Below are 130,633 nucleotides of genomic sequence, written 5' to 3'. Positions count from 1 at the left end.
CTCTTCTTCACAACCTGAAAGTCCTACAGAGGGAGCATTTCCATTGAATAAATCCAAAGCGAAAGGTTTCTATTAGACGCCTGCAGATATGAAAATAAACCACCTAACCCTCAAAAAATTCCTACAAAAGTTTTTTTTCGTTTTTTGGTAGGGTTAGGTGTGCTGATCAACATACCAAAAGTTTACCAAAGTTTGACAACTGGAAAGGCCTCAATTTCAAGATGGCGTCCAAGATGGTGTCAAATATCAAACTTCTATAAATTTCATCCCAAAGATGTAGTTAGAGGCTACTTATTCGTTTTAACGGTGCCTAAACTTAAATGAAACAAATACATTATACATAAATTTCAATTTAAAACAAAAGGTCACAATATTTTATCATGTTTGAGTAGTTATAGTATTATTTTTATCTCAAACAGCCTAATAAAAACTAGGCTCTCATTTATTTTTCAATTGTCTTATTTTAAATTGTTGTAAAAACGTTCACCTAATTTTAGACAAAATCATTAAGTAAACATCCCTAATGATACATTTTTATTAAAAAAAACCTCACAAAATAAAACGTATATCATTTAATTAAAGTAAAACGAAAATGGCTATGTTCAAAATATTTTGATTGTAAACAGTGAGGTTGACATTTTTATAGTTTTTTTTTCTTCAGTAGGCCTACTTGTTTAGGGCACCAGACCTTAAATATTACATGTAAAATACATTAAAAGGGGATAAATGTAATAATAAATAGGCTTACTACCTAGCAGAAGTCTACTGAAATAAAGAAATTTCATACTTTTACTGAATTCAGCATGAAAATAGTACAGTTTTTTTTCAGGTAAGTGTTTTGTAAATAAATTTCACATTTACAATTGCCTAACTTGTTTATTGTTTACGAGTTCTGATATCGTAAACAATACTAAATGTCCTACAGAAGATTTATATTGTTCTACAGACACTGTACAAGTTCGTAAAAAGGGAGTTGAAGGAATAAACAAAGCAGGTTTAGAAAGAGGAGAAGAATTAATTGTGTGTGTACCCAGAAGATAAAGTTTACGCGAAATGCAGACATCGGTATATTAATAAGGACATACAAATTTAAGCTGGGAATAAATTAGAAACGTTGAATAAAATAAAAAGGAATATGGAATAAAAAGGGAGTTGAAGGAATGAACAAAGCAGGTTTAGAAAGAGGAGGAGAATTAATTGTGTGTGTACCCAGAAGATAAAGTTCACGCGAAATGCAGACATCGGTATATTAATAAGGACATACAAATTTAAGCTGGGAATAAATTAGAAACGTTAAAGTGAAGCACTAGGGTATCTCGGTTCCTTTAACAACCAAACAGACTGTCTCTTCTGCGGTACTGCAGTCGCAGAAAGAAGTTATAGTGCTAGCTGTGTAAAGACAGAAGAATTTGTAAAAACAATAATTGCCTGCTTTATTAGTCGATTGGACGAATGGGCGGTTATTGTGAGAGGAAGAATATAATATTACGGACATGATCTGATCGCCGCTAACTGTGTTTACCACCACTCCTGTAGCAGTAACTTTCGTTCTGGCTTTAGGTACCAGTTCAGTTTCAAAATGGACAAACTGCGAAAAAGTAAGCCCAGACGACTCAGAAATGAAGATCCAGAACAAGCATTCCTGAAAATATGTAGATATTTAGAAACCAATGATGATGAACAGCTAACAATATCTCACGTATAAAAAAAATTGGAAATTTCTTGAAAGAGAAGGTTCACAACCGTTTGGAAGAAGTTATTTAAAAGAAAAGCTAAAACAGAAGTATAGAAATAACCTTTATTTTTCTGAAGGATATGGTCTTCTAGATATTGTCAAAATGAGGGAAATCAAATATTCTTAGATCCTATTTCAGCACACTTGAAAAGGACGAGGAATCCCAGAAAAAGGCTATCATTGAAACACCTTAGGATACTCACCGTCTTAGGATTGATATAAAGGCCTCCACTCTGTCCGTTACAGACCAGTATCCAAGTGAGAAATTCCTGAATCTGGATTCCGCCCTTTCTTTCATAACTGAATGCTTGCAGACTTTGTTAAAATGGTGTTTTAGTAGGCAAAAATACAGATCGTAAGAACGCAGGAATTGGTCAAGCCATCATCTAAGCAGCCCGACCACGCACTGTTGTTGCTCCTTTACAAATCGGTTTTGCAGTTCAGGTACACCATCTATATTGATCTCAATTTCTTGTCGATACTTTACATGCCATAGGATTTAGTTCTTCATACAAAGTCAGCATTCCAGAGGCTTATTAGCAGAAATGCAACGATTGAAGATTGGGAAAATTTGTTTCTAACTCCGAACCAAGCTAGGACTGACATAGAGATGCTCGGAAGCGGCAGTTTTATGTGGGGGCAGAAGTGCCGATTCCCTAACTCATTGCGCTGTAAACTCTTTAAGTAAAAAGATTGTTTCTGCTCCCTACATCATTTGTTACTCCAGAGCAACTTCCTCCAACCGAGTCATTAACAAAATACCATTGCCTAAGAGTGTATTTTTAAATCATGAATTGGACTGGAATGGATAAAAATATGAATGCTATTAATTTGGGATGGAAACTAGAGAGCAATAAGTATGTACCAATAATGACTAATAAACCTGTTGCACCAGAAAGTCTTCTACATATTCTACACTGCATGTCGAACATTCGATGCAGTTGCACAAGATATGGACTACCATGCACGTCTGCATGTGGACTGTGCCAAACCGAAAACTGTGAAAATAAATTCAATGAGTCTGGGTTGAAGAAGTTGACAATGAATACTTGTAAATGTGTTGTTTTTTAAAAAATTAAACTTTTGTTGTCATATTAAATGTGTTGTTTGCATTCAGTGGCCCTGAAAACATATAGGTAGACACTAGTATTACTTTTCTAGGACAAAAATTGCAGGCGTTAGGTAATTTACACCATATTGGACGCCATCTTGAAATTAAGGCATTTCCGGTGGTCAAACTTTGGTAAACTTTTAGTATGTTGATCAGTACATATAATAATACAGAAAACCGCAGAAATACCTCTTGAAGGAATTTTTTGAGGGTAAAACTATAATTTCCGCCGTCTATATATTGAATCGTCTCAAAAACAGGGAATTGAGGACGATGCGGTCAACCTCTCTCTGGCCTCTGGTTAAGGTTCTGTGTCCTCAACACACTCCTCAAGGACGTGATTGAGCCATGTAAACGAGATCATCTTGAAAATTAAGAAGTTAAACGGGGCAAAGCCCGCGGGTTACATCTAGTCTATATATATAAAAGGCAAAGCCCTCACTGACTCACTGACTGGACTAACTGACTCACTCACTCATCACTAATTCTCTTACTTCCCATTTACCTAGGAGGCTGAAATTTGGTACACTGATTCTTTAGGCATTAAATAGGAAAACTAAGCTGTTTTTATTCTGATCGGACTCTCGGGCTCCGCCCCAGTGGCTCTGGAGTTTCCCATGTTAACCTTATGAGTACTAGAGTACTCATATTTAAATGAAATTAATGAATCTTAACAGCTGTTTCAATTACAAGTTGGTTCTGTTCTATGATGTTCAATAGCATTAAAGCTACAAGGATTACCAACAGGGTGCAGCACTATTATTTCTTTTACCCTTATGGGTGATTTCCTGTTAAAGGGAACATTCATTATTATCGATGATTTTTTTCTCGATATATCGATATTAACAAATTGAAACATATCAGTTGACAACTACGAAAAATATTGTTCAGTATCAACAAACATTAATGAAATGAAACTGTTCTAAAAAAGAAAATAACCTAACATAACTAACCAAACTTGCTGTAACATTTAAAAATTCCGTGTTTATAACTTGCCTTTTGTATTCAAACCCAAACGGAATTTTTTAATGGTACTGCAAGTTTGGTTGGTTATGTTAGGTTAGCTTAGAAACAGTTTCATTTCTTCCATATAATAGACTATTTTAGCCTGAACAACATCAGTTAGTTGTTGTCAATTTGTAATGGATCGGAAAACCAAAACATCGATATATCGAGAAAAAAATCATCGATAATAATAAATGTTCCCTTTAACAGGAAAGTACCAAAAAGAACAATACGCCCCTCTAAAAATCAGACACTTATATGGGAGTATGTTTTATCTATGCTTATATTCAAACTGTTGATAGCTGAACAACGAAGAAATTATAAGGAGAATATTAAATCAATGACAAAGGCTATTGAAACATAATATTACCATTTTGTTGATAGTAACCAATTTATTTCGTCAGAGTGGCTATTCTGACAATTGTTTTCTTGTTCTTCTTTCTTCCTCCTGCCTCTGCCTTCTTTCTCTCTCGGCAATCTTCCTTTTCGGCGAGTCGGCTGGCAACGTGGACAAGAATTTAGCTCTATACGAAGTAAATTTTCTTGAAGATGTCAGAAACTTTGCAAATCAGAGGAACCTTGCGGGGTCACAGTGACTGGGTTACCCAAATTGCCACCAACCCCAAGTACCCTGACATGATTTTGTCTTGTTCGCGAGGTAAGTTCTAGTTATAGGGCTAGCCTAACCTCTCAAATGCACGCTATGTCTGTTGACTCATTAGGCCTATAAGTAATGTTTTAGGGAGTGTTGCTGGAAGTCAAATGTTGGGTAGATGAAATAATTTATATTTGTGCCGATTGGTAAAAAAATCGGATACACTTCCATATCTGTTGGCACAAACGACCGAATGACAATATCGATCGATATTTCGATTGTTCGATATGTTTTTTGGCTGGTTAGGTTAACCTAACCTAACTACATAAACGATATATCGAATTAAACAATCGAATAATCAATATTACTCAATTGGTTGTTTGTGCCAACAGATATGGAAGTGTAGGCCTACCCAAAAAAACTAAGTTAGTAGGCCTACAGCGTCTGCAGGTCAAAATCCCTTTGAGTCAAATAATAATGTAGGCTTGTGTGAACCTGGCAATAACTCCAGCAATAAGTAGTGAGGGCGCCCGATAAAATCTATTGCTGGCCGTTTTGCGGGAAAATACGGCCGCGTACCAAATTACCGATAATGTTATCAGATAGAGGACACTTAACGGACACAACAGTATCAATATCATGTACCTGGGGGAAAAGTTAGGGGTGTAAAATCGGTAATAAGTATTGCGTGCGCCCGATAGGCTAAAATATTGCTGGACGTTTTGCAAAAAAATATGGCCGCGTAGTCTTAAATATACAAGCCTACCATATTACCGATAATGTCACCAACTTAGAGGACAATTTAACGGACACGACAGTATCAATATCATGTACCTGGGGGAAAAGTTAGGGGGGGGGGGTAAAGTCGGCAATAAGTATTGCGCGCGCTTGATAAAATCTATATTGCTGTATGTTTTGCGGAAAAATACGGCCGCGTACTATATTACCGACTGGCGGAGCGAGCTGGCGTAGTGGTTAGAGCACGAGACTTTAGTTCCTGAGGTCCCGGGTTCGATCCCCGTCATACAGGTTATTGGCAGTGCTGGGGGTAGGGGTGCTGTGAGTAGCAAGACAGGGGTAGCGGATTTTATCGCCCTGGAATTTAACCCCTGGGCAAACGTGACGTCACAAATCAGGGGGTAAAATTCCGGCCGCGAACCTTTAGTTTTGCGACATCAGCTCGATAGATTAAACGCGGAATTAAACATATATTTTCACGGTTGTGAATTTAATCAGAACACACTAAATTATTAAACCTAGAGTGTACGGCCCAGATTAAGTTTTAATTTAATAGTAAACTATTTATTATTAAGTACGATATCTTAATTTATTTGTACAGTAACCTCAACTAATCGAACAGGTTTTTAATTTAAATTTTGAGATTCGAGAATTAGGATTTGGTCTTTAAAGCTAACTGTTGGTTAATATGACGTTTAAACAAACTTTAGAATGGTAATTGACTCAAAGATTTCTTTAATGATTTATCATACAACCGTGGTAAACAATGTTTTTCGTTACTATTGCAACAATAACAAAATCCTACCTCATTTTAATTTTGTTTTGTACATTTTTTTTGTAGTGTTTATTTGCGGACGATCCCTTTTTACCATAGGCATAGTGAATTTCATCAACCAACATATGCCTTATTGGGAATTAATTAATTGTTTACGAATATGCTTCTTCTTTCTAGGAATTTTAGCATTTCCGATCCCATTTTCGCAACGGGAACAATACGCTAAACTCTAATGATGTTACTTTTAGGCTTTAAATAAATAAATACCATGTCGTGTAACGAAAACTTTGCTTGTATCTTGTATTTCAAATTTTTGTCAATGAGTTCTGTACTGTAGCCTACTGTATTACTATAGATTTGGAAAGCATAGATTAATATTAGCCTACTATAGGTATTAAAATAAGTATTTTTATGACTCTTGCCTAAGACTATAATTCATTCCATTGAAGAGGCCTATTTGACTTTACCATGTTTTGGGTTTATTAGTGACTTTTCTATCATCATCATCAATAGTCAAGAAAAATTGTATCAGCAATCTGACACATACTTTAACTCCCATTAGCTTGTCAATCATGTATTAGTGGTAGGAGTAACTAACTGTGATATTCTTTATGAAAATCACAAAAGATGCAATTTTAGAGTTAACTGGCAAATAAGTACCTAACCCAAATGTTAATATTTAGTACTGGCTTGAACATAAGGCATGATCACCCGTACTGATATAAAAAATCAGCTGTTTATGACTTCCAATGCTATTCTTACGGAGAACATTTCACGTCATATTAAACCTTTTATTGACACTTTTGGTATTCCACTATTTTCCCCGCCGTCCCGGAGTAATTGCTTTTTATATAAGACCACTCCTATATGTCTTTAACTTTCCAGACTTTCAAGGAATCGCCTTACAAAATTAAAAACATGACTAATGTCTTGTAGGAACAGAAGCACCTAAAAACCCCAATAAAAAAAATCAATTAGGCCTATTTACTCAAGACTGAATACAAGATGTATTGACCAACATGTTGACCTATCTATGCATTTCATATGTAAAAAATGATGAATAAATGTCTTATGTCTTATTGTTGTAAATTAAACAAACTAAGGAACAATTAATTACTGTCATAATATACCTGTACACAATTTTTTCATTTTGATTTCAGTTAAGCCTTCGAATCACTGATCAATACGTGTACTGGTGAAATTACCTACTGTCAAGTGATCCTTTTGACCTTGAAAGGCGACCGGTTTCGATCCTCGATGAAATGAAATGAAATATTTTTTGTATTTCTTTACTTTCAGTTGCTTATTCTTTGGTCTCACATTCCATATAGTTCAGAAACATTAAGCATGATAGGCCTACTGTATATAATAGAATATCGATTGAGAAACAAAAAATTACATGTAATAAAAAAATTAATTAGCACTCATCACTAGTCTGCTGAATTGTGATAACTGAAAATCGTTGGAATTAAAACCGCAGCTACATGATACAGTAGTTGGTACGCCTGCAGCGGCCTCCACAGCTGGGTGTGCCGCTCCACACATCCCCACTTAAAAGACGACTAAATGAGCTGTCAGTCAGGTCAATTGTCTACTAAGGGGATTCTCGTATTTAATAATTTGGTTTTACAAGCCGGACAACAGGACTGATGTTGAAATAACTTAACTGATATTAACGATTTAATTAATAAGACAGTCTAGTGGCCTGACGACGAAGTAAATTGCCAATCTACTGGTGGCCCCGACCCCCTTTCATTTCATGGAAATTCTATGACATCTGGTAGTTATTTTGATAATTATGAACTATTCATATACAAAAACAGATCATGATTTGCTTATGGCCCCAACAGTGTATGCTGTGAACAATTGTACTCGCTTTTGGTGTTCAAGAGGTTAACCATTAGTCCTTACAAAATGGTTTGTTCCAGACAAGACCTTGATTGTATGGAAATTGATCCGTGACGAGGCTAACTACGGAACTCCTCAGAAGCGGCTGCACGGTCACTCTCATTTTGTCAGTGACGTTGTGTTGTCTTCTGACGGTAACTACGCCCTCTCTGGCTCCTGGGACAAGACCCTCCGTCTGTGGGATTTAGCGGCCGGAAAGACCACGAGGAGGTTTGAAGATCACACCAAGGTGGGAAAAGGCTCATGAAGCTTTTTTTTATACACCTTTTTTTATATTGTGAAGAAATTGGCGTATGGTAAAAATGAGCCTGAAGCTTTTTTTTATTAATTTTTTTTATGTAAATGAAGAGGATGAGATCATATCAGGTAAAATGGTTTTAAATTGTTGATGAATTTGGCCCAGCTAGACTCAAACTTCCATCGACAACCTCTCTTAGTTGGTTGTGATTGTGATTTTCAGATCTTAAAATGTAGATACAAATCTTACTGGTCTTGGTGTGATACAGTAGTTGGTACACCTGCAGCGGCCTCCACAGCTGGGCCGCTCCACACATCCCTACCTAAAAGACGACCAAATGAGCTGTCAGTCGGGTCAATTGTCTACTAAGGGGATTCTCGTATTTAATAATTTGGTTTTACAAGCCAGTCAACAAGACTGATGTTGAAATAACTTAATTAACTGATGTTAACAATATAATTTAAAATTGATTTGGAACTTCCAAATTGTGTTTTAGGTTGTGAAGGTTTAAAGTAGGCTACCAAAATAATTTTCATAGATTATTTTTATTGTAGATAATTATTTTGTATAACGTTTTGACAATATGCTCTGCAGGCATAAACGTTTTTTACCCTATATTTTTCAAGAAACTGAACTGAGGTGGGTAGGTCTAGCTTAATTGCTCTTGTTCCACAGGATGTATTGAGCGTGGCTTTCTCTGTAGACAACCGTCAGATCGTCTCAGGCAGCCGAGACAAGACCATCAAGTTGTGGAACACCCTGGCCGAGTGTAAATACACCATCCAGGTAAGTGTCAAACTTCATTCATTTTGTGACAAGAATTGTTCTATTACTTAGTCTCTACAATACATATACTATATTTACTCATTTCCTATACCTATTTACTCATTTTAGAGTGAGACAATGATAAAGCTTAAGTGCTGAAATCAGCTGTTTCACTCCGGAGCGGTCTAATCACTTCAAACACTATGTTACTATTTTTTTTTTAAAGCTACTGTATGATGCATAATTTTTCACAATGATTTTAAGTGATTGTACGGATATGGGACTGACAGTAGCTAAAATACATTTATTCCTACTTTTTTGTTTTCAAACTAACCTGGTATTGTTTCCTATAGTACTTAGGCCCCCTACTCTTATCTCATTTAAATGAATCAGATCACATTGTTGTTGCAGAAATATTTGATGAATCCCAGTCATAAGTCATAAGTAATTTATTCAGCCAAATCAACCAAATACAATTAGTGTTTGCTATGTCAATATAAACTAAAATAAACTGGGGTAAAACTAAAATACACAACTTCTTAGGTAGGCCTATTTAACATTTGTAAAACTATTTACAAGTTGTGACTTGTAGTCATGTTTTATTGTATTTTTTATAGTGTGATTTAATAGTATTATAGTCCATGTTTCTATTTATTATTTATAGCCAGGCCTATCTATCTTTTATCATGGTTCTAAGTTTAATTAATGGTGCAAAAAAATAAGTCAATCAATGATTGTGGTATTTTCTTATAATAAACAATTTGTAATCTCTTTTACCTTTTCAGTTGTAATGTACTTTATAGCTACTGGATGATGCATAACTAAGATATAGTTGATTACACATGATTTTACGGATATGGGACTGACAGTAGCTGCATTACATGTTTATATACTTTTTTAATTTTTTTATTGTATTGAACTAACTTAACATTGTTAGTATTGTCAGATTTAAAGGGACAAAAAAATAAGTGAAATAACAAAATGGCGGCTGTGTGATTAACTAAGGAGTTCCAGATAATTTAAGCTAACTAAACAAAAGGAAACTTTACTTATTTAAAATATTACAAATAAAGACTTATTATTAAAACATCTTCCAATTGTTTCTGTATCAACATTGTTATCAGGTGAAACATACTTGTATACATTTTGTTTCGCCTTCACCATTTAGTAGTAATCTAATTCAGTTAATTTATTTACGGTAGAGCATAAATCAGCTGACAACACACGCTTAATTGAGTACATAAACATTTTTTCAGTCGTATAATATGACAGACACAAAATACAACAAAACAAATAAAAGAAGAACAAAATTATCTGTGAGAAATCAGCCAATTTGTGATTTAAGTATAACAATAAAAAAATTACCTACCTAAGTTTATTAGGTTCAAAGCGCAGGATTAATGTAGGCCTACAGTTAAAGTAGGGGAGATATCATGATTAGGCCCTAAATAAAGAACCTAGCCTCTGAGATTTCCACTACACTACAAAGGGGAAACGCCTGAAAGTGGATTCCATATGAAAACATGGATTGGTTGCCAATAAAAAGACAATTTGATTCTGAATATTCTGATACCAACCAAAGAAGCAAGTATAAAGTCCAATGTTTGAATGATAAAATATTTTTATATGATTGGTTTGATACTGAATGATGCATTAACTTTTAATAACATGATGTTTTATGATTGTACGGATATGGGCCTGACAGTAGAAAACCAAAAACATGAGACTTGCTTAAACATTGAACAGTTTATTTTCTTGCAAATTCTTGTATAGGCCTAATAATTATTAAATTTATTATGGATTCAACAAGATTAACTCAAATGTAGGTAATATCACTTGACAATATTCCAGGATGACGGTCACAGTGATTGGGTGTCTTGTGTCCGCTTCTCTCCGAACCACTCCAACCCTATCATCGTCTCCGCAGGATGGGACAAAGTTGTTAAGGTAATTTTAGTTCCATGACCTTCCTCATGGCTGCTGAATTAAGCTTTTAAATGCTTTAATAAAAATCCATGTTGAATTATTTTATATTTTTACGTCTATTGCAAAGTATGAATATTGTAATGCCCAAGTAAATTTTGTTCTTGTTTATTTTAAGTTACCTATTTTACCTATTACCAATTTGTATTTATAAATATGGTTTGAAACCGGACACCATGCCTTTTATCATCATCAGGTATTAAATAAATTGTCCTGAAAAGAGAAGCAGCTGATCTCAGTCGGTAACAAAGCTGGAAAGTAATTTATTTTAACTCTCCACTCCAGAGAAAATAATTAGTTAAGTTAAAAAGAGATCTTTAATTTATGTGTATAAATATACTCTCAGACCATTCTACATTTAGTTATAACATTGGTCTAGGACAATTATTTTAGCTTTGCATTTTATAATGCACACTATAAATCTTAATTTTAATAGATCTTAATTTTGTCCATGGTAGGATACCAGTAGCCAACAGTATCAGCTGTTGATTTGATATGCAGATGAAAGAAGTGTAAATTGACAGAGGTATCAATTTTGTGAAAAATAAAGAAGTGGATTATGATAGTGTAACACAAGGCAAATTTGTAGTGTGCTTAGTTACATTTTAAATCTGTGGGTTAACAAAGCGGAGTAGAAGGGTCAATTCAGGTGTGGTTAAAGAAATAATTTCTGGAGTAGTTTTAGGGGTTAGTGTTAAGGGCCTAAGTTGATCGTCTAGAAAAATTATTATTTATGTTTTTGTTTTACCAATTTGTTAACATACAACTTATGACATTGAACAGGTTTGGAACCTGACTAACTGCCGTCTGAAGATCAACCACTACGGACACACCGGGTACTTGAACACCGTCACAGTCTCCCCTGATGGCTCTCTGTGCGCTTCTGGCGGAAAGGTACCAACCTGGTTACAATGTACTGAGACAAATGTTAGATTAAGGGATGTTAATATATGAGTTAGATTTGGAGCTACTGAATGATGCATAACTACTTATACATGACATCATGATTGTACGGATATGGGACTGACAGTAGCTGGGTTTCAGTATGATAATATTTTTGTTGGACATCACTCACCTTATTGAAGTCACGAGAACGTAGTCCTTGTCATGTCACAATCATACACAGTTCATTGCACATAAAAATATACAAAAATAAAAATAAAAATAAATCCAAATTTAAAATATCAGACAAAAGTTCTCAACACCGACGTTTCGCCGCACCAAAATCAACGTGCGGCGTTTTCAAGGTTATTCCTCTTCTCTCACAACGATTGCGTGAGAAGAGGAATAACCTTGAAAACGCCGCACGTTGATTTTGGTGCGGCGAAACGTCGGTGTTGAGAACTTTTGTCTGATATTTTAAATTTGGATTTATTTTTATTTTTATTTTTGTATATTTTTATGTGCAATGAACTGTGTATGATTGTGACATGACAAGGACTACGTTCTCGTGACTTCAATAAGGTGAGTGATGCCCAACAAAAATATTATCATGCTGAAGTATTGACCTCACCTAATATACCATGTCGTTTAGGAGTAGCTGGGTTGTTTACACATTGGATGAGAACTAGTGTATTATAGCATTAAAGTAAAACTTAACAAAATTCCAAGGAAAAGATGCGGTTGGTACAGTCAATTCTAAGTAGGAATGTGTGGATTCTCGATAACGATTCTCTATAACACCGGATTCTCTATGCTTGGCCAGTATCGGTATCGAGAACCTGTTGTGAAAAATCAATAATGATATCAGCCACTTCTGTGAAGATTGCGTAATGGTAAAGTTACCACTTTTGCCTTGAGTGGGCATGAAGGTCACGGTTGCTGTAACCGAGGAAGACTACGATGATGTCTACACAACCGTGGGAAACGGTAATTATGTCTACAAGGGTGACAGTCAGAACTTTACCGTGATCACCGAAGATGGTTGATAACGTAAGAAGATGATTATGTTTCAATTATTGCTGTGCGATATTCAGGACTTTGACGAAACCGCAGTGATGATGTTTCCGTGACTGAGGAAGATATTCAGGATTTTCAGTGAATCCGCTAGGCAATGATGACTGTCTTCTTGACCTTGGGAGATGATCACTATACTAAAACGAGTTTGGCTTGATAAAAAATCTCAAAATGGCTTAAATAGAGTTGAAATAAATTAATAAAAGGTTCTTCTTGACATTTTTGTAATACCTGTCAATCCATAAAGAAAAATTTGTTAAAATGTTAAAAAAAGTTAAATTAGTAAGGTCTCTAGATAAACTTACATTTTATCAATGAATATCTACCTATCAAATCTTAAACCTGAACTAAAAGAGGAATATCCTTTAATTGAAGATATAAAATATGTTCTTGTTTTAAAGGGGGTCTTACCTAATATAGTTAGTGTATAAAAGAACTTGCACAACATTTTACAACTTTTCTTAATCTGGGTCTATTCATGTCACTATAACTACACTAACTTGTGAGGTAGATGTACTGTTATGTTCAACAAGCGTTTTATTTTTGCAGGACTGCAAGGCCATGTTGTGGGACTTGAATGATGGCAAGCATCTCCACACTCTGGACCACAACGACATCATCACCGCACTGTGTTTCAGTCCCAACAGATACTGGCTGTGTGCTGCCTTCGGGCCCTACATCAAGATCTGGGTATGTGTCTTTTCAGTGTGATTTGATATTTCCCTAAAGTTCCCAAGTTTAAAAACTATTACTTCATTATTGTCATCAAAATGTTCGTTTTTTTTATCATTTACGTAGGCCACTTAATTTATCCTAGTGTTATCTGGATTGCATTCATAACATTATTCATGTCGACTAACAATTATTTTTATCAAAAACAAAAGCTACCTACTGGATGATGCATAAACTTGATAAAACATGATTTTAACAATGAGTGTTCGGATATGGGCCTGACAGTAGTTGTTAGCATAAATGATACACTTTTCTAGTGTTCTTCTTTCATAGTGTTTGTTACTTATATCACATAAAAGGCAGCAGCGTGTAATAAGTTGTCCTATCAGTTTGAATTTGTTAAGAAATTCAGTAATTAACACCAGCACACTTCTAACAGTGGCAACAACTTCAACACAAAAGATGGAATGATGATTTCTATGAATAATCTCAAGTTACTTTTACATGTGACACACATATTTGACCAATCTTCCAAACCTATGTTGTGCAGGACCTGGAGAGCAAGGACATGGTAGAGGAGTTGAAGCCAGAGGTTGTGTCCTCCAACACATCCAAGGCTGAACCACCTCAGTGTCTGTCCCTGGCCTGGTCCACTGATGGTCAGACTCTGTTTGCTGGATACTCTGACAACATCATCCGAGTGTGGCAGGTCTCTGTCTCCTCACGATAAATTCCAACAATAAATGTCTTTTAATATTTCATTTCGTATTTTTATTTTGTTCCTGACATGACCTGAGTGAATGTAGTATTCTGTGTAAGGTAAAGCCATGTCGTTGATTTGGAAAAGATCGCCTAGCGGGAGAAGAGTTCAGGGTTATAGCTCTGTTATATAGCTTATATAAAACAACAACCACTCCTCTCTCCTATGGCAGTCTCAGCTGTCAGCTTAGTTTGATGAGTGATTGTGAGTTATTTACTTTAAATGTTCAGGATATTATATCTAAATGTGATAACCTAGTTTTCTTTTATTCTGTATATTCTATTCATAGTTGGTTTGGTTTGAGGATTGATTTAATTTGCTCTATATTAATTAATAACATAAACAATACTTTTTATAGGTTACAATTTTGTCTTACATTAATTGTGTATGGATTTGCTTATCATCAATTAAAAAAGATTTTCATCAAAAATTTATTTCCTTATTCCTGACTAGTATTTTTGAAGGTAATTCAATCCGTTTGGGTGTCTGTTGTTGGGAATTAAAACGCAGATAGCGACGCAAATTTGTATAACGAGCATCACTCATTGTGTGTTTAGGGGGGCCTGACAAAATCCCACCCCAGGCACCAATAAACCACGCGACGGTCCTGCATAGGCAAGCATGTTTCTTGAAAACATTTTTTCTCAGCTCCTGTGCATTGCAGGAAAAAATCTACATAATACTGTTAGAAAGATATTTGTCTAAAGATGTGCAGAATCCCTCTTTATTGAAATAGGCTCAAAAATTAGTACAGAAACATGAATTGAAAATTGGAAATATTTAAAAAAAATTGACATGTGCCTTTGTGATGACATGCTGGTGACAAAATATAAACATAAAATAAATTTAAAACATGGAAGAAATTCCAATCACGTGTTTTATTTACAGCGTGGGGTGAAAATAGAGAGTTGGTGCAATACACATTTTTGGTTGAGATTTTCGACCACGGGACAACCTCTAGTTGTAATAATTACGATTAAAACAGGCAAACAAGATGTTTTATCAATTAAGTATTGATTTGACTTGGCTAATGCATGTAATTGTTGATTTGGCCTAATAAATGATTTATGGACTTATTATTATTATTGACTTAAACTATCTGTATGATTAAAAACAATATGTGCAATTTATTTTAAATTTTTAATGTTTCTTTTGAAACCTATAGGCCCTTAGCTTAGCCACGGCCCCTTAGCACACTTAAAACAATATTCAGTAGTAAGCAAGTTGGTCAAATGGAAAGAGCGGGGCTTGATCCAAGAGGTCCTGGGATCAAATCCATCAGTCATCAATGTATTCATGGGCGCCCGCAGGATTTGTAACAGGGGTGTTCAATAATAGGTCTAACAAACATCTGTGGGGTCCGAACAATTTCTGAAAATATTGTGTTTTAAATCATATTTTTATGCTATTTGGTAACACATAGAACCAACCAAAACAAAATACATTAGTATATTGTCAATCAGGGAAGGTAGGTCAGTAGATATAATAGGACAATATGACCCCACTTTCGGCGTTTTAGAGGCACTTTTAGGGCACTTTTTATAGGGGAAAAATGAGAAAAAAATGGAAGAGCTTTTTTTGGCCACTTTTTTTAAAGATCCAGCTCTCGACCTATACACCCCTATATAAATTTTCTACTTTTGTTAATACTAAAAATCACGTCTGGAATATGGCTCATTTTTTGGCCACTTTTTTAAAAGACCTGGATCTCGTCCAATACAAGCCTATATAAATGTTCAAACTCTATTAAAATTTCAAATCCACATCCATTCCCATGTATATTTTCAAAATCATGTGAGGTTTGTGCGTGAACTCGGGCATGCTCCCGGCTTATGACGTGCTCCCTTGGACATCCTTAGTGGAAATCCATGAGTTCTGGCTACCGGTACTTGGGAACCCAAGCCATTTGACATACAACGAATCACCTTTTTTCCTAATTATCTTCTCTACCAAATACATGTCCTTATACTTGGTCTTTAACAACTCCTCTGTATAGAAGCCTCCCCTGATTATATTGCCATTTTCATCTTTCAAGATATAAGTCACAGGCTTTGTATTCTTAACTTCTGCTATTGTAAATAGTTCCCCTGTCCAATTTGGAGTATAACCTTTACTAAAAACATGTTTATACTTGGAAATCCTTACGCTATCACCTACCTTATATCTTGGCTTTTTAACTTGCTCTACTTTAGAAGTCAACCTCTCATGTACATATTTACTATTCTTAACATTTACTTGGTTAGGCTTCATTCCTATAGATCTATGCACTTTATTATTATATTTTCGAATTAACTTTGGAAGTAAATCCAACCATTTATAACTCCCCTGAGCACTAAATTCCCTATATAACCAATTCTTTAAAGTTCTCTGAAACCTCTCCACAATTGCAGCCTTAGTTGTAGAAAATGTGTGATAGTGATTAATATTTAATTTTTTCATTAGTTTGCTAAAATATTGATTAAAAAATTCTTTTCCATTGTCAGATTGAATGTTTTTAACCCCCTTTGGTAGAATAGTTTTAATGGCTTCTGTAACCACTAACCCTGTCTTATTCTTTAGTGGAGCAGCATAAGCTTTTTTAGAAAATGTATCTATTAAAGTTAAAATATATTTATTGCCAGAATTTTCTCTAGCATAGTTTTGCATATCAATTAAATCTATTTGTACGGTTTCATTTATACCTAATACTTTGAAAGACCTTCTAATGAAATTCTTTCTTGCAGGTTTATGAAGTTCGTATGCAATTTCATTCATTTTTTATAACATCATCCTTTCCTGTAACTCTAAATACATCACCATTAGCCCCAATCAATAGATTATCTTCCATTCTTTTAAATACATAGTTTTCTGGTATATATGGTCTATTATCTATATACTTAAATCCACTCAAAGATGTGGGGTCAGCAACTAATAAATCAGGATTATATTCCATCAAATTAAATTTTTTTTCTCCATATACAAATTTTGATCCATCATAATGCATAGATTGTGACATTAGACAAATATCATCCAAATGTTCCCCCTCTGGTAGATTTCTTATGAATTGTTTTTTGGCATCCCAACATTTTTCTTTTTTATCAAAAGTTATAGTCTGTTCTTTTATAACACAGTCAGTGTCATCAATGGCAGGTTTAACACGTACTAACCTTTTACTATTAAAACTCCAATAGCCTGCTTCCATTTTTGGAACTTGTGAAACATTCACAGCATCTTTACTATCTGTACCTTCCATCAAATTACTAATTTTCTGTTTCTTCGCATTCCAAACACCATTCTCTGATTCTAAAAATTCATAATTATTATTGTCTTGTACAAATTTACCATCTTCTTTTCGTATTAAAGTCTGTTGTAAAGTGGGCACATCATCTAAACTTTCACCCTTTTCCACATTAGTAATTTTCCGTTTCTTAGCATTCCAAATACCATTCTCTGATTCTAAAAATTCATAATTATTATTGTCTTGTACAAATGTACCACCAGCTGTTCGTATTAAAGTCTGTTGTAAAGTGGGCACATCATCTAAACTTTCACCCTTTTCCACATTAGTAATTTTCCGTTTTTTAGCATTCCAATTTTTATTCTTGGATTCTAAAAACTCATATTTAGTTTTACCTTGTAAGAAGACATCACCTTTTCTAGTTAATGTCTGTCCCAAAGTTGATACATCATCTACAAACTCCCCATCTTTAACATTACCAAGTTTACGGTTTAAACCATTCCAACTATCGTCTTGTAAATTTAAAGTAGGTTCACTACTAGCCCTGGGTTCTGCAGGCTTATTATATGGATTATATAAACGATAAAATTTATCTATAAACATATTTTTATTTAATAAATAATTCCACTTTCTCTCAATTCCTCAATAATGGAATCTATTTCATTATCCACTCCTGAGTTACCGGCTTGGCGACTTAGCCAAAGAAGTCTTAACCTATCTACAAGCTCATTAGGATCATCCCAATAAATATAGTCTATTTTCTTACCAGTCACTTGTCTCAAACCTTCACCAACAGATTTAAAAAGAGGTTTAATTATATTAAGATATTTAGTATGTCTATTACTTGAAATTGGTGCACCATCTTTGTAACTCTTTAAATGTCCATTTGTAGCTTCCAAAATTTCTTTATAATTTTGCAAATCAGCCGGAGTATAATCCTCAGGTTCTTTTAAAGTTAACAATTGCCACAAACCTTTTGTCCCCTTGTAGGTTTTATTTGCAATTGTAACATCATCATTGGCAATATCAACTTCCTTATTTCCAATAAAAAATTTATTTGCTTCTCGTCTAATACCATATGTAGTGTCTGTCATACTACTTTTACTGAGGTAATTTCCTAAATAGTCTGATGCTAAAAGACCAAAATCTAATTTCTGTGGAGTAGATTGTTGTAATGGTTGTAATCTTGGTATTATTGGTATTCTAGATGGAGTCATTGGGAGAATCTCCATTCGAGGCCTCTCTGTTTTGGCGATTTTTTTTAATTCTTGTAATGGCTCTATTAAAGGTTGGAATGTTTGGAACCTCTCTTCAGCCTCTAGAAACTTGCCACGTTTTAAAGCTCTATATTTCTCTCGTATTTGATTTGCAGAGTCAACCAATTCTTGTTGAATGTTTTTCATCTTTTATTTACATTTTATTTATCTCATTTGACAAAGGATTGTACTCAAACACTTTATCATGTATTATCAAACAATATGCAGATGTATTTGCTGGCACATTTTCTGCAGTTTCAATCTCTAATTTAATATCAACAATTCCTTCCTTCACTGTTTCGTTCTGTCTAGAACAGTCTATTACAATTAGTGGATATTTCTTCATAAACTCAGCCCTACTAATCATAGGATCTGGGATAGTATTATAGTAAGTCTCTCTAAACCTCATAAACATCTCATAAGCTTTAGAGACATCTCCATTTTCAAAGTCGAGATTTAAATCACTATAAGGATAATATTCAGAGTTTAGAAATACTTTGAGATTTTTTAACTTACAGTGATCAAATTCATCAGTTCTTTTTCGTGCACTATTATCCCTAGCTGTTTGGAAACCAAATATAATATACCTAGGCTTCTCCAAACTTGAAGATGTCTTTACTGACCATGTATGTCTTGTAGTATTGGGATATGATGGAAGTTCATGCAACTCTAAGCTTCTAAATGCAATTTGCAAATTTTTATTTTGCAGTAACATCTTTTGTAATTGTAACTTCTCCCCATCTGATGGTATTACATGTGGCATCACCCATTGAATTGAGTTAAGTGTAATTTTAGGAATCATATCAGCAGTACCACTGGCTGGAGCACTAGTGGTTGTTAATATACAATTCAAATCATTTTTGGATCTTTTTAACACCAATTCTTGTTTGACATTTACTAATACCTTATTAAAATCCTCAAATACACCCATTAACAGTTCTAATGGCAAACAAGTACTAAACTTGCCACTTTTATGGAACTCTTTTAAATTCGTGTCAGAATCAAATGCCACATTTGACAATTTAGTAGTTTTATTGTAAGAGCTCAATATTTTCATAAGACTAGAAATTCCTGGGTTTCTTACAATGTCTATTTCTTTACCTGCGACTTCATATCTAATTTCATCAAATAAGAATGCAAATGCATTATTTATAAAATGACCTTTATCATGATTTTCAATTTCTCCCTTAATATACAGATAACTCCTACACGGGAGAGTTAGCAAATCTTGATTATTAATACATATTCGAATTTCATCGGAATTATTTATTGCTAAAGTGTTGTGGGGAACATAGGAGTGATTTGTAATTTTAACCACACTATCGTCGAATTGGGATTTCCCTGTAACGTCTAGAAAATCTTCCATTTTTATTAATAGAAAATTTTAACTTTAGTCCTATTGATCGTAGGAACCTAGCATTTTGTACACTTATAGATAAATTCTTATAAATTCTCATATCTTTTTTATATGACAAGTAATTGTAGTTTCTTCTCCATTAAAGTCAATTGCCTTGTCATGCTGATCGGCAAATGTAATACTGACAACATCTAAACTTCTCTTATTTACAGGAAAATATATAATATTTCTTGGAACTTCAATAATTTTGTAGCCAGGAGGAGCTTCTGGATAAAAGCTATGTATGGTGTGTGATTTGTTTCCGTTTAAATAGGACCCGTTTGCAATATTACATTTTACTCTAATCACATTTACATTATTAATGTTTATTTTATTTGTAGATTCAAACTGAACACCAGGAGTAGAAACACCTTTAAATCCCAATAAAACAGACCCTAAACATGGTTTTGTAAAATCAAACACGTGGCTAGAAAGTAATGTCGCTTTCATAGTTTTATTATTAGCTGTAAGGAAAAAGTCTGGGATTTGCTTTTGAATTTCCTTTGCAAGCTCAACCACCTCATATGTTCCTTCAGAAATTTCTATTGTAACTGGAGCTTTGTGGTCATAATAGAAAACATCATCACCTTCTTCAATGGTTAATTTGTTGCCTTTAAGTTGATTTAATTTTGGAATAAGCCCTTTGAATAAAAGTTTGACTTTAGTATTAATTAATGCTTCTCCATTCTTATGTATTATAACTTTAAGTTTACCATCTAATAACTGGTTTAAATCATCAACTAAGATCTCTCCCTTTGGTAATGTTTTTTTCTCTACTTTGTAATATGTTAAAGTATTAAGTGGTTTTTTTACATTAAATATAGAATTATAACTTTGAAAATCTACTAATCCAATTACATAATCATCATTTAATTCTATGGGAGGAAAGAACACTGACTTTAGCTCTGGCTCTGTACCCGAAAATGTTATAGTAAATGAATCCATTTTTATAAACAAAAATTTTTTATGAATGATAAACATAAAATTCCACAAATAGAACTATTTAAATCTTGTATTTGATCGGTTGTATAGAATATTTTATGTCCCTCAAAATATTTAATTACTTCTTTTGGAGGTTGGATTCCAAATGGGTCAAAATAAATTACAATATCTTTATTTTTACGATATGCTGTCCAATGTGTGCCAGATGAACTGTCTAAATTAACTATTCCGCACTCTTTTACTTTTGGTGTTAGATTTTTTAGCTCGTTTTTTAGGTACACCCCCCGGAAGTGAGGCACGTCTTTTGCGGCCTCTAACAGCTGGTAGTTGTCCATCTTTTTTATTAAATTTTAATCCCATTCCCATTTTTGCTTTTGCCTTCATCAAATTTGTCACCGCATAAGCTGCAGCTCTTTCAGCAAGATTTGCGTCATTTGCCGTTACTCTAGTCCAAGCTAAGTCTGCTAATCTCATGTCTGCTTTGTTCCGAGCAGCGGTATCGGGATTATTCATGTAGAATATGTCATGCTCTTTACAATAAGAGTCTAGCTTATTTTTTGGAGGTACATTTTTGGCTAAATTTTGACGTATATTCGTTCCAGGTCCACAGTACCGATATGATGGTATGTGAAGTGGAAATGGAAGATTATTTATAAGAGTATTCAATAACCCTCGACCCCTGTAAGGCTTTAAGAATAAACCTTTGCCCTTTTTACATGTTTTCTTATTATTTTTCACCATTTTTATTATATAAAAAATGTCTTTTATTCAACAAAAACATAAATTTAAAATAGTACATACTAAGGAAAATATACCAAAGAAGTTGGGTCTATTTCCTACCAATATTCGATGTGTTATTTGTGGTCCAAGTGGAAGTGGGAAGACGGTTGTAATTTACAATTTAATTGTGAAAAAGGAAGGATTAAAATTTACAAACTTATATTTAATATCTAAATCTTTAGAACAAGAAAAATATAAAAAAATAATTGAAATATTTAGTTTGTGTGACGAAGTGAAATTACACACGTTTACTGACTGTGAAATCACACCAAATGATGTAAAATCACAGTCAGTTGTTGTATTTGATGACATAAATAGTCAAAATATTACACAATTTTTTTCAATGGGTCGACATAAAAATATTAACTGTTTTTACTTGTGTCAATCTTACAGCAAAGTACATAAACATTTACGTGATAATGTAAATTTCCTAATATTATTTAAACAAGATGATTTAAATTTAAAACATGTATATAACAATCATGTTGGTAATGACTTTTCATTTAACCAATTTAGAAATCTCTGTCATCAATGTTGGGATAAAACTAAATATGGCTTTTTTGTAATAGACAAAGAAAGGTCAAAGAATAATGGCAAATATAGATTTATGTTTGATCAATTTTATAATGACCAAGCGCAAGAGTATTGATGCCATCTTCCAGAATAAACCTCTTGTCATCGTCAAACGATAGTACTTTCTTATTCATAGTTAAGGTTTGAAGATGATGATTTGTAGATTTAATTCTTGTCACATTCTCATAATAATCTTGCCCAGTTGCAAGACAGTTTAAATAATGTTGATGTCTGAGGAGATGTTTAACTGTAGCACCATCAGCTCCTTTAGCTTTTTTGACCTCTAAAGCTTGCTTGTCTTCTTCATATAACCATTTTAGAGGAATATAAGAATATAACTTTGGTCTTAAACCACAATATTCATACATAATATGACCATCTAATTCGTCTTTAAACTTGCCAGTGACTTTTTTATTTTTATCAGAGTATAAGAAATGGTCTTTACTATATCCAGAGGTATCAAAAAAGTGCAAGTCACATTCTATTTCCTTGTAAAAGTCCTCTGTAACTATAGAATACATTAAAGAATCTGTATCTGTCATAAGAAATCTTTTGTTCTTAAATTTTGACATATAATTATAGTGGAAATCATACATTATTACTTTACTGATATCTAAAATGGTCATTCCTAAATATATCGGCTTATTAAACTTTACAACTAATTTATTTAAATGTATAGCATGTAAATTGTTATCGAACTTTTTGCTACAGTCGAACCTTGGATTAGTGACATATTTAGTTAATAGTGACTCATCCTTGAGATATATATCACGAAACTTGCGTTGGTTCATAATTGTTCGACCAAAGAGACTATTATTTAACAATTTGTAAAAGTCTTTTTCAAAATCATTTTTAGCACATTTGCGTTTTTCAATATTAAAATTAATATAGGGCGCAAGCCATTTAGACTGTCTAAATTTTAAAATTCTATAGTATTTTGTAGCAACCAAACCTAATTCCTCATATTTTTGTAATGCTTTATAATGTAAAATATATTTAGTTTTGTCATTTAAATTAGGTATTAATTTGCCATTCATTTTCTCAGGTGCTAATGGATAGTCATTATGTAAATCATGTAAGCTTTTATCGTATTTTAAATCAACTTCTAAGATATATCCAAACTCATCATTTTGATTGTTTTTGTATATTTTGTAGTCTATCTCATTCGTCCAACGAAATCCATCCACGGGTAGTGTCTCACACATAGCTGTGGAGTATAGCGAGTTACAATCTAAATATACTAAATACACACTCTCTTGTTTGGGGTCATAATGTTTGCCCATATATCTATTATTGGCTTTAGCGTAACGTGTAGAAATCATACTGACTCCTCCTCTGATTGCACTTTCTATGAACAAATGCATGTCAATATCTTGAAATAATTGTAATTTTATACCAGTCATTCTAAGACAAGCTTCCCATGTTAGTCCTGGAAGTGAATACATGTGTACGGGGTCAAGTTTGTAATCCTTTAAACACAGGTCTCTAAATGTCTCAAACACATCAGCCAGTAGCAATACATCTGTTTTAAGATATAAATCATGATATTCTTGTAAATTATGTATATTAAAATGGGTCCAGATATGTTTTGCATGTTCATATTCGATGGGAGAGATATGTTCTTTAGTTAAAGTACTGTAAAATTTTTCAATTGGAGGTAGAGACTCTGCAAACTTATCTGGTCCTGTCATATATTCATAGGGAAATACGCCTTTGCGTTGTAGTAGTGGATTGTCTATAAATCTAAATGTATTTAAATTGGAAGCTAATTTGTATAATGGAAGGGACAGAAAGTTATAGGAATCTAAAAATACTAAATCATCAACAGAGAATGAAATGTACTTTTCCATATCTTTGGCTATGCAATTTAATTTACGATTATATTTTCCCAAGTGTTGCATTATTAAATGTCCATCGTAATTTTTCAAGTTATGGAAGAATACTGGTATTTTCTTTGTTACTTTATAGTTTAAATTACAATCATTGTGGGCAGCTCCACGGTATTGGCCATTTGAATGACAATGTTCTCGTACCCTATCAAAATATAGAGGCTTTTCACAAATATGACAATGTGTTGAGTTTTGGAAAGATGCCTCTTGCTCAGGAGTCATTACAAGGGGAATATATATCGCCATTTGACTTTTAATAAAATCATAAGTCTCAAATAATCTTTCAAAAAACACATCCATAACATTTGCACCACTATATAACTCTTCAGAAATAATCTTAGAATCTTTTACTACGACAAATGCAAATCCCGATGGAATATGTATATTGGAGTTTATAAAGCACTCAAAATCAGCATAAATCACAAATGGGGCTTTAAGTTGATATTTATAATTTTTAAATTGTAATGTATCTTGTTTAGACATTTCCACTCTTTGTGCATCAAAGTTCTTACAATATGTTATATGACATTCTAATTTATCTTTGGTGTAAAAATGTTGTAAACAAAACTTGCAAAAATACTTCTTGTGGTCTTGTTTCGTAGACCGTAGCATTAACCTATCAAAATCACGAATTAAACAGTAATGTGATTTACGACCTTGTAGTAATAATAATAGATCTATGTGAGCATTACTATTCAGTTTGGTTCTTCTTAATGGATATATAAATTTTTGGTCTTCAACTCCAAATACATTAACACTTATATTATTTTGTCTTTCAAATTTATCTATATCAGATATTTTAACAGGATACTTTATGTTTGTCATATTTAACTGATTTTCATAGGGTGCATATTTCGATACCCTTTCAGCATGTTTAGCATTCCTTGGATGTAAAGCTGCTAAAATTGACCAAAGGAAGCATTTATTATCAACATTCTTTATATTTAAAACTGCTTTTGTCAATTTAATACTTTTTGGTGTGGGGATATATGACTTTGGAGTTAGGGGCTTATACTTGTAAACGTGCAACTGCCAATATTTAGTATGGTCATAAATCCATCCACTGCCTTCGGCTTGATATTTGTGTATGGAAGCATCAATCTTTAAAAGAGCATTTTCAATTTGAGGCTTTAAATCTCTCTTCTCAATGGTTAAGGTAGTAAGGCTTCTAAAATCTGCAATACATTCTTTTTCATTAACTAATTTTCCATTTTGATCCATTGAATATTTTATAAATTTGATTCTCCTAACTAAAGTCCATTTTATCGGCAGAGGACAAGACTTCAGAGTACTTTCAAGGTCAGTTCTAATCGATTCACCGACAAATTTAATCATTGTATATGGACATTTTATGCAAGAATTGGCGTGTCTTTTAAAATGTCCAACAACATTCGTTTTACAGAAATTACAAGTCTTGTGACTTTGTAATATATGTGATTTTAAAGCCACATTATTATCACAGATTAAATTGCAAACTTTGCACAGTTTCACCTTCATTTTATGAATTACCTTGTAGTGGCGAATCAGGTTACTTTTGGTGGAGAGCGACACGGAGCAGTGTTGACAGGTCGGCATCATGCACGAGAATGAGGTCTTGGGCCAATGCCACCTCTATTTATAGATTTTTTTGAAATTTGCAAAATTTTTTACCAGAAATTGTGAAATTTTCTAAATTTTTTACTAGAAATTAAAAAATTTCAAACAATTTAACTAAAAATTACTTCAACAGGAGGTCTCCCAACTAGGACTAGACCACTAGAGACAAGAAGACCGACCATGGGTCAGGAGCAGGACCATGAGCCGGGAGCGCGCACGAGTTCGCGTACAAACCTCGCACTGTCAAGTTGATGATTTTGAGAATATACATGTGAATGCATGTGGATTTGAAATAGTAATGAAGTTATACAATGGTATTGATCATTTATATAGGCTTGTATTGGTCGAGAGCTGGATTTTTAAAAAAGTGGTCAAAAAAAGCTCACCATGTTATTCTTATGGGGAAAACGTGCCTAAAGTGGTGTCATATTGTCCTATTGTATCTACTTTAAATGTACACTTGTAAGGGTAAATAAATGTAAGAAATAGCTTTTTTAGCTTAATATCGAATATATTTATAGGGAATAAGTAAGAAATAAGGTTTGACAATTATATAGGGATATTTAGGCAAAGATCAGGATTTTTGGTTTTGGTGGCCAAAAAATGATCCCCATGTTATTCTTATGGGAAAAAACGCCCCAAGTGCTGTTAAACCGGTAGTTCTCCACTACTTAGGTCATAGTTTTTTATACCAAAATTAAACATTTATAAGCTATTTTGTAGTTGTTATGTAATTTATATGGTTAAATCCACAAGCCAAACTATTATACAAAATAATTTTACAGTCGAATAAAGTCTAAATAATAGCAAAGAAAGTTGATCTTTGTTTAGTTTTCTGAATAGTTTTGTTAAAGTATAAAATAATGGTAGGGCATACATCTGTGAGTCAACTACTTATTTGATTTAAACGTAAATTAAACACATTTTTTAGAAATAAACATTATGAAAATACTTTTATAAATTTATTAAAACCCACTTTTGATTAATAAAAGTGATACAGAACATTATAGGTATTACATTTGTTTCCTATTTTTTTAAGCCAGGGGGTGCAAGTGCACCCCCCTGTGGGCGCCCATGTACCTATTAGCATTGACGACTATTTGGTTGTATCTAAGGGAGTATGTTTTATCTATGGTTGTATTAATAGTCAAAGCTCGAGGAATTTTTAAGTTGTAACGTTATGGAATGTTGAAGCAGTTATTGTTTGAAGGGTGGTTGAAGTTAATGGATGTCTATATGCTCATATATTCTGTATCGGACCCCTGGTCCATTAACTCCAAGGCATGGCAATCAATGATGGCATGTCTTCTTCAGTATGAGAATAAGAATGAGAGAATGAGAATGAGAATGATTTATTTCCTGAAAGCATGATATGTAAAGGTATCTAAAGGACAGTATCTAAAGGAAAAGCATTCTAAAGCCGTGTTACATTCCGGTTACCTTATTATACAAACTAACTGTTTTATAAATTCCTGTTTATCGAACACGTTTGTTTAGTTTAACCCTTTCTGACTGGTATGGAGTCTCACAAATCTTCTTCGCCCTTACAGACATCTTAGGCCTAGTCCAAGGCCACTCCACTCAGTGACGGCTGTGCTACACTGGTAAGTGCTAATTGCTAAAGCTAACTCTCTCTGAATTATGCTGTGCTGTATCACGGCCACCCTTAACTCCAGGGCGCGGCCTGAGAATTGGCAACGTTGCCAAGAAAGTAGTGTTGTCTTGTCTAGCGTCAGACGTCGCATAAGATAACATGGCAGTCAGGTGACACCAGCTCATTAATTTGCGTATTATTCATTAAAACTTAAATTTATGAACCTAAATGTATTAAAAGATTGAAAATAAAACATATCTAATTGAAAACCAAAACAATATTTAAATTGAAAATCTATTTTTGTTTATTTAAAGAGGAGTCAATATTTTCATTGCTTAGTAAACAAGCTTTTATATGATAAAAAAATACACAAATACCATTCCCCATTAGCTGCCTCCAAAACGAAACAGCTGTTGCAACCTTACTTGCGATGTTATCACTTCGAGGCCGCGGCTTGGAGTTAAAGGTGGCCGTGTTTTAGTTCATGTTTTCATAATGTGAATTCGAGTTTTACTGGAAAACGTCTAACCACCTCAGGTTATTAAAAAGGAAAGAAAAAAGTAATTTACTTAACTAGTATTTCCTTCAAGAAAGCCCAGGAAAAATATAGAACAGTCATGATATAAAGTAAAATAAGTGGGGTTACATGGTTAGGTGAACCAAGCCAGTTAAAAAAAAAACTTGAATAGAAGAAGAAGAACTATAAATGTGTCAATCTAAAAATCTAAATCTAGTCATCTAGTGTGATGTGATGTGAATCTTCTTTATGTTTTTTAATTTAATTTTGAATCTGTAGATCCCTAACAACTGAAATCGAAAATCGAGTGCTATACATTTTAAGAAGCTGCTAACTGAAACAGATTGTTACTATCAGGGAAAATTATTCCTCCGTAAGCCATTGTTTGGAGTTTGATGTAGCATAACAGCTTACAAAGGATAGGCTATCACTATGTAAGTATTACCGGTACCTAACCTGTAAACGTTTTTTTGGATAAAGTTTCTTTCTTTCTTATTAAAGTTAATGACTTGTAGACCCTTTAATTTATCAATGTATATCCTACAACATATTCAACAACTCAACATATCCTACAACACTTTATGTGTCTTTAAATGATTGCTTATAATGTTTCATTTTCAATAACTTGTATGTCAGCCTACCCTGATAAGGTAGAAATAGCAATCAGAGAGCAATACATTTTTTTTTTCAAAATGTGAAACTATAATATTCTGAATCAGCTAAGGTACTAATCAGCTTAGATCTTACATCCTTCCCAAATGTTATAACAACTACCCTCTTTGTTACAAAAGCGACGTATCAGTGATCACTAATCAGTGTGTATCATTTGCATGGCAGGTGGGAGCAGATTAGATTCTTGTATTCGTTTAAATAGTATTATAAAAGGTTTAAATACCTGCTATTAAGCAATCCAATTTTGTTGTTGACACAACTAGTTTCGGTGTCTGTGTGACACCATCATCAGGCTGCACAAGGACAGTTTTCTTTCTTCATACGAAGAGCGTCATATTTACACGAAAATAATAAATAAACATTTAAACACGACACAAACACGAATACGAGACATTTATGGTAACTGATCAGTTAAGAAAACAGACAAAGACGACGCTAACCCGACGGAGTTTGAGTCCAGACTGCGGGTGGTCAGTGCAGTGGTGTACGTCCGTTATCTTATCATCCCAGGTTGCGTCCTGTCATTCACTCAATCACACCTCCCCTCTCCAGTAAACCGATGGCGGTGTCATACATAAAATTAGACGAGAAAAATTGTTGGTCATTTAGTACATTATGGTGGTCGGATTTTACTGCCTTATATATCTCGAACTCTTCCAATGTGTTAATTTTATATCTGTCTTTAGAAAAATGTAGAATATCCATATTGCTGCTAATGTTGGTATAATTGTGGCCTTGGGATATTAAATGCTCGGCAAAAGATGATGTTTGGTGGGCTGTTGACGCTTTTGGAATATGCTCTTTGAATCTTTTTGTAAAGGAACGTGCTGTTTGACCGATGATTGAGTGAATGACAGGACGCAACCTGGGATGATAAGATAACGGACGTACACCACTGCACTGACCACCCGCAGTCTGGACTCAAACTCCGTCGGGTTAGCGTCGTCTGTTTTCTTAACTGATCAGTTACCACAAATGTCTCGTATTCGTGTTTGTGTCGTGTTTAAATGTTTATTTATTATTTTCGTGTAAATATGACGCTCTTCGTATGAAGAAAGAAAACTGTCCTTGTGCAGCCTGATGATGGTGTCACACAGACACCGAAACTAGTTGTGTCAACAACAAAATTGGATTGCTTAATAGCAGGTATTTAAACCTTTTATAATATTATTTGGCAATCCGGAGGCTAACAACTACAATGAAGTTTAAATAGTGTTTCTTGCATCTGGTACCAGGTGAAACTGTGCCGTAATAAACCAGAAGTCAAGGAATCAGGGTTGGTTTTAGAGTTCTACTCTCAGAACTGTATTTTGTTTGACCCCTCTCAAAAATGAGTGATATTAGGCGACTCAGGAGCACCTAGACTAAGCTGCAAAAATTAGTGGCTGATTAGGCTATAGGCTATGCACAATTTGTGTGTTGGATCTCCGTCAAGATGCAGGCAAGATGATTTAAAAAATTCAAGCTGGTTCTTGCTTAACTCCAGATATTTTTGAGTTGCTTTTAATTAGTAAGTTATCAATCAAGAGTCGTCTTGAGACATTGTGAGATGGATTTAGCCTATTTATGCTAACTGAAAGGCTGAAAGGTTAGAGTAATTATTAGCCTACTGTTTATAACACTATAGTAATTAGCTAATTCAATTATTTTTCAGGGATTGGAAAAAACAATACTCTGCTGCTGTTGAAAAAAACCGAGACTGGCGAGACTTGTACGCTCTGGTATCTGGGAGGAAGGGCAGACCTCCCGTTGAATATGTGACGAAAGAGCTTAGCAAAAACAAAGACAGAATAATAAGTGGTCTCAAGTACTTCCAGTCCCAAGAAGTTAAATCCTCGGCTCAGAAGGACAATAGTTTGTTCAGTGAAAGTGGTAGCGGTTGGAGTAAAGATGCAAAAAACGATCTAACAGCGCCCTCTTTGATCAACAAGCTTAATTTAATGACTGTAAGTTATTGTGGATGAACTACTAAACTATTGTGCTTGATTTTACAGACATAGGCTAATAGTTAAAAACTTGCAAAGTGCCATAGCTTTTACCTATAAACTTTACAATTTAGTAAGTTTTAAAAAGTACACTTTCTTAAACATGTTTGTTTTTAAATTTTTCAAATTGATTTGTTTTCCAGACTATAGTTAGTACCGGTACTGTACTTGTCATAACATGAAAAATGTACAATAGTAGTTTGAATACACTAAGCCTAATTTAAAAGATATTTTTGCATTTTGGTTTTTGTAGTTAAAGTCCTTACATTTAAAACATGTTGCTTACTCGTTGCATTTAAAATTATGTAAAATAGTACAGATTGGAAGGAAACAGTTTTTTAATTAAGTAAGACATTAATTTTTGGATTTAACCAGTAAAAACATCAGTTTGCTGAAATCACCAGGTAAAGTGGGTTTCCTAGAAATGACTTTTAGAAACTACTCATTGAATCCTTTTACAGGCCTATTGATATTTATGTTATCTTTCAGGGAATGGAATCTGGTCTAGCATGGGAAGTCCTATCCAACTACTTGCAGTATGCTTTCCGAGGACCTCCAGACAGTCTTCAAAAACTGTTGGCTCAAAATGAGGAAAAAGCACAAGGAGTAATTGCGGATCTATTCTGCTTTTACTTCAGAGAAAGAATGTTTATTTTGAAAATTCTCTATTACATTCTCACAAATACTGATGGGGATCTGTACAGTGTAAGTGCAATTTATTATCCTAATAACGGTATTACCTATTCTAACTGTTATCTCAATTTCTACAAGTTTTGTGTGAACTCAAGAAAGTAATTTCTCAATTAGGCCTACTGCTAATGCCAAAACATCATGGTGCATCATTCAAGGGGAAGAAGTATGAGTTAAAGTTAATAGGCCTAATGAATAACATGAAGGAAAGTTAAATTAAAGTGTAGAGTACCGGTATGACTTTAGTACCAGTAATCTTTTGTGATATTTTCTACTTCTCTACCTTGTAGTGAACCACAAGCACAACTAGTTAATGTTCAATTTAGACCTTCCCTCCCATTAAATTGCTATATTCTGATGTGTTTAATAGATTTATTGCTATTACATAATATGTGTTATGAGCTTCACCTACTTATAACTATCAAAGTCTTAAACGGTTTTTAAAAGGGATAGAGTTCAGCTAGCAGAAATTTTGCCATGAACATACAAAAGCTTAGCTGGCTCTCTTCTGAGAGTAGACTGAAACCATATTAGTAGAAAATAACAATCATTATTATGTTTTGTGACCTCTTTTTGTCTGTCTATATCAGCAAATATATAATAGAAACCGTATATACCTTTGTCTGTCTTCAGTCATCTGTGTTTAGTCCTAGTCGTCATCATCGGCTGGATCTTTCAAAAATGAAGCCTTCGTATATATATATATATATATATATATATATCAGCAATTTATTCATAAGAAGTTTGCCTGTCTCACTAAAAAAATATCAAAACAAAACACATTTTTTGAAGAAACTAAAATCATTCTAAATTAATCTAGCTCCCTAGTATAGATGAGTTTCTAAATCAAAAATGAATTAGCTATCCATTCTAAAATAATTGTTAAATTGTATATTTAAGTCTTTTAGATTAAATTGTATAACTAATTTTGTATGCTTTGACACCATTCATGTATGTAAAATGTATAAAAATAATAAAGATAATTTGATTTCATTTTTAACTTTCTATATTAGCCCCTGAAATCTAATTTTAAAGTATCTTGCTTCACTCAATCCCTTTTCAAAAACTTTCTAATCAGCCTTGTCTGTATGGCCTACTTTTACATATCAAAAGCTTTTAAGTATTTTCATGCAACATGTAAATTGCATAATTGTAGTAGCTAATCGTTATGGCTTTGACATTTATGTTGCAGGCTGCATTCCGAGACTTTATCAAGGACAACATCAAGTTCCGGGAGTTGTACGAGTCACTGTTTGGTCAGTTGAAGACATTGTCCGATGTCCACCAGCCCAACTTGTCCTGTTTGAGTCACGTGTGTGCGCCACGCTACCTCACGTTCTGGTGTGACCACAACCTGCGGGAACGTGTACAGATCACCAAACTGATGATTTTGGTGCTCAAACACTGCCACGGAGATCTGCCTGCGATATCTCGTGTAAAGGAAATGCTAGAACTGGTTGAGGTAAGCCGTTTTCTAGAGTGTAAATTTATGCTCAGGTGTTATTTATAGTGTTATTAGTAATATTTTTCACTTGTCCCTGATACACCCATACTTTTAATTTTTGTTCAGGTTTTTGCATTTAGGCCTATTGTGACAAGTTACTGTCATAGATATACAATTGATATAATAATGACAACTAGTGGAACCCCGTCGAAATCGACGGTTAGTCTTGAGGTTTTATGTAAATTCAGCTAACTGCGTTGGATAGAGTGAAGTCATTAAAATCTTAGTTATATGAAGGGAGGATAAGCAATAATAAGTATGACGATTGTGTTCCCTAAAAAACGTGATTGGTGAATTCGTTTAACACAATATTTCCTACCTTTCTTTTTATCGGCTTTAGGTTGCCCAAAAGGTTTTTTAGGAGTCTTATAATTGTTTGTTCATGAGTTTGTTTCATACCAAAGCCACTTTCACTATATGGGAGAATGAGTTCATATAATTAGTCTATCATGTTACGGAAGGAGTCAATATTTATTACTAACCACTAATTCCATCTGCTTTAGGAAAATCATTCAGATTGTATCCGGATTTATAAGTAAATCTTCATCTTTTTTTCTTTTTTTTTATAAAAATATCTGATTCTCCAGAAAGCAGTAACATTCTTACTTCGGTCTCAGCAATTTTAAATCCTTCTCTTGCCACATCGACCCATGTATTTAATCATCCTGTTCTTACTTGATAATTCATTAACTTATGGGGTAGTTTTGCCTTGGCCATATAGATCACATAAAGCTGTGCATGTATTTCGTGGATTGGAATGAACCATAATTGTAGGAAATTTTATCACAAATCTTGAACATTTGCGGAACCAAATCCATAACCTAGTCCAGCATTGGTAACAAATTATGCAAATGCGATGAGATGTGATGACACTGTTGTATTTCCGAATGTTTTGTATGTAGTGAGGTTTTATATACGTTGTTCAACCTAGCTACATGTGTACATCAAAGTAAAAACTGTGTACACATTTTTTTAAATCCCTGAATTGACATTAGTTCACCTACTTTACCAAAACCATAGACTCCGTAGTTAGTCTATTCCAAAACTTGAACACAGCTCTCATCCTTATGTTAAACTTATGTTAGATTTTAAGAACTTTGTATCCATAGAATATAACATTGTAATATAAAAACATTTAAGAGAATGACACTATTCATGTACTTTGTGCTTCAATGAATAAAGAAATATTGAATTGAATTGAATTGAATTGAATTGAATCCTCAACGTACTCATCTATGACACAATTTTCAACCCGATTATAAAAAACTGTTATACCAATAAATGAATCTCAGGTGTTCTTTCTTGAATTTAAAAATAAATGGTGATTGAAAGTAGGAAAAAAAAGGCAAGTGCCAACCTTACAATATGTATAAGCTAACCCGATAAGGAATAGTTATATGTTCCTTTGAAATTGATAAGTCACACTTATTTCATAATTTAAAATTTTCTAAGAGCAATAAAACATAGATTTTTGAACAAAACATTTAAAATGTATCATAAATTCATCATTTAGTTGAAACTATAAAAAACTTGCCATGCAGTGGAGAATCCATTTAAAATCATAAATAATAATGTAAACATTTAATTTTGACAGTTTCAGTAGACCTTTGAATACAATTTTTATATTAACAGCTGGTTCATTAAAAGTAGTGTAAAATTATCCATATGGTCGAAATGTAAACAAAATTGCAGAGTGAACTTTAAAGGCCTCTGGGGCAGAGCCCCAAGGAAAGTTACATCGTTTCTCTTTTGAGGGCTCACCTACAGACCAATACCTTTCTTTAGACACCCCTACCAAGTTTCTACGCCCAGCCGTTCTCTCAAATTAGCTGTGACAAAAACCTCGTTTTCCTCCATAAGAATAACATGGGATGGGAATTTAAAGGCCACTGGGGCAGAGCCCCGAGGGAATTTTCCATGTTTCTCTTTTGATGGCTCATCTACAGACCAGGATCTTTCTTTAGACACCTCTACCGAGTTTCTACACCCAGCCGTTCTCTCAAAATAGCTGTCACAAAGAAAAACAGTTTCAAATTAATATAGATTGTCCAGGTTCAGGTGCTGACTTGATGAGTTAAGCCTATTACGCGCCACTGTTCTGTAGCTACGGTCGTTATCACGATTACGCCTCCTGTCTATGTTTCGTTGTCGTCACGTCGTAGACATTTAGAAGAAAAAAACAACAATTAAACACATTATATCTACACAAAACAACGATAAATGCACAAATTTGAGATACAACCATACTAACACGATCCGTCTTGGGGGTTATGTTTACACAAACTCAAATACTGTAGTAAATAAATGTACTCAATGCGTTTCATTGAATTGAAAAATAAATAACAGCAATTAAATTATACAGCTGATCTAAATGTAAACAATTGTGTTCTCTATAAGGATAACATGGGAACTTTCAAAGCCAATGGGGCAGAGTCCAAGGGACTTTTTCAAAAATGTAAGGCCAGTTTGCAAATCTACGCGACACGCTCTTTCCAATGAGACGTCAATGGATAAAATCGGTTAAGAAATGGCGGAGGAGTTCAACCGACAAAGTTTCATGTAGCGTATTAATTATATAGATTATTATCCACAATTGTCTTATTTATAAAGCCATGTTTTTTGTTGGTTGGAAATTATTTAAATAATCTGTATTTCAACCCACATTGATGCTGAGAATATTTGTTTCAGAGTTCTAAAGCAACAGAAAGAGAGTCTTCTAGCCGTTCAAAAGAATCTCCTTACAAAATTTTACGCCAATTTTATGTTGTACATATAATTCAGCTGATTGGATTTGATTCACTGTAAGTACTTTAGTATTGAAAATTTTACAGACTACTTTATTCCAATCATGTTGTATCGGGAGAGTCTCTTTACAGACTTTTCTAACTATTGTATTTTTTCCATTGAACTTCCTCTGGCATGTAATGTTTACGGCAATATATCTATTCTATTCTGTTTTGAGTATTGTAAATGAAATGAAGGTTTCCAAACATCATCTTGAAGTGAAAATAAGAACTTTTTATTTAGCGTAATGTAATATATGTATAACCTACTAGGAAACCTGCACGGCTCAATAAGTGGCATAGTAAGTATCTTAAATCTCTCTAATTCACCTACATTTCTGCTCTCAGTTTTTTTTATTACTTCTAATGAATGCTAGACATTCTCCTTCAATTTCAGTGAACATGTCTGTAATATATTGCAACAAAGCATGAGAACTGAAGATAATTGTTGCCTTACTGATAATGTGTGTGAAGCAAATTGAAGTTACTTTAGTTCTTTGAGCAGTAGTTCTTTCTTCGATTCGAGGCGTCCCTCTAAACCAACTCTTTTCTCCTTAAAGAAAAAGTAAATGATAGGCCATCGGATCCAATCCTGAAGAGTTGGGTGCTGTATCAACCTCTTCAATGCTCTATCTTTAGGTAAACCACAAACTCTGGGTTACTTACTGGGCAGTCATTGTCTGCTTTGAATAGCAGCAACATAATATGAAGTTGGTCAATTGTAAACACTTTTATATCGTGTTGTCTGTTAGAGTATACGCTTAGCATCCTTACCCACTCACGATGTTGAAGTAGAGTTTCTCTTAAGCTTAATACCACCCCAACCTACCCCAAATTGTTGAAAGCTTTGTTGAAATAGGTGGGATAGCACATGCAAGGGAGTTGGCTAGCAATTTTCATTTTATCTCACTGAGCAGCGTATATAACTTGACTATTAAATACATACACAAAAGGTCCTTCTCTAGTGTTTGGTCTAATATTGCCGGGGCGACGAGCCTGGCATTTGTGTTTCTTGTATTTTATAAGTTTAGACATCAGTGTATATTATTCGCCATGCTCAAATCGCCTTTTGTTGATGTCATGTACCCACTCCATATTTTTGAGATCGTTGTCTTCAGCTACAGCAAACAATAACAACTTTCTTCCTCCTTGTCTGATGTATAGCCATTTAAAAATGTATAGCCTGATATATAACCTGAATAAGTGAATAACCATTTTTACACCCTACATATTTTCTTCAACAAGCTACCCACTTGTTTTTGTAAACTACCGTTAAACCAATTTAAAAGAAAAATTACTGAGTTTTTAAAATCAAAAGCATTCTACACGCAGGAAGAATTTTAAAACAGTGACATATCATGTTTAGATTCTAAATAGGATATTGTATATATTGAAATTTATAATTGATATATGATCTATTTTTAAGTAGGCCTACTATTGTAACAATTCCTATTACAAAACGTTATGTTTAATGGCTGCCATAAATCTTATTGAAAATCTTAAACGTATTTATAACTTACAACACACCGCACTTGTTGACTGCACACTCATAATTAAAGACGAAAGATTACTCTACCGCTGCGGTGCGGAATCGCTCCGGTGTGAACGTGGCGGCGGTGATGGTGGATGGGGGAGTGGAAAAAAACGTGCAGATACTGCCGGTCTCACCGCTCCGGTGTGTGCAGGCCTTAAAAATGAGGGAGTAGTTCTGTTCACAAAAATGGGCTTAGCATATTATATATATGGAATATAGATAGATGTTAAGAGATATCTTCCTGTGTATGCTAAAAACAAACGATGAGTTTAGTAATGTTAATCATATTTTACCAAAGCCTAACAAATAAATACTTGTTTGCTGTAGACTAGACAGATTAAAATATACGCTAAATGAAGGCTGTTACGAACCCTGTAAACGTCTACCTCTAACAGGCTAATATGGTTGAGTTGTACAAAATTATTGAGTCACAGGAATTATAAAATTCATATCTTTCAAACTATTTTTATACCCCCAAAAAAGACTGAATACAACAAATTAAACATTTCTCATATTTCAAATTGTCTCATACATTCTGTTCCAGCTCTGGTGAAGAAGCAAGGTGGACTCAGAAGGAGATGTTCTCAGATATCAATGAGAAGATTAAGTTTGCGATGGACCGGAGAGCCGAAGAAGGGCCGGCTCTGTTGAGTGTTTGGTTCATTGTCCACTTCTTGACTCCACTGGGCACTGGATCCCCGGCTATGAGGGAGTTTATAGCACACACCGTCAAAGCTGCCAACCCGTGGAAATATTTCAATACTTTGCTAACATCACCTGATGTACAGGTTAGTGGAAAGTCAAATCTAGGAGTTTGAAAATCTTGAATCTGAATCCTATAAAAATCTAGTCTTAAATCTACGGGGCTTGTCTGTAAATCATGTGGATTTCCTATGCCACTGATGCTCACCTTCTACTTAAAACGCTTTTCTGCACTCAAGTGTTAAATCTGTCAACTAGCTACAGTAATCAGCAGGGTTTCATACCATTCCTAAAAAAAGTCTACCACTTTTGACTCATACTTGGGAGTTAGCGTAAATGTTGTGCGGTTTTTCATAACAATTTTGAATACTGTGGAGAGAATATCATCCTATAGAGTTGGAAACCAGCCACAATAGTAGAGGATGAAGTAAGAAACATGACTGTGGTCTTGGATTTGAAGTAGCTTGCTTGGCTGTGAAGGAAACACGATTGGGACCTTAACTTACCCTCGTGACTAGGACACAAGTTCTACTTTCATCAAAGTTTCATGAAATCTAATAACTAATCTGATAACTCACTAAACTCTTGATTAAAAACTAATTATGAAATTTACAGCTTGATATTATCTCACAAATTGTGAAAGATTCCCGCAAGAAGAATAATATCACAAGATTCCAGTTATCCTGCCAAAACCCCCTTTATGTTTTTAAACTCGCCTGAAAATAAAATAGAAACACGCTGGGACTTGAAAATCCCTATTTAGACTTGGTTATGTTAATTAACACAACAGTGGCTATTAGCGAATGGTAGGTGTAGTCTAATGTGATATTTTTGTTTCCTGCCGATTTAATCTAATCTTGAATCTGATCTTGATTCCTAACTTGGCTTTGACACATCACTATTACAGTTTGTGATTGTTTACAGGAAACCTTCATAATCATGTATTTATGCATACGTGTGTGCAGTAAACCAATCAATGCATGTTCAATAAAAACAATTGTACAAAACACTCATGATCAACTTGGTATTGTTTTTTATGATTCACAGGATGACAAAGCTGTATGTGCCGCTGTTCACTACGCTGTCTATCAAGTAGCATTCCTCTCTGTAGTAAACTTTGGCCTGGACTATGTGAGGTGTCAGGACTTCTACAGACTGGTCGCTCTGCTTGTGAGGGACAACCAGGTGCTCAAACATTTCTGGCTCACAGAGAACGACGGCCTTCAACTAGTGCTAAGAGAGTGTGAGAGGTTCTTTCCCGTCGTTTGGGAACCCGTGTTTGACATTTACACATCGATCGCTTCTCAGAGTGAAGAATATGTGAACAAGGTAACATTTGTATTGTTTAATCATCTTGAAGTAGCCTATTATAATTTTAACCTAGGAAAATTGGGGACTACACAAGATTGCTGTTTAAAAATACTCAGGCTTAGCTGTGGTTGTTGTCGGTTTTTCTTTTTCGAGTCGGTTTGGCTCTTCTATCTGACTGATTTTCATAATCTTTTTCTTAAATTTAAGGTATGTGTGCACAGATTTGCCATCAAGCTTTGGCGTTCATTTATCTGACGTATATTTCAAGTTATGCACTGTCACGCTCTAATTTGAGTCTAATTTGTGACTGTGGGTCGTAGCTAGGGATCGTAAGGGAAAAAAACAAATATAGAGAAACTAATAAACTACAGTACGTTTTTATTTCCAAGAGAATTAATTCAACATGCTCTTTCTAATAAATAGGAGAATTCATAAATAATTTAATCTTTTATCTAAAACTGTAGTTATTTATTGAGTTCATGCACAGCAAAATGAAAATTTAAAGTCCTAAAGAATATTTGGTCTATATTATTCTAAATATTATTATTTAGATTATGTTTTATTCAGATTGAGAAAAGAGTCGAAACCGAGGTAAAGTTCACCCAGCTCCAGTCGAGGGTGGTGAACATGGAGGCGTTGGGAAACAATGTGTTTCGCAGCCTTGAGCCAGTCAGACCCTTCATAGCCTCAGACCAGAACGTGATTCCCGAGGGAACACGGTGCGTTGTGTCCGGGGAAACTGACATCTACATCCACTGGGACTTCTCCGTCTCCATCTGGCATGTTGTCAAAGAAACGCTCTTCAAGTGGTCACAAAAGGTACTTGTTGACTGATTCTGTTCAAACTGTAGCTGTTGCATGAAATAATCTTTTAAACATATCATTAAGGACTGTCACTATATTGTTGTATATATATCCTCCTCCATTTGAGTTGTTGCTGAGTCTGGGCATTGGCTAAACATCTTCATCTTCTATTGCTCTTCAGAGTTCTTTATCCTCTCTCCTCTGCTTGTCCCTACTCACCGTATCTAGCCAATTTCATTCTATCATCATCAACACCAATTTTTCTACATTCTTTCTCTTATCAAAGCTTTCTCAAATGTCCAAACCATCTTTGATTAGCTTTTTCTACTCTCCCTTTCAAACTCATCAACTACCGCTGTTCTGATCTAATTCCTTACTATCCTGCCTTTTAAAAGTTCCCAAAAATCTAATTTTCCTGGTTGTTTTTTCTTCATTCCCTTATTTATTCCAAACGTCCACCAAGCTTTTGATGATTGGCCTGAGTTATATGTCTTACACATGGCTATTTTTGCCTTAATTTGTTCTTTCCAACCCCATGATAAGTTTTTTTGTACTATTTGTCTGTTCTCCTTTCCTAGAGCTAGGTTTGAATATTTCATTAACAAAAAAATTCAATAGATTACCGGTTTTAGTATCCATGTCAATTTGAAAATAGAAATCCAATATCTAACTGTATACTCTGACATTAAAAATTTGTTTTTTTTTTAGTAACTTTTAAATTAAATATACCGGTAATGCAAGAAATTACCCTTTTTCTAACATAAATTTTTAAAGTAGTTTTAAACAAGTGTGAAACTGGTTTTTGTTTTTCAGATGACTCAGTACCCCAAACCTCCTGAGGCAGAGATGAAACTGCTGCGAACTAACGTGTTGTCTGTTTTGGCCTTTTACAATGAAGTGTTAAAGAATAGAAAGGAGCACAAGAAAATTGTGTTTTTTGCTGTCGATGAAATGTTCTCACGCCTGGAATTGTAAGAGTTAAAATAAGTATTAGAGCCATATATTAGAGACATAATGATTAACAAGTTTGAATTTCCTCTGAAGGTATCTTTCAGAATATTATCTGCAGTCCAGACTTTTTTAGTTCAGATAAAAATGTTGACTCTTGGATCTCATTGAAAAATCTGGTTGTTTCTGAAATTGTAGATTTTTATTTATTTTGCAATATTTGACTATTCTATCAATCGTTTTGAAATTAATTTACTTTCAGGTACCATGAGCGCAAGGATGCAGAAATGCTAAATGCCTGTCTTAAGACCTGTACATTACTGTTAAAGGTAAGTAATTCACTGTTATTGCATGTGTAATTTAAATGTTTAATCAGTATATTGTCCTTTTTTATGAGTGACCGATTTTTTATTTAATATAATTTTAGGGATGGACGGGGTTGAATTTTAAGTTTAGGAAGGGATGGAATTTTTTTCTTCGTGCAAAAAAGGCTTAAACAAATCTTGAGTAAATGATAGAGATCAAAAATGGCAAAATACAACAACAAAATCAATTTTCTGCCTTTGTGGCACTGATTTACAAAAACCATCCTGGAATCCAAAAAGACATTCTGGAACTAATGGCCAGTAAACTTGTTTAAACTGTTGGTGCCATCGTCAACATGTCTTGCGGTCACGGCACAATCGTCAATGTGACCAGCGTTCTTCGTACCATTGTCAATATGTATCCAAGGTATGGCACCAGAAAGAAGATTCCGTGATCAAGGAGACATCATCGTCCCCCACAATACTGGTGACATCTCCTACGGTCACCGAGACTTCATCGTCGTCACTCACTACGTGGCAAAATCAATGACGATCGGATTGAGAAAACCCCAAATCAAATGCAATCTTAAATAGATTAACTATAATAGAGCTGTCTAATATATCTTAAATTTTCTTATCTGTATGGTAACTATCATAATTCACAGTATTAATATTTGCAGGCCATATAATAAAGAATAATTTGCAAATTCCCTTAAAATCACAATTTTGCACAACATTGTTCACACTTAATCCAGACAGTACTTTCATTACTGAATATTAGGGGCCTGTATTTTTCAAATGTAGCTCTGGTGATTGCCTTTAGCTATTGTCGCAAAATCATGAACATCCGCCATGTTCATGGCAAAATTGTCCCTTTGCATATTTCTCAATCTCTACCTGTGTCCGAAAGTAGGTTGTTTTGTCCCGTACCAAATTTCAGGATACCCGCAGACCGCCAATTACAAGTCTACCAATGTAAGGGTTCTCTTTGTGCAGCACTACCCCAAGGACGTGGTGATGCTGCTAAAAGTATCCAGAGCTATTCCAGACATGGACCACGTGGTCATGGACCATGTCACATGCGCCAAAGGTGACTTCTACCACTCCAACGGGGTCAAGACCATCCTGGAACTGGTAGAACTAAACACTGGAACATTCACTGTCCTGGTCTCCTACTTGGAGTTCATACTTAAACTATTTGAGGTATGCTTGAATATTTTTCTTCCACCAGTAAAAAAACTATATGTGTAAACAATCAGAATCATATTAAGAGCTTTGATTCTATGGAGAGGCAAACAGTTTTACTATAGCTGTGCATAAAAATTGTACTCAGTTTGGTTTTCTTCAATTAAAAATTATTAATTCTGTCAGCATACAAGACTTAAGTTTTGATGTATAATGTTTTTGTTCTTTAAATTAAATAACTGCGCTGAAAGGTAGGCCTACTGCTGGTATTGCATTACAAATGATATACTAGAGAAGTATACTTTTTTGGCTCAGTGATAATGCTGCAGTATTGATTTATTATTATAACTGTTCCCACAGTTGCCAACAGTGTTTGAGTCATGGACGGCTCTGGCAGGAGTGCAGTTTGTCCTACGAGATGTCTTCCCCCACTACAACCAGTGGATATTTAGAGACGAGCGGCATCGGATACACATAGAGTGGCTGTGTATCCAGATCATCGGTTGTGTGCTGAGCGTAACCCCGGAGGAGATATATCCGGCGGAAACCAGCGTTTTGAAGAAGATTGACGTTCAAGGCAATCAACCCCTGAATAGCATCCTTCCCACAAAGAATCTTTTTGCCAACACAACTCTTTACCACCTGCTCAATTGGGAGCCTGCCATTGCGCTTATCCATATTGTTTCCATTGGTGAGTCTATTTAAATGTTTGGATTTAGATTGGTTTGGAGTAAATTGTATTTGGCTTTGTAAATTTAGTGTTGGGATAAAGCTAAGACAGTGCAACCAATTTGAAAAGTTTTTTGCCCCTAAAGCCTGTCTTATGTGTGATTATAAATTTTTTTGCAGGTGACCAGCAACTGTTTTCTTGGGTTGAAAGTTTTCACAGTTGGGATTCAAAAAGCTGTGAAGAATTGATCAGTTCAATCCACACTTCACTGGCAATTCTAGACAAGTGTATTCTGCTCAAACATGCCCACAAGGTAAGTGTCATGTCAGTGTCTTACTGACTTATTATTGACCTATCAATTCTTTTGTACATGTTTAGCCTCTGGATCACGTAATTTACTAATAAAAAAAGGTTAAATACCTGTAGTACTGTCTGTGATCCTGGAATTTAGGTCAGCGACCCAGGTTTCGAACCTAAAGGTTCATTTTCAAGCAGGTACCAGAGTTAAAAACACATAATCCTCTTCATAACTGTGGAGAGTCGTTATAACACACAAGACACGAACACGAAAACATTAAACAAAATTGGCCAATTATAATACTGGTACGGTAGCGTGCGTGGTGTAGCCGGCAAAAGATGAGTCATGACTGGGCACGCGTACGCGTCGATGTCGGAGCGTGACAAAGACAACGGGTGTGGGAGGGGGCACATACGTCACGCTCCGACATCGACGCGTACGCGTGCCCAGTCATGACTCATCTTTTGCCGGCTACACCACGCACGCTACCGTACCAGTATTATAATTGGCCAATTTTGTTTAATGTTTAATGTTTTCGTGTTCGTGTCTTGTGTGTTATAACGACTCTCCACAGTTATGAAGAGGATTATGTGTTTTTAACTCTGGTACCTGCTTGAAAATGAACCTTTAGGTTCGAAACCTGGGTCGCTGACCTAAATTCCAGGATCACAGACAGTACTACAGGTATTTAACCTTTTTTTATTAATTCTTTTGTAACTTGAAATTTTATTTATTTATTAAAATACATCACATAACGCCTAAGGAGTGCTTCTTCTGCACGCAGTAGTATTGCGGTAGTATTTATCACCCTCTTTTCCTTCCCTATAGATCGGGAAGGCTACATTTAGTGGCCCTGTCCATTTTTTTAATGACGCGACATTGTCAGCCCTGAAGGTAGACCTGCAGCATGTGTAGTGCAATTCCGGTTCAGGTTGGCTGGCCACCCCATAGTGGCCCCTGTTTCTCTCTATAATATTTAGCTTCGTAATATGTATTCGATTCTCTCAGCTTGGGAGGTGCTGCGCTCCTTCAACAATCATCAGAACTATTTGGAGACAACAACAATCCGTTGGTTTTATGAGCTTACAACAATACTATCACGTGTATCCTTTGTGAGTTATCAGCTTGTGTTGTGAAATCGTGTTTTTAAAGCCTTTTGATTTTTAATAAATTGATATTTATGACCTTAAATGGCCTCAAATAGAGACCTAACATCCGATATTATACAGGATTTATTACAAGTCTACGAAGATGACAATCTTTCCATTTTGTTTGAGTTTGAAAGTGTAGAGGAAGATCAGAATTTTATTTCATTTTTTTTATTTCAACGGTTTTATATGCAATACAACTTCATATTAATTTGTTTTAAGTACTAAGGCTTTAAATTAATATTACCTATGTTCTTTCTATTTATCATTAAACTTATATAAAGTTGGTAATTTGCATAATACTGTACAATAAATAATAATCACAACTGGATTTATAGTTTTTTTTATATATCTTTATAACATTATAACTGTAAATTAACCACTTTCATTGCTTTTGAAATGGTTTTAACCATATAGATTCTTAGTTTTTAATTATATTTAAGAATATTAAATAATTTAATTGTTATAAACGATCAAATATTTGAGTAATAAAGTTGTTGTTAAATACGAGTGTACATAATTGAATCCTAATGATATGAAATGAAATGAAATGAAATGAAATCAACTTTATTCATACTTTGCAAACATACGCACGAATGGCGTTATTACATTGGATCAAAAGCATAATGCTTAATCCTAAAAAAGTACAAAAGATATAATCACTATTGAAAAAGTTCTTATTCTAATATATTATGTAAGAGGAAAAATTCGTTCTTTGAATACAGGGGATTGGTTAAAAAGTACATTTTTAGATTATTTTTAAATTTTGTAGTCCTTGTGTAGTCCTTTAGTTTTGTTGGAAGAGCATTGTAACATTTTATACCCATATACATTGGTTTTTTTTCAAAAAATCTTAATCTATGTGAAGGTGTTGCATAGTTATTTCTGTTTCTGGTACAATATTGATGAGAATCCCCTACCAGTGAGACATTATTTGAATTTTTGACAGTATATAATATACATTGATAGATATAATAGCTATATACAGTCATTATGCCTAGTTCTTCAAATTTTTCCCTAACAGAATCTTGCCAATCCAAATTTAACATAATGTGTATTGCTCTTTTCTGGAGAATTAAAATTCTGTCTAAATTAGCTTGTGATGTTCCTCCATAAATACTTATACCAAAGGATAAATGTGAGTGAATATGAGCAAAATAAACCAATTTTAGGGATTCAAGTTTACAAAATTTTGATAATCGATAAAGTGCAAATAGGCCTGTTGACATTTGATTTGCCACATGATCAATATGATCATTCCAGCTTAATTTACTGTCTATGTATAATCCTAGAAATTTAGTGTTCTCAACAATTTGTATATCTTCACCGGCTAATTTTAGTGCTGGGTAATCTGAATTGGTATTAGTTTTTAGATTAAAGCGTGTAAAATTAGTTTTGGAAAGATTTAGTAATAGCTGATGATCTGAAAAAAAGTTATTGATGTTCATCAAGTTATCGATGGCAGATTTTTCTATCTCATGAACAGATTTTCCGCTTACAAGAAGATTAGAATCATCGGCATATAAACAGATGGTATTCATTGTTGAATTTGAAATAACATTGGGTAATCCATTGATATATGTAAGAAATAGTAGAGGACCCAAAATAGAACCCTGTGGTACACCATGTTTAATTGTTCTCAACTGCGATCTTGTTTTATCTGGTTATGATTGTTTAAGTGTGTAATTTCTACGAACTGTTTCCTATTAGTTAAATATGATTGAAACCATTTTAGTGAAATTCCTACAACCCCTAGTCCTTCCAATTTTTTTAACAATTTATGATGAGATACACTGTCAAATGCTTTGCTTAGGTCCATAAATATTCCAATTACTTTATCTTTATTTTGACTTGTTTTTAGGCTTGTTTTGTTTTGCCTAAAAATAGGCTGTTTATGTTTATGTAATAGCTGAATTTTCTTGACTTTTGTCTATTGCATTTGTTGTAAATGTTGAAGGACAATAAAACGTTTCTGATTTCTGATTTCTGATTTCTCCCCTATCTACAGAATCAATTATTGACTCAATATATGTAGCAGCCGCTGATATTACAGAATGGTTTGATCTAAAACCGTGCTGCTCTTTATCGAGTAGATCATTACTTTCTAAAAAGTTAACGAGCTGATTATACATAGCTTTTTCATAAATTTTAGACATGACAGGTAACAAGGCTACTGGGCGATAGTTTGAAACATCTAATTGGTCCCCTTTTTTATAAAGAGGTTTTACTTTAGAAATTTTTAATTTATCTGGAAATATGCCGGATATAAATGATGAATTTACTATGTGTGCAAATGGTTTTTTAAGTGAACTCTGGGCATGCTTTATTACTGTTATGGGAACATCGTCGAAGCCTGATGATAGTTTATTATCAAATATGGAAATTATTTTAATCTGATATCTGTCTCACTGATTGGTTCACATCTAAATTTATTTTTTTGGTTATTTATTACTAAATTAGGTACTGATAAATTGGGTGTATTTATTTTTGGAATTACATCAGAATCAACTACATTGACATAAAAATCATTAAAAGTGTTACATATAACCGTAGGGTCATTATATACTTTTGAATTTACCTCTATTTCATCTATGCTCTTCACAACCTTTTTTTTGTTTTTTATATTTAAATTAATTAAATTCCAAGTTGTCTTGGACACATTCCCTGATCTCAAAATTTTTCCATCCATATAACTTTGTTTGGCTTTGAAAATATTTTTTTTTTAATGCTTTGTTCATTTCTTTAGCTGAATTCACTAAAGATTCATTTTTTGTTATCCTCCCTAATGTGCTTTTTTCTATAATTTTTTTCCTCTCGGTTTCTAGCTCATGATTATTCCAAGGGACTTTTTGATCAGTATCTCTACATTTAGTAATAGGAAAGCACATATCAAAGTAATACATAAAAATACTGTTGAAGATGTTAAATTTCAACTCTACTGGTGCAAAGTAGACCTCCTCCCAACCCTCCTGACTCAGCATATTTGAGAATTTTTTAAGATTTTGGTTAGAAAATATTCTTACTGATTTGGTTATTGGTTTATTGTTCATATTTTTATTGGGCAAGTTGAAGGTTAATAATTGAGCATCGTGATCAGAGATTTGTGTGTTTAAACCACTAATTTGCATGTTGTTGGGATAAAAATTAATGAAAACGTTATCAATAGCACTCTCAGTCTTTTCAGTTACTCTAGTTGGAAAATTTACTAAAAATTCAAAATTATGTGAGCCAAGAATATCATTAAGTAGTCTAAACTCATTACAGTTTGGGTTTAGAACATTTATGTTAATGTCTCCAGTCATAATTACATTAGTGTATGTTTTTGAGAGTATTTCCAGGGATGCATTTAGTTTTGCCAAAAAGATATTAACATCAGAGATAGGAGAGCGATATATACCAGCTAGCACAAAAGAAAATGAATCACATTTAAATTCTATCAAACAGCATTCAAATTCCTTTTCAGATGTTAACTGATTCATTGACGGTAAATTCAAACTTTTAATTTTAAAATTTTTAGCCTTTAAATTTGTTTTTGATAGTATTATGACTCCACCTCCAGCATTTAAACTACGTGAATAAAAAGTGTTAATATTATATCCGGTTATGGTGAGAAGGTCCAATTCATGACTTTTAATTTTGTGTTCACATAATACTATTATATCTGGGTCAATTTCTTGAATAGTAATTTCTAATGGTTCTATTCTGCTCGGTAGATGTTGAATATTAAGGTGAAAAATTTTTAAGATGTGTGAATTTTGTGATATTTTATCGTGTGCTGCTGGTTTACAATTTTTTACTTTATTGGTATATTTTTCGGAGTGTCGGAGTTTAAAGGTAGGTTGTGTTTATGGGCTGTGTGAGATTGAGGGATGTCTAGGAAGTGGGAATTGTCGTTATCTTGTCGCCCACACTCACTTTCACTCACACCGGACTGATTCAGATCACGCATCACTACACTGCCGGACCGACTAGAACCCTTAGGAGATGGTTGCTGCTGCGTGATGTAGCTGATGTCACTCATTCTCTTGATTGGACAAGGTGTGGAGGTGTTAGTGTCTGTGAGCTGCTCTTGGAATGCTGTGATGTCCGGGACAGGCAGGTGCGAAGTTATTAGGCCTCTCAATGTCTCTACAAACTCTTCATGGGAAAGTCCTCTCCATAAGCTTCTTCTTGCATTTTGGTTGTATGAAACTATAACTACATTAGCCTTGGTTTGCTGGTGAAATTTGACGATGTTTTTGATGAAATGCTCAGGCTTAATGAGGTCTCTAACGCAGCCCATTGCTGAACAGATTAAAGTTTTCAGCCGCTTAGACCTGAAATCTGTTTTAAGTTGATCAAAAGCTACATCATAGTCAATCTCACTAGGTTTGCCTGAGAATCGGTTTTTTGTGATCAAACTATATACAGTAGGCCCTCCATTCATTCTTTGACAGGCCAACCTGCTGTACACCAGATCACGAAAACAAGGACGTCCGTACCTCTCTCGGAAGGCAACAGCCACACCAGCAGACATGTGATTCGGATGCTGAAAGTCCGATGAGATGGTATGGGCCAGAGCAACTGAGGAATCCTGGTTAATTTTTCCAAAAATATCCTTCATATTGGTTTCTATTACAGATATTCTGTTTCCTATGAGGAATGGCTGAGAAGAGTTTGAGTTTGTGTTTGTTGTAGGCTGTGCTATTTCAGTCTTTCCTTCCCCTGTGATAATTTTCACAACCATTTCAGATACTCTTGCTTTCCCTCTCTTGTTTAGATGTTGCCCGTGGTTTGTAAATAGGTGGCGAGGTAGATGGTGAAGTGGTAAAGTGAAACAGTTATTTTTAGTAGCCATTTCTTCCAATTTCTTATTGATACTTGAGATTTTTAAGTCTAAATTAGGTTGATCATACCTCAAAGGCAGTGTTGCTAGAATCAAGTTTGGATCTTTGGATCTTTCAAACAGACTCTGTACTTCGTTCAGGAATTGTTTTGTGATAACCAAATTTACAGTCATATGTTAGGTTAAACATCGGTGTTTTGGAGTTAAAAGGCTCACAACACGGTATTTAAACCCAATCGTAAGCATAAAAACAAGAGTAGTGGGAGTAGTAGGTAAATGATCTAAATATCTTCCTTAAACCATTGAGAAGCTACTTAGCCTTTTTTATCTTTATGATTAACGGTCGAGTACTAAAAAGAAAGGGGTTTTTTTAACAGTTAACTAGTTTTTAAATTGTAGGTTATACGGACACAATATTTCGTTGTCTAGGAGACTTTGTCAAGTGGGCATAGAGCTTTCCTTGAACCGAACCTACTAGATTTTAAGCTAGTTTGAACATTAAATAAAATCAGACCATAACTTTAGAAATAAAATATTACTCTGATCCTGGTGATAATTGACCAGTGTTGCTCTAGGTTTTCTAAAGGTTTTTTTTTAAAATTTGCCATTCTAAAATTTTTGTTTAAAAAAATAATCTAATGTTTAATGTAGAGCAATTTTTTTTCTATCAAAGTTCTAGTACGGTGTGTAAGTCACAGGTGTTATTGTTTACCAGGACTACAAGAGCCTGACTCGGCTAGAGAGGGAGATCTACAAGGAGCCCAAGGAGACTGACACATACAAAGTAGTGATCAACACAGCAGGATATGTCTACAACTGTCTCAGTCCAGACGTGCGTTACAACTCGGTCAAAGTCATATCCAGGTTTGCAGATGTGAGTATAACAGCATTGATCTTCAATGTTTCAGTTGTTTTTGTCTTTTTCAATTACCACGTTGCACATATTATCCCTCAAACAAAAAAGTATGTACAGTATAACCTCACTACAGTCGGGACCACGTAAGTTAGCAGTTGAGGGAGGAGCCTATTTACCATATGGTTTTGAATGAACCAATGAGAACCGTGCGGTGCTGCCAAATCTAATGATACCAGCTGAGTTGAAAATATTGCTTAGTATATTTTAATTATTGTTGTCAACGGGCGATGTGGTAACGTCGCACTAGCCTTGTCTTGTGATTGGCTGCCACCAACTGCAAACTTACGTGGTCCCGACTTTAACTCAATTTGTAGACCCAGGGGTTGTCGAGTTAACCAGAACATAACATTAACATTTTTAACGGGTGATAAATGAATACATAACGGACTAATTTTCATATGTAAATTCAATACTTACATGAGTATTTTTACATATTGAGTAAACAATCTTCAAAGAAATGTCAAATATTCAACAATTAAAAGTTGAGTTACACAGGCTTAGTTAACCGGTGTCCTAAATTAACCAGAACATAACATTAACATTTTTAACGGGTGATAAATGAATACATAACAGACTAATTTTCATATGTAAATTCAATACTTACATGAGTATTTTTACATATTGAGTAAACAATCTTCAAAGAAATGTCAAATATTCAACAATTAAAAGTTGAGTTACACAGGCTTAGTTAACCGGTGTCCTAAATTAACCAGAACATAACATTAACATTTTTAACAGGTGATAAATGAATACATAACAGACTAATTTTCATATGTAAATTCATTACTTACATGAGTATTTTTACATATTGAGTAAACAATCTTCAAAGAAACGTCAAATATTTAACAATTAAAAGTTGAGTTACACAGACTTAGTTAACCGGTGTCGAGTTAGGGAGGTTTTCCTGTACTAGTTAAAATCAATCAAATAATGCATTTACTTACTTTTCTACAATTGGTTAGCATAATACCGTGGACTAAAAACGTTATTCATATTTTAAACTGACCAAAGTATGACTGGTCTGTGAAAGAACTGTGCCTGAGCTGATATTTGTGAATCAATTGACTTTTAACTAGGCAAGTAAAAATGTTTCGCATTTACACTCCAGTCATCTTTAACTTTAAATATGACATATTGGCATGGTATCGATTTAATAAGATCCAATATGACTGGGACGGGTGGCGTCGTCCTGTAATCCAGCTACTAGGAGGTCACAGATTGTGGATATTTATAGGGATGCACTGTGGATGCGATGCTCCCTGGTGTGGATTAACGTCCGCACTAGTGAGTACTACGACTATCCGCAGTACTATCCTGATAATTAGACCAATTCGTAAATTACAAGGAAAAAATGTGGTTCGGATTCCACTATAAACTGTAGGTCCCTTAGTTGCCATTAGCTGTAAGGGCTATTAATTAACAGCTGTGTCTAAGGAACATGTCGGCCTTAGTCACTAACAAGACTACAAGATCGCGCCACTCATCCTACACTCATCCTTCACTCATATTTGGGTTAAAATACACACATAGTGGCGTCCCCATCTTAAATAATTGATAATTGATAAAACACAACATAGAGTAAGGAGAGTGTAGATGTTCTTAATACATGTGACAGAAGTGTGTTGTATTTCACAGAACAGACATCAGTCACTCATGGCCTGTATTGGTATGGAGGCCAACACAATGAGGCAGATGTACCTCAAACCCCTGTACTCATCCACAGAGTCAGAAGAAATAAAGGTACCTAGTATTAGTTTTTGTAATAAAATTGTAACTTTTTTTTCGTAGTATCAATGACTATACTTAGTTCTCTTTTATGACAATAGTTGGCTACAACAGTTTTGCATTTCTCATCAATCTCTGAAGGAGTCTACGCTAGCTCAAAATATCAGAGTCATGTTGTTGGACGTTCTTTGTCTCTTAAATCCACTAACTTACGTTTCACATATTTTAGCTCCACTTATTAATCTGTAGATAAATCTCTTCATCTCATGGCTTTTCATTGAATGAGCATAAAACTTTGCCTGTTGAAGTAAAGGATTTTCATTCATTCATTCATTTCATTCAAAACTAAGCTATCTAAATTTCCTGAGACAATTTCTAACATAGCCAAATGAATTATATCCTCATTCAAACAGTTAATATTCTATGACCGTTCTTTATTAATTAATGTACGGAGGATTTGATTATGTCTCATTTCATTGATGAAATAAGCAGTCAACTGATCTGAGGTAAAGTGATAAAAATACGCACCATCTTAGAATCAGAACATGATTCTTCTAGCTTTATCCATATAGCAGAACCATAAGGGAATTCAAATCAAAATTTGTCTACCATAAGAAAAAAAACCTTCAGCTCTCAGCATTTAATTACCGTATTTAGATTAACCTATCTAAATAAGATTAGATTAGCTTACTTTGGCCGTTGTGTTCTGATTAAATTTACAACTTAAAATGAGGTTACTAACCTGTCGTCAATCAGTCCTATATTGTCGTTGATGACTAGTTTCGGGGCTAAAACCCCATTTTCAAATCTTCTCTTCAGTCGTCATATGTCAAACATATCTTCTTGCACAAGCCGTCGTCATTATTTCACACATACACATAACACATACGAAAACGTTTATAATATAATACAAAGACATGTACATTCGCGTGTGGCCGGCCAAGGACAAAACCAGACTGCGGGGTTTGATAAGACTGTAGGTTAGCCGATGCCTACTTGATGGTGGTGGCCTGATTGACGACAGGTTAGTAACCTCATTTTAAGTCATTAAATCAATCCTGGAGGCAAATTATGTATAAATTTACAAGTTGAGATGACCATGTGTTGTTGGAAAGGTGGCAGTTCTGGAGCTGGTCACAGAATGCGTTCACAAGCAAGCAAGTCTAGCTGAGGCGTTCTTGAACGCTTTAGAGCTGAAGGAGTGTGTACAGAAAAAATCAGGCGAAGAATCAGAGGGTTTTGTACACATTGCCCTGGCCATCATTCGGAAGGTACGTTTATCTACCACAATCTGTGCCAAATACAAATACAAAATCAACTAGATATGAAACATTCTAAAATTGATTGTAACACCATAAAGTACTAGGTTGGCATTAACTGAGCAAGAATATCAGCAAAGTTTTTATTACTGTGTTCTAGATGTATTTTAAATTGAAAATACACCTGGATTTGGAATACGAAAATAAAAGGTATTAGTAATCTGACACATACTTTCTCCCATTTTGTCAACAACCTTTATCATGGGTAAGAAAGCAGTGAGAATAAGTATAATATTTAATAGGTAAAATCACAAAAGTTGCATTAACTTAACTTTTGACGGTAATTATTACAGGAATGGGAAGTTGCACAATTTTTTTAGAATCATAGGGACCATTACATACTAATTTCAATCAAAACCGGATTTGTTTCAAAAATCAAATTTTCTCTTATTTTATGGGTTTTTATGGAAAAATCACCATTAAAATTCTAAATAAAAAAAATAAATAAACACCTCAATATACTATGGATTAGTACCTACATACTAAATTTAATCAAAATCGGACCACAGGTGTGCTCTGTAGCTCTGAACATCCACATATACAGACAGACACACACACGAACAGACATCACTTCAAAAAACACTTTTTTGGGTTCAGGGGTACTCAGATCGGATATACCCACTCAAGTTCAAAAATGTTGACGAAAACAATACTTTTTCTATATACTATGTATAGGGGGAGAAAGTAAAAGAATATTACAATTTACTAGCTTGAATAAAGAACCGCAGGTACCATACTAATCCAAGTAACTGTTTTTAATTGATAATGTCATTTTTTACATGTCACTCTGTTCCTGTGTTCAGATGTGTTATCTGTGTGCTTAGATTGCTGTTGCTAATTTGAGAGCGTATGGCTCTGGGTAACATATTATTGTTACTGATTGTAGCGCAAGGAGACTCCGAGTGACAGAGCGTACTTGGCGAGTGTTCAACTTCTCCATGCTATCTGGCATGAGCGTCGCACTCTAGTCATATCCTACATCCGCATGAGGGATAACTTCTTCAACAACTTCTGCTATCCTCTCTTTCATGTTACCAAGTGGCAGAGGTAAATAAAGATTTGTTTTATTTAACTCAATATATTATAATTGTAAAATAGTGTTATTTGACTATAAGTTTAGGAATTGAGTATAATTGGACAAGAGGGGACAAATAATGCTAATAGTTGTTACTGATTTTGGGCCGCTGACGCTTGGGTCGCGGTAGTCGGTCGGTAGTGCCTCTGAGGGCCTTTTAGTATTTTCGTATTAAAAATGTATTATAAAACAAAACTACGAAACAAAAAAATTTCATCAACAAAATGACATTCTACAACTTACAATGAAAGCAATATTAAAAAAACACTAAACTGCCTTACCAACATGCCCGAGGTGGAGTAGTTCGGGCCACTGACACTACTCTGCAACAGCGCTGTTCAGGTAACGGTAGCCTCCATTGATTGTCCACTCTAGTACATGTATACTCTACCTACACAAGAGTAAATTTACCTGGAACATATCTGGAAGTTTTCTCAAAATGTAGCATAAGTCCTCGGCATACAGATTACATTGTGCTGTGTATATAATATTTCAGTACAAATTATTGTAAATACCTTGTAGAAATCTTGACTGAGAGTACGAATTTGAAGATAATTAGGATCTCCACACTTTGATAAGTCAAATATCATTAAAATTATCTCTATGACTCGGGACTCAAAAATCTTAGTCTCCTAAATTTTTGAGTTGGCCAGAGTCAGCTGTAACCAAACTCTTACCATCTCACCGAGTAATACAACAAGCTGTAATCCATAAAGATTCAGCGTTGAATTAAAGTTGGTCTTAATAATTGATAGATAATAAATAATGATAGTGGTTCAAATACCTTATTCTGGCTTGTTACCTGGATTGTTGTATTCCACAACTAATTTCAACTTCCGCATTATCAACACGGGTCCGCTTGTCGAATTCAATTTTATATTTTATTGGCTGTATATGTTTGCGCATTATGTGTTTATTCGTGTGTATGTGTAAGTGTAAAAAACTGTTACTGACAACCTTCATATGAAGTAATATCCTTGTACGCACCTGATGATGACCTCTTAGCAGGTTGAAACTAGTTGTGCAATACAACAATCAGATTGCCAGAATAAGGTATTTAAACCACTATCATTAGTTATTATTCGCAATCCGGAGGCTACTCCCACCACAATGAAGATAATAAATGTTTGTATTTTGTTTCAGACAAGTCATTCCAGCCTTTGCCTACATCCTGACCTGCCTCGGAACTGAGATATTCTGGTATAAGGACCAAGTACACGAATCTCTCAAGAAATTTTTGACAGACCTTTTCAAAGAAGGCCACATAACCCGACTATCTGTGGTAAGTTAGAAGTCAGTTTTGTGTAAAACTAAGAAGAACAAACAACTAAACTGATTTATTTTGCAGCCTAAAGTTTTGAATTACCATGATGTTTAACTGGGAAAATGTACTCAAAAAGTGGCTGATTAAGAAAAATTTTAAACATAAAAATTTAAATTAAAAAAAAAATTTAAATTTTAAATTTTAAAAATTTTTAATTTTAATACAGGGAGTTATATCAACATAAAATAATTGAATTCACCACTATACGAAAAAATAATATAATGCAAACGTTTTTGACAAACAAAAACTCAACTCTGGTGAAAACATTTAAACAATAAACCAACAACTCTTGTTTTTTCTAAAATTGGTATCATGACTGTATATGCAATGTACATTTATGAAACTATAATTTCTGTGAAAAACCGTCAGGACCAACTTCATTTTGTTGGAGATACTCATAATTATAATACAAGATTCAGGAATAGAATTGGCATTGACAAACATAAACTTGGATTTTATGAAAAAAAGCCAATGTATATGGGGTCAAAATTTTATAATATGTTACCAAAAGCCATTAAATCTGAGAAAAATATTAATAAATTCAAAAATCAACTAAAAAAATATCTTATTGATTTAACATTATATTCTTTCTCCGAATTCCCATGTAAAAATGATGTGTAAAGAAAGTTTTTAGTTCTGTTTTTCTTTTCATGCATATAACTATATATTTTGTTTTGACAGCCTTATTATTAACCAATCTTAGTTATAATGTATCTTAGTATTCATTAATATTGACACCATTCTATGTACAGAGTACTAATATTGAATAAAGATTTTATTGATTGATTGATTGATTGATTGATTGATTGCAAAAATTACTCATTATCAATCCAGGAGGCAAACATGGATAAATTTCATTTTGGTTGAGCATGGGTTAGTGTCAGATAGAATATGTTTTTCTTGTAATTCTTGCATGTAGATTTCTGCTAATATGGATCATAGTTCTCATGGACAGACTTTGAGGGTCATAATGTATTTTACCATAATAAAGAAGCTTTATTCAGTTCTTTTCTTATGGATGCAGTTATTTTAAATACTTAAATACTAGAATTGGTTCAGTCAAAATGTTATCTAAGGAAGAGAAAGATTGAAAATTACCATCTGATACAGGGGCCCTAGGACCATTTGGGAAGAAGAAATTAACAAAAAAGAAAGATAATCAGTACCTATGTAAACAGTGAAGAACTATTAAGAAAAAAAGACAAAATAGATCTTTTTTGGCCAAGAAAAAATAGATGAACATCAAAACAACTGACGAAGGTGGTCAAATGTGTAAGATAATGGAAGAAAGGTCTTGCAAGTGCAAATTTTAGTTTGTAGCTTCTGGCTTTCTGGATCAACTTGCTAATTTGGGTTTTTTTAATGCCCGATCTTAAACTACATTTTTCGTAGTAGGTAATCTGAATAGAATAAACATCATAAAAGAAATATACAGGGTGTCCCGGAACTCTCTACCAATATTTTAGGGCATTGCTCCTGGGTAAGAAACATAAATAAAAATCATATTTAAATTGTCCGGAAGTCCTTAGTTACTCACACAGTCGCCATTTTGTTTTTTTCAGTTATTAATTTTTTTCAAAAGAATGGTTAAACATACGAAATGGAAACTTTGTACAAACTTTTATGACAACTAGACAAAGCTACCAAAAAATTATGACGATTTTTAAAATTCATAAAATAAAATGGCGGCCGTTTAAAATGTTTGTAAAATCAACGGTTTTCGAGTTATTTAAGAAACAAAATTGTTAACGGCCGCCATTTTGTTTTATGAATTTGAAAAATCGTCATAACTTTTTGGTAGCTTTGTCTAGTTGTCATAAAAGTTTGTGCAAAGTTTCCATTTCGTATGTTTGACCATTCTTTAGAAAAAAATTAATAACTGAAGAAACAAAATGGCGGCTGTGTGAGTAACTAAGGATTTTCGGACAATTTAAATATGATATTTAGGTATGTTTCTTACCCAGGAGCAATGCCCTAAAATATTGGTAGAGAGTTCCGGGACACCCTGTATAAAGAACTAGGGAAAAACCCGTCGAAATCGAAAGTTACTCTTGAGGTTTTATGTAAATTCAGCTAACTGCGATAGAGTTAAGTTTTTAAAATCTTAGTTTAAATAAGGGAGGATAAGCATAATAATGAGTATGACGATAGTGTACCTTAAAAAACGTGATTGATGAATTCGTTGAACGAAGTACTTCCTGTCATTTATCGGCTTTAGGTTGTCCAAAAAGTTTTTTTTGGGGGTCTTATAATTGTTTCATGAGTTTTGTCTATGCAATTTTGATTTCTTCTCTTGCTACATTGACCAATGTATTTAACATCCTGAACTTAGTTTCTAATTAATTAACTTATTGCGTAGTTTTGTGAAATCGTGCTTGGAGGTTGCTGTAAAACTTGATCTTTATTGATATGCGAGCCCAGTCAATTGCCTTGGCCATTTCGATCACATAAAGCTGTGCATGTATTTAGTGGATGGGATGGACAATAAATTGTAGTGAATTTGACCACAAATCTTAAACATTTGGTGAACTACATTCATAACCTAGTCCGGCTTTGTTGGCAACAAATCATGCAAATGAGATAAAATATGATGGCACTGTTGTATTTCCACATGCTTTGTATGTAGAGAGGCTTAGATGCATTGTTCGCCCTAGCTAGATATGTACATCAAAGTAAAAACCCTGTACATTTTTTTAATACTCGATTTGACATTAATTCACCGACTTCACCAAACCCATATAGATTCAATAAGATTTATTGCAGCCATTAAACATAACATTTTGTAATAGGAATTGTTACAATAGTACTTAAAAAAAGATCATACATCAATTATAAATTTCAATATAGGTATACAATATCCTATTTAGAATCTAAACATGATATGTCACTATTTAAAAATTCTTCCTGCGTGTAGAATGCTTTTGATTTTAAAAATTCAGTAATTTTTCTTTTAAATTGGTTTGAAGGTAGTTCACAAAAACAAGTGGGTAGCTTGTTGAAGAAAATGGGTCCGCGGAATTGGCTAACTCTGGAACTCGCTAACCCCATGTTAAAAGCCCTATCTTCAAATTTGGTCGATGAGAGGAACTCGCTAACTTGTTCGGTTTCGGAATTGGCTAACTCCGGAACCCGCTAACCCGCTCTAGAGCCGGGTTAGCGAATTCCGTCCTCGTACGGAAGTCGCTAACTCGGTCCCTCGGCGGAACTCGCTAACTCCCAATCAGAAGCCTCGCGATCCGTCCAATGGGAGCCAAGCACGAATATTTTTGGCCAGTGTTACCGAAAGTGTAGTACCTATATAGTATTGGTACCATAATGTCGTATCCTACGATTTATTAGGAGTAAGAGCAACGTAGTTGATCAAATAAATATATTGAGAGAAGTATGTTTAACATTATTCTCATGATTATTAGGGTGGAAAATGCATTATAGTCTTACCATAGACTAACCAACACAAGTAAACTTTATATCCCATTGTAAACTTTGAAGCTCGTTTTTCGCGTCTAGTTCATGTCCGGTGACACTGATCGCTAGTGTCGACAAAATTGTATTTCTATAGTTAACTTCATAATTTGCTCTTTACTGTTTGGTTATATAACTGGGGACGTGTTATTAGTTGTGATTAGAACGTTTTATTTGGTTAAACGAGGTTTTAAATGACTAGAAACAAGAAACAATTGTAAACAAAACACGACCTCTAAAGACAGTGCACCGGACAGAACTAACAATAAAACTGTTTTCAGCTGATCCATAAGGATTAGAAATATACTAATATAGGCTAAGGGAGTATGTTTTATATTTGGGCTTCTTACTTAAATAGTAGCTTAATGGTATGCAAAAAGATAAAAATGTACATTTAATTTGGATCTTTTACATGTTATGAAATATCTATTTTGGTAGTTCGCCATTTGTTTCTTTTATTCGAATAAATACCATTTTTTGAACTTCTGAAAATAAATTATTGAGTTCGTATTTTATATACTGGGCTTGTAACCTTGAATCATAAAATTGAATCATAAATCGTGATAAAATTTACACGTTAACCAGACGTTAAACGTCAGTCCAGAAATACATTGTAGTGGTAATGTATTTTTAAATAGAGCTATTAAATTTAAATACATATTTATCAATACAATATTATAAAGTTGTAGACCTAATTTATTCATAGATTGCATTAAAAATTAGTCTATGCATAAATACAACTTGTAAATTTCTTTCATCGTAGGCTATTAGTGTAGAACCCGGGTCATCCTCTTAATTTTGTTTAATTAATATTAATTTTACGTCTTTCAGTAAGCCTACTTTTTTAAAGTCTGGAGTTTTTCTCCAGGCTGGTTCTAAATCGACCCAGGCGTTCTTGTTTGTTACAATTCTTATGAATTGTGGCCATACCTAAAATTACTTTGATCTTATCCAAAAACAAAGCTATTGTCTATTGAGTAGCTCAGTACCGGGGAACGATGAACCGAGCAATGGCTTGGTATAGTTTATTTCGATTGTGAAACCAATGTAAAGGAAACCCAACTGAGAAAATCCGTCAATTCGTTGATTAAGAATCGTGAATTAAAATTACCCTGTCACGTTTTATTATACGAGTATTATATCTTCTATTATTTACTAGTGGTGCTTAGGTGTACAATCTAAAAACTGTTTAAAACATGTAACATTATTATTAAAAAATTCAACACATTTTAGAATTAGGCAACTATTTACTAGTAGGCCTACAATGATTTGGCTTAAACTATTAGGCCTAGATAAAAGCTTAGTCTAATGTCATATTTTTACACGTAAGTTGGACGATTCAACGACGAACATTTAATTTTAAATCTATGAATTAGTTATGAAAGTTACGATGGTTGATGACTGATGGTTGAAGTTTGATGACATTACGATTAAATTTGTTTTCCGTGTTTGAGAACTAGCGCGTATTTTAGCTTAATTTCGTAGAGGTTTAATTATTTAGTACCTTTTCAATATTTTCCAACTCTATTATTTTCTTTTATACTTATGGCATTTATATTTAAGATCGAAATCATAAACATTTAACTGGCCATTGTAGAGTTAAATAAAAAAAAAAACACTTTTCATGATGTTTTTAATAATTGTCTTTGAATTACTTTGGGCTAGTTATCTGTTAAAAGTGAAATTGATAACAAAAACAATTACATTTACTGTATCTTCATTGACACTGATATTTTGAAATACGGTAATGTACGATTGTTTTGTCGTGCAAGGTTGGCAACGCTCCATGCAGTGGGTGCGGCCGGGTTAGCGACTTCCAGAGTAGCGAATTCCGCCACGAGACAAAATCGAGTTAGCGGGTTCCGGAGTTAGCCAATTCCTGACTGAGACGGTTAGCCAGTTCCAGAGTTAGCCAGTTCCGACACACGACCGAGTTAGCGAGCTCCTGAGTTAGCCAATTCCTATGTCTCAAGAAAATATGTTGGATGTAATAATGGCTATTTAAAGTTTTTGAAAGTCTGATTTGAGGTGTGACTAGGTTGTTTTTGTGCCTCGTGTTGTATGGATGAGAATAGCTAGAAAATTTTAAGGGGTTGTTTTTTATATGAATTAAATTACAAAGAATGTACATAGATGGCAGTGTAAGCAAATTTAAATTGGAAAAGATTAAACATACTCCATGGTTAGTCTATTCCAAAACTTGGAACACAGCTCACATTCTCAAACTAACTCATCTACAAATGATTGTTAAAAGTAGACCAAAATAGGCAAGTAGCAAACCCTACAATAAATATAATTTAATGCAATAAGGAATAGTTATCTGTTCCTTTGACATTGATATATCCAACTGATTTTATAATATAACATTTTTTAAGTGCATTAAATTCATCATTTTGATCAAACTATAAAAGACTTGCCCTGCAGAGAATAGATTTGAAAAATTAAAAATAACAAGTGTCAAGATTCATCACATATGGAACAAAATTATATTAAATACAGTTTGTTACCATAGATACACAAGACTTCCTTCTTTAATTTTCTATGAAAGCGAAGGATTTTTATTTAGCTTGAACAAAATTAAATTGCACCGTGAAAATGAGCTTGATCCATCACATGTTTTACACTGTGACTGTGGCAGCTGTGGTTCTCAAGACTGCTCACTCTATAAAAAATGTCTACGAGTACCAAAAGGAAGAGGCCTTGTACAAAAGAATAAACACGATACCCCCAAAACCCAAGAATGCTAAAAAACCCCCTACTGATCCTGCTCGTTAAAATTGGGGCAAGATGTCCAAATTCCTGTTGTGGCTTGCGGTACTGGATGAATTAAAATTTTACAAATTTGACTTCAAGTGGCCATTTCAAGAGTTGTTTTGTGAATTCGCAACTTGATTGTTAGGCAGATCCTGCTAGAAATCTTCAGCAATGCTGGAATCTGAGGAGAATCTTTTTCCAAGAAGTTCATCATTCGATTGAGGTTTTCTTTCATCAGTTTCCTAGGAAGATTCACAAGTGTTCTTTGGTATCATGGAGGAAACAGCCTGATTCGATCACAGAAGATTTCCCCAGAACACTATGTTGATATTCTTCATCGACTCCTAAGGCCAACTGTAAAGTATTTTTCCATGATAGAGTAAACATCCAGGATTCAATCAGAGGAATGTGCCACAACCTCTAATCACATAATCTTAACATCCTGGATTCCATACTAAGAAATCAATGTGGAAAAGCTACGCAGAAGAAGATGAAGTCGGAGGTCTACGAACTTCTCAAGTAAGTTCTCAGAAGAGGAGTCACAAGGCAAGATGCAATCTAGTCAGGAGAGTCAAAGATTGCACAGCAATGCCTTGTTTTCGACTGCGACCTCCCTATTATGACTACGTCTAGATTATTACTACCGATTATGACATCTAGATTATGACTACCGATTAAGACACCTCTCTTATGACAACCAATCAAGACACCTCTCTTATGACTACCGATCAAGACACCTCTCTCATACCTACCGATGAAGACACCTCTTTTACGACTACTTTTTAAAAACTCCTAACGATGGCATCCCTATCATGAATTTTTAAAGATGATTTAACTTGAAACTACGTCGCTAAGGTGAGAAAATTTAAGGTTTTTAACAAACATAATGATGAATATTTATCATACTAACGAAAACAGACATACAGTGTCATTGGCGATGTCAGATGTATAGTATAAAATGAAAGATCGCCCACTTTATAAAAGGGATGCACCAAAAAACCATAAGTAAAGCTTAATTTGAACTCATTCAATAGTCTGATGCAATAAATGCTTGAAGAAACACAAAATGAACATTTTACAGATAAGATTCTATGGCTGTTTGCATTTTCATTGAAACCTTGGGACATGAAAGCAGATTTATTTTTGTTGAGGTCATATTAGATTTAACAGTACGGAACTTATACTTAATTGAAATATGTTTACAGCGTTATTAACGTTTGATTTATTAATTTGACTTAAAGCCCTTTGTGATTTTAGGATACAAGACATCGCTGTGCAATCTTTGACTCTCCTGACTAGATTGCATCTTGCCTTGTGACTCCTCTTCTGAGAACTTACTTGAGAAGTTCGTAGACCTCCGACTTCATCTTCTTCTGCGTAGCTTTTTCCACATTGATTTCTTAGTATGGAATCCAGGATGTTAAGATTATGTGATTAGAGGTTGTGGCACATTCCTCTGATTGAATCCTGGATGTTTACTCTATCATGGAAAAATACTTTACAGTTGGCCTTAGGAGTCGATGAAGAATATCAACATAGTGTTCTGGGGAAATCTTCTGTGATCGAAACAGGCTGTTTCCTCCATGATACCAAAGAACACTTGTGAATCTTCCTAGGAAACTGATGAAAGAAAACCTCAATCGAATGATGAACTTCTTGGAAAAAGATTCTCCTCAGATTCCAGCATTGCTGAAGGTTTCTAGCAGGATCTGCCAAACAATCAAGTTGCGAATTCACAAAACAACTCTTGGAATGGCCACTTGGAGTGAAATTTGTAAAATGTATTAATTCATCCAGTACCGCAAGCCAAATATCAGTCTGGAAATTATTGGCAAACTACTTATGTTAAATTTCTCAATTTTTGTTTCATTAAATTAATTGCATTTTTTTAAAAAGGTCTCGTTTCTGTGAATTTGTCTATCAAATCCTTTTTATGCATGAAGAAAACACAATGGTGTTCTAAAGTGACAAACATTAAATAGTATTGAAACTTTTATGGATGTAACTTATCAAATAACTGTAGCGCAAATACTAAGGATAGAGTCAAGGCCAATCGTAGAATTTAACTAAATTTGAAAACTCATATTTAAATATTTTTAGAAAAACATAATGATATTGTGATCTTCAAACTGTACCATATAATCTAAAATAAGAACATTTACGGGCAAACCCTTTTCCTCTCCTAGGATTTTTTCTTTTTTTCTTTAATTTAGAGTATTTGGCCACGAGAAATAGATTGGAATTGGTCACAAGGCTGAGGAAAATCCAGTTTCTGTCTTACAGCTCTTCAAAGTGGCCATGTTATCTTCAATACCTTTTGTAGCTTAAGTTAACAAAAACAGCCTATACAGATTATTTTTACTGTCATCATTTTGATTTACGTGTAAAAAAAATAAGTGTATTGGTTTGTTTAAACAACAGTTTTAAAGAATAGTTATATTCCAGTTTGGTTTAAATTCGTATTACTATTAAATGTTTTCAAGGTTAATGTACAACATTAATAATGGAACGAGGAAGACCTCCAAAGCGAACATACACAATCCGAATGAGAGAGAAGCTACAATCGATCGTCAGGAAAATTTTTTTACCTATTCGTCTACAATCGAGCCAGTTCCAACCAGTTCATACATCTCACTAAATGTCTCAAAACCTCGATGAAGTTACAGATCAAAGAACAAAAGGAGAGAAATAATTTAAGATTTGATTTGATTCCGTTCTACTTCTTATTTAGATAAATACTTTCATCCTGTGCACTTTGATTTATAAGATACAGCGTAAAAATATTTTAAGATTTATAACTTTCAAGATGAGTAACAGAAGTTGATATCATGTTGCCGTGTTAAAGCTGTGACCTGTTTCTGATTTTAAAATGGAATGTCTAGTTTCATTCATCCAAAGACTCAAAGAATGGACTGCTCTCACGAATGAGATTTCAAACTGTATTATTAACCATTGTCATTTCAAAACTTATGCAACAGACAGGGTAAGTCAGGGCTGGCGACAGTGGGGCAAATGCGTAGATGCCTAGGGGCCGGGTCTAACAGAAATATTTAATTAGGTTAAGACACCCCATTCCTAAACATATTAGATCTCTTCGATATAAAAAGACAAATCAAGATATCTCTGCGTTCGTTCCATCCGGGAGTCAACCAAGGAGAGCTTTCAGTGTGATTAAAAAATTAAAAAGTATCAATCGATCCACGATGAAACAAGAAACGTTTAACGATCCGAGCATTTTGCAATGGAATCTGATTTGGCCAAAAAGTTTTAAATATGACAATTTCGAAAGAAAGAAAGGTAGATGAGCTGTGATATCATGATTCATGGTGTAAAAATATGTGACCCAGGCCAGACAGTTTAGGGCTGGTACTCAAGAAGGTAACTTTGGTTGCCTGCTCCCACGAATTGGGATTACCTTGGGTCGCCACCCCTCGCACTAGCGGTCACTACAGAAGAAATTTCAGCAACATGTGGTACAGATAAGATTCTAAACTCAATTCCATGTTCACTGTGCAGAGGTTGTGCAATTAACATTACTGGTACAGACCGTTTCACCGTGCTTGGCGTGTAGGGGAGGCAGTGCGAGAGAGACAGAAAAATACAAAAACGTAAACATAAAGCAAACTAATTTGACAGCTGATGCTATAGTTCGGCCGCTTAGAAAGCGACCTCCTCCAGCATTGGTTTAGCATTAGCGCTCAGGTCGTTTTCTAAGCGGCCGAACTATAGTTCACAACTTCAGTAATTGAACGTGACTGTACTGTACCGTACATCGAGGCGTAGTGGGGGAAAGCTCTCAGTACGCATGCTCCAGCGAGGAGCCACGCACCGTGACACTATCTGTAGTAAAATAAATATTAAAATAGAATTTACAGCTGTGGCGAAGTTGACTCTACTTCAGCTCCCCAAAGAGACCAGTAAACTTGCATTTTACACTTGGACCAGACAAAAGTTCAAAGGTTCAGACAAAATGGTTAGATAAGTTGTATAGGTCCAAAAAACTATGAAATGAATGATCTGATATTTCTGCCTAGTGTGGAGCTTTTCAAGAGAGTACGAGTTGAAAAGTCTCTTACTTTACTCTCCATTTTCTTTAGATTCTAATTAACTCAGCAAAGCTAAATAGTTTTTCCTTAAAATCTAACCATAATTTGCCTTAATGACTAATCATAAAATAAATTGCATTTACGATGATTGCCCTCCAAGCCTTGCCAACCCTAGATTGAGGTTTAGTGATGCATCTTAAATAATCCTTCGGTTATGTTCTGTGTGTTTTGGGAATAGACTTCTATTCCCAAAATATAAATTTGATTCTGGTTTATGAAACGTGACATGTTTGTAAAAAGTAAAAATGTTTGAGAAAAATCCAAATTATATAGGATATAAATTTTTAAACAAAATTTCTACCATAATAGACTCAAATCAAGAGTTTTCAAAATTTAAGAGAAAATTAAAAGAACACCTAGTTGAGAGAGCATTATACTCACTAGATGAGTTTTAAAATAACTAACGGCCATAAATTTAATATTTGCCAACAGAAATGATGGTGTTTTAACATTATTGTACTTATTGACAGAAATTGTATTATAAGGATTAGTTTTAAGAAATGACGCATGTTCAATGTACTTACGCTACAAAACAATGAATAAAGAATGTTTTGACTTTGACTTTGAAAACATGTTACTGACTACAAAATTCAATTTCTTTGTTGCAGTACTGTACTGACCAGTCTCGTGGCATTGTGCCGGAAGAGTTGGGAGAAGATGAAGCTAACCTGACCCACACGGCGGACAGCACCAAGAACTTGATAGCTTGGAAGGAATTCATCTATGTTCTTGTCAAGTCTTTCCCTGACCTGTGGAAGAAAGACGAGAAAGAAGGTGGTTCAGAGAAGTCAAACTCACAGAAGCATGTATTGTGCATTCACACGTTGTTTGCTTTGATGAATGAAATCAACCGACAAGGGAACATGTTGGCAATCAGCAACCTGGCAGAGCTCTATCTGCTGTTGGTCACCACTTGGAAATTGTAAGTAATACTACTGCTAGGCCAGGAATTTTAGTACAGTAGACTCCCTCTTATGACACTCGGCGGAAATGACATCTCTTTAACCAGACAATTTTTATCAGCACATTGGTTTAACCAGACTAGATCGGCAGGAAGTGGGCAGTACTGAAACGACTGTTCTCGTGGGAAAGATTTGAGACCAGTGATCACGTTTTTAAATACAATGCTCTCCTAAATTTAAGTCGAATATCACAGTAAACAGTACGTTTTAACGAGTTTTTGGGGATGTCGGTTTAACCGGAAAACCCGTTATCTGGACTGGCCTCGGTCCCAAGGAGTCCAAATAAGAGGGAGTCTACTGTATGTGTCAAAAAAATCAAGTCCCAAATCTCATATGTGAGTTCAATTTTTTCAAAATGCAATTTAGAAATATCTGTTTAAAACAATCCTTACCATTTTTTTTTTCTTTCTCCCCCTATAGATAGTATATGTGTGTGGATGTGTACAGAGCTACAGACCACACCTGTGGTCCGATTTGGATTAAATTTGGGATGTGGATACTAATCCATGGTATCTCCAGGTGATTTATTTTTTATTTTTTGAAAATAGTTTTATCAGTGATTTTTCCCATAAAGCTGCAATAAAAGTAAAAAAAATAAAAGTAAAATCTGATTCTACTTTTATTTTACTTTGATTAAAATGTAGTATTTTATCATCCTTTTTTAACTCAAAACAAAATATTACAACCCTCATTGCTGTAAAAAATACGGTTAAAAACTTTTTATGATTTTCCTTCATAACATATCATAGGTAGTTACTACCATCGCTTATCTATGGTAATGTTTTTTGACAAGCTAACAGAAGAAAGTAAGTGTCAAATTGCCAATACCATTTATTTATTTAATTTAGTTTTGGATCAATTCTAAAATGTGATTGTTTATGCAATCACGGCAACATTGAGATTATTTCCTGGGATTAAAATTGTGTGATAAAATTGTGAGATTCCCATTTTAAAAGATTTCCAAATTATTTGAATGCCACCAAAACCAAAAATAATTTTTTTTTAACCAAGCCTGAAAGGATACTAAACAAAGGGTGATTTTAAAGACAGCATTGAAATATTTATATTTTGAACTGGATCAATCAATACACTTAATTCAAAAATCTTATTTTGCAGAGAAGGAGTGAAGGATGAGAGTTTAGTGGCTTTGAAGAAGATTTCATCAATTTTGACCCAACTTGCTCATCACTACAAGTTTTTTACAGACTCTGCTACATACAACATCTTGGCTGCTTGCTGTAGATTCTTTGAGTGTACAACATTCTCACAAGCCAACATATCAAGTATGTTGTCATTTAAAAATAGTTATGATTAGACGTGTCTTGTGAACACAGTTCATCAGATTTTTAAAAGGTTCAAATACCTGCTATTAGGCATTCCAATATAGTTGCAAACACAACTAGTTTCAACTCCTTTGTGGAGCCATCATCAAGAACCTTTTTCTTTCTTCATAAGAAGAGCGTCAATCAGTTACCATAAATGTTTCGTATTTGTGTTTGTGTCGTGTTAAATGTTTTATTTTCATTATTTAAAAAGTTATTTTCATATGATGTTCTTCGTATGAAGAAAGAAAAAGATCCTTGTACAGCCTGATAATGGCTCCACATAGGAGTTGAAACTAGTTGTGTTTGCAACTAGATTGGATTGCCTAATAGCAGGTATTTGAACCTTTTTAATATTATTTTGCAATCCGGAGGCTAATATCTACAATGAAATTCATAAAATTTGTGCTGGCTTAGGGTGCTCAAAATAAGAACCCAAAGCTTTAAATGTATTTTTTTTTAAGTAAAGGCTCTAGACCAGGATTTATATGTATTTGTTTGTTTTGAACTCTCATAGCTCACCTACATTCAATTTTCCATTGCATAGCTCAGAAAAAGCTTGTGTAACTTATAATCATAAATAAATATATTAACCCTCCAAGTGTCCATAGTTTAGGCCTTAATGTCCACCTATTTTTGGCGCATTTGCAAGGTTTTATTAAAACGGATCTGAGAAGCTTAAAACAATGTTAATTCTAATGTTCTATATACCATTTTGTTTGGAAAAACATGGGCTTCAATATCATACATAAAACATAAGGAATATTTGTTTCAAAAAAATTTTTTAGGTAAAAAAAAAAATTATTTTGGAAAAATTGAAAAAAAAAATAAGTTCGCGCTCAATGATATTGTATAAATTATAGGCCTATAAATATTTGAAAATAGCCATTTTGTTCTAAATTTAATGAGGATTACAAATATATAATCATATAGTGAGGTAAGTTATAAAATAAATAAGTTATGAGTGATAAACGGATTTCAGTACATAGCGTTTAGCTAAGAATGCATAGCCTAACCATAGCTAGAAATCTGGCTGATAATTTACATCAATATCACTACCTACTTCTTCAGGATCATCAACCAGCCCTTCAAAATCACTTAAATCTTCTTATAATGCACCACGTATATCACTACTTTTGATTTTTAACACTAAAACAATGATAAACGTAATAAAACACATCAGTCATCGGTCCGAGGATAACCAAGCTGTTTACGAATACGCACTTCAGCTGTCTGCTACAATTAAGATCGGCTCGGAGAACATACAGCGCTGAGACAGACCTCTGGAGAAAGCTTAGAATATAACGGAAAGAACGATACCTAACTCGATCCAGTTCAATCAGTCATAGAGCCTTCGCCGTAAACGATGTTCATGCGTCGAAAAATCGACGCGTGACACTACACAAAGTGTGTAGCGCGTCGATTTTTCGACGATGGACGCTCGGAGGGTTAACATTATTCTTATCTTTTTTGGAGGGTGGGGGTTAATCTTCTCATTGGGGGGGGGGGGCTGTGTTCATTTGTCTCCATTGTTGTCAACACTCATTGACCTACATTAACAAAGTATTTTATTTTATAATAAAAATTGTTGCATATTTAAATAAATTTAGGCCTATATTTATTTAAGATTATTTTAATTTAATGAACAACTTCTTAAAAGATTTTTTATTGTATTTTTCTAAACAAATTCTTTGACTATAACAAATAAACTATAGAGAGTCCATAACTAAATTTGTTTATTCCAGGTACAGACTGGGAGATCCACAATGAGCGAATAGTCCGAGCTGTGTGTTTACTTCTGTGCAAAGAGTTAGAGAGCAGTCTGATAGAGAGAGAGAGTGAACGGACGCGTCAGATCTTGCCTTCCCTGCTGTGTTTGGCCATCACACTAGGCACTACAGTAGGTCAGCAGTCTCCTGGGCTGTGGCATGGTCTGGTGTCTCAACACCATGTCACCTCACAACTTATCGAGGCTGCGGCATCTGCCCTGCAGGTAATGTAAACACAGATTTTGGTAGTCAAAGGAATATGAATGAATGATTGACACTGCCAAATATTAAATGAGTGAAGGCAACTTTGAATCGATGCTTGAATGTCTTTACTTAGGTTTGTGTGCCAGACTTTTTTACTTCGGATCGGGTCTTATATGTTGGCCCTCATGTCTCGTATTGCTTTGGAAACGTATTGATTCAACAAAGTATTAATTTTAATACTACAATCAAGCTATTCAATATTGCACATCAGATAAGGGTGAAATCGGAACTTCTTCTGCGGTGCCTGCAAAATCAAGAACATCTTCTGAGATCACAACGAAATTGTGAAAGTCTTTAGTGGTCATGACAAAATTGTGAATGTCTTCTGCGATCACTACCAAATCGTGAACGAATTCTGCCGTTACGGAAAGGTCAAGAATATCTTCTGTGGTCCCAACTACATCATCTCCTAAAATCCCGGCAAAACTGTGAACATCATCTGCGATTGCATTGAAACCGTCAATTTTTTATCGCTCATCTTCACTGATGCTTCTGCGACCGCAAAAATAACAACTTGGCTCGACCCTACCCACGCTTGGCACAAAATTTCCAGCCCCAACTTAACCCGAAAATATCGGGTGCTCGCAGACCTCAAGTGATTATTGATAAGTTCAAATGTGTGTGTGTGACAGGCCAAGGAAATGTCAGACTCTGGCCTACTGATGTTGGAGTTACTGTCACTGCTCACAGAGGATGATGAGTGGTCGTTCCGTCAGGTAGACATACTAGAGCTACACACAGCTTGGGACAGTCTCAAACCTCCCATACACAACTTGTTTGGACCAGTTCCAGTGTGCCTTGAGGTAAGAAACAGACATTTTGAAATATTTTGAAGAAAAGAGAATTTCCGTAACAAATTCCCTTACATGATCAGATTTTAAAGCCATTTTGTAAGCTTGTCTGAGTAATTGTAGGTTTACATGTGTGCATAAAATTGAATTTGATTGAAATATAATTGAGCTAGTGTGCTTACAGACATACAATATTAATTAGCATGTGGCCTGTCAAATAAAATTAATGTAAATGATTTTTGGCCTCTAGGGACTTAAAAATTACTATCATGGTTCTGCATTTTAAACCATCATAACCATTGTATTTGCTGACTTCCTTGTAGGGCAATGTATTTAACATTACGAAACTGAATTGTATTATGTAACTTAATTTTAGAGATAGTTTAAAGTCTTACCTCTTACTCTTAGGCCCAATTCACACCGAACGGACGTCGGGCGGAGACTAGGCACGGACGTGGCGAGGACATATGTCCGTTCCTCGCCTCCCCATGTAAACAAATTGGTCAATGCACACACAAGTGACGTGGCGCGGGCGGCCGCCCTCCCGCCACCGCCACGTCGCTTCGGCGTCCCTCGTGGCGTATCGGAAGTGGCATGTCCGTAGCGCGCCCGTTGTTCGGACTGCAAATATGTACTGTACTTACCAACCTTCTTGTGTATAGTGTGCTTGTACTTACCCTTACCAACCTTATTGTGTAGAGTTGTTTTTGTGAGTAGATTGTGAGTTGTTTCTTCACTATGCGAGACGACATTGAATTTAATATCAAATTTTGTGAGGAAGTAGAACAATTCCCTTGTTTGTACTAATTAAGTTGACAGAAATTAACTAGCACCATTGACATTAATAGATATAAGCAAAAACCCAAAGCGTCTAGTCTACATACAGGTTGTCTCGCCACTGTACCGTCCGTTCGGTGTGCATTGAACACGCCACGTCTGTGCCTCGTCCGTGCCACGTCTCCGCCCGACGTCCGTTCGGTGTGAATTGGGCCTTACTTGATTTAAAACAATTTTACCAGTTTATGCATTGCTGAAAGGTAGTGTAATATCTATTGGTTTTGTAGGAGAAGTCGCTGTTTGAGGCCACCAACTGGTTCCCCGTGTACATGCGAGCTCTCAACCTGGTGTCAGCCTTGGTCAGCCACTCTTGTACCACCACGCAGGAACTGGGCTTCGACTTTGTGTACCAACACGAGAAGTTCATCTGTGATATATTTGAGTTTGTAAGTACCTCTGCCTCTCGAGAGAGTAACACGTTTTGTAATTGAAGATGCAAAGAGGAATAGATTTCTTTGGAATTTGTGTCTTGCTCCTCAATCCTGTTAAAAAATAAAGAGTAAAAAGCTGTGATATAAGAGGCAAATAGAAATAGGTTTATCTGTTTGGATTTGTTTTTTTTTTTACCAAAGAAAAGAAATTCTGATGAGTAAACTACTTCAACAATTTATGAAAAAGAGTACTGAATGCTGGAAAAGAGAGTACCAGTACTGTAAATGATCATGTTATAAATTATTTCAATTTTTCATTCCTTTTTTTACATTAGCAACTTTAAGACAGTACCACACACCGAAGCTCAAAGGCAACTGGCAACCATAGGCTGATATGTAGAGTTTGCTGATTAGAGCCTGGCCACATGTAGGTGAGTTGGTGGCTCAGTCGGTAACACCACGTACTTCGTACCTAAGGCATGTCGTTGGTTCAGATCCTGGTACCTGTCACAACTTTTTATCAGTACAGTCTTCCCTTGTGTACTGGCTCACCCCTTGCTTAGCTGGATACATTCCACACACAGGTCCATAGCCTATGTGGATGGGAAAATAAAAGGTTTAAAGAGGCTTTCACCCATCTTTTAATAAAAACAACAATAAACTACCTAATTCTTCTGAAGAAGTATTTAGATTAGTTGTGAAATGCTTGTGTGCTATCAACTGCCTGGCCTGGCACTCTTTTCTTTGTTTTGTTAATTGTGTACACTTTCTTCCTTGAGGTATTTCCTTCTATCAGAAACAGTAGCCTTGAGTACAATAATGTCATTGGTTGGATTAAACTCGTCTACCTGTATATGTGATGATAATTTTAATTAATTGTAATGCTATTCAAGAAAGACGACTCTCTGAAGGAGACAGCCCTGGAGCTTGTGTCCTCGGCCTTGAGACTGTTGTGGCATGTGACCCAGGCCGTGGTGCCGTGGAACTGGAAACTCAAGTCTACTTTGTCTAGGATACTTGTGAGTACTCTTTTTTTCTTTTTTTTTCAACGCCAGTGGCATTTTACGAGAGAGTCACGAGAGAAATGTTTAGTGGATGTGCCGGGGATTGAACCCGTCCCTCCCGCACCGAAGTCCGAGACGCTAACCACTAGGCTAGCAACACAACCAAACTCTTGTACCTCTTGTACTCTTGTATCTCTAAACTGTACGCAATACAGAGTTGGCGATTTCGGAGAAGTCACTAAAATATCTATAATTTTACTAGGGGTTAAAACGATTTACTGTATTTAATTTAAATTTTAAGTCATATTTTTTTAAGGAAAACAAAATGGCTGATTAAGTTTTTTTTTGCATGGGATGAAATTCAACTAGCTTCTGTTGTTCTGTGAAAATATTAAGTCCTGAGGCTTAACTATATCTCCTATAAAAAACTTAATTTAAATTTAAAGACATTCTATTTAATTTGTATTAAAGCCAAAGCCTTAGAAATATAGTTAAATAAAATTCTGAAATAAAAAGTAAAAATGGAAATACAAATACAATAGTTTTATTTTATATCCTACATTCATAAATCATATATTTAGTCAAAATTCTAAACCAAAAGACATTAAACAGATAATTTTTATGGGATACAACTATGTATATTGCTGATAATTCTTCACGGCAATAGTTTACTGAGAAATCGCAGATTTTTATTTCGAAACTGGTCGACACCTCATAAAATCAAACAATTGGAATGCTTTGATTAAATTGGTGTCTTAATTTTAGACATTTCAAAAACGACTTTTCTGCTTTGCTGTCACCCCTATACAGTTTCTTAACAGATGAATACAAATATATAAAAAGGGCTATTTTATTGCAATAATGTGTGATCATTCATCTCATTCACTACTAGTTTAATGGGAACATCCTACTTATTTAAGTGCAGTTTATGTGAGAGGAACACATATGTTGTTATTTATCACAGGTAAAAGTGAAGCAGTACGTAGCCACCTTGGTAGACCTGCTAGGAGATCCCAGTCATCTGCTTAAGCGGAAGTCACTGGCTCAGAACCAGAAGACTTTTCCTCCCCCAGAACTGAAGGGCAAGGACATGCACTTAGAACTGCAGTTTCTTCAGAACAGGTGACTGCATATAAATTCATTTTCATTTTAATAACAAATACTTAAGTCAATTTTTAAAAGTGAAATGACTCCTTTGAATGAGTTTGTGAACACTTAAGGATTAGCCTAAAAAGAAATGTTAAATTCCCAATAGAGTTTAGGATGCCATATGTCCATAACTGACCTGCTGTATAGTCCATAAAGGTTTCATTAGAGTCTCAGTACCTCTCTGAAAATTTTTCTCCTTTTCAAAGAATGTCTCAACAAGTCAAACTTCTTCCTTTCGCCAATGTTCGTAAAGAGGTCGGGAGAAGTGGCTTAGCGTATTTTAGACTGGTGTTATACAACGAACAACAGCTGCAACATAACCCCTGGTGTGTAATTCCTCCCACTACATCTGGATCATTGCATAGGTGGTGGATTTCTTAATTTAATCCTCTACAGCTACACTCAATCTCCAAAAAAGCTGTGTCATAGATCGTTCTAAAAACATTTTTTCAAAACCATCCACTTTCCTAGCTTTGCTCAATATAAACGCTTTTATTAATTTATAATTTCAAATAACATTACTCGTTTTATGCATAAACTACTGTTGTTCAGTTTAATTTTACTGTTAAATTCAGGATAATTAATTACATGAGTACTGATTACTGTTATATTTATAGACATAGATTATTAAACATGAATTTGAATAAGCTTATTTCTCCCTGACAGACTGGTGGGTATGCTGATAGAGTGCATGTCAGTGCTGAAGGAGACATGTCCTCTACACAGTGACTTGCTGTCAGCTGACAGACTGGGACTGCCGATATTCAAGCTTCGTCTGTTAGTGGAGCCGAGACCTCCAGCCGAGACTGGGCCCGAGTATCACACTCTCATCAACATCATCAACATGGTCGCAAAGAGGCTGGCCTCTGTAAGTATCGGTTATTTGAGAGTGTTTGGTAGTTGATAATTTCAAATCAGTTTTTGGTGTTCAAAGGTATAATGATGAGATTGAGTGAAATTTACACATTCATATGAACTACCTGTAACATAATTACTGAAAATGTTTCAACTGTTTTACTGGTTTAACCAAACCAAACTTAGTTTTACAACAAACTGGTCACTCAGTTGACGTGGCAGTATATAAACATACATTTTAATAGATAAAGAGGAAGTGTAAACTTCAGTTGAACATAAAAATAAATTCATGGTTTTTCCAACAGGTGATGTACCGTGTCAAAAGAAATTAGGCCTATTAACACTTCCAAAATTGTTATGTTTTATTCCACTTCCATCTGATGGTTAAATTTGATTATTGATTCCTTTCTTATCAAAAATTTTTTTACAAGTTTTATGACCATAATAGGTTGCGGTGTATACATTCAACCCTCACTAAGAAATGCATTGATCCGTATATATATGTCTAACGCTTGTAAATTTGGTTTATGAAAAACATTAATTTTTAATATACTGTTAAAAATTTTAATGAAATAAAAACAATCATAATAAGAAAAATATGAATTTTTTACTACCAAAAGACAAAACAGACTTATCTAATAATAGAATGAAAAATATTGATTCAAACCATTCAATTTAAATGTCATTTTCAATAAACAACACAACATATTCTAATGCACTGAATATATTCCACTAATCATCATACTAGATTAACTTCATTCAAGAACACGTAAACAGATTGTCTGCGCGAAACATGAGGATGACCAGCCTGCCGGTTTTGTAAACAACAGATGTTACGAGATCAGTGATGCCAACCCACCAACCAGAAATTTACCACAAAAATGTCATCAAACATTAGTATTAATTAATGGCCCAATGTAACTGTCGATGGTCAAGAAACAACTTTAAAATACCCAAATTACGGTAATATGTTTTGTTTTGAAGTATATATGGGTCGTACGCTTCTTACCTTCAGACTGAGTTGTGTATGTATATGGCCATCGCTGGTAAAAGAATAGTGTTAGCAGATTCACGGCCAATGCTCGGGAAGGGTTAACTTATAATCCCTATAATGCCTTATCGCCTAATTCATCATTGAAGCAGTTCTGAAATAGAAAGAATAGCAAACCTGTAAAATGCCAATTCAAACAACAGAAAGCAGTCAGTGTACATGGACTGTTAATCGTTTTTTATTTATAGACAACACTGATTTTAACCTAACCACTGTTGTGCATCCAGAAACTTTTCCAAGTGATGTTATTATTAAATTGTAAAATGAATTAACACTTGGCTTTGAAAAAAAATGTCTAGTTTTTTGTCATTTGGTAGGACGAGTAATGTAAAAATCATCGGGATTAAATGGTGTTTTGATTGACTTGATTGAAAATCTTGACTGATTCGGCAGATGAAGAGTCCAGATTTCCAGATTCCTGGGTTTTCAGTCATAAATCGCCTGGGAAAAGTCTGACTTTGCTTATTTACCCAGTATGATTTAATGTTCTTCAAAATATTCATCTCGAAGCAAAGTTTAAACTAGTCTAGTTTGCTCAAGACCTCACTGCATGCAATGAAACTTCACCATACCCTTGTTGTGTTCAACTACCATGAAATGTATGTTGCAGAATCTCAGAATATCGCCACGGTCTGGGAGCAAGTCATCAACAGCTGATAGCAACAGGACAAAGACAAATGCTGATAGTACAAGTGAACTGGCCTCCCCATCACAAGTGAGTTAATTGTATGAATATTCAATGAGATCCAATTTTGATTTAGCCTTCCAAAAAGTTCTTCTACTTCTACAGTTTTGACACTTGAAACTTAGGTAAATGATAACTGTGCCGAGTAATTGCTAGAGCTGACTGTCCACTACATGATCTCCAACACTACTCACCATACTGTCTGACCTTTGCTCTAAGTATTGAACATTGCAGGGTGCAGGCAAGGATGACACCTACTTTGCTGCCAAGCTGTCGTCATGTAGTCAGAGCGACTTGAAGCTGTTGCTGGAGCTGACTGTCCACTACATGATCTCCAACACTCTACTCACCATACTGTCTGACCAGATGGGCTTCCATCAGTCAGTCATCTTCCTCAGGGACATATCTACTGAGGCGGTGAGAGCTAGTACCAACAATTAACAAAAGACGAGGGAAAAAGAATAAAATTGTTAGCTTTTCAAGAAATGAAGTAGATTAAGGAAGAAGGAAATGATACACAACTAACTTACCCAAGTAAAGATATACAAGCTGAAGGTAGCACACAACAAGTTAATGAGTTAAGATTAACTCCACTGCTTCCTTCTGATGAATCCCACTTTTACGGGCGAAATGTTAAGTTACTTGTGCTGCAAACTTTACTCTGAGCGTTATATCAACTGCATGGAACTCTTTTCTTGGGCAAGTCAGTTGACTAACAAGTCCTTCCTCAATTTTATATACCTGAGCTATATGCTTTTTTTATCGTGTTGACTACCCAACAAAATTTCTAGGCTAAAAATTTCTTTTAGCGAATATTTGTAGAGAATTGTTACGTAATTTGTTTTCAGTTGAACTCTCTAGTTTTCATTAAGTCTCTTGAACCACCATATAAGTTCTTATCTATATTATTACTTATTTAATACGCAAGCAGATTTTTTGTGACAATTACTCCTCCGAAACTACTGAACCGATTGTCATGTTTTTTGGTGTAATTGGAAAGAGCGTAACGTGAAGTTGTGCAGGAAACTTTCTTTTTAAGTAAATAATTAGAGAGTGAGGCCCTGGGGCCCTTTAAAGTTTCACATTTCTCCATAAGGATAACATGGGAGATGATTTTTATTTACAGAAACATATGTTTGTTACTTGAAAATAGTCAAAGTCTACTACATAATAATTGCTGTGTGTTATGACTCTTAATGTATACTACATTTCATTCAAGGATTGTGTACCTTAAAGTTTACCCATAATGGATCTTAATAGGCCCTACTTTATTTTAATGTTGGGAATAGTAAAATTTAGTTGAGAAAAAGTTACCATGATTTAGAAAACTTTACTATCCTATATATAATACGAGTAAAGTTTGAATAATTGTCAACTCGATCTGGGAATCGGCCCTAACAAAAACGTTTATATTTACGGAATAACTAAGTTCTATGTCAAAAATAAGTTCTAGACCAGTGGTATAGCCAGGAAAAATCTATTTTCGCCATAATATGAGTACAAACTTAATGGCTGGACTGCTTCCCTTCTAAGGCTTTATTATTAGCCTACTGTATTTAATTTTCGACGTCGAGTCAATATATAACAGGATGAATTTGTTTTCTAAATTCATATGTTATTTTGCGGGGCATTGAGCCGCACAGGTTCACTAGTAAAAATAAATTAGGCATATCAAAACTGGTACTTTAGTTTATTTATTTTGTTACAGAAAACTTTTCTAGAGTATGCTCAAAGGCTGAGTTATGGGAAAGAAGAGATCACCAACTGGAAGAGTAGACATGTACCATCCCGCAGTTATAAACCACTTACGTGGGAAACATCGGATGACAATGTTATGGAAGACTCTTTCTCGTTAGGTTGCATTCCATGTGAGTAAAGATTAATTTAAAAACTTTGATCCTGATTTGACACCTTATGGGTTGGTAAGTAATATAATTTTGTTGGGGGTGAGTGTTAGGCCAAAAGTAAGACATGATTATAAATTATATTAATGTTTTAAATTGAGGTGTACGAGCCTGGGATTTTTTGATAAAGTTTAGTTTGAGCCTTGCGTTTTTGTATAACGACTTAACCCAACACCATATAATTGTAACGGTGTCTTTTTATTATTATTTATTTATTATGTTATGTAGGCCTAATTCTTATTAATCTATTGAATTCTTATAATTTAACACTTAGCTTAATGCCGCTTCCTGCGTCGAAGCTCCGGTCGGACGACTCCCTTAGTCCCCTGGCGCCACTTCGTCGCGTCGCTACGTAGGTTACGGTACTTCGTCTTTACTCGATCTCCGTCGTTGAAGTTGTAGTCCAGTTCAGTCAATCACCTGTCGTTGTAGTTGTGGTCCAATTCAATCGGTCACCTGTATCACCGGTGTCATCATCTTGCTCCTCGATTTCCGTCGTTGTAGTCCAGTACAGTTCAGTCGATCACCTGTAGGCCTATCGCCATCTTGTTCCTCGGTTTCACGACTACCTTTACCACACCCTCGTAGTTGTCAAGACTGGTAGCAGTAATAAGACAAGTTGTGTTGAGTAATGAGTATTTATTGAGAAAATAGCACAGGGCAACACGTCACTAACTAGCCTGTCCTGATGATCCAAATTATTTAAGCTAACATCCAGTGACTAACTCTGTTAGCACCCACCCTCACTCAACACCGGGCTCCTCTCATCTGTCTTCTCCTTCTCTTAGGTCTTTAGTCTCTCACCCCATACGCTACTCCCCCGTACCCAGGCTTTGGACTCGTCCACTAGACGTTTTGCCCCGTAGAGTGCTGACCCCTAGTGGCCGAGTTTTGAATTAAGTCGCATAGTAGAGCGCGCTATCAGTCATTCATGTAGTTAAGAGGTATTTTGATTGTTGATTCTAGTAAATAAGAAAAATCTGATCATACCCGTTACATAATAAACTAATTTTTCACAAATCTTTTCTAAATACAGTTAAATGTTAAGATGTATTTAGTTAGATAAGCAATATTACATTATATTAGTATTATAAATTTGGTGTAATTTGCTTTCATCACAATGTCAAAATGTTATTGTGGTAGTATCATGATCATCTCCCATGGTAGTAAGAACATCATCACCTTCTCCTGACATCCAGGAAAAATCAAGTTTTATCTCCCGCAGTTGCAGAAACCTCATCATTATCATGATCAAGCCAAATCGTGAACACAAAGCGGTTGTGTGGACATCATTATCTCCCAAGACGATATATTGATGAACACCTTGGTAGTGTAGACATCACCACCATCTCCCATAATCGCAGAAAAATCATGGATGTTTACTGTGATTGTTTGGACATCATCATCGTCCTCCCATGATCACAGAAATTTAATTGTCATCATCTGCAGTTGCGGAAAATTTTTGACTGCGCAATCTTTGCTCTGTGATTGCAAAAGCTCAATTTCTAAATCGTGTTTGATCTCTCGATCTTGTAGGTTAGGAAACCTCAAGTCAAGAAGGTGACATTTGTTTACTTGACTAAGAACAAAGAATCCTATTTTTGACCACCAGCTATCCAAACCATCCAAAATCCCAACAATACACTAGATGTATGTATCGATTTTCGATTTTGATTGGACACTCCAATCAGCAGACCCAAAAGGCGAATGACCCCTATTGAGCCTCATGATGATTGGAGTGTCCTTTCGAAATTGATCACCACTTACCATCTTTTATACATATGACCGTCTTGTGAGTAACATAACAGTATAAGTGTAAATATATGTTTTAAGTGTTATAAGACGTTTCTTATATTTACTTTCCGTAAATTTTATTACAATGCTAATCAAGAAGTTATTTAATGAATTATTCTACTACACGCTTACTTTTAGTCGCCCATTATATGTGGTCTCGATCCATTCATTTTTTAACTAACTTCTTGTAGTTTGGACATTCTGGATTCTGTGTGGTTTTAGTAAAAAAAAAAACTATTGTACAAGGCTAAACAAACAATTTTATATGGAGCCTAGGTAAAGCGGTTTTGATGTTTCCAGTGCAAGATTCCATGTCAGAACCTTCCACTTCCGTGCGAAGGTCTGCCTCTCCGGATCCTACCAGTGAGTTGTCCAAGAGACTGAAGGTGACTCAGATCAGAGTACCTCCCAGTCTGCAGCACTTCCTACCTCCCACACTGGAGTTTGATCTTACGTTCCAACCCAAGGAGAGAGACCAGAAGAAGAGTCCTGACAGTGCAGAGGAACCACCATCAGACGCAGAATCCACGGAGTTTATATTGTTTTGCAATCACATTCTGAAACAGATGTTTGGAATGCACGGATTTGACGAACGGTCGCTTAGAAGTGCTTGTTGACGATGGTAAGATGTATACTAGTTGTTGTGTATGCCAGCGTTTTAGTCTCTGGTGATACTGATTAACACGTACAAAAGTATGTTGTATTTGCCATCTTGAGCTATGGACTATATTGCTGGGTCAGAATAGATAAAGTCAGGTGAACAAAATAAAGGAACTAAACTGATGCTTTTTTGTCAGCCACTCCAATTTTCCCATAGCTCAAGATGTTTTAAATTAACTGAGTTTAAGCAGTTTTTGTTATAGATTGATTTGACCAGATTCAGTGTAATGAGTCGTAAATGAAATCGGGTTATCTTCAATTGAAGAATAATACTATAAAGATTGCTTTCCCGATTTGTCAATTTTGTGACATGCAAACCCAAAGAAAAAATATTAGATGTTTAGAAAACAGTCGGAATATTTGACAAAATATTTTGGCTTGGATTTGTGTAATGTAGGATTTGGTTGAAAGAACTGTATTATAACCTGTACTGCAGAAACTGCAACTTTTAGTAATAACAAAGTAAGTTACAAGATTAAATAAAATTAAAAATGTATGTGAGTTTAAAATTGCAACACAAGTCTTCAGGAAAAAACAGTTGATAAAACAAACGTAAACTATCTCATATTTTAACATATTATTGAGTAATTCTATTTTTGAATTTAGTAACTATTGAGGGGAAAGTCCCATGTTTCTATTATTATTCTCAAAATCACGCAGTCATTTTGTATTAACTGTTATAAACCAACATTGTGAAAACATATTTGTAATATATTTATTGATATTAAAGTGTTTTTTGCAATTTTTCACTGTATCTTACTGTTTTTGTTACCTACTACACACGGTTTCTATATTCCTGAAGGGAAATTTTTAAGTGAAATTATTTCTAAGATTAAAAAATCTATGAGTAGTACACTTTCTGTTTCTAGGCAACAGAAAAAGTCAAATTTGGTTTAAAAATTATGAGTTTACCCCTGTTTAGAGAGTGCTGAATTATATTGTACTACAGTTGGCAGCTGCATGGGGCCGACCTGAGTGGGAGCTTCCGGGATGTAAAAGATCATAGAGCAGTTTGTATTAAAGAAACAGTATCATTTATTAGTTGGCACAAAAACAGTCAATGATAAGTTCAACAGCCGATTGCAATTAATTCACTATTACTATTAAATTTGATTACAATTCACCTTGACCCGTCTCATGCTCACCTCGTCTGTTAATACCGTATTACTGTCGTAAACATACATTGAAAATATTCTTTGCACTTAAGATTTAAAGCGTTTCACACCCGTCAAATTATGTCAGGGTTGTAAACAGACAGCAGATAGTATTTTGTATCCCTTGCACTCAATGATGCCAAGGCATCTCGTAATGGGGATCCTTACAATGACGTCCCCAATGTGTCAGGTTCTTCAAACTGATCTGGACCTCTACAACGCACTACTTATCACAAATGTCATGAATGTCGCCCTGATAAAATATATTCCCCTTTACTCATGAATAAAAATGTCCAACTAGTTTCCCCTCAGTAGTGGTCTATACTTCTTGAAAAGTTCCAGGCCCCCAACAAGCCCTTCACATTTACCTGTAGTTGTTACCCAACATTTGTCTTTAATTAAAAATTTTCAGAAAACGTCCAGGCACTTTAGTCTTAGTAATAAGCTCTAAACCTTCAATTATGATTTTGAGTTTGAGGTTAACGAAAAAAAAATGGAAATTCACTTTGACGGCAGGTTTGCTGCGGCGGGGGTATTTTTGACAATTAATAGTTGGATCAGGTTCAAATAAAGAAAGAAACTTAACAAAACTGATTGTATACTTTCTGTAAATTAACAAATATATACAGATTGTGAATAACTTAAACTAGAACTTCTCAGAAGTCATCATCAAATAGACTGTCTGCATCGAGTCCTTCAAACATACTCTCGACAGCGGACCGTTCTTCCTGTGTTACCTGCGAAGACTGTGATAAGATAATGCTTGGACTGCTGGCTGCACAACTATTTTTACTGTCTTTTATATATCCAGTATTGGAGTTAGAGTGGTTTCTAATAGAATGTTTTAAAGTATCACTAGACATATTTCTTAACACAACAGGATCAAATTTGAAGTCATTGGTGTGGGATGAATTATGATTCCCACTTGTGCTAGGTCTTTGGCCAGAATTAGATGCAAATGAATTGTTTACAATAATATTCCTTGTCAAATTTGGGTTTGGTTGGTTTAACCTGTCGGCGCATTGTGAATTACTTGTTCTAGCAATATTTTGATTAGTGTTTGGACTTGAATTGGCAGGAAATAATTTTTTCCCCGGTCTAAACAGTGGGTTGGGTTTTTGCTGTGGAGTTACAGGTAAGCGTCCTTGTCCTCGCATATTTTGGAATGTGGTTGGCCTCACAGAAGCTTGATGTGGTACAGGGTGCCTAGGACCATTATGACACGGAGAGTAATTAATTTGGGGACTTAAAGCAGGACTAGAGGATAGAGAGTTGTTGAAAAGTGACGAAGACGGAGATTCAATACTTCTAGGAGGAGCTGCTAGAGACCTCCACTGGTCTACTATGTTTACAAAGTCATTCGATGTCAGCAAATGTAGCTGTGATTTTTGTGGTTTTTCTGCAACAGAAAACATTACGATTAAACAGAAATTAGTTGATTAGGTCAACTTATAATGGTTAAACAAAATTTACAAAATTTCTTGGATTGATATTGGATCAAAACCTAAATTGGGATAAGCATGTTGAGCATGTAATTGACAAAATGTCAAAAGGTAGATACGCCCTGCGACAAATGTCAAGGGTGTGTGATATTGATACTTTAAAAACCATATACTTTGCATTAATAAATTCTCACATATCCTATGGTATAGCAATTTATGGAGGAACTACCCAGAAAAATTTGGATAAAATTCTTCATCATCAAAAAAAAGCACTCCGAATTATTTTCAAAATTAAAAATAAACGCCAATCAATGAAACCGCTCTTTTCTAAATTAGGTGTTATGACAGTCTATGACTTGTATATTTATGAAACTATATTACATGTAAAAAAATTAAACCTCCAAACTAATAGTACAAATATTCAACACTATAATTTAAGGCATACTAGACAGGTTGAACGACATAAATTAAAGTTTTTTGAGAAGAAATGTAGTTTCATTGGCATCAAATTCTTATTTAATTTACCTAAAGTTATAATAGAGGAAAAAAGTTTTGACGTTTTTAAAAAAAGATTGAAAGATTATCTCCTTTCATTGTCTTTGTATTCTTTGGATGAATTTTGGAATTCAAGAGAAATCATAAATGATAGTTTAGAAAGATGATTTGATTTAATTTTGTTTTGTTTATTCTTCTTAAGCTTAAAATTTGTTTTGAAAAGATAATGATTGTTTTAGCATTAAGTAAAGCATAATTCATCTTTATATTTATTTGACGCTATTCATTGTATAAAAACTTGTACTGTGAATGAATAAAGAGAATTTGAATTGAATTGAATTGAAACCAAAATTAAACACATTTTAATTATCAAACTCTTAAGATTTAAGTTAGGCCTACATAATCGTAAAACAGACATTCTGTCCATGTAAAAGTTGTGGCCAGTTTTACTCTGAAATTGAACCACACAAGGGATTGGTGCTGTAAAACACTGTTTTCTTTCTTAAACACAAACTTTTAACAATACAACTGAAGTATGGTATACTGAACCATATAACTGAGAATTGGTGAAAGCATTTTCTTTTGTCCACATCAATGATCAAAAACACAATCTACAAGAGACTCATGCATCTATGAGTACCTTAACACCCTTATGAGCCTATGGGGTCTCTTAGGGTATTAATACGTTTGCTGCAGTTGTATGATGGCTGGCTAGGCTAGGTGCGTGAAAAGCCAAGGCGCTGCATGGGTGAGCGCGCAAAAATGTTTAAATTTACTTTCATCCAATAGGAGAGGTACAGTATTGCATGTACTGTATTCTAGTCATAGACGTAGTTCTACAAGAAACCAACAGATTGCATCACTGAACAAAATGGCCAACAGGCCCTCAGTATTGTCAAATGCAAGGAACAAAGTAAAAAAAAATGCACCAAAAATGTACACTAGAAATTTTAGGTAAGGGTCCCTCCAAAATGCGACAATGAACGTTATCAGGGCAGTGCTTTCCAGCTACTGACACATTTATATTTAGGCAACAAAGCGCCGCCATAGATAAAACATACTCCCTTAGTAGATTAGTCATCCTAATGGAACAGCTGAAGCCAATTTTATTGTTAGTTCTGTACGTCCAACTATAGAGGTTATGTTTTGTTTACAATTTGTTTCTTGTTATTGCAGTAATTTAAAACCTCGTTTAACCTAATAAAACGATATAATCATAAACAATAACTGGTCTCCTAGTTATATAATCAAATGGTAAAGCACAAATCATCAAAATAACCCTAAAATAATAGAAACAAAATGTTGTCTACACTAGCGATCAGTGTGGACGTACATGAACTAGACGCAAAAAACAAGCTTCAAAATTTACAATGGGATGAGGAGTCTACTTGTGTTGCTTAGTCTATGGCGCCGCCCCCTCAGGCAGGTATGGCGTGTGGGATTACCCTTGGGCAGAATGAAATTTGTTAAAATGGCTACAGCTGGTGCACATGGGATGCCTCCTTCTGAACTCAGCTAATAGACAATAATCTTAACTCAACGAGAAGGCAGCTGATTTTTATTTTCATACAAGTAGCCCTAGTCGTGTTGCCAACTTATTTTCAAGCGTACGCGTATTACATGCCTAATAAAAGCACGCTGTTTTGTGTTGTTTGGTAGAAATACTGGAGTGGGGAAAAAAAGAGTGTGGCAAAAGTAAGTAAATGCAGCAATTAGCAACTCTTTCTGTGCTATAATCAGTGCAAGGAAGGCCACTTTGTCAGTGACTAATAATATTTTGATTGATCAGTGAAATATTTCATGTAGGCCTACCAGGATTAGCAGAGTATATTGTGGCCAGGTTGTTTGCAGTTATGTTAAGGTAGTGTCTACGTGATGAGATGCCAGTGCTGAGCAGTCCGACGTTTCTGATTACAATAACTGATCCAACCACCAGTTCTGCGGCAAACTGCTGCCAGACCTCACGATGCAGAGTGCCGTGGATCTCTCCTGAAATTGTCACATAAAACATTAGCGACTGGACAAAATAAGGGTTCATATTTTAGAAGTGCAATTCAATCTTCTGTTTAGAAACTTTGAAGGAAATTAAGAAAATTTAACTGAGTAGGAATACATAATTAATTACTTATCTAAAGCACTCTTTCAAAAAGATACATCTAGCTGTCTTCCTAAAAAAAAATTATCGTAAGCGAAAAATTTCAATTTTAAATAAACATAACTAGACTAATTGATCTAAATTCCAAATGCAAGGTTCTTAACTAGTTGGGCAAGATTAATCTCTTCAAGTAAAACTATGGTATGGTAGTAGTCTTGATCAGCAAAATGTCATTTTGGATATACAAGCTTCAAATAATACCAGCAATATTTCCATTAGATTAAGATTAATGTGCCAACATTTTAATCAATTATTGAGAAATTTGGGAAGGGATGGAGCTTATTGAAAACTATTGAAAAATGAGTCCAGGAGATTAATAATACACAAACAAGTTCACTAATCACAGCACTAACATTAACATTTGGCCCTAGGGTCTTCACCAGGGTAGGTCGAGAATATTGATGAGAAAATCTGATCAATAAATACACCTCAAAACTCAAATTATCAGAACAAAAGCCTACCAGAGGTATCTCTCAATATAACGCAAGGATCTGCCGATGATACATCAAGATGGTGCAGCACTGCTGCCAACAAAGGCACCTTCTTGCCTACGAAGCATCTGGCGGCCGCCTTCCTCTTGACGCTGGCTACATTGACAACGTCCAGGATGTCCACATGAGGTCCGAGGTCTGTCAACAACCTCTGCCAAGGACCCTCCTCTAGCACTGACCCTGACAACCGACCTTGTGAACACAGCTCCTCCTGGTAACAAATCAAGATGACATGTTATGAAATGAAATTCCTTAATGTTAACAGGCAAAGTAAGGCAACACGTCTTATATTTAACCAGTAAACCTAAGAAACCTGCTAGTTTTTTAGCTGTGTGACCGTTCTACTGACAGGAATGTAAACCTTATTATATTCAGATCAGCAGTTGGATTGCATATTAAGTTTGCATTTTTCCACATATGCAGGCAAAACTATTATGGGAATACCGTACTCATAACCTTCGCAAACACAATATCTGACAAGCCAAACCAAACAGTTTGTGAAGAAATGTCATCCTGATATAAATTGTTTTAGTTCTATTTGATATCCAATGATTAAACTGAAAAAAAGGAATGACAACGACAAAGAATGATAGGTATGGTTACTAAAACTTACCGAAGATGAAACTGAGGGTGATTCTGCTTCTGGCAATTTGTCTAGTTTTAGTGGAGTTCTTTGAGATTTCTGTAAAACAAACATAGATATAAAAAACAATAATGGTTAAACAAATTAAATGTAGGCCTACAGCCAAAATTTGTTTGATTTTCAAGCTGTAAAAGATAGGCTAAATGTGAAATGAGTAAATTTGAGGGCTGTTATTACCATTCACTATACACAGAATTCTGTGTATAACTTAGTCAATGTTAATAGTGAAATCAACAGAATATTTTAATATTACTAAAGTTATATTCTTGGTATTTGGGTGAGTCTTAAAATTGGCATTCTTACTATTTAACCCTTTGAGTGCCAACGTCCGGGGAACCGGACGTTTTTAAAACGAGCCAAAAGTGCCAACGTCCGGCTGACCGGACGTTTCGTAATGATCGAACAGCTGTCATAACAACCGAATAAATACTCGGATTCTTTTAACCCATATATTAACATTGAGTCGAAAGTTGCTAGATGCGATACATCGATTTTCGTTGGTCGAAATATCGAAAATTCGATTTTTACGAAATTTTAACCTAAAAATCGCCAGATCGCGCTCGGCATTTTTAGCGCGACCTTCGGGAAAAATCATCGGCATTTTTTGAGCGTTACTTTTATTTCTCGCCTGGCACTCTAAGGGTTAAGATACCATCATTAAGGTTTTGTAAATAATGTAAATACAATTTTGACCCAGCTATCACTAGAAGACAAAGAATACAGTAATGACACTGGCTACTTAAGCTTACAAGAAGACTTACAAACATTGGTTTCTTGTTCCTTAAACATAACCTACTGATGAATGTTTTATGCAAATTTGATTGATGCCAATTTAAAATTTCTTACCTATTTAAGTTATTAATGGAATAATATTAAAAGTCAAAGATTTAATGAAATTAAATATAACAATATGTTAAATGTCCTTACTCTATCTGGTAATAGTCCAGCAGGTCCGGGAAACTTCCTTTCTCGTTTTGCTCTTGACAGAGGGGGAGAAGCTTTCCGTTTGTTTTCTTTCCCTCCAAAAAAATCATTTTCTCCTATGCAACATAATCATAATATAAAACATGATATGAATTTTTAGTGAATTTCCCATATAGGTGATAAGCTATCACCATCGAACTCATGGTAAAATCTGGACCCGGGACCCATTTAATTTTTGTTTTGAGATCCCTAGGGGCCAAACACACCATCCTTTCAAATTAATATTATATTTAGGTCTACGTTAGCACGATAAGTCAAAGAAAAATTACCCGATTTTGATGAAATTTGGTAACATGTAAACCTACATTTATTGGAATGAGTTCGCTAATCAGCATGATCGGACTATGGGAACAGGGGTTTATGGTGGATTTTATGGGGTAAAAATTGGTTTTTTTTTCATTTAGACCCTAAAACATAAAACTGCAGTTTCAAAACCATTTTGTAGAGCTTAAAAAAACAAATAATTAAGTATATTCAAGCGTCATTATGCGCCTATTGGTTACGGAGAAAATAAAAAAAAATTGTAAATTTAAAATTCCCATGTAATTTTTATGGAGAATAATTAGGCATAAACTGTTGTAGTTTGCTTGTTTATGAACATATAGAGTACACTCCCTCTTATCCGGACTCCTTGAGACCGAGGCTAGTTCGGAAAACGGGTTTTCTGGTCAAACCGACGATCCCAAAAACTCGTTAAAACAGACCATTTAAATACATACCGGTACTGTACAGTATTTGACTTAAATTTTGGAGAGCATTGTATTTAGACACGTGATCACTGGTCTCAAATCTTTCCCACGAGAACAGTAGTTTTTAGAATAGTAGGTATGCAAACTTACTATTATATTTTTCATGTTAACTAAAGCATTCATTCGAAGAATTCACAGTAACTTATATACAAGTAAATTAAACTTTGCTGTAGAAATAGGCAATTTTTTTTTATTTTCTGATGGAGTTACAGCTTTACCTACTTTACTTTTATTAAGTTACTTTATAAATAACTTATTGGAGGCATAACTTAATTAAACCTAGGCTAGCTTTTAACTAGGCTTACTTATAGAGAGATGTGTGACATTCATTTTACCTTTGTGGTGAAGGTTATGAATACCACAGCTCTCTGGAAAACTGCGTTCAGTATTCAAACTACTTATAGATGAATCACGACAAGTATCAAAATATTCAAGACCATCGTGTTGATCTCGTGAACATTTCTGAGCTGGTAGGGCAGTTGGCCTATCAAATTGTATTGAACTATCACTGTTCAACTTTCCATTTATTTCATGTGTATTGTTGTTATACCTTTCTTCATTTTCAAAGACTACATTTAAAAATTCCTGCAAAACACAAACATTGATAAAGTTAGCCTAAATACTTATTAACTTAAGTTACTGTACACACTTTAACAGGGGTTTGTGTAAGTCAAGTTCAAATCTATTAGATTTGATTGCATCGATTTTAGCTCAAGTAAAGGGGTAATGACATATTAATCATCGTAATTGTTCTGAACATAATTTCTAATAATATAGTTTAGAAGGTTCCAGGTCCAAAAGTTTGAGTTGAAGGATCAATAAATTATATACACAAGGTTTGTAGGTACTTTTGTATTATACGGAGGCCGGACTTATTTTAACTTACAGCCCTCGTGCTGCGGCGGTTAGGTTAGTTTGGGTTATCATACATGTTTGTGGGACTTTCCTCGTCTCATTACTTATGAATCTAATGATACCAGATGAGTCATAACGAATTTATGATAACCCATTCTAACCTAACTGCCACAGGGCACTGTAAGGGTGGCCTCCGTATAATACAAACGTACCGGTTTTTACCTGTCAGTTAAAATTTTAGATGCAAAAAGACTTACAAAGGCTGGTATGATCGATCATTAAGTAGGCCTAGGCCTGTATTGAAATTATTAATAAATAGAAGGGGAAAAACACACATTTTAAAAACATTTAAGTCTAGTCTAGTAGTCCAGTTCAATCAATGGCCTAACTAACTGCTTTTAGGACCTAAGTTGTCTACATTAGCCTTACGATAAAACTACACTTACATCATCAACGTCCAGGCCCAAATTGTCATCATTTTCAAACATAATGATTTGGGATTCTTGAGTTGGATATTACTTTTGAATTTTTACTTTGATATTAAGGTAATAGTAATAGTTTAACCTCATTACTTTATTTACATTACAAACTCATGGACAACAATGGTTTAGGTTATGTTTAGTACTTCATTCTAAGTTCTAAGAAAAAAACTGACAAGCACAAACTTTTTGTTTGTTTAAGTCTGCATGGGAAAAACATAACAGAACTGAGCATGCAAGCGATTAGATTATTAAAATTTATGAAAAGTAAAACTATGTTTTTGTTTACAATGCAGACCGAAAAAGGTTTCATGCATGCATCCAAACGTAACCACCCCTTTTTCCAGACGACATTTTGACGACAAAGTCAAAACAAAAAACATAATTCTAATTCCCGCTTTTCAACCAGCAACAAGCTGATGAACATAGAGTACTGGCACACATAGCACGTACAAAGGCATTGACTTTGAATTGGATACCAAAGGATAAAAATCAATTAATATGGAAGGGTACCATAGCTCCTAATTCCGTTGAGCACTATGAGAAGTTGAATGTAAGATGTAAGAAAGACCAAAACTATAAGAATAACGAAAATATTAATTACCCAGCTATATTAGGAACTATGTAGGATAAAGGTAGTATGTACCCACGATTAATGTATTAAATCATAGCCTCCTTTAATACAAGACCATACGGCAAAGCCGCAATTCGCCATTCTGAATCAGTTGTTACACTAATTGATAATGGAGCGTGGTATTAGCAAATGTTATGTTTAGAAGTTTGTTATTCCTATTCCTGTTACAGTACTATCATGGCATGGCAATAGATATCTTGGTGTGACGTTGCCACGCACCAAAGCCGCGGCCTGGTTTAAAGGTGGCTATGATGGAGCGTATGCGCAATGTTTTCTCACGTATGTTATTGCTGTTGTTACAGTGTGTGGTATATGGACAGCAAGATGTATTAGGATACATTTAGACAAAGACAAGATACATGTGAAAGACGAACGACCTCTTTATTACTGACACTGAGAGTGAGCCATAAAAATAAAAATACTGTAAGTTATAATCTATATTTATCTCAATGATTACTGACCATTCGGATTCGACTTCCGTTTCTCACATCACAATACAAAGACTTGTGAGGTAACAATTCCATGGAGGCCTAGGTCATAGATAAACCAGTCTATAAACCAGTAGATAAACCAGTGTCTGGCAGTTTTACGTATTCTTTTACAATATTCTGGAATTAAATGAGATAATACGAGGTAGTTTTATTCATGTCACCAGCTCCAACAATGTTGACACAATCCTGCTTATGTCAGGTTCACCGACGCTTAATGGAGTTGGTACCACTTTCTAATCAAAATAAAAGTAATAATCTAGAGGGTCTAGAGGGGTACCGCGACCTCAACTTGGATTAGGTTAGGGTAGCAAGTTTATTTTGTGCATTAATAAATGTATAAATAAACATAATAACCTAACCTTAGGTCCGACATTCGAGGTGTATACAAACTAATGAGTAGGCTACTCGTTAGAGAACATGTACTGTGCCTAACTACATATTATAGCAATACAGCACTTAACTACACAATCAGATGAACAAATGGATACATTTTTGGGATTTAAGGTTGCACTTGCAAACTAAGTTATCTTTTTCATTACTTTTTAACTGACCGTTCCTTGAACTAAAATACCTAAAAAAAGAACTATTTTAAACATGTAACTCTTTATATACCTAAGAATAAAAAACATTCTGGATTACACCTTTGCATACTACCAGAAGATTGTTATACTGATTAGGAATCCCGTTAAAAAATAATCTATTAAATCTAAGTGGGGTTGGAAATAATTATCAATAATATAAGAAAACGCAATAGTTATAAGTTTTATATCACAAAACTTATTCACGAAAACTACAGAAAATTATCTTGCTTTTCAGCACACTAATTCGTAAAGCAAGTTGCTTTTAGGCCTACTGCTGTACAAGTAACCTAGTGTGATGAACAAAATAGATAAAATGACGGGGCTGTTGGATTTTGATTGATAATCTCAAAACATCGACAGTTGAATGTACTTGCATCACAGAGAAGAGTGTGTTATCAATACTTGACAAGTCTTTCATCAAAATTCCGACATGTGTGAGGTGATCCGCCCTGCGCAGATGGATTTTACAAAAATGCCTTACATTCTTTACTGTGTGGAATCAAGAAAAAATCAAATAATCTTTAATTTAACCGCCTGTGTTTGTAATTGAACCGAACTTCTACAGCTTGTTTTGAAGATGTCAAACTATACAATCGATAAGGTTAATTTCAAGCGGCTTAAAAACTCAAAGACACGCTTATTACAACAGTAGTCAAATTATCTTCTAGGAAAAACAAATTTGTTTAAAAGCTAAAGATAAAGGTTATATACAGTTTGGTTTTAAATATAATTAAAGGTAACCAAACGTTTACGGCGCAATCCATCTTGGAATAATGGGCTTTTAGAGCAGAATAATGGCTGAACTGGGAGAAAAGTGTTATATCTTCAACATCTCAATAGAACCAAGAGCCGAGACACATTGGTAAATCCATGATACCATTTTCAGCACATTTTAGCGAATTTCCCTATAGGGAAGTAGCTATTACCGTAGGTGGCACGGTAAGACCTAGACCCGGGACCGATTTACTTTTTCATTTTGATGTCCCCAGAGGCCAAAAACACCATTCGTTCAAATTTTTATATATTTATATATATATATATATATATATTTTGTTATTGTAATATATATACGTCCGTGAACGCGATAACTTGAGTAATTTTTGTCCGATTTTGATGAAATTTGGTTTAAAGGTGTAAAGCCGGATAAACTTGAATGAGTTCGCGAACCAGCATGATCGGACCATGGGAACGGGGCTTTACGGGGGGTTTTATGGGGTAAAAATTGGTTTTTCTCACTTTTGACCCTCAAAACACAAAATTTCCCAATTTCTCTTTAGACCTTTTTAAAGAGCTTAAAAAAACAATCAATTTAGTATATAAAAGTATTTTTGTTCGGTTAATAGTAACGGAGAAAATTAAAAAAATTGTAAATTTAAAATTCCCATGTTATTCTTATGGAGAATATTGTCAAATGTTGTAGTTTGCTTGTTTATGGATATATTTTGTATTTTGATCAAATCTATTTATTTTGTACTAAGCTATCAATATTTAAAAAAAACACACTTTATTAGTTTCCTTGTAGCAGCAAACCTAGGTACTCGTTAAACCTAACGTTATTAAAATATATTTAATTGAAAATCAATTAAGACAAATGGAAATTCGCTTAGTCGACAGGTTTGCTATGGCGGGGGTATTTACATTATTTTTGCAGCTCCAAAAAGAGACATTTGTATCTAATTCCGTAAGCCAAAGATTTTACAATGAAGTTGTGAGCGAACGGGAGGCCGTAGAAAGCTGGGAGAGGTCTCATTTTAAAGATCTGGGCATGAAATTTCTGGGAAAATTATTAATTTTTAATTATGCACCAAAAGGTTGCTACGGAATAAAAAATTCACTTTTAAATAGCATGGGAATCTAGGTCATGCCTACTTTGTTTACTTTAAAACATGTGGTTTAACTTGATTTAAAGCGTATGGTCATGGGGTACCATGGCGTAATATGTACACTATTATAAAGCTGAAATAGACTTTTCCCCAATTTTAAGGGTCTGGAATAGTTAATGGAGTACGATTGGTTGTGTTAGGTATGTCTGAAAAAAGTGTAAAGTTAGAAGTGATTAGGCTACTGGAGTAGGCAAACTATATACAGATCCTAATATTCCGTTTAGGTTTACAAGGATTCAATTCCCATTGCGATTAGCTTTCGCTATTAAAAGCGCAAGGCCAAACCTTCACAAAAGTTGGCATTTATTTGGAAAAAAAACAAAAAAAAAACAGTGTTTACCCATGACCAACTTTATGTTGCTTTTAGCTGGGTAAAGCGGCCAGATGATGTTAAATTATTACTAGAACCAAATAAAGATCAAAGAATAAACCAAAATGGATAATATACAACAAATGTTGTTTTTAGATATATGTTTCAGAATTAGCATTTTAAAATTTGGAGGATGACATTATCTCTATGTGTTTTATCTAAGTGAATTTGTCTATATTCAAAGAAATTTATATACATTTAATTAATAGTCATGAAGATTATTTTTGAAAATGTTACTTAGTTGTTTTATGGTTAAAAATTGTATATTAAACACACCGCTTGAACAGTCCTTTGGAATTTTTATTTTTAACAGAGCAAACATCAAAATGCATTATGCAGGTATGTAATAACTATTCTACTGTACATATTATAATATACACAAATGGTAAACGATAATTTAAGGTAGGGCAGCCCATGAGACTAATAACTTGTACAAAATAATTACTAGAATATATATTTAGGGGCTATTGTCCCTACCAGCCACTAGTTAACTCTAAACTATTAATCTTTCATTTATTGTGTTAGGTACTTAATATCTGAAAAGAGGTTTTAATTACGAAGCACATATTACAAAGCTTGGGGAATACATAAATGTACAATATAAATATAATTTGTATTAGTGGATACTGCAAACAATGAAAAACTGCAACTGCAATGAATTTTAGCACTAACTGTTAATATATGAGCTATAGTTTATAATATTAGGTATGAATTTGGTTTTGCTAACATGACTTGACTGATCCAGGGTATAGTTTATTTTAGAATGTACTGTACCAGCAGTTTCTTGGAAAATGGAATTGTAACTATAAATATAACACACCCATCCAACTCAGTACTGTATGATTATGGAACTGGTTGATTTTAATTTTGTAAAGATTTTTTACCTACAACCGTTTTTTAAAGTAGCCGTTTCACTTCACATCTTAGAATTGAAAAGTTTCACATAACAGCATTTGTTTAGTTTCATAACATCATAGTATTACTTAACACCACGGGTAACTATAAATGAGGTTCAAGGATTGAGGGAGAATAAGTAAAATGTAATAATTTGAACTTCAACTAATCAGCTGTTCAGGCCAATTTAATTGTTGAGTGGTGCAATTAATTAGTGTTTGGTACAATGTTCCGTTGCATCACCGTCAATGAGTGGTTATAAACGAAACATAACCTCTCTCAGAAGTTATGAGTAGTGAGTTTTAGTAATTCAAACACTGTCTTAGGTACACTCTTAGGGTTGTCTTAGGTACGAAACTCACATAAACAGTGTTTACCTACGACAGTTTTTTAAAGTAACCGTTTCAGTTCAGTTCTAAGAATTGCAGTTTCTCGTAACAGAATATAGTTTTACTCAAGAACAAGGGTAACACAGACCAATAAGGTTCAAGGATTGAGGGAGAACAATTACAATTGTAATGATTCGAACTTCAACTAATCAGCTGTTTTTAGGGCAATTTAATTGTTGAGTAGTGCCGATGGTGCCATTGTAGTTTGGTACAATGTTTCGTTGACTCACTGTCGAAAACAACCTCTCTTAGAAGCTATGAGAAGTGATTTTTAGTAATTAAAACACTGTCATAGGTAAAGTAGGGTACGCAACTCGCGTAAATAGTGTTAACGATCACGAGTAGCAGTTTTTAACTCGTGTCGTTAACACTATCTTTTCGCAATCTTTGTGTAAAGTACTATAAATCGTTTGATGTTAACTTGGTTACTCATAGTTTTTAAAACAAATAATTAAAATCTTAACTTGAATGCACAATATACTAAGCGTTTAAGGTATTCTTTCAAGGGACGACTCCCTAACCATCCCTGAATACTTGACAGGTAAAGATCACAAACACTATCATAAAGAAACACTATGTTGGGGGAAGGCCTCAACAATCAAAGGAGGGGAATTAAGAGGGAAGAGTGAAGCAAGTCAGGCGGAAAGATCAGATTGTAAGGGAAACTTGAATAATTCCGTAAACCTTTGTTCTGAGAGAGCAACTTTGCAACACACAACTGTGCACATTATCTGATCAATTCTGTAACACCTGTTGTATTGTGGGAGGATTAAAACTGCACAGGGGTAACTTTACTAGGAGAAAATAATTCTTTTACTTTTGGTAAATCAACAATCAAATTATGTGAATTGCTAGTTGCTAGTCAAGCTGTTAAGGTTTTAAATTTCCGTGTTAGAGCGATTGGCTCTGTCATCAGTGTATAAAAAAACTTCGGAGTTTAGACTGCTTTTCCTTCAAAGTAGTGTTTATTGAACAAGGTGGAAAATACATGAGGTAGAGGGCAAAAATATTATAAAGAAGCATTATAACGTTTATCTTTAATTTTACAGAATCATATCATATCATCATACTAATATTATAAATGTGGAAGTTTGTTTATTTGTTTGTTCGTTTGAAGTTCAACCTCATATTTAAAAGGAATTAAATAATTTTGTCAGCTGTTTCAACTAAACAAGTTGTTTCTATGATATTCAATTGCATTTTTACCAACACGGTACAGCACTATTAATATTTTTTCACCACACTATGATGTTTTAGGCTGTATTACATACGTTAATCGGTGGCTGAAAGTTACGTATTGCTGGCCATGCCAGCTGTCATCGTAATTTGGGGACCAAGCAGGTTTTTACAGGCCGGGGCAGCAAAATCAGCTGTCCGCTTACTTACTTAAAACGTGAATGCATTTTAAATACTCAATCAAAATCCATAGCATTGCAATAGAATTGTGTTATTGTCACCGTTGCCTAGCAACTATTTAGTTTTATTTTTGCTGATTCCTCAAATTATTTCCTCACATAACCTTAAAGTTGTAGTTGTGTTGACTATCAGTGTGCATTATTATAGTGGTGAATAGTGGTAATAGGGTATAGTGTGGTGAAAAATAGCGTTCGTACCACGGACCGAAATGGTTTTGCAGCTCTCGATCGATTTAAGTTCTTGACTTCGTCTCGAACTTAAAAACTATCTCGAGCCGGCAAAACCTCATTTTCGGCCCTAGGTACGAAATATACTATTGCATCTATGACAAAGCAGCAACAAACATCTGTAATACACAATGATAACTGTCAAAGTAGGATGGTTTACAGTTAAGTTTATGTTTTAGTTTATACATTTTTTTTGATAATATGTAAAATATTCGCTAATTTACTTTCATTGTTTGGGTGTAGTGGTAGAACATTTATTATGGCTATGGTAGATGTGTTATACTATAGCATACGGTAAACTAAAAGAACCAGAACTCAAACCGTGTCCTTTCCTATTGCAAACCCAAAGCACGAGTATAACTACAATAAGCAAAACAGGCAAACAAATTGGGAAAAATAATGCATTTTTTATCTGCTGGAGTATAGTTGTGAAATTTTCAGTGTGTAAAGGGTTTAAGGTTTACATTAGAGGTTACATTAGTAGATGGAGAACACTGCTTTCAAAATAATCTGAGAGGAAAACCTACAAGCCTCGCTCACATTACTACCCTACTTGATACTTATGGTTATTATGCCAAAGACATCACTTGGCATTGTTAGGCTACTTGATATTATAAAGAGATGTACATTTAGTATTCTAATCTGATTCGGATTGAAACACAAACCCAAATAGCACAGCTCACTCAGTTATTCAGCCACACAAAACTCCCGATGAGTGTTATTCACTAAAATTTCCTGATGATTCTTTTGTGGGAAGTCACTGAACATAATTTAAAACTACGAACCGTTTTCAAAGTCTTTTGAGCGTCTTATTGCCAAAATGGAGGAAGATACCCAAATGGCGGCGTTGTACTTGTCACCTCTGAACTCTCTTCTCCCACCCTACCCCAAGGGTACTTTGTCTTGCTGAAGGGATGGACGTGGAAGTGCACTTCCTTCTGATGGTCTCCTTCGCCGACCTTGAGTTTGGCCAGTGAGAGAGTCAGCAAGATGACTCCTACAGTCAGTCCTTTGAGTGTGATGACTGTCAGGACTATCAGCAGAGTGGTGATGACTCCCATCTTGTACATGATGGGCAGCAGAGTCATCATGATGCGTCGCTTGCCGATTCCAAACGTCCTCCCTTCTGGAACATGGATGCAGATTGAGGTGCAGAATGGGATATCACAAATTGTATGTAATATGAATCTAGTAACTGACGGCTTATCCCATATGAAAATATTGCAAAAAAAAGGCATAAGTTTTGCCCATGGGGTCTAAGAGATTGGAGGGCCCCGGCACCTAATGAGCTGAACACTTAGAGGTTTTATTTACACAAAAAAGTTTTTATGTTTCAGTTTGATCTACTATTTAATTGCTATGAGGACATCTACATTATTATGACTAATTATGCAGTTTGGCAGATATTTAAAGAGGGGGGGGGGGGGCGAATTTTGAAACAACACTGCTAATGTATTTTTTCAAAAATATTGATCACATAGCTTAGGTGTGATTAAAAACAGTCTGAAGAGACCGATTCGCATACAACACATAGTCCTTTTCAAAATTTGTTTCATAATTAAAATATTAATTGTTGTTTGTATTCAGATTACTCCTCAATGTGCTTAAATTATTACTGCAACAGAAACCAGGAATTTAAATGTTTTATCCGTAAGTCATAAAAAACACGGTTTTATAAAAAAGGAAATCGCTGACATTTATAACATTTCAAAACTAATATTTTCAAACTATCATTATAGGCCTACTATATCTAAGCTTATATGGTGTATTAGGGCAAAGAAATTCTATTAGAAATTAATAAAATAATAATAATAAGATAATAATATAAATAAAGTAGTTCAAACATGCATATTGGGAAAACTTTCTGGTCCATGCAGACTGCAGGCTCAATTTTCCAACGGTTAAAACGAAAAAAAAACAATTATCATAAATAGTTTAGTTACTCAATTAGACTATTTTAATAAAAAAATTATAATTCTATGTTCATAATAGCTTAGTCATAAACATTTTAAAATTTTAACAATAAAAAAGATTTGTTCTGGACTATTATTTACCGGCAGCAGGCCTCTTCTATTGTGCAGCAGAACGTGTTCTATTGTGTTTGAAGTTAAAAACTAGCTAAGAAATTGAAATAGGAATGGCTAGCTTGAAATGGGTGAAATGGGTTCCAAACACCTAATAGACAGCGTGTTCATAGGTCCAAGACTAACAAAAAAGATCTAACAAAAAATACATAAGTAATATTTTCTTAGCTTACCTCTTTGGGACCCTTCATCTTTGACTAGAGACACCCTCAACATCTTTTCTTTCTTAACCAGTCGTACGTCGAGTCCAGGAATCATCCTCCAGACGAGATGGAGAGTGTCCTTGAGGGAAGCTGTCTGGGGGAGGTCCTTCGAGTCACTGACTACGTCTTGGGGGTAGGCCCCTCTGGAACTGGTGGTGACCACAGAACTGTGGTTCACATTGGTATTAACCTCGTTGGTAGAGTTTATCGCGCCTAACCACAAGCCATCAACTATGTTGAAGTGTTCACTGCTGTTGATAATGTTCACCGCGTCACCCAAACATGAAGTCAACCCTGTACAGTTCTCGCTGTGGTTGGCAGAAGACACCTCAGCCACGCCGGCACCGCTGTGCAAGAGTGTGTATAGGAAGAGCAACATAGTTGTTCACCACTGCACTGAGGACTACTGGAGATTCGTTCACTTTCCTCCTCAACTCCTGGATAACGGCTGGCCGCGGACGTGCGGCATGTGATACGGCTGTCAAGGACGCTACACCTCAACTTCCACTCTTGTTCTGGTTCCTTTTCCCTCCTCCTTCCAAAATAAATTTGATCAGTGGGTGGCCAATCGTTGCTCTATTTAATCGTGTCTGGTTGGGTTTATACTTTTATCTCGTTTAAAGTTAACCAAATGAAGTTCGCTAACACTGATGCGAGTAGTTTCTGGTTAAACGCAGAATATGGTTGTCATTCCATACCACATTAAATAAAATTAGTTATGGATTTAGCATCTATAGGATACCAAAGCGAAATGGTTTTATAATGTAATAAAAATTGAATGCAACAATAAAATTACAACAATCCTTATCAATACAAATTAGCAGCATTCAAATCTATGTAACGATTTCTAATATTGACCCCCGTGAATTTGAAACAGAAAATAAGTATAAGCAAACAGGTTTTTCTCAACAATCTCTGCGATACTCAATTAGTCGATTGCTAAATAAAAAAAAAATAAAAACTAGACAAAACCTACACAAACCTTAAGTTCGTTTAATTTCCTAAGAAATTTCTTAAGAAAAAAGTTAATTTCCCTTTGCTATGCAAAGAAAAATTCTAAAACAATTAATTGTCAAAATATTAAAAAAGAATGGATTCCAATTAATTTTGTTATAAAATCAACAGAAAATATCTAGACGGGCCAAAACAATTAATCGATAATTCGATAAAACTTGGCTTAAGTGATCGTATACAATGCAACAATAACGAATACTTTGACGAAAATATGTTTGATACACTAATTAACTGGTTATTAAAGGCCCGACAGCTGTTACGTAGCATATCCAAAATAATAATATTGGCCAAAGAATTGAATTTGAAAAATCAATAAGTATTTTTTAAAAACCTAAATAAGAAAAATAAAGCGAAAGTATGGGGGCAATTATTTATTTTTCACCACACTATGATGTTTTTGGCTGTATTACATACGTTAATTGGTGGCTGAAAGTTACGTTTTGCTGGCCATGCCAGCTGTCATCGTAATTTGGGGACCGAGCAGGTTTTTACAGCCCGGGGCCGCAAAATCAGCTGTCCGCTTACTTACTTAAAACCATCTTAAAACATGAATGCATTATAAATACACAATCAAATGTCACCGTTGCCTAGCAACTATTTATTTTTATTTTTGCTGATTCCTCAAATTATTTCTTCACATAACCTTAAAGTTGTAGTTGTGTTGACTATCAGGGTACATTATTATAGGGGTGAATAGTGGGAATAGGGTATAGTGTGGTGAAAAACAGCGTTCGTACCACGGACCGAAATGGTTTTGCAGCTCGATCGATTTAAGATCTCGACTTCGTCTCGAACTTAAACACTATCTCGAGCCGGCAAAACCTCATTTTCAGCCCTTGATACGAAATATACTATTTCAGGCAATGGTAAAATAACTATCTAAACAAAATAGAGGAATATTCGGACATAATAAACAATCAGAATCAGCTGTTTTGTAAATGGCGATCGGTATAGCAACTACGCAAGTAGATCTTCATCTTATAATTTAATTTGATTAGTTGTGGAGTTAATTGTACTTATAAGGGTTTGTTTAATAATTTTCTTTATACTATTTTCGATAAATTACTTTTATGTTATATTTATTAAATACTAGTAGCCGAAAAATTGATTCTACCAACAGCTAAGGAGCTATTGAAAAACACATGTAGCAATGACAACAATAGGTACAAATGAAATTGTGACCGAATGACGCTGAAAGTCGAACAAAATAGTCCACTGGCACGCCGTTTTAGACACTTTTAGTCGATTTGGTCACGTCCCTAAGTGAAACGCCATGTACAAGAGCGTTTATATAAAACAGAACAATAACAATGACGATCTACTTGCCTGATCTACTTGCGCTGGACGTGTAGTCTGTATACGTGACGTGCGCAACAACGCCGTCCTACTGCGCACGCGTTGTGACGTCATGGCCGCTTCCGATAGACCCGGCTGTAATAGTAGGAAGTGGAACCCTAACCTAACCTCCACCTAAGAGAGATGAGCTCCTTCCCCACTTCCTATTAACTTACTATTGATCCACTTACTACTGATTGTGGACCACACTATCGAATGGGTTAGATTTTATATATAATCCTTCTTAGCTAAAATGATCACACAGACCCCACAGACCTATGGTCCATTCCTTCGTAGAACTTTATTCACTTTTACCAATACACAAACATTTCCAACCCCAAATTTTAATACTCTAATATTTTCCCATGTTGAGACGTCTTTTGAAATAGGCTGTTGCTTCGACAAGGAAAAACATTGTACCGGAATGGCTAGGGACATTCTGAATATTTAATAATTTATTTTATAAAAAATACAACCGACTTCAAACGCTCTAAAAAGAATGAAATAATTTCAATAAAGTAAACTTTTGTATTAGGCAAGCTCACGTATTTTAAGTCGGCGCGGCTCTATGATGATTTTTTATACAAAATTGAAAGAGGGTGTCCATATTGCAGGTGACTATCTATAACTAAAGGTGTTAATCTGCATGTCTTTTTCATAGTTATGCGTTAAGTGTTATTTTATTACCGTAATCAGAGATCGGCATTATAGTGGTATTAACGAATATCTTTAAAAAGATTATAACGCATTTAAATGTTTCTAACTTGGAAAAGTAACGTTTTAATACTAAACTAGCTTCTTTTCCCTATCATAATATCAAACTAAATTATTTGCCTATTCATATAGATTAATTATTCTGAAGTAAACATAAAAAAATATTTCCTTTAATATATAAACAAAACAGTTCAGTATGTTTTTTATATATTTATGTTATCCAGCTACAATTTATTGATGTTCAAAATACACGTACAATATTTAATTTCAATCATATTTGCAGTTTGAGCCGCGCCGACTTGAAATACATGAGCTTGCCTAATACAAAAGTTTACTTTATTGAAATTATTTCATTCTTTTTAGAGCGTTTGAAGTCGGTTGTATTTTTTTACAAAAATAAATTATTTCATGATTTTTAGTGATTGTATAATTTTTATATATTAATTACTTGAGGTTTTTTGATAAGCAAAACTATTTGAAACAATCAAAAGTTCCACAGAACAATCATTATTTTAAAACTGCTTGAGTCACCTGTTCAGGTTACATAATCAATGGGTATGAAAATAAACATTTTTAGATATTCCTTAAGAAAGAAAGAGTTGTCCATTACATTAGGCCTAATGAAAAACTAATTGTCTTTTCTAGATACATTGAAATGTCAGACATCATCGTTTCCTGCAATCGGTGTACTTCCACATTATAAAAAGAAATACAGTAACGTCTCAAGCCTTTTGGAACAATATGAAAGTTATTCCTCAGCTACCAGCTCTAAAAAATCTCTCAAAAGTGGAAAATTGGTCGTTTACACGTATAGTACCTTTGGAAAATATTATATGAGAGATTGGTTCAGCTAAAAGTGGTGTAAGTCATGTAGGGGGTTTTGTTTGCTCAAGATATAGCCTAGTCGAAATTGCAAATCATCTTCCTATAGGACTTTCCGAAGCAGGCATAATAGTATTGATATGTTATAGTAACTGGGTAGAGAATATTAATAAACATTCCACATCTGCAAATGAAATATGTATATGAAAGATTGTTTCAGCTAAAAGTGGTGCAAGCCATGTAGGTGGTTTTGTTTGATCAAGATATAGCCTAAGCCTAGTCGAAATTGCAAATCATCTTCCTCTAGGACTTTCCGAAGCAGGCATAATAGTATTGATAGTAACTGAGTAGAGAATATCAATAAACATTCCACATCTGCAAATGCATGTTTAGTAATTAAAATATTTAACATTTTTAAGAAAATAGACGATTATGCACTGTCACACTTCTTAGGTCGTGTAAGGAATAATTGCATTTAATTTATATTTAGACCTGTTTTACGAATGCTTTGGTTTTCACAATACACCTTTATTTGTCAACATCATACAGCTATTCACTGAAACATATATGTTTTTGTAAGTCAGAATATTCAATACTAAAAACAGAATTACTGTATAAACAAATCAGGTCAAACGTTAAAATACATTTTTTATAGTAACCAAAACAAAATGCACTTTTCTCAATGTAATTCATTTAGGCTCCATGGCAAGAAATAGTTTATTGATCAATATGAGAAGAATTGTCTGTAGCTTCATTTAAATGGTTTAAACTAACAGCTGTAGGAATGTTATTATTATTTATTGCATTCTCTGCACAAATGTAAACAATCTGCACAAATGTAAACAAAATAAATGTTGAATATTTAAGGTTTTCAGAATTTTTCACCGAAACAAATATTATACATAATATACGATTGTACTTAAACATAATATATAAGGTACCAAATAGAAACTCTCCTGGTTATTTTGGTGGTGGAACCACACTGATCGGTACCGGTAAAAGAATCACAGAGAAATTGGTGAACAAACATAGAAAAAAAAAAAACATTGCCACAAACAAATTGAGAACCTCCTCCTTTTGTTGGTAGTGGGGAAGTCGGTTGAAAACGTAATACCAAGGAGCTTTGATTTGTATTCACAGCTTAAGTGATGATGTAACATAAACGCCTTTTTGGAACCGGTATATATTTTAGACGATATCTCTCTAAAAGTCATGTAAATTTTAAATTTGTATTTTATCCGATTGTATTCTGATGTTTCATATAGCCTATATTGATGTTTAACATGTGTTTAGTGAGCTTCCAAGAAACAAGCTGCAACTCCCTTTACTCCAGAATAAATAAAACAAGAAACTTCTTTCTTCTTCAGAGTACATGGTAATATAATTTCCATTGTACAATAATTGTAATACATACAACAGTATTTTCAATTCATGTAACGGTAAATTTATTTTAGAAATCAATTTGTTTCTACCTAGCTTCTTTGCATAAATTATTTATGTCATTGTACGTAAAATGTAGACCTTAACAAATTTAATAAGACATATAATTAACGAATATATTTTTTAGTTATTCAAACAATGGAAATACATTTTTATACATTTTCTAATACATTTTTATCTTAAGTTGTGTCTTTATCTCCATATTTTAATTTGAACAATATTTATCACGATCAACTTAGGTTAGGCATTTGAATCTACAAAACAATATATTTTTCGACGTTTATTTAAAGGGGATAGATTTGTATAGATTGTTTATGAGTGGGTGACATTTGAGTTTACAAACCATTCACGCTTTAGCTACCAGTAAATTATCTGATGCCTTAAACAATCAAAATGCATTTGGATGAATAAAAAAGTTACAAGTATTTAGCTTAGACTTTTGAGATGTTTAATAGTTAAAGAAGTTTCTCGAGGTAGTCGTTGACATAAACCGTAGAAGTTGACGGAGTCTCGAGATACGAAGCACAAACATCGCCGTTGCGGACACAATACCAAGCACCACTGTAATATTACCCAGACTTTCTCAAGTGTTTGGCAAATAATGCGATCTACAGTCTACCTGCCTCTTTGATGTCAATAGTTCATTTTAGCGAATTTCCCTATAGGGAAGTAGCTATTACCGTAGGTCTCATGGTAAGACCTAGGCCCGGGACCGATTTACTTTTTCATTTTGATGTCCCCAGAGGCCAAAAACACCATTCGTTCAAATTTTTATATATATATATATATATATATATATATATATATATGTGTCCATCCGCACGATAACTTGAGTAATTTTTGTCCGATTTTGATAAAATTTGGTTTGAAGGTGTAAGGCGGGATAAACTCGAACGAGTTCGCGAACGAGCATGATCGGACTATGGGAACGGGGGTTTACAGGGGGTTTTATGGGGTAAAAATAGTTTTTTTCCATTTAAAAAAAAAAATTAAAATTTTGCAAAATCTTTTCAAATCATTTTGTAGAGCTTAAAAAAACAAATAATTTAGTATATTGAAGTGTTACTATGCGCCTAATGGTTATGGAGAAAATTAAAAAAAATGTAAATTTTAAATTCCCATGTTATTCTTATGGAGAATGAGTAAACTGTTGTAGTTTGCTTGTTTATGAACATATTTTGATAAAATTTGGAAAATGCTTTTATTTTTTACTAACTATTAACATTTTACAAAAAAAAGTTTTACCCTCCCTGATGCAGCAAACCTAAGTACCTGTTAAAATAATTCTATTTAAATAGGAAATAAATGTTAAATTTTTAAGTAGACATTTTAGTGTAAATTCAATCAGACATATGGAAGTTCGCTTAGTCTGCAGGTTTGCTGCGGCGGGGGTATTTTATAGGATCATTAACTGTTAAAAAAGTAAAATTACCTTTATATGAACATTCAAAAGTAATCCAGTACTTGGGCTACTTATTATTATTATTTTTTTAACAGAAGGCCAGCTTATAAGTGAAGGGATTGCATCGCAGCTGAAACAGCTGATTGTGCACCCTCATTCACAGGTCCTCATTCTCCGTCAAATCGCAGGTTCTGGGTTACTTACCATTGAGTAGTTATATTTTATGATTATGATGATCTTTGCATTCACTATTTCGCTTCACTCTAAATACTAACTACTAGTCTTACTTAATGCATGATCTTAGATTTAAGTGGGCCGACATGAAAATATTGTGTTTTGAATGCAAGATAGAAAAAAGTATGAGGGTTTAAATAACTAATAATGTGAATGATAACAAACCAATATTGATAAAAACTAATAAACATTGGAAACTTATATTAGAATGAAACAAATCAAATAGAGGAAATTATAACCCAATAAAACAAATAAGAAAAAACCTTCTTGTATTTACACATCTTAAATAAGTAGACAGAGCTGAACACATTGACTTTCCTTTCTTCTTAATCGCCCATTAGATTTCCCCAGTATAACATTTGCTGGATTTGTGGATCAGTTAGATTAATTCTGATATACAGTGGTTTTGGCTTGAATAAAAAAAAACTTACACTAAAAATACACTACTAAAAAACTAGACCGTTCATGCATTTTGACAGAGTGGCCTGCTATTCAGTACTGTCCTAAGTTATGTAGTGTAAACGAAATTTTTAGTATTGACAACTTGGAAGGATAACTTATTGTAATCTCTAGCATACATTACTAAGTTGTACCATCACAGTGTCTTCAAAGTAAAACATAGCTTTGAAAATGCCTTTAGCTAATCTATGTGTGGGGTTTCTACCACTGTATCTGGTAGAAAGTGTTAACGTTATAAATTCGTTTTCAAAATCAATCTTTCTTAATATACGAGTACTCAGGGGGTAAACATTAAATTGACATTAAAAATCTATTATTTCTATGTAGACAACTTTTGAAAGCCCATGTTTTGTAATAGTTGTTATTCGTTTGAAAGAATACTCTCACATTCGCGAAATTGCACACATGGAAGTCGCAGCCCGGCTCAATTGAGAATTCAATATACAAAACTGCTGTCTAAGATGGGTGGTTTTAGCTGAGAAAGACGAGTTTTGCGGTTGGATTGTCCAATTTGCTAAATATATTTTTATCATAAACTATTTCCTCTAAAGTGATTTTTAGAAATTATAACGATCGTGCTAAAAACGCGTAATACTCTACCCTCACCTGAGTCTCTGAGTTTTTACACAATTTATTCTGTTAGCAAATTTCCCGATGTATGGAAGAAACTATTACAGGATAGCACTTTAACCTGGGACAGATTTTAACGAATTTCCTTACAGGGAAGTAGTTATTACCGTAGGTAGCATGGTAAGACCTAGGCCCGGGACCGATTTGCTTTTTAATTTTGATGTCCCCAGAGGCTAAGAACACCATTCGTTCAAATTTGTATATATGTATATTTATAAGTAGAGTTATATATGTGTCCGTGTACGCGATAACTCGAGTAACTTTTGACTGATTTTGATCAAATTTGGCTTAAAGGTGTAAGGTGGGATAAACTTGAATGAGTTCGCGAACCAGCATGTTCGGATCATGTAAACGGGTTAATGTGGGTAAAAATTGGTTTTTCTAATTTTTGACCCTCAAAATACAAAATTTCCTAATCTCTCTCTAGACCTTTTTATATGGCTAAAAAACAAAATAATAATTTTGTATACCTAAGTTTTTGTGCGGTTATTGGTAGCTAAGAAAGAAAAATTAAAATTAAAAATTCCCACGTTATTTTTATGTAAAACTAGCTGTAACCCGCGGGCTTTGCCCCGTTTAACTTCTTAATTTTCAAGATTATCTCGTTCGCATGGCTCAATCACGTCCTGGTTGAAGTTTGTTCGCTACGCTCACTCACCTTTAGGTTGGAGCTCGTTCGCTACGCTCACTCACCTTTAGGTTGGAGCTCGTTCGCTACGCTCACTCACCTTTAGGTTGGAGCTCGTTCGCTGCGCTCACTTGCCTTCAGGTTAGCTCGTTCGCTACGCTAACTCGCCTCCAGGTTGAAGTTCGTTCGCTACGCTCACTCACCTTTTGGTTGCAAATTAGCTGTTGTCATAAATGTAAAAGAAATAATAGTGCTGCACCCTGTTGGTAATCCTTGTAACTTTAATGCTATTGAACATCATAGAACAGAACCAACTTGTTTAATTGAAACAGCTGTTAAGATTCAATAATTCCATTTCTCATAAGGTTAACATGGGAAACTCCAGAGCCACTGGGGCGGAGCCCGAAAGGATTTTTGAAATAAGAATATGCCTATATGTTAATCGGGAATGTGAGCTATCATCATGCCAAATTTCAGCCCAATCCGACCAGTATTTTTCGAGTTTACTTTTCCCATACACACATACAGCAACCACCTCTTTTTTATAATAGTACTAGCTGACCCGGCGAACTTCTTATCGCCTAAGTTATAGGTTTCCCCTAAGACAGACCGATGGAAAGAGAGTACCGTTACGTTTAATTTTCAAGATGATCTCGTTCGCATCGCTCAATCACGTCCTGGTTGAAGTTCGTTCGCTACGCTCACTCACCTTTGGGTTGGAGCTCGTTCGCTACGCTCACTCACCTTTAGGTTGGAGCTCGTTCGCTGCGCTCACTTGCCTTCAGGTTAGCTCGTTCGCTACGCTCACTCGCCTCCAGGTTGAAGTTCGTTCGCTACGCTCACTCACCTTTTGGTTGCAAATTAGCTGTTGTCATAAATGTAAAAGAAATAATAGTGCTGCACCCTGTTGGTAATCCTTGTAACTTTAATGCTATTGAACATCATAGAACAGAACCAACTTGTTTAATTGAAACAGCTGTTAGTTAAGATTCATTAATTCCATTTCTCATAAGAATAACATGGGAAACTCCAGAGCCACTGGGGCGGAGCCCTTTTAAGAATTTCGAAACGGGAAATAGTTTACGTCCGATTCGCATACCTACAGAATTTACACTCCAAATTTCATAACGATCGGTGAAGTCGTTCCGGAGGAGTTTGCAGACAAACACTGTGACACGAGAATTTTATATATTAGATAGATAGATATTGTAAAATGCTGTAGTTTGTTTATAGATATATTTTGATTAAACTTGGCAAATTTATTCTTTTTACACTATTAATATTTTATACTCTCACTTTATTAGTTTCCTTGTAGCAGCAAACCTAAGTACTCGTTACACCCAATGTTATTTAAATAGCTTTAATTGAAAATCAATTCAGACAAATGGAAATTTTCTTAGTCGGCAGGTTTGCTGCGGCTGGGGTATTTTGTTTTATTTGTGTACAATTGTATTTCCTGTAAATAATTTAATAAATAATAAAAACCGTGTATGGCATTACTTAAGTTTACACACATACGAAATATCCAATAGTAATAATTTTTCATGTTGTAAAAAGTCTAAACCAAGACAGCGACAGAGGTTACAATTTAAAATTCAACCCTCTAACTTATGCGTAGAAGCTTATTTTATCACCAATCTTAACTATAAAATAATGACAATTAAAATAAATATTTGTATATAGTATCCAATGTAATAACGGTTATTTATATACATCAACAAACAATTGTTATTTAATGACATGTAAGTGGTCCATGTAATATAACGTATTTTAATCAAATCAGTGTATAATTATTCATTACGCTATGATTAGATCTTATATTTGATATGGTTTAGTAGAGAGTGATGTAGACATGTTGGTATCTCTAATAAACGCGAAGAATATGGTGAAGTAGAATGAACTTATATTTTATTATTCCAATAATTTTATACCAGGTAAGGGTTTGTTTTTACTAGCATTTTTCAATACTAAACTTTTGAACTGCATTTTAAGACTGTTATTCAAGTTTTATCTGTGGGCTCAATCCATTATTTACAAAATTGAATTAACAGTAAGCAAACAGTCAAGTACTTTAGATCTTAGAGAAAACACATACACTTGCATATAGCTTTGACTATTGATAAAAGTATCAAAAATCAATGTTAGTAACCTACAAATGACCAACCACACAAAAGGTTTACTTTTACAGGATGATTGTTTTACCATTATTTATTTTTAACGAACGATAATTTAGGGTCTTAAGTGGACGTTGTAGTGAAGTTATGTTAAGTAACTTTGTTATGGTTAAATAGTTTTATTTTATTTTTTAGATGCACCTTGAAGAAGTTACTTGTTCGAACTCAGATTTTAAATCAATTTTAAAATCACCCCTTTTCGTGGACAAAACAATGTTGATAAAACATATTATTGAAAGTGACCGCTATGTCGTCGTCACCACTCCACCTCAATGTGGAAAATCAACAATCATCGATATGATCAAAACATTCCTAGAGGTAGAAGTAGATGAATACGGAGACCCGAAAACCAACATGAACTTTTCAAGCGACGCCATCAATGATACAACCAACTTTTTGTTTTTTGTGAACAACCATCTTGAAATTTCAAAAGAGTCTAAGGTAATGTTACAACTTGGAAGAACTCCAGTGATAAGAGTGGATTTTAAAAGGGAAGTATCTAAAGTTAACACACTCTACGACGCTATCAAAATCTGTAAAGAGGTTATCCACAGAAGTTTCAAGGAACACGAGTATTTGTTGTATAGTGAGGAACTTTCGTTAGAAAACAAACAGCTGATCAGAACCTGGTGTGATGAACATTCTTACAAATCAAAAATAGACAACATTTTTATGTCACACGGTCTACTCAGTCTCTCACAGTTTTTGTTCAAACATTTTGGTAAACGGAAAGTCTTCGTGCTTGTTGATAATCACGATTTTCTGATCAGCAAAGCCTGCATTGACGTAGAGAAAGATTCGGAATTTTCAGAAATTGTGAATTTTGTCTATGCTATAATTGGTGATCTTTTAAATGAGAATAGCGATTCAATCAGTGGTGCGGTCATCACAGGGGTTTCAGGTTTGCCTGAACAGATTGGATTAAACTTAACCAGTTTTCTAATGTGTTCATTTTCAGAGGATCATAAGCTTAGAGAGTTTTTTGGATTAAAAATAGAGGAAGTAGATGAAATAGTTAATAGATTTGAACATAGCTTGGATCGTAGTGAAATAAAACTGCTGTACACTAACAGCAACGGTTACCACAGCAGAGGCGGTGTTGAACTCTACCATATGCATTCGGTGTTTATGTTTATAAAACAGAAAACAACAGAAAACAATCGTAAAATAGGTAACTACCCTTCTCAAGTCTTAGAAATACTCAAAAAACCATCTATGAAAAATATAATCAACCGACTGTTACTTGGGGAAAGTATAATGTTGAAAGCTTTCAAACACGTTTTCCCAAATGATGTAGATATAAGATATTATTTACGTGATTCTAATGTAAGCGATGATATTCTTTTACTTTATTTGATGAACTGGGGACTAATATCATTCTCTGGAGATACTAATGCAACAAGTTGTCATGTAAAAGTGCCGAACAGTGGAGTTAAAGAGATTTTATTGGAAATATAAATGGTAAGTTTAATTTAATATTTTATTTGACCACTTATAGCTTTGGGACGTCTTAATGTATCCTTAGAAAGGGTTCTGACAGTAATTATTAACATGTTTGGCGAGTAAGATATAAGATTTTTGTCTTCTCTTTCTTAACAGGACGTTATTTGTATCAATTATTTGTAAAAAATGCTTATCCTCTGGAAATAGTTAAGTACTCACTGTAAATGGTACCCAAAAAAGAATTAGATTTAGTCAACATCGACTCATAAAATGTCACCGAGCATGGAACACACACAGAAACATACTAGGATAGTAAAACAGTGGGAAATTTAAAGACGACGGGTTTTCATTTGTGAAAACTGCAAAAATTACATTTTACGCTACCTATTTGGGAAATGCAATAAAAATTATTAAATCAAATAATCATATTATTTAAATATAAAGAATTTGTCAAACACTATAGTAGGGGTTTCAGCAGTAAAGTGATACCTAGTATATCAAACAAACAAAAAACTATTCTGTTAAATCTCTTGATGAAATTGATTTATTTCTTCTAATATTTATTTGATACCTAGTATATCAAACAGACAAATAAATATTCTGTTAAATATCTTCGTAAAATTTATTTGTTTCTTTCAATATTCACTTGATTGTATTGTAAGGGATAAGGAAATGCAGTTAGAAAAACGTAAGAAAGATGGTTCAACCCCAAAACAGAGGTAAGTCTAGAGGCCTGTGGCGATCACAGATCTTATAAACTGTAATGGGAGGGGAAGTTGCCTGGCAGTGACTGTTCAGTTTTATTGCTAGAGCCGCGTACTTGCCTGTAAGAAAGTCTTTTTACACACTTTTTGAGGCTTGTTTAAAGAATAACTTGTGTAAAATTAGGTTTGTATTCAATTTCCGATTAAAAAAAATACAGATGGCTCTCTTCAGCGACCACAATAATTCGATAATTTTGTCACAACAATTATCCGCCTTGATTCACCATAAACTTCTGGATATATTCCAGGTTTCACTCATCATAAATTTGATTCACTTGAACATTACTTTTGCCACATATTAGTAATTAAAAGCTAGGATACAGATCTACGTGGATACTCGTATTTTAGTTTACAAATGCAAGAAACCTATCTCACAAATAGCACATAATATACTCACAATCTTACTAATTTTATCTGACCTTGAATTATATAGGGATTTTTTTTACATATTTTTACAAATAAATAGATTTGTCTCTTCATTTTACATACTATGCAAGCAAAGACAATCATAATATATACATAACATTATGTAATATATTTCGGTGAACAAGTATATTCAACAGTTTCCACATGCAATATTACGATAAATCTTATTTTATAACGGTGAGTAAGATAGGTAAACACAACATTACATGTAAGGAAAGTAAGACTACTGCTTCAATAACATTGTAACGAAAGTAAATGTATCATTATAATTATTTCCTGGTAAAAAAATACATTCAAGAACATGATGCACTTTTATCATACAGTACATAATGCTGGCATATGTTCTTAACCAAACGCCAATTATTTATGCTTACGCGCATAACAGCTGACTCGCAAGTTTTGGTTTCTTATTGGTTCATTGTTGTCTTGTTCGATGTTCGTGTCGTTGACGGTTTGATGTGCTTTCTTGTTACTACAGACAGTGTTCGTTAAGGTTATTGTCTATTCCTTGTAATGTTCGTTTAGGTTTTAGTTTCTATATCGTGTAGTGTTTGTGATTAGTGTATGCGTGTGTCACGTGATATAAAGGCGTTGTTTAATGCAATATTAAGGATGGTGCAATACTTGGAAAAAGGTAGATATTTTTCAATTCCATTTTAGTGGTTATGTTACCGTACATACTGTATATTTTTATGACATTATTTTATAGACATTGATTTGTGTCAAATAGCTAAACTGTTTTAAATTTTTGGGTAGGCTTGTAGTATTTTATACATTATTTACATCTGGGGATTTCATACAAAAATTCTTAAGTGAAGTTTTAAATATAGGGAATATATATAAGGCAATAGATAGGCTATAGTTAGATATTTTAAACTTATAGATTCAACAACAAGATTTTATAATCATAACTGTGTGAGAAATTGGTGTACCTGAAAGAAAAAATAACTAATTTTTATTGCCAAAGTGAATTAGGCTATTTCTAGTTGTATGTAAAATAAAAACATTAACAATTGCTAGAAGATAAGTAATATAAGTTGGTGGCAATTAAAAAAGTATATCCTAAGAAAGGAACAGATTTCTAATTGCTATGTTTAAAACAGTAAAGTCTGTCATGCATCCCGTTGCAAAATATAGTTATCAAGCCATGCAACTGTAACCTCAGATCCAGACGGCAGTTGCTGATTGTTGAATTGTTGTTCTCTGTCTCATTCTACGACGAACCATTGTTGTGACGGTTCACTTTAGATAGACTATTTCATGGGTTGTTTGTAATAATTACCTCGTGACAATTTATCGTGTATATTTTGTATTTCAACTATTTCTGTATCTGTTAGACCATACGTGTTTATTGCGTAGGGTTCAGCAGGAATAATAATAAGGTTATTTTCTACGCCAGTGGCATTTCTACACTAAAGTAAAAGTTAATTTTTGTTTAATCGCTTTTAAGGGTACTCGCTCCAAACCCAATGAGTTAAAGAAATTATATTCCGTCAGTGAAAACAGATGTCTGTTTGGTAATTGGTTATTTCAATACTTTGTATTATTTTAGCGAATTTACCTATAAACAAGACTTTTACCAGATGTGGCCGTGGCAAGACCTAGACCTAGCCCGGATCCGATTTAATTTTTCATTTTGATTTCCCCAGAAGCCTAAAACACCATTAGTTCAAATTTTATATAAATATTGCCTATAGTACCTGGGGACCAAGCTTTGCCCGGGGAATCGTCTGTATACTTTTCCACATATTCAATGGTATAACCTAACTTTAGAGACAATGTGTCTACCCGTCATGAAATAACAGTTGTTGGTGTGTAAACGTTCAATGTGTTTAATGGACCTTTTGTTATGAAATGTGCATTTTTATAAACTTAAGTTGCATGTAATGCAAAATAGTATAAGAATCTATATAATCAATACGCCAACACGAAATTTGTCTTTTGGATTCCTCCGCCATTTCTTAACAGATTTCGAACGTTGACGTCTCATTGGAAAGAGCGTGTCGCGTAGATTTGCAAACTGACTCTACATTTTGGAAAATCCTTAGGCCCTGCCCCAGTGGCTATTGATGTATTGCAAAATGGTATTTATGAATGAATATTTAATTTGCATCGGAATTCAATTATGGGTAGTTAATTGTTGTTATTTTTTATGTCTTAAGCTCATAGACGAATTAAATAATTATTCATTGAGCTCATGAATATTAGAACAGAAAGCGGTAGGCTGTGGATAATAAACATAAGCAAATGACGTAACTGGTTCGAATCTTATGATAATAACATTAACATTTGATTAAGACAGTTCCATTTTAAAAGTGTTAACTAAAGCATAATTTGTTCATGTTTATGATCCATACTGTGTCTGTTCTAGTACCTATTCGTGATAACACTTTATAATTATCTACCTTTCGACTTGATAATAGTTTCTTCATGATTATAACTGACATTGGTGAACAGTCATGACAGAAATATATATATTTGTAGCCTATAACCAGTTTAACCTGATTTAGGGAACGACAAGCTTTGGACAGTTCTCTTGGACATTCACAACTTTTTTTCTATTGAGGTTTTGATAGTTAAATCTCACTCAGATTATGATTAAGCAATGTTTTTACAATTAAAATAGTTACTCATCCCGTGTTTCAATACAGGATTATTATACAGAGGATTATGACGTGGATCTTTAAACCTACTGTAAAAACCGTTGCGTACCCGTTAATGATAATTATAAAATCGCAATCGTATAGTTATTACTTTTTTTTTATTTAATTTTCCACACAGCATGGTTATAGATGCTTCAACAGACTTATAAATTACTTCCATTACAATGACTTTAAGAACTTTTCACACAGTAAAGCAACATTATAATGATGTGAAAGCGCGTATAACGATGGAAAGAGTAATTATTTCTTGAATTCAGTGTACGATAGTAGGCTTGTTTTGTTTTAAAAACACCAAAGCTTATTTTGTTAATCCACAAAAATAAGTAGGTTTTTACAATAGAAATAGTTCGTTTAAGGAATTTTATATCAGCAAACCCATTCCACAATACGTCCAAAAAACTACTGGATAGCGTGAAGAGTGGCAGTAAGATGAATTTATCCTCCAAACTTTTGTACTGCATAACACAGACTGTAAGCGCTAGAAATGTCTTAAAGTTGATCAAATTTTCACATTTACTTACTTTGGTGTTTGGTTCAAATAGTTAAGTATGAACGAATTGTAGAGGGAAGGAACGATTAATATACGAGTGGATACAATATTAAAATGTATTTGTATAAGGTATTACTTAAATTGTATTTGGTAGAAACAAACTTATGTTGACATAATCAATCCCTCCATACTTAATTTAACAGCTGACTCAGTTCGGTTTAACACGAAACTCAAAGTGGAGTGTAAGTTGGGTTTTGTAAGTTGTGTAATCAAATCTCCAAAGTCTTGCTGATAACTTAACGTGAAACAGTTTAGACGATCCGTGATACGGCGACTTTGATAACTTCATCTCTTTGAACTTTTACCATGAGTTTAGTTCGGATTAGATTAAAAGGAGAGGTTAAAAATTATCCTATATAAGTTAAGAAAATCAATCATTAGATCTTTGATCAAATGCTTTATCGTTGCTGGTGATGCAAACGTTTTCCTAATATATATATAGCTTTTTGTAGTGAAGGTATCTTAATCCACACTCAGAGCGCTATAATGACTTTTAAATGAAATGAAATGTAATAAACAGCTTTTTTTAGGTGATTTTAGGATCTCATGGTCTTTTCTTACACTTAACGTCAAAAAATAATAATAACAACAAAATAATAATAACAAAAAATAAAATAAAGTTATTAACATAACTAGTAATAAAATAGCTTACATTTATTCATCTTCCCCATCATACAGTCACACACACATACACCCTCTGCTGCATCTAGGCCTAACGCACGCCATCCCGCTAAGCCACGGTTATTATTTCAAGGTAATATCATAGATTAAACATACTCCCTTAGGAGTATGTTAAATCTATGGTAATATTCCTTCAGCTCCACCATCATTCGGATTCGGGTTTCTATGGATTTGATGGGAAAAGGTCTGGAAAAGGTATCGGAATTCCATCGGCGGCATGCTATTACTAAAACTGATAATTATAAACCGTTGTTCTGTGATGAGGAATACGAAGCGTGGATGAGCCAGAGCGGGTATCCCTTGCGCCTATTTTATTCAAAAATTAAAAATCTTCACAAGATGATTTGGAATTCCAAGATTGATGAGTGAATGGGTAATAGAAGGTAAAACTTTCGAATGGACTAGTACAATAAATTCATATTCCCTACCATTACAGCATTACTTAAGTTTTTACAGATTTATTGGTTAATTTAATACAGTTTGTATGTGTATTTAACAATAATGGTTATCTTAACGTTCCAGCAAAACGTGCATGACTGTAAGCCATGGGAATAGAAATAGACAATTCAATTCCACATTTCTAGGATTCCATTTAACCCATTAATTGTTTTTAAATTGTAGTAAACTAAAATAGATTCACCAGATGCGGGGTACCAACTAATTGGGGTTGAATGATAACTTCCCGTTACCAACCTGGTCGATCAATGACTCTAAAACTGATTAATTCGCTCGACCATTGCAGATAATGCAGCCTTTGACTTTGTAAAAGCAGTTCGATGTATTCCGAATTTCACTAGGCTAATAATAAAACTGCATATCCTGGTCAATAAAATCCATTGTACATTACAGTCCATAGTGTGATACATTAACTGTTCTGTATCGTAAATGTTTATGATTTTTTTAATGAACTAGGTGTTCACGGATTTATAAAATGACTTAAAGCAGTTATTAAGAATGACAATGGAAAAGTCTAAGGTAAAATATTGATCATATTTTATATTTAAATTCATTTTGAATTTATTTCCGGAATTGTATTTCCTAATTAGCAATAAATAGTAATTTATGTAGGTAATTTCCATACGGCCCGTTAGCCAGGAGATTTAAATTAGTTGATTGACGGCAACGTTTTTATTAATTATCAGATTTAGCCTGACGATAATCCGTGTGGCAAGTCGAAATATATAACCATTGTGGCTTCTTTTGAATTTTCCCGGTAAAATTATAAACATTGCAGATGAGCGGATCTTGTGCACTGGTAAAACGATATAGTTTATAATCAATTTTTGTAAGCCTTCTAAGATTTTACATAATTTCAAAGTATTTTAAATTACAACTCTCTAGAGAGAGTTACGTAAAGACCTGGACGAACAGTCTCAGTTCTCTGGGGAATTTTAATCTACCCTCAAATGTTTTGTACTTGTCTGACTCTGGGCAGCGACGACCTTTGTAGTAGATACAAAATGGAAAGAAGTAAAATTGTAAATACCCGATAGCGTACAAAGATAAAATAGTACTGGTTAAACTTACGTTTCTGTTGGGACAAACAACCGAATTAAAGTATCGATTATTCGATAGTTTCATTCATATGTCGTTTGGTTATTTAGGTTAAGTTAACCTAACTAACCAAACGATATATCGAATAATCGATTTATCAATCGATATTTTCATTCGGTTGTTTGTGCCAACAGATACGGAAGTCTACCCGGTTAAACAATGAAAAACCAAAAGCAGGAAATTACTACCACTTCTGAAGAAAATAAGTTACCCTATCTCGATCGAAAAAAGCTGTGCGCAAAACTTACAATAATAACTCAATAATTTGTTTGACTGAACATAATATAATCATTGTAAGGATGCCACAAATATATTTTAAAATTGTTGATAGACAGTGATGAATGAAAGGTGGTAAGAGTTGATTGAATGATGGATAGTCATGTATATCTTCGTGGATGGTTGGTAGAGTATCGTAATTTGTTTGCTGTTATATTAAAATGGAGTGTTCCAAAATAAATATTGGCATGGTTATTTATAAGGCGAAGAATTACTGTTACGTTTCTATACATAATTCCATATTGATCTTCCTTAGCTATGCAATAAACCTAACATGATCAGTTCCACAATATATAGCTATACGTTTGTAACATATTAAATATACATGCACGAGATATATTTTTGAATTATTTAAATATCAAATGTTTTCTGAAAATAAAAAGGTAAGTCTAACATGCCTAGGATGAAGATACACTAGTACAGACCTACCAAACCTTTTCAAGTTTGGGAAAATAGTAAAAATAAATTATAATTCACCAATGCAATACGAATTTAAGATATAAATTTTTATTGACAGACATCTTAACAGTATGATCAAAGATTTAAAGTACAAAGCTCTAGTGGATGTGTAATTGTTGAATGGAGAAAAATGTTGCTATGTATATAAATCATAAGAATGCAATACATGAGTAAGTATGATGTAAAACGTTAACAAATGCTTTTAATATAAACCTAATACACTGTGTATTGTGTTTTTGTGTTTGCTTGAAACCTTTAAATGTAGACAACATTATCCCTTTACATCTTCAATGACTGAGTCGAACATGTTTACATTCTGTAAAATGAAGTCTTCATGAAGTTATTACTTTACTGAAGGCGTTTTTCTCAAAATTATGTAGTAGTTCTTTTTTAAATATGTTGTAAATATGTTATAAATAAATATGTAAATATGTTATGTAAATATGTTGTAAATATGTTAAATATGTTGTAGTTCTTTTTTTAAATAATATTCATAAGACTATTGATTAAAATTTTTCCTGTATGTATTTAAATGATGCTGGCTTTTGTGTTATGGTATTAGAAAAACATGTGTGCTTTTTTGCTAAACAAAAGCATGCCATTTATTTTTATGCAGAATAAATTACGTGATCAAGTTCAATATCATCACGAACCAGATTGTTAGAATAGTTTGTATGATAAGCCGATTCAAAACTGTTTTACTTTCTTTCCGTCAGATATAATTGAAAAAAAAAAAAAAAAAAAAAAAAAAAAAACTTTCATCAAGAAGACAAAATTGATTTTGCATTTTATCAATCAATTACCAATTTATCAATGATTGAGATGGGATCGACACTTGAATGCGTATTTTAACCCAAATATGAGTGAAGAGTGAGATGATCTGTGTAGCGTTAACTGCGTAAGATCACCGTTGCAGACTCGAGGTTATCTGTCTTTTATACACACTTTGCTAGTATTCAATTTTAACCTCAAAATTCTTGGTTGATGTTGAAAACATTGTCCTACATTGTTGTTTTTGGTTGTACTGGCCTAAAAAAAATAATCGGAAATTACTGCTTCTTTCTTAAGTCCCCAAATAATAAAAAGCTTTAAAACTAGTTTCAAATACAACAAATACTACAAAATGAGTGCACATATTAAAGAATTATTTTAAAAACAGATTTGTTATTAACATCCCAAGTGATATAGATAACAGCTTTTTGATTTAGTTCATAAACCCACCAGAACACACATATTGAATATAAAATAGTTATTATAACCTTTACTTTGTATAGGAAGCTAACAAAACCTTTATTCAGAGCCATTTAATATTATAACTACCTTCGTAACTAATTATTTCAATGACAAATAATCATCCATAGCCCGACACAACTGTAATACAGTTAAACCAAGGTCACTACAGTCACAACCGAGGCTTAACAATTGTAATGTCAGCAGCTGTTAGTTTGTATTTTAATGACAAATAATCATCCATAGCCCGACACAACTGTGATACAGTTAAACCAAGGTCACTACAGTCACAACCGAGGCTTAACAATTGTAATGTCAGCAGCTGTTAGTTTGTATTTTAATGACAAATAATCATCCATAGCCCGACACAACTGTAATACAGTTAAACCAAGGTCACTACAGTCACAACCAAGGCTTAACAATTGTAATGTCAGCAGCTGTTAGTTTGTATTTTAATGTTTAATGAGCTCGCAGCCTTTTGTTCTTTCATTCTTTGTTGCAACGCTACTGAACATTTATAATTTAAATACTCTGCACAATAAAACAGCTTGGTACTTTACTCTGTCTAATCCTAATATTTGCCCCACAACATGAACCTTTAAAAACTGTTATGTTGTATAACTGATTTATACAAAAACTCCACTTTTCCTATAAATAAACCAACGCGCGTTAGTATGTAAAAATAATATTATGTAAAATTTATCGGGATGTATTGAATTTTTGTAAAACATTGGCCATGTTTTTGCCTAAATATCAAGAATAAACAATTTAAGGTTTAAGGACCAAGTTAATTATTTTACCTATGACAGTCTTTTTAAGTGGTCGTTTCAGTTCAGTTCTTAGTATTGAAAAGTTTCACATGACAGCATTGTTTACTTTCATAATAGCATAGTTTTACTCTTAACAACACGGGTACGGACCAATAAGGATCAAGGATTTGGAGAGAAGAAGTAAAATTGTAATGATTCGAACTGTAACTAATCAGCTGTTCAGGCCAATTTAATTGTTGAGTGATGCAATTAGTGTTTGATACAATGTTTCAGTGTCAGTGGCAGTGAGAGGCTATACACGAAAACATAACCTAAGTTATGAGTAGTGATTTTTAGTAATTAAAACACTGTTGTAGGTAAAGTAGTGTACGAAACTAAATGGTGTTAACGACACGAGTAGAAAATTTAAAGTACGAGCCTTTCACTATTGCTCGTATACAATAAAATTATTCCTTATTTTAGGTAAAGGTCCACAAAGTTTTCGAATTTGAGATAGAAAGGTAAATTTAACAACACTAAACTAAATGATCAAATACCATTAGTAGAATGGAAACATAATCAAAAGAAAAAGGACTTTTTGTGCTATTTAGTCAGCATTTAATGTGTAAAAAAATATCATAATCAAAATACTTTAATTTATTTGAAACATTTATTCATTTATTAGCTCATTAAACAATAGCTATTTTTAATGAGGAAATAATTTTTGGTAACGCAGTTGGACTATATTTCTTTATTTGCTCAACATCTACACAGCAAATAAAAGCGCACTATCCATGGTGTACGAGTTGAATATTTTTTATCTAATATTCTTGAATATTTTGGAATATAATTCGTTATTAGCTCTCTCCTGGTTGAAAATTTGCGAATGTTAACAAGTGTTTGAATATCAATGAGCCTATGGCCGCCGTTGGCCACCATTCATATGGCTCAATATGCATACATTTCAACGTTTCAGCTTATTGATATCATTGCTTACTGAGCTCAAACCAACGTTTCATTAGTTTCTTTCGTTCAAATTTGTATGTATGTATATATACAGGGTGATTGGTACTCAGTGTGACAAAAGTTTATTGGTGTAAGTACAAAGTAAATAAAGTGTAATGGAGCATATGAGAGGTCCCAAGTCTAAAAATTAGCCTCCCAAAGAATTATTTTATATTTTTAAAAAATAACCATGTTTTAAAACTTAATACAGCAATTCCTCAATTACCTGTATATGGATTTGAGTAGATGATATCATTTTCGTGTACTACATTCAATTTTGAATAAGAATAATAGAAAATGACGGGGATCAGTAGTATAAACTTCATTTTTTTATTTTTTTTCCCTACGCCAGTGGCATTTCACAAGAGAAGTTGCGAGAGATTAAATGTTTAGTGGATGTGCCGGGGATTGAACCCGTACCTCCCGCACCGAAGTCCGAGACGCTAACCACTAGGCTAGCAACACAACCAAATTAGATTCATTGTAAATAGATTCAAAGATAACAATTTAAGCTGTTTGATAAACACAAAAAAACATTGGTCTATTGCATTTACACCCTGTATACAATAAGGTGGCCAAGCTTTCCAACCATATTTTACACTATTGAGGTTTAGGTATCCTTTTGTTTGTTTTAGTGGTTTGAATTATAGAAAACAGTGAACATTTTACTGTTTTTACTCTTCAAGCTGAAACAAAACTAAAATTTTTCCTTAATACGTGCCGACTTTCTATGTTTTAAATGTTAAAGAAACCATGTTTTGTAGTTTTCAAAAAACTAAAGCTTACATAAGCAGACATGCCCTACTAGTCTTATCGTTTCCATTGTGCAGTGCTCTAGCATGCTATTTTGTTTGGTTTTTAGTTTATTCTGAAAATAATTATGAAGTAAATTGTATACGGATTGAGTTTCGTTGATGGCTGAAAAATACTTTCAAATTTACTAGTAATCTCTAGAGATGAGAAATTAAGGGCTGGATGAGCAGCCACAGTCTCTAGGGAATATTTAATCCACTCTCAACTGTGTTGTTCACTCACCTTTGTTGTACACTGGAAATGAAAAGGACAAGTAAAGAAAAAAAAAAAATAAAAAAAACAACATAAAGAGGGATTTGAAAGAATCAAAATCTGCGTCAAAACGTAACAATAAAAAAAAAATACTTTCATATATCATAATAAATTAATATCCGATCAAATTGAAAACTATTTAGAATACTACTCGTATTGATTATGCGCTAAACATTCTAAATATTCCACTCGTGACGAATATAATATTTAAAGGATGCTGTGAACATATATTTCGGAACCCTCAATAGAAAGTGACAAATGACAGATGGTATGAAGGAGTTGATTGAATGATGGATATTGATGTCTGCCTCATGAAACGGAGAACGCATCATATGCAATCGTGGTTTGTGTGTTGATTTTTTAATACATATTTTTAAATAGATACAAATTACATTTGTTGAAATAATAATCAGAATACAGATTACCTCTCCGTGTTTTCTTTTGCCTCATAAGCAAAGGGTGTAGGCTATATTATGACTAATATGAGGTACATACCTTTACGTCAACAGTTCAATTTTGTCGTAAGTGGAACTCACAACATGTTTCGCCTATTCAGGCATCGTTAGGTGATATCCTAGCAAGAATGCTTTGTCTTCATCCATGATGGGGTCGTCAAGAAACATTTAAATAAATACACACACATTACGCACGAAAACATTTGTTGTTGTTGCGAAAACATTGTTGCACGAAACAATTGTTAAATGTTTTCGTGCGTAATGTGTGTGTATTTATTTAAATGTTTCTTGACGACCCCATCATGGATGAAGACAAAGCATTCTTGCTAGGATATCACCTGACGATGCCTGAATAGGCGAAACATGTAGTGAGTTCTACTTACGACAATTGAACTGTTGACGTAAAGGTATGTACCTCATATTAGTCTATTAAAACAAAGTGACAAGTTTTAAGGGAGATTGAATGTTGTACAGTAAAACATTTAGGCATGTTATTGCAAACATCTTTGACTGGCTTGTTACATCCTGGTTGTGTTATTTTAGAAATTTATTAAGTGGTTGACCTTAATGGGTGATTCTAATAAATATTTATTATTTACAAAATTGTTTTATAGATGAGAAAACTGTGCTTTACGAATGAAGTATATTAAATGTAAATAACTGTAAAAGGGCGATGTTTCTTAAACGAAGTTTGTAACTATATTGAACCGTGTATTATCTGTATACCCTCTAAGAAAAATCTCTGACTGGTTTTTACTTGCGGCTTATACTAAGTTTGTATTTAATTTTACCTGACACTTACAGAAAAAAAAAAACTGTTAACTAAAAGTTCCTAAGTTATTCTTGTAGATATAAATAATAAGTACACGGTTGTAGTGTGCTCGTTTATGAACATATTTTAATCGAATTTGGCAAATTAGTTTTTTTAAACTAAGATATCAGTTCTTTAACAAACAACCAATGTCAATAAATTGCGTTAGGCATTGCCATTCACTTGTTAAATTATATTATTTTACAAGGATATTTACTTTTATTATGCTTCATTTAGTCATCTTAAATATGCATAAAATGCTCAAAATATTTCACAATATAATATAATTTACGAAGTAAAACAGTAAAACATATTATGATGATAAGCTAAAACTATTAATGCAAAATGTAAACATTGCTAACTTTGTGTTAAAATCAATTCTTTATTAAAATGACTATTCGACTTAAACTTGTCCAACTTGTCGTGAAGTCACATTTCTCCAGGTAAAGACTTTGATGTATTCAAAGCCCCCATCGAGTATAAAAGGTCCACCGAGAGATATAACTCTCGACGAGGCACAAAAGACAAACTTTTATCCCGCCTGTCTGTGGAAAAATAAGTAGAAAATGATCACTTATGTTGCCCAATCGATTTGATAACATGTTCAGATGGTTAGAAACCAAGTGTATAGAAGACTATAGAAGACTATAACAGATATATCGTTTTCCTAGGACAAAACAATTTAAAATTTTTATTTGCAGCTTAACTGATGGAAAAATAAAGCCTACATTGATGCAGCTTGTATATTGTTTGACATATAAAGCTTAGGCCTATGTTTAGCGTTCAAATCCATCCAAAAGTCAGTTTTGTTATGCTAAAGGTAATTCCACATCTAGTGGTTCAGACCCCACATAAAGTTTTGGGTTAACCTAGCAAAGGAAATAGATATTTGTAAAGTGAAGAAATTTTATCTTCATTGGATAAACTACACTTAAAAACCATGTGTAATTTTTCAAAGTCTGATAAGCTTGAATTAATTATAACTTTGTATACATAATATAGATAACTTATAAACTAATTATCGGTCTATATATAGTAAACATGTTCAGTGGTGTTCAAAGGTTCAATAGGATAGCAGACCTTTACAATGTGACATCATTGAATGCATCCTGCGGTCTCTGCAGCTTTTAATTGATTGGTATGAATGGGAATCTGATGATTAAATTGATTTATTATGTTTTAAAGGTCAATCAATTAATCAGTTATTTGAAATAGTGACGCATACTTGCATATTTTAATCCAAATGTGAGTGAAGGATGAGTGTAGAATGTTGTGAGATGATCTTTGTAGCTAAAGTTCAGCTTGTTTATCAGTCAGGATAATTGTTTAAAGGCCAACGATCAGGAACAGCTGGGTACGGTTTCTAACAATCAAGAAGCTACCGCATTTTCTCAGAATCGAACTGGTAATGTTAGACGAGCATTAATTATACCACTCAACTACCAAGGCGACTGTTTATAACAATAAATAATTTTCCTACACATGTTAAATGAGATTCTTTACTTAAAACATTTAAGATTTTCTAAACTGACGTTCTCATGGTTCGCACTTCAATTTGAACTAGTCTCAAAATGTTGGTTTACTTAAATATTAGACTACTTTAGTGTAATAAATTTAACAATATTTTCAAACTGATAAAACTGATATGCGACGTTACCTATTTACGCCTTTAGATCTTACAGCTTAACGCTAAAGAAAATGCTGATGCAGGTTAACAATTCAACTCTAAGAATATTTTCAATTTCGCAAGGTTTCGTTATTACCCTGGTTTGCTAAATACAGTATACTTTTAGCCAAACAAACAAAGATGGTTTTAGTGTAATTCTGCAAGGGAAGTATACACTGCCACGTTACTCAACCTTCACAATACCAAAACTACATTACATTCACCCTTTGACAGTGTAACCTCGTTGTAAACGACCACGCAATGGGATTTATTTTGCCTTATTTTCTAAGAGGTAAAACCCAGCAACTTTTAAACACATCAGTCGCAGGAAATCAGCAGATTGAGCGAAGCACTATTTGTCCGTCAGGAATTTTACTCAAATATGTTTTGTAAATATGCCAGATTTATTCCCTACTTAAATAACATTATATTTAATGAGTATTTTGGTTTCCTGACACTGCTTTATAAAAAATGGGTTTTTAGTAAAATGCTTCTTAATAGCTTAGAATTAAATAAAATAAATTCGCCTAACTTCATAAAATATATCCGTTAAAAAACGTTTACTTTACCTTGACACTATGAAATGTGAATCCTGTGACTATGAAACCTTATCGTCACTATGTTCAGTTATTGACGATACTTATTCTCAATCGTTTATAGCAATTTAAATTTGTCATGTGGCCTTTAAGTATAACCGGCAACGCATCAATAAAAAATTATTTTTTTAGTCCCAACCAAATAGTTTTGAAATAAATTGAGACATTTTATGTTCAGCGCGTAAAAAATGGTAAAAACCAAAAGTATTGCTAATTTACATGCATTAAGGGTAAAAATAAAAGAAAAACAATAATAATCTATTGATTCATTGATTGAATCCAGACAGTCCTAGTCCCTTTGCACGTCATTCAAATGTGGGCTTTTTTACTCCCCTTTTAATTTATATTTATTCAACCCCATAAAACCTCGTTCCCAAATCGAGAAGTTACAGCAGTTTATACAGCCCTACACAATCATGCAGCTGTTAATCAATAAAATTAACATCTTGAGTTATCGGGATCATGACATTATAGCCTACAGGGTGTCTAGAAGTAAATTGCTAAACTACGGGAAATGGTTCTTAGGGTCAAAATAAAGAGAAACTTGAGTGTTTTTCTCTTTAATTTCACCCATAAAAATCGTTTCCCTGAGTTTAACTGATTTTTCATATTTAAGTGAACTCACCCCCTTTGGTTTTAAGGGGTTAATTCATGATGAAGATTTCAAGTATTTAGTTTTGATGCTAATTGTAAGAGTTATACGTATTTTCGTATCTGACTAGTCAGAGTCCTAATAAGCTAAGGTGTCCTTAAGAAAGATGTCTTAAAAGGAGCAACAGCTCAAGTACCTATTACTTTTATCTTTTCCATAAAATATTTATAAATACTACTTACAATACAACTACTTACTACTTATACTACTACTGCTTAATACTGCTTACTATACAATACTGAAAGAAGCATTAAAAATGCAAGAAATATTTCCGAGTTTGACCATTGAAACCAAAACTAATATAAACATTCTAACAGTTCCAGCATTATAACCAAACCACGATTTTCTTCATTAATTTATGATTAATTAATATTATAAAACTAAAAATAAATTTTGTCCACAAAAAATTCTTAATATTTACTGTTAGGTTGGCTTTGAATGGAGGAAAATGAATGTTAGAATCACTGGTTTTCACGCAATCTGAGCATTATGTGTTGTGATATTTTGTTCCGCTTCCCTCTATATAGAAGTGTAATACACACTCAAGAAATAACAATAATTTTAGTGATGGCTTTACACTTATATTTTTAATATGCACAAAAAACAAATAAAATTGTCTGGTAAAAATGTATTTTATAGAATTTTGGCATTGCATCTTTTTGCCGTAATGAGAGTGAATATATTAATTTCAAAGAGGAATAAAAAGTTTAACAAGTTGATTGTATTCAAATCGTCAATACAGCTGTTTCAATTAGTTTAATGAAAATAGTCTGCTGCATAGACATTCAGCTCGTTCATGCATTTGACATTGAAAGGCTATCAGTTCAGTTATTGAATTTATGAATGGAACTAGATATACAGAAAATCAATTAAATCTACTTTATATATCCTGTTTTTTCAATGCAAAATTTTTTCCTTTTTAACATTACTATTTATTACTATTTTCATCACTCATACTCAATACATATATTTTACAGTTACAACTGTTAGAACTAATTTTTGTGATAGTAACAGGTACTTACCATGCCTTCATTGTCAAACGTATTATTGGGTAGGCAATAGATAATCGGTTTTCCAGCTTTGTTACGGTCTACCATCCTCAATACTGAATGACCCGGAAATAATTTATATCTGTTAATTCGTTACTCACAAAGAACGCTTCAAATTATCAATGAAATTTTAGTTAATGGGAGAAAATTGCCTACATTAGTTAAACTTACAAAAAAAAGATTAAACAGCTTCGATCACTATGCTAGATTTAAAGTGAATTCTTTTGACGAAGAAATCACTTCACTATCTTTAGATTGAATTTAAACTTGTATACCACATTCTTCGTACAGTAGCCTATATGATACAAAATAGCTTTATGTTATGCCATTTGTATGATCAAGATTGCAAATTTTACTACATTGTTGCAGCACAAATAATATTGTTATTGTCTTTATTTATGGAGGATATTATATGTTCATGGCAGTCCACAAAAAAAAAAAAAAAAAAAAAAAATGTATAGTAAAATAATTCTGTTCAACATTCATCAGCAACAGTAGTTAGCAATTAATAGGTAAACTTAAAATAATCACAAACTGTTTACATTTACAAAACGTTAGGTGTGTTATATTTAGCGAAAAAAAAAATATTTTTACTTCAGTTTTTATTTAGAGGTTAATAATATCAACCTTTATATTTCTATTTCGACAAAAAGTCCAAGCTCTGGCCATTTAAAACTTAGCTATTCAGATCCAGGTTTTAGTGACTGTACGGCATTAACTCTTTTGTTGTTCATTCTTTTATTATGATGCTACTTAATGCTCCAACTGAAAACTTTGTAGAAAATCGTTATTTCTAATAACTCCAACTGCCGAAACAATTCGTGTTTTGATATTTCAAAAAGAATTAATTTATTACAAATTGATTTATTTTTTAAATATTGTTTACGATAGAAAATTATTTTAAGATGATAGTTTAATATCTATCTCGTTTCAAGCGAATTGATGAAGTTGTATCGATAAACACTTAAACGAGTCTTTTCAGGTTTTGTTTATATTTCCATCTTCCAACGCAATGGATAACAAAAAAACTCCAGGTGGATCTTTTAAGACATGAAGTTATGAAAGTCTTCGTATCACGGATCGTCTGAACTGTTTCATGTTACAAGTTATCAGTCAGACTGTGAGATTTGATTACCTAACTTATAAAACCAATTTGGAAGACTCAAGCCTCTTGATTTAGGGAGAATTTTTTATTTCAACCAATTTGGTATGTTGGTTTTTGAGTTGGTACGTGTAATGTGATTTTTCCCTGTTTTGCAAGAGAGTGAATTTTACACACAGTGATAACGCACATTTTTAGATATTCATAATAGTAAATATGCATTTATACACTCAAGCTTCATACATAACAAAAAATAAAATAGCTTTGTATGATGAACGATTTTTAAAATGTTACATAGTTCTATTGACAGAAAAGACGATTTTTCATAGTCCGTAATGCTTTTCCCCTATTTTAAACAGGCAATCTGATCAAATAATAAACTAGGTAATGTATATTTTGCACATATTGGCTTATCAATTTTCTTTCGTAGAAGAGCAAGACATTTATAGTTGTAACTGCTGCCCGGGCAGTACCAGCATTTTGCCAAGTTGTGTACTTCAGA

The 130,633-nt window shown here is 34.0% G+C and overlaps 3 protein-coding genes across 3 annotated transcripts; 2 read left to right on the top strand and 1 right to left on the bottom strand.

The window, feature by feature from the left end:
* Positions 1-4,318: 4,318 nt before the first annotated feature.
* Positions 4,319-14,242, top strand: LOC128990967 (guanine nucleotide-binding protein subunit beta-like protein). Its single transcript, XM_054413652.1, has 7 exons — positions 4,319-4,509; positions 7,888-8,096; positions 8,781-8,891; positions 10,722-10,817; positions 11,637-11,747; positions 13,359-13,499; positions 14,032-14,242. Exons 1-7 carry the CDS (start codon positions 4,401-4,403, stop codon positions 14,209-14,211), a joined length of 957 nt encoding a protein of 318 aa, XP_054269627.1. The 5' UTR covers positions 4,319-4,400; the 3' UTR covers positions 14,212-14,242.
* Positions 14,243-27,643: 13,401 nt separating this feature from the next.
* On the top strand, positions 27,644-82,147 carry LOC128989424 (nucleoporin Nup188). Its single transcript, XM_054411313.1, has 30 exons — positions 27,644-27,654; positions 30,328-30,619; positions 31,148-31,363; positions 32,541-32,810; positions 35,541-35,653; positions 37,714-37,957; positions 38,919-39,200; positions 39,750-40,001; positions 40,800-40,957; positions 41,197-41,263; positions 42,236-42,442; positions 42,785-43,115; positions 43,274-43,407; positions 50,081-50,239; positions 51,917-52,021; positions 53,122-53,277; positions 54,212-54,372; positions 55,544-55,682; positions 66,655-66,968; positions 68,125-68,291; positions 70,076-70,323; positions 70,996-71,166; positions 72,219-72,377; positions 73,256-73,381; positions 74,331-74,488; positions 75,182-75,383; positions 77,032-77,136; positions 77,341-77,523; positions 78,815-78,974; positions 81,105-82,147. The coding sequence occupies exons 1-30, from the start codon at positions 27,644-27,646 to the stop codon at positions 81,419-81,421; spliced, it is 5,607 nt and encodes a 1,868-aa protein (XP_054267288.1). The 3' UTR covers positions 81,422-82,147.
* A 1,052-nt stretch (positions 82,148-83,199) lies between these two features.
* LOC128990034 (uncharacterized) lies at positions 83,200-91,189 on the bottom strand. Its single transcript, XM_054412249.1, has 7 exons — positions 90,879-91,189; positions 89,913-90,162; positions 88,772-88,884; positions 87,815-87,883; positions 87,172-87,412; positions 86,368-86,544; positions 83,200-84,017 (listed from the first exon to the last, which is right to left on the bottom strand). The coding sequence occupies exons 1-7, from the start codon at positions 90,918-90,920 to the stop codon at positions 83,275-83,277; spliced, it is 1,635 nt and encodes a 544-aa protein (XP_054268224.1). The 5' UTR covers positions 90,921-91,189; the 3' UTR covers positions 83,200-83,274.
* Positions 91,190-130,633: the final 39,444 nt, after the last annotated feature.

Source organism: Macrosteles quadrilineatus, unplaced genomic scaffold (genome assembly GCF_028750875.1).
Source record: "Macrosteles quadrilineatus isolate MER2022 unplaced genomic scaffold, UCM_ALF_1.0 Scaffold_3__2_contigs__length_128488019, whole genome shotgun sequence".
Classification (NCBI taxonomy): Eukaryota; Metazoa; Arthropoda; class Insecta; order Hemiptera; family Cicadellidae; genus Macrosteles; species Macrosteles quadrilineatus.
The sequence above is the reverse complement of the archived record's forward strand: the minus strand, read 5'-3'. Positions and strand labels throughout refer to the sequence as shown.

What these genes read in the sequence shown, in the direction of transcription:
- LOC128990967 (XM_054413652.1), top strand. Translation starts at nt 4,401, where the DNA reads ATGTCAGAAACTTTGCAAATCAGAGGAACCTTGCGGGGTCACAGTGAC. An exon ending in AGTGTAAATACACCATCCAG is followed by an intron (nt 8,892 to 10,721) that starts GTAAGTGTCAAA and finishes ACAATATTCCAG; the next exon opens with GATGACGGTCACAGTGATTG. An exon ending in GGCCCTACATCAAGATCTGG is followed by an intron (nt 13,500 to 14,031) that starts GTATGTGTCTTT and finishes TATGTTGTGCAG; the next exon opens with GACCTGGAGAGCAAGGACAT.
- LOC128989424 (XM_054411313.1), top strand. An exon ending in ACATAACCCGACTATCTGTG is followed by an intron (nt 55,683 to 66,654) that starts GTAAGTTAGAAG and finishes TCTTTGTTGCAG; the next exon opens with TACTGTACTGACCAGTCTCG. An exon ending in CTCACAAGCCAACATATCAA is followed by an intron (nt 68,292 to 70,075) that starts GTATGTTGTCAT and finishes TGTTTATTCCAG; the next exon opens with GTACAGACTGGGAGATCCAC.
- LOC128990034 (XM_054412249.1), bottom strand. Translation starts at nt 90,920, where the DNA reads ATGTTTGAAAATGATGACAATTTGGGCCTGGACGTTGATGAT. An exon ending in CTGGACTATTACCAGATAGA is followed by an intron (nt 87,884 to 88,771) that starts GTAAGGACATTT and finishes TTTGTTTTACAG; the next exon opens with AAATCTCAAAGAACTCCACT. An exon ending in CACCCTCAGTTTCATCTTCG is followed by an intron (nt 87,413 to 87,814) that starts GTAAGTTTTAGT and finishes ATTTGTTACCAG; the next exon opens with GAGGAGCTGTGTTCACAAGG.